At 42.4% G+C, this 144179-nt stretch overlaps 2 protein-coding genes, 2 long non-coding RNA genes and 1 pseudogene across 5 annotated transcripts; 2 read left to right on the top strand and 3 right to left on the bottom strand.

The window, feature by feature from the left end:
- Positions 1-11720: 11720 nt before the first annotated feature.
- On the bottom strand, positions 11721-12742 carry LOC124466111. Its single transcript, XR_006955887.1, has 3 exons — positions 12552-12742; positions 12173-12208; positions 11721-11804 (listed from the first exon to the last, which is right to left on the bottom strand). It is a non-coding gene; the product is annotated as an uncharacterized LOC124466111 (long non-coding RNA).
- A 16771-nt stretch (positions 12743-29513) lies between these two features.
- On the bottom strand, positions 29514-34935 carry LOC124466110. 2 transcript variants are annotated; one of them, XR_006955886.1, is made up of 3 exons: positions 34695-34935; positions 33772-34233; positions 29514-29553 (listed from the first exon to the last, which is right to left on the bottom strand). It is a non-coding gene; the product is annotated as an uncharacterized LOC124466110 (long non-coding RNA). The 2 variants fall into 2 exon arrangements; XR_006955885.1 differs by lacking the exon at positions 29514-29553 and adding an exon at positions 32585-32624.
- An 823-nt stretch (positions 34936-35758) lies between these two features.
- ddx20 (DEAD (Asp-Glu-Ala-Asp) box polypeptide 20) lies at positions 35759-52104 on the top strand. Its single transcript, XM_047017798.1, has 11 exons — positions 35759-36001; positions 36652-36746; positions 36885-37053; positions 40419-40533; positions 41611-41753; positions 41940-42078; positions 42237-42295; positions 45067-45149; positions 45290-45395; positions 45656-45757; positions 50630-52104. The coding sequence occupies exons 1-11, from the start codon at positions 35806-35808 to the stop codon at positions 51799-51801; spliced, it is 2379 nt and encodes a 792-aa protein (XP_046873754.1). The 5' UTR covers positions 35759-35805; the 3' UTR covers positions 51802-52104.
- Positions 52105-52596: 492 nt separating this feature from the next.
- LOC124466122 lies at positions 52597-54266 on the top strand (annotated as a pseudogene).
- Positions 54267-78592: 24326 nt separating this feature from the next.
- On the bottom strand, positions 78593-142269 carry parapinopsina (parapinopsin a). Its single transcript, XM_047017793.1, has 5 exons — positions 141924-142269; positions 141432-141522; positions 140804-141041; positions 79582-79824; positions 78593-79470 (listed from the first exon to the last, which is right to left on the bottom strand). Exons 1-5 carry the CDS (start codon positions 142267-142269, stop codon positions 79345-79347), a joined length of 1044 nt encoding a protein of 347 aa, XP_046873749.1. The 3' UTR covers positions 78593-79344.
- Positions 142270-144179: the final 1910 nt, after the last annotated feature.

The following is a 144179-nucleotide window of genomic DNA, read 5'->3' as shown; positions in this document are numbered from 1 at the left end:
CTTCTCTATTGCCGTGTTGTGCTTTTCGTACTCGGCCCTGTTCATGTTGACTATATCAAACACAGACTGTAGGTATTCTGTTCCTGGAAGCTGCACAGAGGCGCCAGTTAAAAATGATTCATACGTTGGGAAATGTTCTGTTTTCAGCTGCAAGTCGGAGCGATAAGGAAGGTATAGTTTTAACTTCTCTGGGTGCTTTTGCTGTGAAAAACGAGCATATCTGATGATTGCGGGTTTCCCGTGTTGTCACGAACCCGGCTCGGGGGTTGAGACAGACCAGAGGGAACACATGCGCGAGAACTACAACTGGATGTATTTATGAAAGAATAACAATGTAACAAAAGATCAAACGGGTGCCACAACTAAAACAAAAATGCGCTGCGGACAGAACGGCCCCTTCCTCCTTCTCCTGAAGTCCTCTTAAAGGAGAAGAGCCCGTCGGGTCCAGGTGTAGCCACTTAACGGCCAGGAGGCCGTCACACGCCCCCCCCACAAGACGGGGACACAGGGTGTCACCGCAACACAACCCGGGTCCCATCCGAGCCCACAAAACCTGGAACAGAAAACAGAAAGAAGAGAGGGGGGGAACAGGCCGGAGCAGCAAAAGGAGGCAGCGCCCACACTCAAACCCGTCTAAGGGACATGGGCCCGCGACAGGGCATCAGCCACCGCATTGTCCCTCCCCTTGATGTGGCGCACGTCCAAATTAAACCCCTGCAAAAACATGCACAACCTCATAATCCGTTGATTAGGACAAAGCATAGAGTGCATAAAGGTCAAAGGGTTATGATCCGTGTTGACAGTAACCACAGTAAGTTGGCAGTAAGTTGAGACACCCCAGAACCCACATAGACCTCAAAATTCCGAAGGGCCCAAACCAGTGCAAGAGCCTCCTTCTCGATAACCGAGTAGTTCAGCTGGTGGCTATTCAGCTTCCTCGAGAAGAAACTGACAGGCCTCTCCACACCACCAACAGCCTGGATGAGAACCGCCCCGATTCCAACCTGGCTGGCATCAACCTGCAACAAAAAGGGCAGACCAACCCGAGGGGCAGCAAGAACTGGAGACGAGGTCAACAGCATCTTGACATCGTCAAAGGCCCTCTGACAGTCAGGAGACCAAACGAATGGTGCCCTCGCCTTCAACAGGCCAGTCAACGGCGCAACCATGGTAGAACAGTTCTTACAAAACCCCCGATAATAACCGACCATTCCCAAAAAGCGCCTAAGCCCCTTCTTGGTGGCCGGGGCCGGAAACTCGTCGATAGCCAAAACCTTGGCCCGCACAGGTACGAACGTGGCCCTGACCGACAACCTTACCCAGGTATGTAACCGTCGCCTTGGCAAACTCACACTTCGCCAGGTTGACGGTCAACTGAGCGTCAGCCAGCCGGTCAAACAAAGCGTGATTACGGGACAGATGTCCTTCCCAAGTGTCACTAAATACCACCACATCGTCCAAATAAACCGCACACCCCTCCAGACCCGAGACAACCCTGTTCATTAATCGCTGAAAAGTGGCCGGCGCGTTCCGTAACCCAAAACTCATCACCGAGTAAGAATAGAGGCCGGACGGAGTCACAAATGCGGAGATGTCACTGGCCCTCGGGGTCAACCGCACCTGCCAATAACCCTTCAGTAGGTCAAACTTACTCACAAATTTAGCCGGGCCAACGCTGTCAATACAGTCATCCATCCGCGGAAGCGGGAATGAATCTGGCCGAGTCACACGGTTAACCCTACGATAGTCAGTACAAAACCGAAACGCCCCGTCAGGCTTGTTCACCAACAGGCAGGGCGACGCCCAACTAGATGACGAATGCCTAGCTATGCCATTCTCTAACATATATGCTATCTCCAAATCCATATGGGCCCACTTCTCAACCGAAACCCGATAAAACCGCTGCCGAATCGGCTCTGCATCACCAACCTCAATATCATGCACGGCCCAGTGAGTACGGGAAGGGGTATCCGCAAACAAGGACGGATAGGCCCGAACCAACACCGCCGACGCGGCACAACGGTCAGGGGACAGATGATGCAACACGCCGGGCAAAGAGGCCAAAAACTTAGAATTCCTCAACCGACCCCGAAGCACAGCATCGTCCACGCGAGGAACCCCTTCCTCATCACCCCCAGCCACCGCCGGAAAACCGGAGAACCCTGGCCCAGACCCCACCAGAAGAATCGGCCGAACCTCCCCCACATCCGCACCTGGGGAATAACCCAGCTGACGCGTATAGTAGGCCTTCAACAGGTTAATATGACACAGCTGATGTTTCTTCCGCCGGTCAGGAGTAGCAAGCTCGTAGTTCTCGTCCGAGCACTGCCGCACCACTGTATAAGGACCACTATGCTTCGCCTGAAACGGCGAACCTGCGATGGGAAGCAACGCTAGGACCTGGTCACCTGACATAAACTGACGGGGCTCCGCTTTCTGATCAAACAGCCGCTTCATCTTTACCTGAGAGGCGACCAGATTCTTCCTAGCCATCACACTGGCAACACACAGCCGCAGGCCGAAAACCACGCATATAAGCCAACATGCTGCGTGGCGGCTCTAAAGCCGTCCAGTCGTTCTGCAACACGGCCAAGGGCCCGCGAACGGCATGTCCAAGCACCAGGTCGTTGGGGCTGAACCCAGTGCTTTCTTGTGAAACTTCACGAGCAGCCAACATCAACCAGGGCAACCCCTCCCCCCAGTCTCTGCCCAGCTCAGTGCAGTAAGCCCTCAGCAAAGATTTAACCGTTTGATGAAACCTCTCCAACGCACCCTGGCTCTGAGGGTGATACGCGCTGGCTAGATGGTGCTTAATACGGAGCTGCTGCAAAAGCTGAGAAAAAAGGCCAGAGGTAAAGTTAGGGCCCTGATCGCTCTGGATAACCTTAGGTATCCCGAACACCGACATAAACTGGGTCAACGCCCTCAGCACAGACTTCGTGGTGATGGTACGAAGGGGATAAGCCGCCGGGTAACGCGTGGTCTGACACATCACCGTAAACAAATAGTTAAACCCCGACTTCGAACGAGGTAAAGGCCCAACACAATCAATGATTAAATACTCAAACGGCAGAGACACTGCAGGTACAGGAAACAATGGAACAGGCTTGATTGATTGATTTGGCTTCCCCACCCTCTGACATGTATCGCAGGTCTTAATGAAAGCAGACACATCTCCCCTTAACCGAGGCCAAAGAAAATGTCTAAGGATACGCTCATAGGTCTTCCTCACCCCCAAATGACCTGCCACGTCCCCATGAGAAACCCCCAAGACCAACTCCCTAAACTTTCCGGGCACTACAGTCTGATAGATAGCCTCACCCACAAAACAGTCGCCAGACGGCACCCATTTACGCATCAGCAACCTGTCACGCAGAAAATAAACCTGCCTAACGCTCCCCAGTTTGTCAAAAGGAACAACCAGACCAAACAACCCCGTAAGCGCCGGATCTACCCCCTGCTCGTCGAGCAACTCTGCACGGGGTACGCTCACCAACAGTGGAACCGAAGCCGAGCTAGAAGCAACCACCTCAATACCAATATCACTCCCTCCACGGGCAAGGAAGGCCGAATCCCCAACCACCACCTCACCTCGCACCAAGTCCGACTGGAGAATCAACCTATGTAAGGGAACCTCAAAGGTGCTCAGTTCAATCCCCGAACCAGCATACACGTCCCGGTATCCGACCCAGCGGAAAAAGGTAACACAGACTGCAACACGAATGTCTCAGACGCACCTGTGTCCCTCAATACCCTGACCGGAACCTGCACCTTTCCACCCACCAGGGAGACAAACCCATCCGTGATAAACGGCAAACAATCCCCCCCCAACCGAGGGGCAGGTACCACCCCAACCACCAGGGTCATTGCCACCCCTAGAATAGCCAGGTGCTGGTGCAGCCAATGCCGTAGGTCTAAAGCTAGCGGATCCTTTACCCCTAGACATCAGAACCGGGCACTCGTTCTTCCAATGCCCCAATCCCTGACAATAACGGCAGTCCCCCGAGCCACCCCCAACCGGCCAAAACCCACGGTCAGTAGGAATGTTGCCACCGCCCGGAGCTGAATCGAAACCCCCCCCCCACGACCCACATCACCCCGTACACGGGGCGCCGAAAAATTCCGAAGATGGATCAAAACGTAATCATCAGCCAGCACCGCGGCCTCAGCAGCCGTTCTCACTTTGTGCTCACTGACGTAAGTCCCTATCCGGGCCAGAACAGAGTCCCGAAATTGCTCCAGCACAAGTAAATTACTAAGTCCCTCAAAGGTATCCACCCCCGAAGCTCCACACCATCGAGAAAAATGAGCTGTCAAGTAAGGATTCAATATGTAAGGGTTTTTCTTAGAAAAAGCTGTGGCAAAACAGCTTACTGAGCACCTTTCCTCAAATCAGATCTATGAACCTCTCCAGTCTGGATTTCGTCTTCACCACAGCACTGAAACTGTATTAGCCAAGGTAGTCAATGATCTATTATTAGCCTCTGACGCGGGCTTCAACTTTGTCCTGGTTCTTCTAGACCTAAGGCAGCTTTTGACCCTGTGGATCATGAGATTCTCCTGGAACGTATGGAGAACTATGTTGGGATTTCTGGTACTTCACTTCAGTGGTTTAGATCGTATCTATCTGATAGATCACAATATGTCCACTAGGATGGTTGCTCATCCAGGAGCTCCACTGTAAAATACGGAGTACCACAGGGTTCAGTTCTAGGCCCTCTGTTATTTTCACTTTATATGTTGCCTTTAGGAAACATAATTAGAAGTTTTGGGGTAAATTTTTACTGTTATGCAGATGATACTCAGCTATACATGTCTATAAAGCCTGGAGAATTTCCACATGCTATGGAAAAATGTGTTTCCGGGTTGAAAACTTGGATGACAGCAAATTTCCTTCTTCTTAATTCGGATAAAACCGAGGTTCAAATTTTCGGCCCAAAAAAGCACAGAAATAATTTATCCAATCTGACATTAGACTTAGACAACGTCAATGTATCTCAAAGCCAGCTGGTAAAAAATCTAGGAGTCACATTGGACCCAGACCTTTCGTTTGAGTACCATATTAAGCAAATCACCAGAACCGCATTTTTCCATCGACGTAATATTGCCAAAATACAAAAATTCCTCTCGAAGGATGATGCTGAAAAACTAATACATGCTTTTGTTACATCCCAATTGGACCACTGCAATGTGTTGTTCTCTGGCCTCCCAATTACCTACCTAAAAAATTTACAGCGGGTGCAAAATGCTGCTGCTAGGCTATTGACTAAAACAAGAAAGTTTGATCATATAACATCTACTCTTATCTCTTTACACTGGCTCCCTATCCAAGCCAGAGCTGATTTCAAAGTTTTACTACTAACTTACAAATCTCTGCATGGATTGGCACCACTGTACCTCTCCGGTCTCCTTGCACCCTATTGCCCCGCTAGGACTCTAAGATCTCAAGATGCCGGCTATCTGGTAATACCCAAAGTTAAGAAAAAAAACTGCTGGAGGTAGGGCGTTCTCATGTAGAGCACCTCTTCTCTGGAACAAATTACCCATCTCAATTAAGGAGGCTGATACTGTTTCGACATTTAAAACTAGATTAAAAACGTTCTTGTTTAGTCAATTCTATGACTGTTAAAAGGAAGTATGTGTGTACTTTCTATGTAAACCTGGGGTGTGTGCTTGCCTATGTGTGTATCGCATGTCACTTTTAAATTGTAATTATAGCTTATGTTCACATTGCCCATCTAGATGTTACAAATAAAGTAAACCGGTTACTGTATCTTGTTACTATTATAGTTTTTATTACTAGTTGGAGACAACGGGGGACTGTTTGTTTTCATCCTTATTCGTATAAGTATAACCTATTTTAGAGTTCTTTCCCCTGGAACAGATTTCATGTTCCAACCGGGGGGGATATTGCTGTTTTGGTGTGTGGGGCTGCATCAAATACCCTTTTTAGCTCTGTTAAATTGCTGCACTAGTCCACACTTGACCGGTGGGGATCTCATTCTATCATGACTGTAACTGTTAGCTGCTCCTGGCATTCTCTAATCCCTGCTCTCCTCTCTCTGTCGTCCCCCCACACATTCCCTGTGGTGTGGGGGGTTGGAGCTGTCAGAACCTGCTTGGTCGTCGGTCTGCCAATGTGGGACCAGGTCGTCACCCGGAATCCAGTCTCCATGACGGCCAACAGCGAGTTTCCCGGTCCCATCCAACGTCTATAAAGGCGAACAATGGGTTTTGGTGTTTCAAAACCCATTGACACTGTATGACTATGTTTAGCTTGTGTTCTGCTCCTCTCTCCTACCAACCTTGTCTTCCTTGAGGGTTTAGGTTGGTTGAGGGGCAGTTCTATGGGCGTATGTGAAGCCCTCTGTGACATGCTTGCGTGTAAAAAGGGCTATACAAATAAATTTGATTTGATTTGATGTATTGCATTTAGTCATTTAGCAGACGCTCTAATCCAGAGCGATTGTATTGGATGTCCATGTTGGCATTCCATGCTCTTAACAAGTGTGGATTATATCCATTCACCCAACAGTCCTTTGGATCACGCTTCATGACAACCATGCTGGAGTTGGTCAGAGACTACACATTGTTTGTATTCGTCATATCTCAAGTTGCACTGTGCGAGCAGCTGTGTAGTGTTTTCAAAGGATTGGCTAAGGTCTGTCAGCAAATCCCACACTGGTTTTAACTTTATTTTGCCATTGTCTGGGGTCATGACCGATTCAGCACTCGATTCAGCCTCGCCACTTGCTTCTCTGACATCCGCTGACAACGGTCGGGTGATCATGGTTTTCTTCACAGGAGGTTTGGGAAATCCGAACCTACAGTGTTTATTACCTTTTTTACAAGACTTTGAGTGATTTTTGCTGTGAGTCTGTACTTCCGTAACAATTTTGTAAAGTTCTGGAACAGTGTTGGGGTTCGGCAGCTGACATGTTATGTGCCTATCGACAAATTCACACACCTCCTGATCAGAGTTCTCCTCGAATACCGGTGCATTTTGAATCCATACCAACATATGAATATGAGGGCTCCCTCTTGCTTGGTACTCAACACGGTAAAAGTAGTCAACCAAGTGTCCCAGGGGCTGTGCAGTTGACATAAGCAGGTCTCTCATTAAAGCCTCAACATGTTTTTCAAAAATGCGCATGGTTGTCACTGGGTTGCTTCTCAGTATGTCGCATTTTGTGGCCCAGTCTAGTTCTGAAAAGTTAACTTGTTCACCTTGCTGTGCCTTTATTGCTGTTATCACTTCTGGCCATCTCATTTCTGCTGCACTAAACGTACAGAAAAAGGTCGGAGTTCCCAGTTGCCTGAGCATAGCAAAAAGATCTTTCAGGGTTTTATAGGCTGGAGTCCCTCTTAGTGGCATCATGAATCTGGTTGCATCTTTGTTTTGCACCAATCTCTGAACCTCGCGTTTGTCTTGCAGCAATCTGTTGCATATTCTGCGTCCATCTCTGGTTCTTACTTTGCCTTTGCGGAGCTGTATGCTCATACTGGAAGAAGCCATGTGAATCTCTGTCACAAACTGTGCAAAGAAAATGTAATTTGTGTCCCTGGCAAAACGATTGTCAACACAGAAGAGCCTAGAGTTGAAATATCTGCTCGTGATATTTTTTTTATTCGGTTGAGCTCATCTAATGTGTTCTCTCCAGTAGGGAACTGAACTGGGAAAGCCATAGCCTCCAATTTTGGAACTCTGAAAAAGCTTACAGGGCTATTTCCTTCGGCAGGGGCAACACAAAATACACCGTCACCGTAACTTAATATCTCTTGTCCAATGTCAGCTGGTTGCAAACATGTGTCTAATACAACACCAGTTGTCTGGTTATTCCCTTCTTTTTCTGAGTTAAATTCCAGATCATTTCGTCCATGTTCTTCTGTGTTACTTGTTTCATCCCTGCTGTCAGTGTCCATCAGATCGCTTGTGTCATTGACAAAATGTTCTTGTGCCATGCTGTCAATGGTTGGATCACAAGTGGCGGCATCATCACTAACAGATATGTCCTCGTACTCGGAATGAATGTCTTTAAGCTTCAAAATGGCTGTCAAAACTTTCTTCATGTTCAGTGTCTGAAACTGATAATGACCTTTATAGCTCAGGCATCTTTTTAACTTTACTTTCATCAGCTGACTTTGGCTATTTGGTCTCGGTAAACTGTTTACAGTCGTTTCTACCTCTGAAGGTACACATACCACAGCACCATGAATTGCTCTCTGTTGTCCTTTGGGAAAGGTGATGATTTTAGCAAATGGGATGTGCTTGGCTATAATGTGTCTCTCGAGTATGTTCAGATCACAGAGTTCAGAGGGAATAGGTGACAGCTCTAACTTGTTCATCACAGCTATGACCGGCATGTTTCCCACCTTAAGATTTTCATGACAGCTATGACAGACCCATTCTTCTCTCCTCTCAGGAACAGTACATTGCTCAAGATCAGCGCATGTTTCAGTGCAAACATGAACATATTTACCAGTCAAGCAAACTGATACGATGTCTGGATTCTTTTGGTAGCTTTCACATTTGCATACCCTTACTTGATCTGGAAACAAGACTCTGTGACAAACTGTGCAAACATAAGTGGGCCCATTTTGTGTCTTTAACTTGAAGGAGGATATAGCTTGTTGCATTAACCTTTCACTTGAACCACTGGGGTTTGATTTTCATTTTTCTGTTGTGGGTTGATGTGTACGTGCTTTTGGTATTTTCTTCGTATGTGTAACGCACACCTCATTTTGTGTAACATTCTATAAAATGGTTCATTAACATATCTGTAATTTGGACATATCTGTAACGGAGTGTGCAGCGTTTAACGTGATTGTGTTTGAAATGTGTGTCTCTTCTGTACCGGCTAAGAATGTACAGTTTGGGTTTTTCTCTGTATTGCATTCATTTGCATATCGAGATGTGATATAGGATTTCAGTTTCCTTCTGAATGCCTCATCTTGACTATAGCTGTCTGTGACACGAGATTTCAGTTTCTTTCTGAATGCCTCATCCTGACTATAGCGGTCTGTGACACGAGATTTCAGTTTCCTTCTAAATGCCTCATATTGACTATAGCGGTCTGTGACACAAGATTTCAGTTTCCTTCTGAATGCCTCATCTTGACTATAGCGGTCTGTGACACGAGATTTCAGTTTCCTTCTAAATGCCTCATCTTGACTATAGCGGTCTGTGACACGAGATTTCAGTTTCCTTCTGAATGCCTCATCTTGACTATAGCAGTCTGTGGCACGAGATTTCTGTTTTGAACGGTATTGTATGTCATGTGAAAATCTATGAAGTACTGACTGTTGTTTTTTAATTCTGTACAGAAGACAACTTGCATATTTGTTCCTATCATGCAGCAGTTTGTTTTCTTTTCTACATTTATATTTAGCCGACCCTAATTTTTTTTCCTGCTGTTTGAATGTGTAATCTGCATATTTTTGTCTACATTTCTGCCTCCTTGACTCATTTCTTTGTTGTTCTCTTTGTTTTCTCATTGTCTTAATTCTCTTCTCTTTGCTCAATTTCTTGAGGGGGTTAAATGTTGAAGGTTCTTCACAGTTGATGAACAGCATCTGAGGATTAGATGTATCTTGTACAATCGCAGGACTCTGAGAATTGGATACGTGTATGTCTTGGTTGTCATTTGCGGAGCTTATTACGCTCTGGAAGGAAAGTGGCATGAAATCATAGCTGCTGACATCAGACACATCTGAAAACATTGTGTGGATCCTATCGATCATTTCACCTAAATGTTTGAAAGTGAGCATTATGGCCGTACCATTCAGACATGCAAACCCCTCAGGCGTTCTTGAGTGAGGATCAAAGATTCCATACCTTCCAGAGCTGTCTCTGAACAGAGCAATGGTGTTTGAAGCCAGTGTGAGCAATGAATAGTTAGCACCTGGTGCCAAAGACTCAAGTCTTGTTGAAAGATTAAGGTACCACTCCTCCATCTCTTTACTCGGGGCAGAAGCTCTCATGTAACCATTCATAACAGGTGATTTTAATACAATGTACTGATGTCCATCAGTCGTTACTTGGCATGGAAGTTCATCAAATGCCAAATAATTAGATACAAGTTTTCCCTCTTTAATCAGCTTTGTCTTGACCTCTCTGTACAATGCGTCACCTTTCTTTAATATATTATCAAGGTCCGGTCCTTGCAGATGCTCATTCTCAAAGTGATGGACAAGAAATGTTGCGCATTACAGGTGCACTGTCGATTATTGGAGAAAGAACCGTATTTATTATCACTCTGACTGTGGGAAGCTTGAACACTTACAACATCCTGTCTGTGGGTGTTCTCTGCATTTTCAATGTGAGTGTGCTGTACCACCTGTTGTCTGTTCCAAGGACCTTGCATCTGATTCGGTAAATCTGGCATGCTTACAGTTGTGAGATCCAACTTCGACCAGCGCTGCTTTGCGGCTGCAGATCTGCAGATCTTTTTCCTTTCTTCGGCATTTTTGTGGAGGAGATTAATTACAAATGGTAAACAGAAGTTCTCTTTTTAATGACAGTGAAATATTTTGATAAGTGAATACAAAAACAAAACACTTAGTTACAATCAGATGTATTAGTACAACTACGGCAATGCAGTAAAGAACCAATATTCTATAATTCACAAAAGAACTAAAGACAATAATTTACTCAAAGATGAAGGTCAGAGATTTCTAAAATGCTTTCAGGGAATTTCACAGAAACAAGTTAAACAGTTGTCAAGTAAAGAATTTATAATACATGACAATACAATTCTAGAACTGTTATCATTAGCTGCATCACGGGCACTGTGCCCTAGTGAATATAGCAATGGGAACAATGCTTGCACGACTTTATAAAGGATGCATGTATTAAAGTTTTGTATTGTGCTTATTAAATTGATGTCTTATGAACTTAGAAGTGTGCTCAGGCTTAAACATTGTGTCTCACACAGGGTGTGGGAAACAGGCTGTATTTGGTATTGTTATCTCTCCATTTCAGAAGCAACCTTGAAACCGGGCTGAGACAGCACCCAGCAAGTGGGATGCGTGGGGAAGAACAAACTCCATGATGCACGAGAGAACAAGCTCAACCCTTGTTTGATATTTCTGTTTCAATTGCACTGTATAATATACGCTGGGGCAGGGACAGATGCAGTTGGACTTCGTGAACCAGCCCAAACTCTGTTGCGGGTAGGGAAACGTAGACAACCCCAGAGCTCTGTACTTGTTGATTTCCAACTGCTGCATTAAAGCTGATATTATCGGACCTCTGCGACTCCAGACCACTCTTTCTAGAACACATATATGTGTCATTGATTACCATCATTACATATTGGATTAGACACAAAGATTTTATATCCTTCACAAGCCTGCAGTAATAAAGTGTGTGTGTGTATATATATATATATATATATATATATATATATATATATATATGAAGTTGTTTTGAATTCAGCAATATACAAATATATATCAGTAGTATTCAAAGATGGTTGTTAAACTTGTGTGGGGTGTGTAGTTAAACACAATATCATCCAAATCCTTACAGTTGGACACAGTTAATTTTTTCTTCAACCAACAATGATAATTCAGATGCTTCAAGTTGGGTAGTAATTTAGATATTTCAAGTTGGGTAGTAAGTCAGATCTTTCAAGTTGTTATAATTCTGGTATTTCAAGAAAATATTTTTTCTGGCAAGGTGAGGTTTAAAGAAAACCCAAACCAAGAGAGATTCAGATCTTTCAAGTTGTTGTCATAATTGTCGTATTTCAAGAAAGGATTTTTCTGGCAAGGCACACAGCCTCCTCTCTCCCAGGACAGACCTATCAAAGAAAAGAAGTAATTTAGTCGACAGAACCATAAAAAAAATAGTTGAACATCTAGTTCATAAAGCTGTACACAAATGAAATATTACCGCCCATTTAGAGTAATGTGTGTGCAACATTTTCAACACAATTTCAGAGCTGTATCTGTCTGCAAAATGTTTGTACATTAATCATAATAGCTCATTGTACAAAATGTTAATGGAAAAATAAATAATCCCTTTAAAAAAGAAGAAATACTTGAGAAGAAATATCTACCTGGAGAGCGAGTGTTTACTGTTAAGGCAAGGACATGTATTTCAATGTCATCGTTGTCTTCATAGAAAGATAAATGTAATGGCAACATTTGTGTGTCTGTGCAAACTCACCACAGGTCAATGTAGGACGGTCACCTCGATGAGTATCTGCCGTTAAAAGAAGGGAATTCATATTAAAGTCATTGTCTATTGTGAAAGTGTATGGATGTGACCCATTATCGACTATTCAAACTCTGACGTTCACGACATATTAGGATTGGATTTATAAGCAGGGATGTTTAGATATGCTGTAGGTGTCTATTTACATATTAAAGTACAATGCTGTGACATAACGTTTTATATTTGGACTAATAGGCTAACCTCATTTACATTTTCGTAAAATTCTGAGTGTTGAGAGGTAGCCGACCTGTAATGGGCTCCCCGACATACTGTACAGTACTCTGCCAATTTGGTTTATTTTATCGTTAAGTCAGAGCATAAGAAAACTCACCACAAGTCAGTGAGGCGTACAGCAGTCACTTGGACAAGCACTAAGAGAGAAGATTGTTTTCAGAAATTATTTCCACCCATTGACTCCGAGTCATACTATTTCAGCTAGAACAGCAGACCATAGCTACCTCGTAGCTAACAAGAATGCTCATTACTATCGCGCTCGAGCGAGCGCTAGCTACTGTCGTCTGGTTATAACAGTTAGTTAGCTGTGTTAAAACATACGCTTTCTAGATAGCAAGTTGGTAGTACTAGGGGTACTCCTGTAAATACTTAAATAGCCTACCCCAAGGTAACCATAATTTCGTATAATATTGTTTTATATCTATTTATTATCAATATTTACCAACCTTTTCAAGCTAAATAACTGGACTTACCTGTCGAGTCAACTGTAGCAACTGCTTGAAAATGACAGTTGGCTTGTTAAGTTTCAGGTTGAGCGCGTGACTCGATGGGCGGAGCAGTTTAACAAGCCTAGCAACCTATGTTTGATTGACTTCCATTGATTCAGGCAGGAGGACTCAGTATGTCTTTACTTATACTTTATTGCATACTCGCAATACATATTTGTACATTTGATGTGGCATTGTGGTTCAGCTCGCATCGGCTTCCTGCCGCATCCAACGACACACCGTCTGGACCTCCGAGCAGAGAGCAGCGACGCATTCCCCAACACAAACCACATGCCAGGCGAGACCGTGAAGAGGCTACTGTGTATAGGTGGTGCCCCTGTAGATATGACAGAGATGAGCGTTTTGCTACCCATACATACCTTCAGCATTGTATCTCAGCGCACTGGTGCCCCTGATGCATCTAGTGACTGAATTGAATTGGTTGAAGGGGTACCGCTGAGGCACACCTCTACATACCAACTGAGGCACTGCCTCTACATACCAACTGAGGCACGGCCTCGACATCCCAACTGAGGCACGCCTCTACATAACAACTGAGGCACTGCCTCTACATACCGACTGAGGCACTGCCTCTACATACCAACTGAGGCACGGCCTCGACATCCCAACTGAGGCACGCCTCGACATACCAACTGAGGCACGGCCTCTGCTTACCAACTGAGGCACGGCCTCGACATACCAACTGAGGCACGGCCTCGACATACCAACTGAGGCACGGCCTCTACTTACCAACTGAGGCACGGCCTCGACATACCAACTGAGGCACGGCCTCTACTTACCAACTGAGCACGGCCTCGAAATACCAACTGAGGCACGGCCTCGACATACCAACTGAGGCACGGCCTCAAAATACCAACTGAGGCACGGCCTCGACATACCAACTGAGGCACGGCCTCGACTTACCAACTGAGGCACGCCTCGACTTACCAACGTTGATGGTGACGTGTCACCTTGTTACGTGCTGCTGATACCCGCGCCGGGCCAGCCACCTGCGACATTTATTGTAATTAGAATGCACATATACATGGTATTAGTGAAAGGAAATGAATATACACGTGAAGCAAGTTATTGAGAGGTAGGGAGAGTGGAAGCCATTCTCCTCTGGCCTTCCAGAACATCAGTGGCATTCAGTCTGATGTAACGTTGAACATTCGCAGATGACCAACGACCCATCACTTTCAGCGTCGAGAATGAGACCACTTAAGACGTAGCCGCACCGATTCGGAACGAGTGCGCCGTGTACAGCTTTGGGTCCAGACCACAGCGCCGGCACAGGATTCCAAGCCCAGTGAACCAGTAACGGGTCATGGCTTTCCCAGCATCGGTGACGAACAGGGGCTCGCTCGTAGTCGTGGATGAACGCCAGCCGAGATATTTCGCCATGGAGGAGAGGGGACAAAAAGCTGAGTTATTCCGCGACATGACGACAGGAGTACCCACACCGGCTTTCACACCCTTGCTATGTTTTAACACCACCGTGTACATACATGTATCCATGGTTAAATCGCCGAGGGTGAGATTGTGCATAATTTGAAAAATGCTTGACCGACAAGTGAATTTGTCGCACCGCATGAACCCATAAAAAGCCATGAGACACACAGCTTCTAACATGACATCAATGGGAGCGTTAAAACAACCCGCCCGCAAAGCCGACACCAAGTGATGAAGTACAGGAAAGGTTATGGGAAGTCGCCTGTCATTGCCTTGCGGTCGGTCTTTCCGCAGCCCGTTGAATAGCAGCCGAACCGACGGGTTCCCCAACAGGCTCTGCACAGACGGGTCCAGACATCTGAGATGGAACTGAATGCCGGCCACCGCTGCCTTGATCGTCGACGGCTGGAGCTTCCGGGAGGTGAAGCAGTGAACGATATAGGCACATACGACAAGCAGGCTCACCGGGTGATGGGGTGTACTGAGTGCGCGGCAGAAAGAACAGTAATACAACTAAGCACAAACATAAGATTTTAATTTGCCCTTGCCTAAGCCTGCTCGCATGTATCGGGCGGCGACCGTCATGTAGCCTTCTAGCGTCTTGGCTAATCTAACAGTGTCTCCTGAAACGCTGGGCACACCAGGCCGCCCGGCTCCGCCTCCGGACATAATGCCCGGAACTCCTGAAATTGAAAACGTGACAGAGCATCAGCCACATTGTTGAGTAACCCAGGTATGTATGCGGCCCGCAACACGAAGTTGCCTGTGATGCATGTCCAGGTCAGACGCCTCACTAATTTATTGATCAATGCCACGGAAGATCTACCTTTGTTGATAATGTTCACCGTGCCCTCGTTATCACAGAACACCACAATCCTCTTCCTACACCAGTGTTTACCCCACAAAAGACACGCTACAACGATAGGATACAGTTCGTACAATGCTATGGAGTTGCAATTGCGCACCAGAAACTCCAGTTCAACGGGCCACGACTCGCTAAACCACTCGTTCGCGAAAAAAACCCCAAACCCAATGGACAACGCCGCATCGGTGTAGAACGCCAGGGCGCTGGAGGTCTCCTCCTCGTCGTTGTAAAAAAACGACAAACCGTTCCAATGCTCGCAAAGCACTGCACAAAAACGCAAATCGGACCGGCAACCCTCATCCAAATGCACGACGTCGTGCAGCGCCGGAACAGACTTAGCCACGCTTAGCAGACGGGAAACAAACGACCGACCGTGGGAAATAATGCGCATAGCAAAATTCAGGTGCCCGAGCAACGACAAAAGATCACGTTTAGTCATCGAAACCGACACAGCAGCCGAAGCCAGAACAGCGCGCACCCGTACAAGCTTCTCCGCCGGAAGAGACGCACGCATCAACAGGCTGTCCAACTGGATGCCCAAAAACTCGATGGACGTGAGAGGCCCCTGCGTCTTCTCCTCCGAGAGCGGCACGCCCAAATGCCCAAAAGTTGCCTTCACCACCGAGATGCACCGAGTCGGTGCAAGAACGGAAAATCGACCACCAGGAAGTCGTCCAGCTGGTGCAGGACAAACGGCAGCCTGTGCACGTTCAGCAAAACCCAACACAGCGCCTCGGACAGAGTGTCAAAAATGCGCGGGCTGCTGCGGCAGCCATAAGCCAGGCGAGCGTAAAAGTACATCTGCGACCGCCATTTAATGCCAAACAGGTGCCACTGCGACGGGTGAAGGGGCACCTGTCGGTGAAGGGGAAGGGGCTATCGGCCTTCCCGAGCCAGGCGCCCACGCCTGCCTGTTTGATTAGCCGAATCGCGTGATCGATGTCAGTGTAATACAGAGAAAACGGCTCTGGAGGAATCAGGCTGTTAATGCTAGGGACCTGAGTATTGTGCAGAGCGGACAGGTCCACGATCAGGCGTTTTTTCCCAGAATATTTGCGGGTAGCCACGCCAATGGGGCTGACGCAAAATACGGGAAACAGCGACTCCATGAACGGCCCCAACAAATACCCCTTGCCGGTTTCTTTAGCAAGTAACGTATCGACCACGTCGGGCTCTCTGAGCGCCGATTGCAAGTTATTACACACATGAGTGACAGTGGGTACACATTCCACCCCAGCCATAAACCCCTCCCGCAACCCGGTGAGGAGGTATTTCACGAAACAACGGTTGGGGTGACCACTCAAAGCTTCAGACAGACGACCAATGTCAACGGGGGTAAAAGGATGATTATTTATTTCCTGGCCTTGCCCGCCGGTCAGAACCGACTCGGGCAGGTCGACCTCGGATGGGCGTCCGAGCACTGACTGCAGACATGAAGAAATCGACAATTAGGATAGGTACAGACCCCTTCATTGAAATACATGCACACGGGAGGAGCGGAACCAGCATTGACCATCTGGCGTTTGAAGGAGCGACGCTCCGTGCCACTGGACCCAGGTTTCTCATCACGGGAAGGATCCCCCATTTTAGAAGGCACCGTGAGAGGGCAAAGCCCCGTGGGATGGGAGAATGACCCACACACCACACAGGACAGGGGACGAACCCCGGTGAATGTGCGGCTAACCAGCTCTAGATCTAGCACAGACCAGTCCAGACGCAGATTAAACCGCTGAACGTACAGGGCTGCCTTGGCGGAGAAACCCTTGTGATATTCGTAGAACATTGTTCCCCCATAGGAGAGCGACAGGTCAGCAATGATGGCCAGGTAGGTGTCCAGTTCGACTCGCCTCCCGGGGAACCTCTCGCACATGACGTCGCGAAAAACCCCAAAAGCAACAACGAATTCGGACATCGTGAGTGTCTTAGTCAGATGGGGATCGGCGTCCCGCTAAAACACAGCCACATTCCCGCAATCGACTAAGCGGCTTTCGACCGACTCAGGCCCACACAGCAATACCTGCACCAGGTTCACGTCTTTACCTGACAGGATCTGCTCGCGGAGAGTCGCCGGAACGGCAGCAGACGGAGGCAGAAAGGAGGCCCCAGAGGCAGCGGCCGGCACCTCGCTGGCCAAGGTGTACGAAGGCCGGATCTCCTGCGCAGCGAGCACACTCGCCGCCGCGGCTACGGGAGCTGCACCCAAGGCCCCCGCCCCTTCGAGGTGCTGGATACGGGCATCCATGCCAGTGAGCGTGCTCCGCAGATCGATCAGCGCAGCCAGCACGGGATCGGGCTGCCGCTCGGGAGCAGAATGCTGCACGGGGTCGGGCGGTGGCACGACCGGGCCTCCCGAGGACCCTGCCCTGGGCTTCTTGGCCAGGCCAGCACCCGCGGCGGAATCTCGCTTACTCTTCCCCAGACTTTTGCGGGGAACGGGAACCTCGGATCCTTCCTCGCACACGTCCATGAAATGGAGGTACAAATCTTCATGAGACAGACCAACCGGAGGACTAAGGCCCTTTTCATAGTACCCGGAAAGAAGTCGAGGAACGGGCCATTCCTCGATCGGGACCGGTTGCCTCACCGCCAAACGGTAACTTCGGCGGGGTTTGGACCCTCCGGCCGGAGGGATTCCTGCGTCCGCGCTAGGTCCACCGTCAAGGAACGGATCCCCACGGAACTCCTCCAATTCGGACCCAGAAAGACACGACATGTCACACACAGCAGAAAGACTGACGTCTATGTCGCACTAGCGATGCATATGCCGGGATACCCCGCTATATACCCCGCCCTATTAGGAGGGAGTGCCCTGCAGCGTAATATGACGCGTTGCTAGTGACGCGCAATGTCTCGCGTCCTCCTTCATGAACCAGCTCCGCTTGTTTTTAAAACATGACCATTTCAAAATATAGAAAGATGGGGGGTTTAAAGCTGTAAACAGCTGGTCAATAGAACACATTGATGTTTGAATGGAGTAGGCAGCTAAAACAGTCAGGTGTCAGGTGGCTGAGCGATTAGGGAATCGAGCTAGTAATCTGAAGGTTGCCAGTTCAATTCCCGGCCATGCCAAATGACTTTGTGTCCTTGGGCAAGGCACTTCACCCTACTTGCCTCGGGGGAATGTCCCTGTATTTACTGTAAATCGCTCTGGATTAGAGCGTGTAATAGAAAATTATTATTCTTTAAGATGTCTATAATATTCTTTGGCCTAGAACAATTATTGCTGAGGTTTTAACTTCTGTAAAAATGGCATAACCTTTTAGCCTAAGACAGTATTGCTTAAGTTTCCGTTTGCTGACAAACGTCTAACAATTTGACTGTTTGACCCTGGTTGTTTTGCCCATACTCCAGGGGTGTTTTTGCTGACAAGTTCTGCTTCTGTCGTCTCAAGTTCTGTTTTTTAATATTGAGCATCTGTATCCAGTTCTGCAACCTATTTCCCTTTTTAACTTTCTGTTATTGAAGAATTCCTCTTTTGATAGACATGAACTATTGAACTAATGATGTAACTGTCTGGAATTACTGTATAAAAGAGTGTTCAGATCATGACACCTTTAGAGAGCCCTTCTACTGCAGACATCATTTATGATACTGTTTTGGAATTGCTCCTCCTTGATTTCAAGAATAAACAGATAAAGACAAATTCTTCTGACTTCAGACATTCAATCATAGAAAATTCCACCACAAGCCTTTGCTAAATGACTAAATGTAAATGTAAACATGTAGTGAGCAGCAAGGAAGTACATTTGTGACATTTAAACCTATTAATGTGTTTTGTGCTGCCATATTGCATAAATAACAACAGTTACTAGTACCTCTATCAATATCATAGCAGACAAAAGTATATGAGCAGTATGAAGGTGAAAAAAGTGTTGCTTTGAAACCAGAATGGTGAGACAGTGTTAAAGGTATATCTGTCATTGTTATGCATTGCAATATTTTCTTACGGTTGACAAAGGAGAAAAAAGAGTGAAATGAAAAGGGTATCTTCTTTAATTTCATAAATGTTAAAGCGTCATGTTAGAGCTCAATGCTCTTAAGAAAGTCACCCCCATTACCCTGTGCAACCCCAGTCCAGAACACTGTGGAGTCTTTCCGCTATTGGGAACTGAACATCAGCTCCCTCACCAAGAAAGCACTTCAGAGGATGCACTTCCTACGGCAGCTGAAGAAATTCAATCTGCCAAAGACAATGATGGTGCATTTCTACTTCTACTTCCACGTCTGTTTGAAGTTTCTTGGCGAATAAAACCCATTCTGATTCTGAAAAGTATTCATAATTGAAACATGTAGAAACAGAAATACAGTTTGAACAGTGGAACAGTGTTTCTAGCTCTTAAATATAGTGATGCAGAGCGTTGGCCAATCGGATTGGTTCCTTGTTTCTTGTAACGTAGCAACGGTTGGTCATTGTCAGCAAACCTAGAACACCCAGTCCTGTTTAGACTTAAGCAATAAGCCCCAAGAGGCCGTGGTTTACGCTGATTTTAGAACAGGTAAGGGGAGTTGTTAGGCACGACGCGAAGCGGAGTTACTGTTACTAGTTAAATATTTGATACGGTTTGATCAATAAAAACTATTAGAAACAAAATAGTTTAATAATAAACAGTCATTCTTCCGCTACTACAAAGTATAGTTCCTACATAAATCGTTGCCACGCAACAGCCAGATGGACACCTTTGCCGTCTTTTTCAATTTGAAATATTCGATGCGCAGTAATCTGGAATGTTAAAGAATGTTATGAGGACAACCTGTGAGGTTATGCTGGATTTTACAACGACATGGAATGCGATATAGCCAATCACTAGGTATTTGTAGAGACAACGTAACAGTGCGTTCACACTGCAGCAACGCGATGCGAGCGACAACATGTTTTCCATTCATTTTCTATGGAGCCAGGCGAATCGCTTGCGTGGTGCATTGTGGGTAGCGACGCGACGCGACAGAGTTGAGATTTTCTCAACTTTATGCAAATGAGGAGCGATTTCGCTAGCGATGGCCAATTGGAGTGTTTTCTTGTTTCTCGTAACGTAACAACCATGGCAAACATTTCTAGCTTTCTAGGTTTCAAGGTGGAGGAGAAACTAATCGTTTGTGTGGCTGCTTACCCAGTCCTGTAAGAAACATACTAGCTGTATTTGTACAGAGATATTAATTTAAAAAAAACAATGCATGGCGCAAGGTTTGCCGAAGTTGTGGGTGCTTGTACTTTCAAATTCAGTTTAGTCAAATTACGTAACTTCGTTCTGTGGTAACTAGCTAGCTAGCCCGGCTGGAACTCCCTATCGTATCGACAGATTAGCAGAGACTGAGGAATATAGTAAAACGTTTTTTACACATGTCAACGTGTATGTCTATTAAACAGTTTTGTATGTTGTATACAAGTTGTATTTGATCGATGTTGCAACTACGTAAACCCAAGTCTGCACACTTGGCCATGACAACTACAATAGTGACTTTAGAGAACTACATTCTACATGTATCTGTTTGAAACGCCCCCGAGCGTGGTGAACTGTGGGAAGGCAAGCGATGGCAAGCGATTCGCGTCGCTGCAGTGTGAACGTAGCCTGGCTGCCAGCCCAACTTCTCCCCGCCCCCAAAAAAATTTGGTCAGGAAGTTGGGTCTGGAGGGTCTCGTATTGGGGACCAACTACAGAAAACCAGAATCTGGGCGAACCAATGAAATTGCCAGGGCGGGCTTTATACGATGATGGACAGATGATCAACAGTAACGTAATCACCCACGACACAAAAGAGCGCTTAAGTTGAATTTGTTTTGAACAAACATGGCTACCGCTGGAGATCTGGGATGTTATGATTCTGCCATCAAGTCTGTTTTAGAAGACATTGACAGCGCATTAATTTTGAAAGAGGAACAGGGAGACGCAATCAAGGCATTTGTCGATGGAAAATATGTTTTTGCCGTCCTTCCTACGGGAATCGGTAAAAGTTTAATTTCTGTTTAAACTCTGTTGCTCTGATTGGTTGTAGATCTATCCAATTGAGCGAAGAGGCATTTGTTTTCCAGGCTCGTTTGAAACACGCCTCGTAGTCAAAGCCCAACGGAGAGTTCTCAGACTCATATTCTGACTAGAATTATGAGTATGACAACGTCAGGCTAGTGTGAACGCACTGTAAGGCCGAAATATGCTTCTGCGTCTCCGTTTACGGATGAGCGGGCGCACTGATACGCACGCACGGACGGATAGACTGCGTTTATGGTTCTCCGTAGGCTGTGGGTGCTGAAAACAATTCACCGCTAGAAGAGTAGGTGGCGCAACGTTTTTTGTTTATACGTCGTTGAGTGTTTATTTATAGTACCTAGGTTACCGAAAAGTCGGAGCAAATTTACAAATTAGCCGTTCCATCAATAAAATACGCAAATTTTCAGCAACTACACTGCCCATTTCTCATCACATTTTTATTCAGATTCTGATTTACATGTAACGTTTAGCTGAAATATGAATTGTAAAAACTTTACAAGCAATGGCGGTCAAATGATTCTGTTGGTCCTGCTATCACGGCAACCCCGCCCCTACCCCTGACGCAAGCGGTACTTAATACTGAACAATCACAGCCAAGGGGGTCTCCGTAGCTACGACGGATAGTCAATTAAGTAAAATAAAATAAGTAAATTAAGGAGGTGCACGTCAAACTCTGCGAACCTCTGCGAGGGCTGACGGAGAGCTTTTAGAGGGCGTTCCACGGAGACGAGGGCGTTCCCATGTGTCAGTTTTTCGAAAAACGCAGAAGCATATATCGGCCTATAGATGGAACGCCCTGGAACGCCCTCTCCATCGTCTCCGGGGCCGTCGGAGAGCTCTCCCGTGCACCGTTGAAATTCCTGTCGATCCGTCATGCCGTGCCGTACAGCGATGGATACCCCTTTGCCGTGATTGGTCCGCTACGACATCATTTCCAAACAACATCATTTCCGACTACGAGAGAAAGGCGTTTTCTCTAAGGTCGTCTTCTTGAAAGACGTCTGAGATGAGAACTTCTTGGAGAGAAAGTTTATTGTGAGCTAGTTTATGCTCTACTCTAGCGAATTCAGAAACGTGAGTTTGTTGTCTGTGCAGCGACTGCCACAGTTTAGTGACCTAGAGTAGTACATTGTAGTTTTGACTGTACATACAGTTTGTATGGATCTTTTTGTTTCCAATTATATCAGTCTTTTTGTTTATCATTTTTCACATTTGATTATACACTTGGTGGTGGAGAAATGAATTCACAAAACCAGAGCCTTTGTCCATATCGTATCGTCTCGTCACATGATCAAATAGAGACTTGCCATTGCACAACAACATACATATTACCCAGCAATCATCATTGCTAATCATAAAAATACCAAAGAAAATAAGAACGTATTCATTTCATGGAATAGTTTTTTAATAGTTTCTATAGTGTATATAAGATAAGCATATCATTTTGTTATCGAGTGCTACTATTTTCCCCACAAATAATACCTACCATGATAGAGATAAGTTTGCTCTTTCATGTGGTTATATCGCGTTAGACACAGTCTTTTATATAATTTTATGTAACTGCACCTGCTACACTCATCGTCTGACTAGTGACAGCTGGTAGGAGGGTCACACGTGTGATGAGAGGTGGGAGATAAACAACGACGATTTCTAACTTACAAAGACGCAACAAAGCAATGTGTAGGGATGGGCGAACGATGCCTTGTGAAGCTTTGGTGGTTTCTTCCGGATTGTGCCGGCCCAAAGAGCCGAGCGCTTTGAAAATGAACAGCGTCATCTAGCAGCCGTTTAAACTGGCTGAATGAGGCGTAGTGGTTGTCTCCGACGGTAGACTACCCTACGTTATTCAATATTTAATTAAGGCTACATGTGTTCATTTTGATCTGATATTAGTGCTCACACATCAAAATGTTGTGATACATCCGTAGGCCTTTAGAATTATGTCATTTTCTCACAGTAAAAGTTAAAGACTATCGTACGAGATTCACTGGACCGGGGCGCGAACTTGGGATCCCAGATTCGCATTAACAATATGTCGTCGTACAACGCTTTAACCAACTACACCACCGAAGAGATCATTACTTGTTAAAGCGGTTGGACGGACTTTATACGATATGGTCTTTATATCAATTAAACTAGATAACACAGATTTTTTCTTAACATTTGTTATATGTAGGTCTATTGTGAACTGGGGGAACTTTATTTTTACAAATTATTATTACTGTTGACAATGTTGACGAATCATCAACATTTGTTTTCTGGGCACTGTATAGACTTACCTAGTCCTATCATGTTACGTTTCATTTCAATAAAATAACACAACACAAATGCACGGATTTATAATTATTACTATACGGATTTGGCTAAATAATAATGACTGATGGAAGAAACTCTAGCGATGCCTGGTGCTGCTTCTCTGACAATGTGAGATTTGTCTTTAACAAGAAACGGTGGCTTCGTTCCTTCCATGGCTCTGGTTCAGAAGAGCGGCAAAACTTCGAACCAGTTCGTGACGTTTGAAGCATTGAACGTCATCTGTCACGTGATTTCGTAATTTGATACAAGCTCCAAAACACTTTTTCGAAACTGTACGTATTGGTTTTGCGACACAAGCATCGATGCGTCAGTGCCATACGTCCCATCACTAGCAATGTGTTTTCGACAAAAAAACGCTTCTCCACCTACTGTTCTGGCGGTGAATTGTTTTCAGCACCCCCAGCCTTCGGAGAACCATAAAGGCAACAGAAATGCCAATTAATCCGTCCCAGAGCCATAGAAAAAGAGAGTTGCGACACGCTTTGATCTCGCCGACACGTGATCACGTGGTTCATGTAGCTCGCTGTAGTTCCAAAAAGCCCCACTGCTGTCAACTTTTTTGAATGGTTTTCAATGGAGCTGGCCAACGGAAGTCGCTTTTTTAGGCAAATGACAAATGAAACAGGCTCGGTTGAAGAAATCTGATATTCTGGCTATCTTCAGCTGACTCGTATCTACATAAGGCAGTCCTCCCTGACGTTTTTGGTGTAAAATAGAGTGAACTACAACATTGTGAACACTCACTGCCAGTGAAACGCAGGAAAAAAGCTAGAGCTTTTTTGTCACATGGTTCCGGTAGCTCGCTGTGGTAAAAAAAAAATTAACACTGCTGTCAACCTGTGTGAATGGTTTTCGGCGGGACAGACAGCAGCACCATCTCGATTCACGGATATTTTCGGTATATTAACACAATGTCAATTGGTTACTGGTGTGTTGTATCATGTATGTATGCTACTTTATTAACATGTATGTATAACATTAACTTAAAGTACATAACGCAATATTGTGAAGCAGAGCTAGAAATGGCTATGCTAGCAGTAGCCTATATTGTTCCACTTAACGTTTAACCTTCGACTGTTTTTTTTCTTCTTCATCAGCCCACTTACAATTTACCACATTAACAACACTTATGTTTGTAATACTTGATGCAAGTTGAATCTAACCATGATCACCAGCAACTGTTCAATAGAAAAAAATAGAACAGAATTTACAAGGCAACCAACTGCAATTCAATAAAACATTTTATTGTACAATATGTCCAGTGTTCTTCCACTCCTTTTGTTTGTAGTGAGCAGGTGATCTAAATGTCTGCTTTTCACAAACCCTAGACCGCAGTAGTAGATGCATCTAGTTGAGCTAACTAGCTAGCTATTGAGTGGACCTGAAATTCCTGCCGAGCGTTGCTAGACAATATGGGACCCAAGGCTTTAATCTGCAATTCATTGTTGCTAGCTCTAATCAGATGTACTATAGGCTAATATGAGCAGATTCTGTAAACTCTGTATGCCAAAGAACACCAATAACTTGAACTAATTTGACAGACTATAAACCAACGATCTTCTGGTTATGATACATGTGCTCTCTAGCTAGCTACAGTAAAAGTGTTGCTTAGCTCTAGATACTAGACCCATAGTCTAGCGCAAACTGCATTTAGAATCTAACAAGCTATAATCTTACGATACATTTTCTCTACAGCTGGCTATATGAAATACTACTAATAACAAATGATATGTGGTGGTTGAAATATGAAAAAATTCATGATTTTCATCAATTTACTAGCTAACTTACTTCGGAGACACTGAAAATGAATGGGGTTCAACGGTGGAAAATACAATGTTTGGAACTATAGGTCGCGTGGGACACGCTTTACTTCCGCATTCCTCGATAACAATGGGAGTCTATGGAAGTGTCGCAACTCTCTTTTTCTATGGCTCTGATCCGTCCTATCCGGCGGCCCGCCCATCCGTAACCGAGTCTGAGTACCATACTGGCACCTTAAGGAGGTGCACGTCAAGCTCTCCGAGGCTCTACGAGGGAAGACGGAGAGCTTGTAGAGGGCGTTCCACGGAGACGAGGGCGTTCCCATGTGTCCGTTTTTCGAAAAACGCAGAAGCATATATCGGCCGGTAGGCATGAATAACGCATGCATCATCATTGACGTCCATCTGACTTTAGCCGAAGAAGCTAGAGAGGATGTAATGGGAGATTTCCTACAGTAAGGTAGATACTGCTTCAAATTGAAAAAGGAGACGATCTTTTGATTAAAGACAAGTTCCTTAACCTCTGTTGTCATTATCGCCGATATAAAGTAAATACTGTTCCGAAGCATTTGTTTGTAGGTAACGAAAGATAGACGTAGCTAGTTTCGCCATTCTATGGCAGCTATGATGACAGTCGTAGCTAGCCTTCTAAGCACTCGTCATGAATGGCCATAACTTTAAAACAAAAGATCATATTTCAAATCTGTCTGCTGTTCTACATTGCCCACACAATTATGTATATATTTATCATCTCTAACATGGCCTGTATCTTGTGTTGAAAGTGCTCGAAAATTAGCTCGTCTAATGTGTGACTGAGAAAACATATTACTCAAAGCGGGTCGAGCGGATGTCGTGGGAGAATTCCTACTGTATTAGATTTACTGCTTCAAAAACGGAGAAGATATTTAGAGGGAAGACAAGTTTCTTAACATCTTTGTTCAATATCGTCAATTAAAAGTAAAAACTTTTCAGTTACGAAGCATTTGTTCGTAGTATGGCCAGCTGCAGTAAGCCTTTCGTGAACCCCTGTTTGGCTGTTCGTGACAGTCCGCTATAATAGCGTTGAGCCTCGATTTTTTCAGATTTCTGTGAAACTTGCTTAAAGAAAAATGATTTAGCTAGATTTTGTACAACTTAAGCTCAATGTACATATCTTGTTTGGCCAAATTGACATCATTAGAAAGCCCTATATCTTGTCTTCAAAATGGTGTAAACAGTTCAGGTATATTATTTGAAAAAGTCTGCATATTCAGTCAAGAAAGTGTTAAACTGTGTAAAAAAAATTACTCGGTGAGAAACAGTTCTGTCAGTGCATGATGTGACAATTGAATTTGACTTAAACATTCTGAATCATTGAAACCCATTAATTTTTTTAAGCACTTTAAACAAGTTTGAACAGTGTTTCTAGCTTAAACGGTGTGAAAGGGGTTGGCAAGCAAAAAAACCTGTCCGGAAAATTTAAAAAATAAATAATAATAAGTATGCAGAATAACAATAGTGTTTTTGCTTGCAGCAAACACACTAATAATAAATATATATGTGAGATAACAATGGTTTGTGCTCGCCCAAGGCAAGCACACCCCAATTATATTTGCCTTTTGTACTGAAATATTGCATATCAATAGCATACAGTGTGCTCACTGTATTTTTATTTTCCAGGACTGAAAGAGAACCACGACGTGGAGGAAGAACATGCACTTTCACAGCTGAATAGGATCCTGGCTGACCATGCCACATTCAAAAAATCCAGACCATCAGTCTCTCTACACCGTGTTTTCCGCAGGAATGCCATGCGGATGAAACAAGTTTACAGGGTCCTTTTTGACCTGAACACAGACCACATCAAGGAGTTACGGCAAGAATTTGTAAGTCCCATACATTCTGCACTGACACATGCATGTATTGCACCTGTAATGTGTCTCACTGTACCCCACTGTGTTGACCCATCTGTGTCCATACTATACAGTAACTTGCATTACTGTATCATGCTGTCTGTTCCAGCAGATCCAGGAGCATGACACAGCTAATGATCTATATGAATACAGGAATACATATTCTTTGATGAGGTTGGATTCAACCTGGTGAAGAGGAGGCGCCGGGGCAGAAATGTCATTGGCCAGCGCACCATTGTTGAGGTCCCTGCCGAGCGTGGTGGGAACATCACTTTGTGTGCTGCAATGGGTTGAGCAGGCCCGTTGACAGTACTGTACTGTTCAAAAAATATATGTGCTGTTTTATGTTTGACTATGAAAACATTTGGCCTACACTGAGACATTTTACAAAAGTTGAATTGGCTCATTCTCCAGAGTCATTGTCATTCATATGGTGTGTTCCATTTCGAGAAGTGAGGGCCTGAGTTCTCCCCGAATTAGACAATAGGTGCGTTCAACTTCATGCAGCGCCTGCGTCACCTGCAGCCCGGCTGACTTGAAGCAGCCAAAAGCATTTCTTAGCTTGAAGGCCGCCGGCCGCAGCCGGCTGTCGGCGCTGCCGGTGCTGCATTAAGTCGAACACACCTATTCTCTGCCTGTGCTCAACGTTTGCCTGTCACTCGACGTACTGACGTAGGCGGACGACGTCAACTGAATTATTTTACAGTTACATTAGGTGCGTTCGACTTCATACAGTGCCGGCGTGGTCTGCAGCCGCCTGCAGCCCGGCTGACTTGAAGCAGCCAATGGCATTCTCAGAATCAAGGCAGCCGGTTGTCGGCGGCGCCGGCGCTACATGAAGTCGAACACACCTATTGTTAACGCCTTGTAGGTGATGATTGGAGAAAATGGCTGTAGCGAATTTCCACTACCCTCAAGCCAATTTTTTCCTAAATCTCCCCCAATGAATTAGGTAACACTTGGGCATCTTCATAAAACGGCAGAGAGGCATTATAGAGGTGAGGATATTTCCTCACTTGCTCCGCCAATCTTTCCTCTATTCCCTCCATCAAAAACAGCTGTTGGAAATCAGCTGTTGAGCGCTCACTGAAAATTCAAACAATGAAGTCAACGACGCATGCCGTCTATCCAGCCAATCACACTTGCACACTGTGACGACATCAGCGCCAGTAGAATTTTTTCTTGGTAGCCAAAAATTGACTTAGGTTTGGAGCACACAGGGCCCGCCCGTGCCTCTGGACATGTCGGCGACCGTTTCAAAAGTGTCGGCGACCTAAGTATAAATTGGGCTTTAGTCTTAATTGAGTCATTTTACTTTTTAACACTTTTCAGCAGTGGCAAACACTTTGTGGTAATGACCAGTAGGTGGCAGCTGCGCAGGTGTCGTTCTTTTCTAAAACTGCTGCAGAGCGAGAAATGGCAAACATTTAGCTTTGAAACAAAAGGAAAATATAGCTTCAAGCAGCAATGCAGGTTCCTCCGCAAAATATTATAAAAATAAACAGAAGGTCAAGAGCAAAATGACTTCATGTTTGGCCAAATGCAATAGGCTGAATGGGGATTTGAACTCATGAGCACAAGATTACAAGTCAGCCTCTCTATCCTCTCTGCTACACACCAACTGTTTAAATTTTATGAATAGAAATGGCAGACTATTACCTTTGGTCAGCTTTGGGACAAAGGTTGAGAAATGGTTGACATTTCAATGTCAAATTGCATGAAATTGCACTTGGTACTACTTCAGAATGATGTCATCTCAAAGCCAATAAGGTTTGAAAAGCCATCAGTCAAAATTATATTTGATTTATTGACACAAAGATATTGAGGCAATGTGGACATTTACATTAATACACCACTTTGTATTGCATTTCTTATTCCATTTCACCCTATATAAAGACACATCTGCCCACACACAACTTCCATCCATGCTGTTTCCCTCTCTCCCAGCACAGGTCATGCCAAGGCAGAAATGCTGTGGTGGCCACATGAGGTTTAGAGGTAGTCCAAAAACATGCCTCCCACAATTGACACATTTTCAACCGCAGTACTCTTTTCAACTTTGAAGATGGCTGAATAACCACAGATATTGTAACTCTTCTTGAGATGATCTCTTTCCAGAATCTCAGTCAATGCACAATTAACAATAGTCATGTGTTTAACTGGGCTAAGTCTAAGCTCATGTTCAGCTCTTTGCGAGAATAGCCTATGGCAGCACAGCAGCCGACTCTGGCAATAGTATGAACCTGCAGAGCCGGAGACCCCGGAGGTCCCGGAGAGCCGGAGAGCTGCAGTTTCAGGACAGCAGTTTCAGGACCGCAGTTCTAGGACCCTGACAGCACCACCTAGCGAATTGAAAGGCAGTGTCACTAGATCGCAACAAGATATTTGAATGGTTTGCAAGGCAAGAAACAAGGAAAACTCATGTGATGATGTTTGATGACACAATTATATAGAAAGGTATAATATTAGAAAATATGTTCTAATAATATAGAAAGGTATAATGTTTGTAAACATGTTCAAATTATAAATATTGGATAATTAAAGAAATTAAAATCACATACAATTTGAAAAAGATTGCATATTTCATAGATGTCAAGATCCAGTGTCATTTGATAAAATTAAGTAAGCAAATTAAGGAAGATAAAATAGTCTAAAGAAAAGGTGGAAAATATATCAATGTGATAAAATGAAGTAGGCTTAAGCAAATTAAGGAAGCTAAAATAGCCTAAAGAAAAGGTGGAAAATATATCAATGTGGACAGATGTGTGATGTCTGGAGTGGCCTTAAAAGTTTTCTGGGACTACAGAAAACCAATGTACACCCTGCAACATGAGCCTTAAGGATTGTGGCACCTTTGCAGATACTCTGAACTCGTTCTAGAGGGCTTAACTTCACCAAATAGCCAAAGTCAAAGAAGCATTATGTCCGATAACATCAGTAATAACAAGCTCCTGGAGACCTGCTACAAACAACTGGCCCTGTCTTCTGTGAACTGTTCAACTGGTCCTTGGAGGAGCTGGAACACACAGTACCAGATCTTTGGAAGACCTCTGCCATCTGCCTTGTTCCAAAGAAGAGCAGACCCAGGCTTCCCAATTACTTCCAACATGTAGCTCTTACATCAGTGGTGAGGACGAGTTTTGAATGTCTGATACTTTTGTAACTACAAGAGACAATCCAGAACTTGGCAGATAAACTCAATTTGCCTATAGGAAGTGTAGAAGTCTCGATGATGCTGCCCTTACTTTCCTGCATCATGCACTCCCATCTGGAAAAACCAAAAGCACATGCTAGGCTTGTGTTTGTGGAATATCTCTAGTGCCTTTAACAGAATGTAACCACATCTGTTGGGAATACAACTACTAAACATGAGTAAATCCTTGATTCACACTGCACATTATTAAAATGATTAAATTCCACAGACACATTTCTGTCTAAATACTTATGCAATGTACGTATTCTGTGATTCGTTTCATTATTTATTTTATGCTCTATTATACATAAATATCAAAGTTATCTGAGGAAATACAAGTTTAACTCTAATCTGTTATACTTTAATTTATTTAATGTCAACATCACAAAAAAAACATTTTCTTTGAGTAATGTGGGATGGTGGTGCTGTGGAGGATCCACCGCTTCCTTCTCTGCTGCTAGTGGTGAACCTCTATGGTGGATGGGCTGCATGAGAATGCTTCCTTTGGTGTGGATGGGCATGCTAGACAATGTTTTGTATTGGACATGACTCAAAACATTGATCACATTAGTGGATCAGGGGGGTGTTCCATCAACGTCGATTAAGGGAAAGCGAGACTCATTTCGCCAAGTCTCACTTACTTTAGCGAGAGTTCCGTTCCATTAAGGTGGATTATTCTAGTTCAAGCTACGTAACCAAGGTTTGGAACTAGCCTGATCCGTATCAGACTAGAAGTCAAGCTAAACTAAATTGTGTTGCAAATAATTTCTAACAGGCGGAAACAGTATCTCAAAAGACAGTTCCGTCGAGTATATTCCTAATTCCTGCGCGCAAAGCACTTAAATCTGTGTTCGGAAACGTAAATTCAGACAGAAATTAATGATTCACGTGTTTAGGCCTACTTCATCTTCCAAAAATATATTAATTTAAATTTACAAATTAAGAAATAATGTCACTTTATCTGTTTTCAAAAGCCATTGGTTAATTGACATAAAAAAGGCCTTAAGAAACTAAGCAGAGCCTCAAGACAAGTTACAATCAATTATGGCGTATCCATTCTTTGACAAGCATGTGGTGGATGAAGGTGCTCAGATTATACAAAGAGCAATTATCCCACCAGCCCCAAGGGTCTTCAGAGACAGAAGTAATGCTTCCTTGACCAGTATCTGTGGAAGAAGTATAGGTTCAGCAGGCCCAGCATAGTTTATCTAGATAGATTTAATTGTAAGTCTTAAAAATAAAAAAAACATTAATCATATATATAAAATAACACTTTAGCAACTCTTAAGGATGGCAATGAACACATAAGAGCAGCCTACCATCCTTTGTAGAAAGTAATAGAAAGGAGAGTAGACTATAATAGTAGAAAGGAGGGTAGTAGACTGCAGTTTATGTAGGTCGGCCTAGACTATGTAGTCTGCTGGAATCACACACAAGGAAGCAAATGACCCACTGTAGCCAAGCCTTGACTCTGTTCAGTCTGTCTGCATCTGTCTATGTCTTTGCATGTGGGACGTTCTTGAACTATGCCAGGAAATATGAAGGGTATACTTTGCTCCAAGTAGTACCTGAATATTATCATCAGTTTTTCAGGTAATCTTGAAACACAAAGAATCAAGGAGACTTTTTATTCAATTGTATTAAGTATTTTCATTGTTTAAAGTAGCCTATATTTTGACAAGCCTCTATATTACCTCTCCTCTGGCTTCCCCAATATTATAGGTGCAATATACTGTCCCCATGGGTGTATCCAGGCCCAGTGGAAGACTCAGGAGGTGACTGCCTGGTGCCCCCATGGTTGAAAGTGTTTCTAAAATGCCTTTGAGTGGCAAAAATTAGACCAAGTGCCCTACTGTCTGCCATTCACATTGTGAAATATGCTTGAGTGCCCTGGATGCCCCACGCAATAAATGACAGTGTGCCCTCTATAAGTGTAAAGACATGTCTTAATGAGTTCCTTTTTAGTTTAGAAAATGTGATGCAGTACCCTATAAGGTGCCCTTATAATGGCCTAAATTGGACTGTTCCCATGCCCTTACTTCCAATGGAAAAGGGGGCTGTTATGAGGTGCCCTTTATGCTGCCCCTACACAACAGTGTCCCAAATGTTGCTCTTTCCAAAGAAGACAATAACATGCTGTGCCCAACAGTCTCACCTAATGTTCCCAGTAGGGCATGCTTTCCCAAAGTGAGTCTGTCACTGTCCAAGCCCCCTCTGGATCTGTGAAGGCAGACTATGTTAATTGGAAATACTCATGATATAATAATGATAGTCATGCTGAGCAATTTTAAATGACTGTTCTTCCAAACAAAGTGTGCAGTTTGGGTCACCTTCTGATCTAAAAAGTCAGTGCTGGATCTGTGTAATACTAGTCATTTCAGTGAATCCCTATTTTAGTCATGGTTATCTTTCCCTTTTATCTTAAATCTCAGCATTTAGCCTATCAGTTAATAAATGCGTGTGGCAAAGTTATTTTGAATTAATTTAAAACGTTATTAGCCCACATCAAGTACAATTAGCCTAACCATGGCTTTTTTCAGTGTTTTGAATTTTATCCTACAATTTTCAATTGCTGCCACGTTCTCTTTTGGGCTAATATTATTCTCAATCTCCTGTTGAGAATATCGGCCATAGTCAGAACGGTTTCAGACAGCTCATCAAATTACGCTTATTATCACTAGGCCTAAATGCATATATATAGTTAAGTAGATTTGGTAGGTCTACAATTTACGCATGTTAACGGTCGTAATGGTTTGACAAGTTGTCTCCCTTGCCATGTTAATTGCGGCAACATTGCCCTTTTTGGGGACAACTCCCAAAAAACTCAAAAAAACAATTTATGCTGCTGAAACAACACCCCTCTGCTGCTTTACGCTTTACTTTTTGCGACATAACTCCTCTTTTCGACGATCGCCTGATCTGGGCTGCACAGTCTAAGTTTATTGAGGTCTAGCTTGAATTAGCGTTGCCTGTTAGTGGAACGCAACGTTAGTGGAACGGCTTGAGGATTAAGTCTAAATTGACGTTTACCCAATTGAGACTTATTCTTGTTAGCGCGACTTGCGTTAGCGACGTTACATTTATTCATGTGGTGACGTTGATGGAACACCCCCCAGATCATCTTTCATATTCCTGTAAATACTGCACATGCCTGTGTGCATGCTACATTTTGGATGTGTCTGACACCACAAACTTCTGGAAAAGTGAAGTTATATTCTATTTTATTTGCTATGGCTTTTGCAGTCACACAATCTCAACCACAAATGTGTAATGTTAGAGAGGCAAGACACAAGGTTGACTCTCAGGGCAGATTCAAGACATAGGCTACATTATTTATTTTGAATAATTGTCAAACAATGATAATCACCCCTCCATATCACTCCATCCCCTCCATATCGCTCCATCTAAACCTCCATACAACTTCATCCTTCAATGAGAGATGGAAGCAAGAAAAACAAATATAAACATATTGTGAAGTCGTGTTGTTTGTGAATTAATTAACGCTACTACTACTTGAATGGTCTCCCTTCAGTGCACAATTGTTTAGATATCCCCCTATCAAACTCCTCCACTTCACTGAAATAGTACAGACAATATTACTTCTAGGTAAGCATAAATATCAGTTAGCCTAACAAAGTAGTGTACATTAATTAGCATTACTTAAGTGGTTGATAATAAAGGTATTAATAGTAGATTATAAAGTTGTATGGCATTGTGCAGATAATGTACATTCTCTACTTCCCTGATAAACTGGTCCAGAGATGAAGACCTTTTCTGCCTCCTGCAGGGACAGATTCCTCAGCATACTTAGGCCGTAGCCTATGATGGCCTACAAAAATGATATGGTTATTTTTAAGACAGTAGGCTGCAGATTTCGTTTAGCTGACAGATCAAATCCACTTGCTTTTAACCTATCATTTTAATTGTTTTAATGTGCTGGCTTTATCGTAAGACACCTAACGCTACAGTAGTTGGGCTTGGTTTCAATAAAACAAATAGTCTAAAACTTGAACAATACTTGATAAGCTACGTCGCACTACTCTTTCATTAAACAAATAAACAGAGTATAACAATTTACAGTTCGTTTTTAAGGAAGCTATGTGTGTAGAGATAGCTAGCTAGTGCTATAACTACTGAATGTTAGCTCTAGCTAATCAAGTAGTTTGTTTGACGTTGAAAACCAAAACATTATTTTGACAGCAAAGTTGAAGTTAGCTAGCTAACGTTGTCCAATTCAAAACACCAGAATTGTTTACACATAACCATACGCGATTCACATTAGCTACTTACACTCTGATTCTAGTCCATCTTGTTCTGAGCTGAAATCCTACAATATTCACTACTGCAGGAAAATATTATCTTGTTCAGTTAGATGTTTGTAATGTTATTATCAGTTAATATAATCTTGTTGGTCACCCTGATTGTTTATGTTGTGTATTTTAATCGGACCAGAGAGTTGGCTACTGTATAGCAAATCACCATTCTCGCAAGGAGTTGAACATGAGCTCTGCTCTAGCCCAGTTGCACACATGATCATTGTTGAATGTGCATTGACTGAGATTCTGGAAAGAGATCAACTCAAAAAGAGTAACAGTATCTGCTGTTTTAGTCATCTTGGGGAAAATGTGTCAATTGTGGGAGGTGTGTTTTTGGACTATCCCTAAACCTCATGAGCCTGCTGCAGCATTTCTGCCTTGGCATGAAATGTGCTGGGAGAGGGAAACAGCATGGATGGAAGTTGTGTGTGGGCAGATGTGTCTTTATATAGTGTGAAATGGATTAACAAAATGCAATACAAAATGGTTGAAAGGGGTGTATTAATGTAAATGTCCACATTGCCTCAATATCTTTAATAAATCAAACATAATTTTGACTGATGGTTTTTCAAACCTTACTGGCTTCGACATGACATCATTCTGAAGTAGTACCATGTGCAATTTCATGCAGTTTGACATTTCAATGTTAACCGTTTCTTAACCTTTGTCCCAAAGCTGACCAAAGGTAATACTGTGCTGTGCCATTTCTATTCACTTAATTTCAACAGTTGGTGTTTAGCAGAAATGAGTGAGAGACTGACTTGTAACCTTATGCTCATCAGTTCATATCCCAATTCAGCCTACTGTTGTTGGCTAACTTTATGAAGTAGTTTTGCTCTATTGTTGTCCGACTCTTGATCTTCTATAATGTACATTTTGATAATATTTTCCCATTTTGCGGAGGAACCTGCATTGCTGCTTGCAGCTATATTTGATTTGATATTAGTTTAGGCCGCCGGTGTTAAATTCCAGAACAGTAGATGGCGGTAATGCACCTCTCAAAGATTTTTGCAATCTACCATAACCTCAACAGAAGAACAAGACGAAGAAGACTAGGAAGATTACTCGCAACGCTGTACTTCAACATGGCTACATCCATTGCAAGATCTGCCCACGATATTGAAACACGAACTCGCACTGGTGATGTTTTACTATTAGAGGGGATAGACTTTAATTCCTTGCTACTTTCTCCGCTAGTTCTGGATGGACTCGCGGGCGCCGGATTCCAGAGGCCGTCTCCAATTCAGCTCAAAGCCATTCCTTTGGGCAGATGTGGATTAGGTATGTAGTTGTATAGCTAGCCACCTAGCAGTAGCCCAGTGCAACCGATATCAAGCCCCTGTTCTAGACAACTTTGATAGGGGGCTACTGAGAAATGTTGGGTGGTGCAGAGTAGGCCTACACAACAATAGACATGGATATGTAACTACCTAGCAGTAATCTAAGAAAGCCCTTTCTCTCCAGTACACACAAAAGCAATCCATCCTCACAAAACAAGTAAATTACAACAAAAGAGTTATAACCTAGCGTTAACTTATATGATCATACAGCCTACTGCACATGTTTGTTCCGGAAAATAACGTGAAATACTAAAACGCCACACGCTTTGAAAACTGAAGACTTTGGCGCAGCGTCCGATATTCGGCTAGCAGTGTAGACTATATACATGATCAAATTAATATAAAACGTTTGAAATGGGATTGTATTAGTTGTTAACGAGAAATTAAACGTTTTCTTATTTCTTCGTTGGGGGTTAGGGTTAGGGTTAGGATCAGGATGAAACTCTGGTGGGGCAATACTCGCTCCAGCCCATTTATAGAATCGGCCCAGACTAGGACCTTAGTATTTGCTCTACCTACCTACAGTGTCTTTTGACTGGATTGGACATAATTTAGAATCTAATGAATTGACGTCAATGGCAATTTTTTCAGATCTGATTGTGCAAGCCAAGTCTGGTACAGGGAAGACTTGTGTGTTTTCTACTATCGCCCTGGACTCATTGGTCCTTGAGAACAGCACCATACAGGTGAACTCCATGGTCTGCTATGTCACTTTCAAGGGTTATTAAAACCATCCAAACGTAAAAGTCCAAGACACATTACACAAATGTATTAATAAAATATGTTGAATGAATAAACATGCTCACACACTTGTATTTTTCTAGGTTCTGGTGTTGGCTCCTACACGTGAGATTGCTGTGCAGATCCACGGGGTAGTAATGGCCATTGGTAGTGCCATGGAGGGACTGGAATGCCATGTCTTTATCGGTGGCAGGCCCGTGGGCCAGGACAAGATTCACCTTAAGAAATGCCACATTGCTGTTGGCTCACCTGGTCAGTCCTTATAAACCTAGTCCTATATTTGAGTGTTTTTCTGAACCAAACTTTGACTTAAAAGTATGCAAGACTAGAAAAACTGGGGATACGCTTTTTCTAGAGTTTGTGCTTTAAAGGTCACATGAAATGTTGTTTTTGGATGCTTTTATATAGGCCTTAGTGGTCCCCTAATACTGTATCTGACGTCTCTCTCCCAAAATTCAGCCTTGGTGCAGAATTATAGCCACTACGAGTAGTTCCACAATGAGCTTTCCTCAGAACGCGCTGTTTCTGTGTCCGTAGCTTTAAATGCTAATGAGGAGGAGGGAGGCTGCACCATGCGCTAATGTTTACAGTGGATGTATCGCAATGGCTCGTAAACCCGTTGCTGTAAGATGCCTCGAATTTGCCCATTCTCATCTGATAACCCTAGTTTGCAGAGCTGCACACTCAAGTCATTTCAATGTGGGGAAAGGCATATATCCAGGGCGCCATAACACCAACAGCAGAACGTTATCCACATAACAACGAAGCATACAACACTGCGTTACAGAATGTGTATTCACACACATACTTGATGCTATCTTCCTTTACATTAGCGACAGTACCTCAGCTGTTAGCTGCACAGCTAATGTTACAGCCAGATTGTAAGGGTAGCAAGCTAGGTAACCATATAGTAAGCAACAAAATGATATAGCGATAGTTGACTTGTCTGAGGTTATTAGCTGCTGGACCAAGGAGTACTGATCCAGAATTTAATTTCAGACGGTCAGCAAGGCCAACTTTGTTTTGGCTCAAGTTAAAGGTCACATGACATGAAAACTTCACTTTAGGAGGTTATTTAACATTAATATGAGTTCCCCTAGCCTGCCTTTGGTCCCCCAGTGGCTAGAATTTTCGATAGGTGTAAACCAAGCCGACTCTGCAACATCTCGGGGACAGTGCCTCTGGACTGGCAGACCGGGGTGGTGGTTCCCCTCTTTAAAAAGGGGGACCGGAGGGTGTGCTCCAACTTTAGGGATCACACTCCTCAGCCTCCCTGGGAAAGTCTATTCAGGGGTCCTGGAGAGGAGGGTCCGTCGGATTGTCGAACCTCGGATTCAGGTGGAGCAATGTGGTTTTCGTCCTGGCCGTGGAACAGTGGACCAGCTTTATACCCTCTGCGGAGTCCTGGATGGTACATGGGAGTTCGCCCAACCAGTCTACACATGTTTTGTGGATTTGGAAAAGGCGTTCAACCGTGTCCCTCGGGGACTCATGTGGGTGGTGCTCCGAGAGTACGGGGTACCGGATTCCCTGATCGGGGCTGTCCGGTCCCTGTACGACCGGTGCCAGAGTTTGGTTCGCATTGCAAGTCGAACTTGTTTCCGGTGAGGGTTGGACTCCGCCAGGGTTGCCCTATGTCACCGATTCTGTTAATTACCTATATGGACAGAATTTCTAGGCGCAGCCAGGGTGTTGAGGGGGTCCGGTTTGGTGACCTCAGGATCGGGTCGCTGATTTTTGCGGATGATGTGGTCCTGTTGGCTTCATTGGGCCGTGACCTTCAGGTCTCATTGGAGCGGTTCGCAACCGAATGTGAAGCGGCTGGGATGCGAATCAGCACCTCCAAATCTGAGGCCATGATAATCGACCGGAAAAGGGTGGAGTGTCATCTCCGGGTCGGGGAGGAGATCCTGAACCAAGCGGAGGAGTTCAAGTATCTCGGGGTCTTGTTCACGAGTGAGGGAAGAATGGAGCGCAAGGTCAACAGGTAGATCGGTGCGGCGTCCGCAGTGATGAGGGCTCTGCATCGGTCCGTCGTGGTGAAGAAGGAGCTGAGTCGAAAGGCAAAGCTCTCTATTTACCAGTCGATCTACGTTACTACCCTCACCTATGGTCACGAACTATGGGTAGTGACCGAAAGAACGAGATTGCGAATACAAGCGGCCGAAATGAGCTTTCTCCGCAGGGTGACCGGGCTCTCCCTTAGAGATAGGGTGAGAAGCTCGGTCATCCGGGAGGGGCTCAGAGTAGAACCGCTGCTCCTCCGCGTCGAGAGGAGCCAGCTGAGGTGTCTCGGGCATCTGATTAGGATGCCTCCTGGATGCCTCCCTGGTGAGGTGTTCCGGGCACGTCCCACTGGGAAGAGGCCCCGGGGAAGACCCAGGACACGCTGGAGGGACTATGTCTCTCGGCTGGCCTGGGAACGCCTTGGGGTCCCCCAGGAAGAGCTGGTGGAAGTGGCCCGGGAGAGGGAAGTCTGGGCCTCCCTGCTTAGGTCGCTGCCCCCGCGACCCGATCCCCGGACAAGCGGCAGATGACGGACGGTAAACCAAGCCCTGGGTGTTCTTCTCTGCCTTTGAGAAAATGAAGGCTCAAACGCTCCATTTGAAAATCTGCTCCTTGTGACGTCACAAGGAGCCTCTGCACAACCAGTATCTTAATTTTGTTTTCGCTGGAAATGCGCCGACTCAACTTCTCAAAGTTTTGCATGTCTGCGCCAAACATTTCAGCCACCATTGTTTCCTTAACTATAACCAATACAAAGTTGGCCTTGCTGACCGTCTGAAATTAAATAACTGGATCAGTACTCCTTGGTCCAGCTACAAACCCCGGACAAGTAAGTCAACTAACGCTTTATCATTTTGTTGCTTACTATATGGTTACCTAGATTGCTACCCTTAGAATCTGGCTGTAACATTAGCTGTGCAGCTAACAGTTGAGGTACTGTCGCTAATGTAAAGGAAGATAGCATCAAGTATGTGTGTGAATACACATTCTGTAACGCAGTGTTGTATGCTTCGTTGTTATGTGCATAACGTTCTGCTGTTGGTGTTATAGCGCGTGCGATATCCGCCTTTCCCCATTTTGAAATGACTGAGTGAGCAGCTCTGCAAACCAGGGTTATCAGATGAGAATGGGCAAATTTGAGGCGTCTTACAGCAACAGGTCTTCGAGCCATTGCGATACATCCACTGTAAACATTAGCGCATGGTGCCGCCTCTCTCCTCCTCTACAGCTACAGACACAGAAACAGCGCGTTCTGAGGAAAGCTCATTGTGGGATTATTCGTAGTGGCAAACATTCTGCACCAAGGCTGAATTTCGGGAAAGAGACTTCAGATACAGTTTTAGGGTACCACTAATTCCTATATAAAAGCATCCAAAAACAGCATGTCGTGACCTTTAAGGAAACAGTGGTGGCTGAAATGTTTGGCGCAGACATGCAAAACTTTGAGAGGTTGTGTCGGCGCATTTCCAGCTAAAAGCCACTGGGGGACCAAAGGCAGGCTAGGGGAACTCATATTACTGTTAAACAACCTCCTAAAGTGATGTTTTCATGTCATGTGACCGTTAAAAAAAAGTTACCGTCATGTCTTGTTTTTACCTGTATGTGTGTAGGACGCATCAAGCAGCTAATAGAACTGGGTTTGTTATCCACGTCCAGTATCCGTCTGTTTGTATTGGACGAGGCAGATAAACTGCTGGAGGAGGGCAGTTTCCAAGACCAAATTAAGTGAGACGCATGCACGCACACACACACACACACAAATATGTACTTTTATTAACTTTCTTGTCATACACTTTCTGCATCATACATTCAGTACCTATAGAGCTCCGGGAGTTGACGTCACGCAATCCCAGTATGCACCGGTCATCGCCATTTTGGCAGTAAAGTGGAAAGCCAAGTGGAGCGCCAGTGTACATACATATATACTTACATACATATTATACATAGTTTAATTTGCCGCCTATTTCAGTGAACGTTGATTCAACATGGTAGATAGCTGCTGTGCGCCGGGATGCCTCTGAACTATCAGAAAAGATAAAGGGAGAGCATTTTAGGATTCCTAAGATCCAGAGAAGAAGAACCCCATAATTCCTGACAACCATCTATGGCTTCAACTGAGGATCATTCAGTCTCTTGGAATGACTTAATTGTAAAAAATATGTAATGGCATTTTTTGATGATAAATTACACTGATATAATGTACGTTAGCCAACGTTAGTTACTAACCGTTGATGAACGTTACAGTACAGACTAACGCTAGCTAGCTATACAAGTTATAAAACTGACTGCATTAACGTTAACAATTTGTAGCCGGTAGACTTCAAAGCTGAATATTCATCACTAATCCAGCTGATTGCGTCCATTTATATCCCTCCAGGGTTTTGTAGGCTTTCAAAGACTCTCCAGAGTAGGACGAAGGAAAGTTGATAGAAAGTTGTAGCCTAAATATCTGGTCTGGATACAGAAAGTCAGGGAAGCTTTCCGTTTTACTCGTAAAGGTCGTTAAAATAACTCCGGGAGCATTATATGGATCACTGATGTTTCATCGATCAAGTTTTGCTTTATAGCTGCTTATGTCTTTTGAATTAAAGTGGGCAGTGAACCTCGGACAGGTTGGAATCCGTGCTGGAGCTGTCAGAGCAGTTCATTTTTGCCACTGCTATCCTGCCAAAATGGCATCGTAAACAGTAAAGTCACGTGGGGTCTGGAGCTCTATAATATATATATGTGTACTTTCTCCCTCCTACTGTCTATCATACACACCCTCCTACAGATCCTAACTCCCCACAAACTCCTTTCCAGCTGGATCTTCTCCTCTTTACCTGTGAACAAACAGATGTTGGCGCTTTCTGCCACCTATCCAGAATCCCTTGCTCAGCATCTGGCCCGCTACATGAGAGAGCCCACCTTTGTCAGACTCAACCCCACCGATCCCGGACTCCTAGGTTAGTGCTGTCATGCTCACAGCATTGGGACTTGGCTCTGTGAGTCCCTAAAGAAATCTTTCCTTCTGTCAACCACATACTTTTTTTTTTTGTTGCTTCAAAGGAATACTTAAATGTTAGTTTGGAGGGATAGTCATTGATGAAATGGTTTTCCTTCACTGAGAGATGTCCTCGTCTCCCTATCAGGTTTGAAGCAGTACTACCAGCAGGTCAGATCACATGTTCTGCCTCACAGGGTGTTTGAGGAGAAAGTTCTACTTCTACTGGACCTGTTCAGCAAAGTGCCCTTCAACCAAGCCTTGGTCTTCTCCAACCTTCACTCCAGGTGAACACCGTGATAAAAATGTGTATCTGTCTTCTCTGATATTAATAGGATGACATTTTGAAATCAACAGTTTTTCATGCAGTTTAATATGGCATTTGGGTGCAGTGGCTCATAAGCATGTGTGTGTGCACATACTCATGCATGTTTCATTCCTACAGGGCTCAGAATCTGGCTGATGTCCTTTCTGCCAAAGGCCTGCCTGCCGTCTGCATCTCAGGTGAGGATTAGGGGAAGACACCAGCAGGGGGTGCTACTGTGGCGTAATAGTAAGATTGTGGTGCAGATTTGTTCTCATTTCCTATCACATGAAAAGAACATTTCATTACTTATAGTAAAAGGAAACTTCAAAACAATCCATTGAGACAGATGGGTATGTTATTAAAGCAGTAGAGGGCTGGTGGGAGATTGTACAATTTCTTTTGTTGTAGTCCTAACTCTACCATGCAAGATTGTTTTATTGTATTTGGATAGATGGATAAATCAGGGGTGGACAACCCTGGTCCTCAAGAGCCGCTGTCCTGCATGTTTTAGAGCTTGATAACTACCCATTCATTTGAATCAGGTATGCTGGAGCAGGGAAACAGCTAAAACATGCAGGACAGCGGCTCTCGAGGACTCCTGGATTATATGGACAGTAACTTCATTGATTCCTGAGGGAAAACTTTACTGTTGCAGCAATGGATGGATGTATGGATACATAGACTATATTTCACAAGTACAGTTGAAACCAAAAGTTTACATACACTGTGCAAATAGACACATTACACTTTTTTTCTCAGTCTGAAGTTAAATCAGACTAAACCTCTCCTGTTTCAGGTCCGTTAGGATTACCAAAATTATTTAACTTGCTAAATGTCACAATAATGAGAGAATATTTTAGAGAATGTTTCATTACTTTCTTCAAGGTCAAAAGTTTACATACACCAAAAGTACTATGTCTTTAAACAACGTGGGCAAGCCCAGATGTTGATGTCATGGCTTTTGAAGCTCTTGACAGGTTAACTGACAACATGTGAGTTAATTGAAGGCACACCTAGGGATGTATTTTAAAGCCACACCTCAAACACTCTGCCTTCTTGTTTGAAATCATGGGAAAGTCAAAAGAAATCAGCCAAGAAATCAGAGAGAGAATCGTGGAGCTCCAGAAGTCTGGTTCATCCTTGGGTGCAATTTCCAGATGCTTGAAGGTGCCACATTCATCTGTGCAAACAATTCTACGCAAGTATAAACATGGAAATGTCCAGCCATCACACCGCTCAGGAAGGAGACTGGCTCTGTGTCCCAGAGATGAATGTGTTTTGGTCCGACATGTGCAAATCAACCCCAGAACAAAAGCTAAAGACCTTGTGAAGATGATGGCTGAAGCTGGAAAGAAAGTGTGATTATCCACAGTAAAACGAGTCCTGCACCGACATGGGCTGAAAGGCTACTCAGCAAGAAGGAAGCCATTACTCCTAAAGAAACATAAAAAAGCCAGATTACAGTTTGCAAAAAGACACCAAGACAAAGACCTTAACTTCTCGAGACATGTCCTGTGGTCTGATGACACTAAAGTGGAGCTGTTTGGCAATAATGACCACCGTTACATTTGGAGGAAAAAGGGGGAAGCTGGTAGACCTGAAAACACAATCCCAACTGTGAAGCATGAAGGTGGCAACATCATGTTGTGGGGCTGTTTTGCTGCAGCAGGAACTGGAGCCCTATATAAAATAGACGGCATCATGAAGAAAGAACATTACCTGGAAATATTAAGGCAACATCTCAAGTCATCAGCCAGGAAGCAAAAACTTGGGCGCAAATGGATCTTCCAAATGGACAATGACCTTAAGCATACTGCCAAAATAGTTAAAAAGTGGTTCAGGCAGGAGGACTCAGTATAGTATTTACTTGATACCTTATTCACACGGTACAACACATCGTTGTAACAATTGATTTGGCATTATGGTTCTGCTTGCATCGGCTCCCTGCCGCACCCAACGGAGACACCGTCTCGACCTCCGAGTGGAGAGCAGCGACGCATTCCCCCTACAACAGGAAACCCAGAACCAAGGGTGGAGGCCGGGGAGGCGGAGGCAGCAGATTAAACAGAAGCACCCTGTGTCGCACTAGCAAAGCAGAGTGCAGCAATATCCTGATTAAATAGCCAGCCCTGCTAAGAAGGTGTGCCCCTACTGCGTGATATGAGGCGCTGCCAGTGAGGCGCTGCCAGTGAGGCGCTGCCAGTGAGGCGCTGCCAGTGAGGCGCTGCCAGTGAGGCGCTGCCAGTGAGGCGCTGCCAGTGAGGCGCTGCCAGTGAGGCGCTGCCAGTGGGGCGCTGCCAGTGGGGCGCTGCCAGTGGGGCGCTGCCAGTGAGGCGCTGCCAGTGAGGCGCTGCCAGTGAGGCGCTGCCAGTGAGGCGCTGCCAGTGAGGCGCTGCCAGTGAGGCGCTGCCAGTGAGGCGCTGCCAGTGAGGCGCTGCCAGTGAGGCGCTGTGTCTCGCGTCCCCCTGCATGAACCAGCTCCGCTTGTTTTGAGGACAACACAGTCAATGTCTTGGAGTGGCCATCACAAAGCCCTGACCTGAATCCCATCCAAAATGTGTGGGCAGATCTGAAAAGGCGTGTGCGAGCGAGGCGGCCAACAAACCTGACTCAGTTACACCAGTTCTGTTAGGAGGAATGGGCCAGAATTCCAGCAGAGTACTGTAAGAAGCTTGTGGAAGGATACCCAAAACATTTGACCCAAGTCTTGCAGTTCAAAGGCAATGCTACTAAATACTAAGGAACTGTATGTAAACTTTTGACCTTGAAGAAAGTAATGAAAAATTCTCTAAAATATTCTTTCTCATTATTGTGACATTTAGCAAGTTTAATAATTTTGGTAATCCTAACGGACCTGAAACGGGAGAGGTTTAGTCTGATTTAACTTCAGACAGTGAGGAAAAAATGTGTATTTTTGCACAGTGTATGTAAACTTCTGGTTTCAACTGTATGCTGTTATTTTTTGGAGGTGGTCTGACTCAGGACCAGAGACTGGAGGCCATGTCTAAATTGAAGCAGTACCAGTGTCGAGTCCTCATCTCCACCGACTTGGTGAGGAAGCCAGTTAGGGTGCACACAGACACACATACACATGTAAAATTAATCCTTAGAGGTTTTCTTGTCTAAATTAATACATTCTTCTCTAGGTAACTACCTTCAATTCAATGTATCCCTGTTTCTTTTGCTTCTAGACCTCCAGGGGTATAGATGCAGAGAAGGTGAACCTGGTGATAAACCTGGACGTCCCTCAGGACTGGGAGACCTACATGCATCGAGTCGGCCGGGCAGGTCGCTTTGGTGCGTTTGTCAAACCCCTCTGTTTATTTATTCTCTTGCCCAACCCCTACACACACATACACACTTTGAAACCATAATTTTGTATTTGGAAAAAACAACCCAAGGTCAATTGTTTACTTTGTCCTATAGGAGGGTAAGAGAGGGAATGCTTCACCTCAAGAGGCATGAGACCCACTAAACATTGCCTTGACAACGACAGAGCAGTTGTATGCAATACTCTGTCTATAATGATTGGACAATTATAAATCATCTGTCTCTAGGTACTCAGGGGCTTGCTGTGACCTACTGTTGCTATGGGGAGGAAGAAAACAAACTGATGGCCATTGCTCAGAAGTGCTGCCTCAATCTGTGTCCTCTTCCAGGTGAGTCTAGATTACACATTGGTGATGGTTGACACTTGATCTGGAGCTATCCTATGCAGGCATCTCCCTTTACAAAGTTAGTTGCTGTCTCAGAAATGTCTTTGCATTCGAACAGCATTGGGAAGTCAGGCCGGACCGTTTTTGGCATGACAACCCCACTGCTGTATGGTCTAAAAGTTTTTAAAATTTGTAATTAATGATTTAGACAACAGACACATGGAATACAATGTAAAATGTCTTCAATTAGTTTCGAATTTGGCCTCGACATAATTCGTAAAAAAAATATACACTGCAATAAATCGAAATTTGATTATTTGTCCCACCCTTACTCGGAGTATATCCTACCATGGAGAATGATACCATATTACAGTGATCACAATATTCAATTGATTAGAATTGAAATTCTGTCACCTCAGAAGGACTTGTTCAACCTCCACATTTTCAAACAAATTACCAATGCTCTGGTACATTTATGCAAATGATTATGTAGCTTAAGGTGTTTGCTATGTTGTATTTGTGCTATGCAATGTGGTATCGCATTCTCATAAGACACGACAAATGACTGAGGAGACACAATTTGTATGAACATTGTTGCTGTCGCTATATCCATGCCTTAAGAAACCGACTGAGGAGGTCAAATTGGTAGAAATGGGGCCCATGTCCGTGATGCGCGCTGGTGATTATAATGACGTGTTGAGTTTTGTGCACATTTGCAATGTGCAGGTAGTTTTTACATAAATAAACAGATTAATTTATGTAACAAAATTCACAGATCTATACGAAAGTATCCACTTTATATTGTCGTTCTGTTAGCAAGCCAATTCATCCATAAAGCAAAGCCTTTGGAAGCATGCTGATTTTAGGGCTACAACAACAAATCGATTAAAATCGATTCTTAAAAGCATTGGCAACAAATGTCATCATCGGTTCGTTGTCGCGCAATTATTACACCACTCAATAAGTCGCGTAGATGTTTGAGTATTTTAACAAAAGTTTAGTGGAGCGCGGAACAAAGCGGAGGTAGAGGAAAGACCATCGGAGAGACGTTGTTGAGTAACTTATTGAAACACATGGTGGAGAAATCAGTACAACATAAGTCATCCAAGGTGTGGGAGCATTTCACACTAAAAATGACCAAATGTAAATACGTCAAAGGTGTGTTAATTGACCGAGGTGAAGTTAGTTTCATATTCGACATGCGTCTCACATTCAGAAGACGCTACTTTGCCACGTCGCGACCGGGTGAAAACTACCCATACCATTTTGAAAAATGCGCAAATTGTAACTTTTTTCAAATTTGTGTGCCTGTTTGTGCACATTCTGAAAATGTTTTGCACTGTGAATTTGCACTGTCAGTTCTGTTTTTAAATAAAGGGTTGGAAATGTAAGCTTTTTTTAAACCATTTTTTCATCCGATTCATCGATTCATCGAAAAAAGAATCAACAGATTAATCGATAACTAAAAGAATCGTTAGTTGCAGCCCTAGCTGATTTAATGTTATGATGGCAGACAGCACTGCAAACTAATTGTAGCTAATAACCTTCCAGCTATACCTACTGGAATAAACCATCCACTTTAAATCTTGTATTTTTCTTAGTATTTCATAGGGGTGGGACTTGTTGCACTGACGCGTCAACATTTGTGTCACAAACAATACGTACAGTTTAAAAAAAGTGTTTTAGAGCTTATGTCAATTTACGACATCCACGTGCTTCATGACGTTCAATGCTTCAAACGTCACAAACTAGTTCGAAGTTTTGGCGCTCTTCTGGACCAGAGCCATGGAGAAAACAAAGTTTTATTTGAAGACAAATCACACATGCCAGAAATCACACGTCTGCCAAAGGTGCTGTCAGTTATTAGGAAAATAGCAGAGATAATAGGGATACTACTGGAGTAAGGAAGCAGTCAAGAGTATTGGAACATTTTGATTTCAGAATCAGAATTTGGTTTTATTCGCCATGTAGGTTTACAATTATATCCCACAATATTGTTGTACGTGAGCATCAGCAAACATTAACATCCAGCAACACCTCAAATCAATATGACTCCAGGCACTGCTCAAGTTTCTTCCATCGGATTCTTCCATCATTATTATGTAATCTGTGTGGTAATAATAATTCACAAAAGTCCAGTTTTGTTTATTTATTAAAATGAAACGTAACATGAAAGGCCTACTCTATGATAGTGCCCAGAAAACAAATGTAGATGATTCGTCAACATGATTGTAAATTATGCCTTTTACAGTAATAAAAGGGAAAGTCCCCACAATTATTCCCTCAATTCACAATACACATCACAGATATTAAGAATAAGAATGAATCAAGTTTAATCAAGCTTAATTGATTAACCCTTGTGCTACCTTCGGGTCACATGACCCAAAGGTTCTTAACGAACCATCCTTGTTTTTACCCAATACAAAAACAAATAAAAATACTTATATTTTAACATTCGCAATGTGGGGGGTCTGAGACAGCCCAACGGTAAGAAAAAAAGTGAAAACGTTTTTGTATGCGGTAAAGTTGTCGCAATACGACGGTGGGCCACAATGACTGATTGGTCAGAATGACACAAAGGTTAAACTTTCTCCTCAGTATAAATACCGCCCACCCACATCAACGAGGAACATACAAAAATGTATCCCAGTAGCCTATGGGGGAAGCTCGGATGTAAGCAAAATTGCCAGTAGCGCAATTTAACATATTTAATAGCCTAATGTATTACCCTCTTTATTAGCAGGAATCAAATCTTCCATACATTATGTATTGGCTTATTCCTTTTATAGCTAGGGCCTACTGTTTACTGCACATTGCAAAGGGTTTGGTGTAGCCTAAGCTACAGTTGTCAGTTTTTACTGTGGGAAAATTACAATTCTAATATAGGCCTACACATGTAGTTGAACATTTATATTGTGTGATCTCTAATATCTGATCAAAGTGAATGCACCCCAGCCTTAATTAACATATAACGTAGTAGGGAGGGATACTGTTGGAAACTACTACTCATTTTCAATGCGCCGATAGTTCGTCTCTTTGGGCCGGTACAATCCGGAAGAAACCACCAGAGCTTCACAAGGCGTCGTTCACCCGTCCCTAGTATTTAATCGGTAAAATAGTCTTGGATTTTGGATATGACAAATAATGCCAGTTTTTGGCTCGCTATATATATCCGTATCATTTCCGCTCGTGAAAGCGAGTTTAGTGCAGCTCAGTCAACTGTGGGGGTCCTACAGGGTGTCACAGTGAGGGGAAAGGGATGACCAAAGGACCATTCTGAGCAGGGCTGGACTGGCCATCTGGCATACTGGGCATTTGCACTTTTGGGCCCATAAAGAACGGAATCAAATCCAGGAACACCCTTCCCCTTATTCATAATATCGCCTCCCGCAGGCCCTGAGACGCAAGCTGTTGGCTACTGCGTATGCTGGTCTTGAAGGATCCAAAACTATCACATGAACGCAGAACACTAGGCAACTCATATCATAGAATGCAGTGTTTCCCACACAGACTAATTTGTGGCGGTGCGCCACAGAATCAACACCGGCCGCCACAGTGCATTTCTTTAAAAAAAAACACTGCGCTGCGTGTTTTAACCTAAAGATTCTTTCAGCTGCATTTCCTTTCTCTGCTCTTCCTCTGTCACTCACGCGTCTTTTTCTCACATACGCACAGTCACAACGTCAGCAACGTTAGCAACGATGCAGACCTACGCCGTTCTAGTAAGACCGACAGCTATATCAGCGAGCCTTCAGCATTAGTGCCGTAGCTAAAGGTACTTACGAACATGTGTTAATCAAAGGTTCCCTTTCGTTCTTTTGGTGAGAAGTCTCAGGAGCTAGCTACTTATGTTCTTAATTTAAAAGTTAAAAAAAATAGCTAGTTTGCTACACTAACGTTACATTGCTGATTTACACAACAGTCCCGTATTTCTCTGATTAGCCTTGAATGGACTCCATGCATGTCTACAGTTTTAACTAAACTCCATTGGCAGTGAATCGTTTGATATCACTCCATAATATTACTCGCTTTGGAGACATCGATATACGTAACCGTAACCAAGTGGTATCTCATTTCATAGAGCTATGTAGCCCTTACGCCTCAGTTTCGAGACAAGGGCTAGGGGTAAACTAAGGGCTAGGGGTAAGGGGTAGGGGTAAGACAGAGTTGAGATTCGACCAAAGCCTCCATTGCACTTGTGCAACAACTAGATCACACAACGATGTGTCTCCACTTTCTCCCACTGTACAAAAATATCCCGGATGGGGTTGCTACCATCTTGCGCTGGTGTCACCCATCACGGGCACACACTAACCCCTTTTTATATAATCAAAAAACAAATTTAAAACAAACTGATCAGAAAAATTAGCACTTGAACAGACATCAGTGTGATAAGAGCTACCTAAACTAACCTGGACTTTGACTTATACTGAGAGATGACCTCACTTCCTGTTTTTACAGCCGCTTTTGATATATCAAAAAATCTATATAACCAGAAATTGACGTTACGGTGCGTTGAGCTACGCTTAATCCAGTGAATCCAAAGATGCCTAATTTTAATTGTTTATAATTGTAAATAACTTTTGAACCGTATTTATACGCACCTCCAACTTTGCCCAATTGGCGGTGCTAGAATGTTTGAGTAAGAGAGTCCACATTTCCTGCGATAAGTTCATACTGTAAACTATCTGTGTCGCCCTTGGCAGAAGAAAAAGAATCGAACTAACATGCCACATAAATTATAAAAATACAAATAAATGAGGGCTTGTATGGTTGAGATGCTGGCAGTTGGTTTGCGAAGTGACATGTCACTGTCTAGTGGCTACCCTGTAAAACTCTACAATATGATTTTTAAGCCTTCCACTTTTTTTCCAGACCCTATTGAGCCCGGATTAATGCCGGAATCCTGTGACTGGGATGTCACCGTGGTATCCTCTGCATCACAGGAGGTTCACAGTCAACTGTTCCCCAAAACTCTGAAGAGGAGACATGCAAAGGCCAAAGCCCCTGCTCCAAAATCTTTTAGGGACCAGAACCATAGCCTCACAATGGGCCATCTCCCAGCTGGGAACAAAGATGATGGAAGTCCCAGAAAGGTCCTTCCTGTCCTGGATGCCCTACTACCTGCCCCTGTTAGTTCAGCATTACTTGGGCCCTCACTGGATCTCGGTCGTAAAGAGCAGCAGGAGGCTTTACCCAAGATCCCCTCCCTCAGTGCCTTCAAGAGTCAAGGGTCAGAGTCATTGACCTTCCTGGAAGCAGAGTTAGACTTCCAAAGCTTCATCAACGAAGGCTTGGGAAGGTCGGTGGAGATCATCCGCCAGTTCAGAGGTCAGGGAGAGGACAACGGGTTCAGCAGCCAGCACGGGCACGAGGACTCGCACACACTCCATGACACCGATGACTGTGGATGTGACCGTCCACTCACACACACTCATACGGTGTTGAGCAGGAAGAACTCGGTTCTACACACAACAATGCAGCTTCCTGAGTGGAACAGGGCTTCACCGTCAAGATCAGCCTCAGATAGCTGTGGCTCTGACATGGAGGACAAAAGTCAGGCTGATGAATTACTGCAAAGCTTAGCTGATCAGTCTGTAGGTGTCAAACACAGATGGTTAGACGAGTACAAAGCAAAGCCTGCGTGTCCTAAAACTAAAAGCAACCCCCCACCTCTGCCACATAATAGCCACCAGAGAAGGCCCAGATCAGAGGGGACAGTCTTTGGCACCAAGGAAAGAGATATTGAGCCTATAACGGGTAAGGATGCAAGCAAGCGGCCCTGGGAGAATGCTCCAGTCCAGACAGGAGGAGGGCATATAGAGATATATTTTAAGGGTGAGACTGTAGGGAGAGTCAAGGAGGCAAATACAGGGAAAGTACCCAAGAACAGACGGAAAAAGGAGAAGACTAGAGAGATGGGCACGATGGGCAGGTGGATGGGGATATTGAGGGTTACTGGGGGGCCCACTACAGAGCCTGGGAAAGATACTATGCCTCAATGTCCCCCACCCAGCAACAGTCTCGCCCTGGCTACCAGTATATGACCATGGCCCAAAGCTGGTTAGCAGCTTATCGCATGAACTCTGTGTACATGGAGGAGCTACTCAAACATTGACTGACTGAACAAGACTGAGACGGCAATTGAAGGCTTATGCTCAGACAGCAAATACTAACTGATTTTGAGCTGCAGTTCATAAACACTAAATGTCTGCCGATGCCCCGTGAGAATGAAGATTATGCAAATCAGTCAGTTTGTTGCTACTGGTATGTTTCAACCCTTCATTGCAACCTGTGTCATGTATTTAACCTCTAAATGTTTGCATTCAAATAAATTTATTTTTGTTTCATCACGGTGAGATTGTTTTGCCAAGGAGCTTGAGCAACACTGTACGATAATACATTTCCTCTTATGTCCTGTTTATATATTCAGATTTATAATATTTTATCATGTTCATAACAGAAAATTTATGTGGAATGTGTAGTTTAAAATTACAGCACAGTCTAATTTACATTTACATTTATTCATTTAGCAGACGCTTTTATCCAAAGCAACTTCCAAGAGAGAGCTTTACAAAGTGCATAGGTCACTGATAATAACAAGATAGCCCCAAAGCATTGCGGGTAGCCAAAACAAGAAGCACACATTGTGAACAACCAAAAAGTAAGTGCCAAAGGGAAAAACCATAAGAGCATGAAGTTAAGCAAGTTACAATAAAACATGAATATCTAAGTGCAAGTGTACCTGTAGAAAAGCAAGCAACAGTAAAAATAAAAATAAGATTAACTAAAATAGAAAAATCTAATCAAATCTAATCATTTGATTGGAGTGCAGCTATAACATTGAATAAGTAATTCAGGGCAGGACTTTAAAAAGCAAGGTCACACTGAGACATCACAGCCTTTGATTACAGGCCAATCAGATGGCACTGCCCGTCCAATCAGTGCTGAGTTGTCTCAGTCTGAACAAACCCCACTCCACTCAGGACAGAGACTGACTAGTCGGACTGGTTCGCATGGAGACGGCATGTTTCTTGCTAAAAGTTAACAAGACTACATTTAGGCTTGTTGGTAAACATTTGTTAATTAATGTCCTGGACCTGTTATCTGTCATGTAATGGATATTGATCCACGTCCATCTTTATATATTTCTGCTACACTCACAGAAGACCCATCTGACTTCTGGATGTCGGACTCCCAGTGACGAAGCAATGCACGTTTTATAAACAGTCAAAGGGTGCTTTATCAGACTGGAATGCTGCTTGGCAGGTAAATGATAAATGATGGACAGTCGTCTGGATGCTGCATGGAATGGAACTGCGACTGGGCTGCCTACAGATACAGTTTTTCTCGTAGTTAACTGTGCAATCTTGATATTGACCTTTCTTTTAGGATTGCCAGGAAACTTGTTAGTGTGTTTAGTGGTTAAAAAAAACGTTACAAACTGTTAACAATGAACCTCAAGCCGCCAGCGACCTCCTCAAATGTACAGTGGACATACCGCTGTTGCTACTCTCTGTCCTAAAAGAAGGGAGGCATGAAGAGGTGTCAGCCTTTTGGTGTGCCTTGCAGCAGTTTACCTATTCCCTTTGCCGCTGTGCCCAGTTACTTACGTTGGTCAGTATTAGTGTGGAGCGGTTTCGAGCTATCGCATTTCCACTCCAGACGGAGAAAACAAAAGCAAGGATCCGTCTGTGGATTTTCTCAATCTGGGTGTGTGGAGTGATCTTGGCCATACTTTCGCTCACTCTGTCCAAACAGGTTGTGTTCTACATGATGTGCCGTCGACGGGCACACGAGTATTTGCATGGCGGTGCATATTTGGATCCGTTTGGTGTGTATGTTTTGGTTCCATTTTGGAGTTGTTGCCTGACACTGATAATTGTTCATTATGTGCGAATTTTCATAGTGGTGAGGAAACACAGCAAAAAAGTATTTGACGGTGGGATTCAGTTGAAACCATCACTGGGGAAACACATTTGGGACTTTGATGTTGCAGCACCTCGAACAGTACCCACCAAGCAATCAACGAGAAAGCCGGCCCCCCGCAATGCGCAGTCATCACTGTGTCCAAAGCCAGCTCACTGCGTCTGGCTTGCAACGCCGAGGACGTCCCGGGGAAGAGAAGTAAACATCCACAGATTTTAGGGGCAGTTTGTCTCTTATTGCCGACCGCCAGAGCAAGGGGGAAGAAAAGGGTGGAAGGGAAACTGGCCCAGCGCTTACATCATCATTGCGTTTACGCTATTCTGGGCACCCATGGTTGTGACTCTGCTACTGCAGATGGGAAGACACACAGGCTCGGTGGGTTCGGGCTTAAATGTTCATCCTGCTCAAGATTTTGCATTAGAATTCATATCAATTATTGTATATACGTAGAATTAAAGAGGGTACAATTTCTGGGGAAATTTTGAGGTCTGCTTGCACCGGTTGCCGATGGGTCTGACCGGCTATCTGCGTTGAAAACCGCATGGATTTCTGACTATAAGCATCATTATACAGGGTGTTGATGTCACAGATTGGAAACATACAGTGCCCTCCACAATTATTGGCACCCCTGTTTAAGATGTGGTTGTGGACTTCCAAAAATTATCAATTTTTTTAAACAACATAGAACCCAAAAACAAATTAAGAGAAAAATACCACCTTTCATTTACATTACTTAAGTGGTAAAAAAAAATCACACATAAAAAAAAAAAAAATGAAATCATGTGTCCCACAATTATTGGCACCCATAACAATTCCCGGGAATTTAATTAAAAAACATTTTAAATATATTTTTCTGTAGTTGCTAAAGTTGGTCAGGGTATCTAGGAACCTTTAATGAGTAATTAATGACATGCTGTTTCCCTGGGGTATAAATATGACGTGACACAGAGGCGTAATTCTCTTACCCATTTGTCAACATGGCAAAGACGAGAACACACCATTCAAGTAAGGCAGATGTGTGTCGACCTTCATAAGTCAGGAAATGGCTACAAGAAAATAGCCACTCGCCTTAACTTGCCCGTATCTACAGTCAGAGGAATCATTAAGAAGTTTAAAACAACTGGAACAGTGACAAACATGGCTGGAAGAGGTCCCAAGTTTATCTTGCCACAACGCACAGTGAAGAGGATGGTAAGAGAAGTTTAAAAAAAAGTCCTAAGCTGACTGTCACAGAATTGCATCAAAGAGTGGCATCTTGGGGTCACAAAGTCTCAAAAACAGCCATCAGACGCTTTCTACATGCCAACAAGCTGTTTGGGAGGCATGCAAGGAAAAAGCTTTTTCTCATTAACACTCACAAACTTAAACGTCTGGGGCCTCATGTACAAACGTTATGTACGCACAAAAAGCTTGCGTACACTGGTTTTCACGCACACTTTGTTATGTTTAAAGATTAACTTGACCTGAGAATGTGGGGGCCATCACGGAAAGTTTTGAGCAGACGTGAGAATGTGCAGACCATCCGCAAAGTCTTGTCTGGTAAATTCATGGTAAAAACATGGTAAATTCTAACTGAAAAGTGCCGAAACTCACCAAACATTACAAAATAAAGTTTCCACTACTAAGTTTATGACGGTGACTATTCAAAACACATAAAAATAAAAGTTTGATCATTAATGTGGATAATTAGCCTGACGTTGTCATACTCATAATTCTAGTCAGAATATACTCTCCGTTGGGCTGTGACTATAGGGCGTGTGTCCACCGAGCTCGTAAAACAAATGCCTCTTCGCTCAATTGGATAGACCTGCAACCAATCAGAGCAACGTAATATGTTGTTTGTTGAAAACGAATTCAACCCAAGCGCTCTTTGGTGACGTTGTTGATTATGTTACTGTTGATCATCTGTCCATCATCGTATAAAGCCCGCCCTGACAATTTAATTGGTACGAACATCTCCTGTTCGGATGTAGTTTTTCCGCAATTGAGCCCCTCCAGACCTAGCCTGGTCCTCGTACATTTCATTTGTACAGAGGGTCTGGGATCTCTCGATTGACAAACGTTAACTTCCTTGAAGGCGGGTCCTCTGTTGAAGTTTAAAACTATTGGATCTGCCCAGAGCCGCTCTGATTTGCCATAACCAATCGCAAGCGTTCGCCTTAGCCAACTCCTTCACCACTACTGTAACGGAGCTAGCTGCCGTAGCTGGAAAATCAAACTTTTCCCGAACCCCGTGGGGAGGAGGGCCACAACATCATGGCCACCAACAAAACTCAGCAAGGAATGTTCTTGCTCCGGCTTTAACCTGTATTCGGCAGCGTTGCCACAACCGCAGAATAGTTTCGCTCGCATCTTTCTCCGCCGCCATTACTGAACTACTCAAACAAGTGCACGACATTAACGTCATTGTTCTTCATTGGACCTACAAAAAATTTGTTTCTGGAAACCGACTTCAGAACCGAGCTCCCAGACCTAGTACAGAAACAAAATCCAAATTGAGCGGAAGTACGTAGGAGGGCAGAGCCAGGCTACTCCAGACCCAACTTCCCTAACAAATTTTTTTGTGGGCGGGGATAAGTTGGGCTGGCAGCCAGGCTAGTGGATGATCACATCAAAATGCCAAAACCCGAAACAGGAAATGCTATATAGCCTTCTGTTTAATCCGCCACCACTTAATAACTAATGTGAAACTTGAGGGTGTCAAACGAACGACAAAATCACTCAGGAAATGTATGTCACGCTAAACCTATAGTTGCCATGCTCTTACAATGCGCCACCACTCGTTTCTTCATTAAAGTTTTACGGACCATTTCTTCTTAATTTCTGCCATGGTCCGGTTCTCTGAACCCACAGCATTTATGGCCCTATAATAATAATAGGGCTGTGAAAAATAACGCGTTAACGCGTTATGATTAAATTACAGGATTAATTCGTTATTTTTGTTTAACGCATTTAACGTAATATACCCACAATTCTACCCAATTTGCAACTTCTGGATGACAAGTTCGTGTTCCAAAAAACCCAAAGTGATATGCACACTCTGCGGGAAGACGTTATCGCTCTGGATAAGAGCGTCTGCTAAATGACTGAATGCTTAATGACTGAATGTTATCGTTTCACCGAAGCAATACCAGCCTAAAGTAACCTATACCACCTCAACGGGAAGGATGCGTTGGTCGGCGAGGAGAGTTCAAGTACAATGCGCCAAACCACCCTCACTGAACAGCGTAGGGCCCTCACTAATTCTGCTTGTGACAAGGTGACTAGCACAGTTGCCAAATGTATTGCAAAAAGCTGTAGACCGATTTATATTGTTGACGACGAGGGGTTCACCAAAGTTTTGCGAGTGGCAACGGGTGACTCGAGCATCAAGGTACCGCAAAATCAAAGACGCACACTAATGACAAAAATTCGGAAAATCGGTAATATGTAATTAATCATGATTAATCCACAGAAACCTGTGATGAATTAGATTTTAAATCATTTCACAGCCCTAAATAATAATAATAATTTTATTTGTAATGCATTTTACATTTAGCTAAATCTCAAAGTGCTACAGGTTAAAAACAAGAAAGGGCGGAAATAGTGACAGATTTCCACTCCGCCTACTTTCTTTTGTCGCTAATACCTGATGGCAGGGCAGGCCGCCAAACAGGACACATTTTTTCGCCTCTGTTGTCAGAACCTTGATCTCACAGTCACTGTATTTCTTTGAATAAACGATGCAGCGTTTAATATTCATTTTTGATGCACCGTTTTTTCGAGGGCGGCGTTTTTTCTAAGAAATATGGTAATTCAGACAAATAAATGACCTCAGGAGTGCATTTATTGACCATCTGCATATTCATGGGCGTTGCCGCAATGCAACTTGGGGGGGTCACGTCCCCCTCTCTTAAAAAAAAAAAAAAAGTCGTTCGGACCCCCCCACATTTGCGATCAAAATATTAGTGCATGAGGTCCAGCGATCTTTCCATTGCTTCACAATCAAATCCGTTCCACTTTTTCAGTAAAAAGCAATAGAATTCCACTCCGCATTTTCTAAACAAACAGCATCACGCACGCAGATTCTACTCCCATACTCTTTGATCGACGCATCGCGCTTGCAGCTAGCACTTCAGACATGACTGTTCCACAGACGAGATAGACATAAGGAGGTTTTTTTCGAGGAAGAAGTAAGTCAGAGTTTCCCAAGTTTTCCCTTCAGTGGCCAAAGCACCTAGCCTGACGTTGTCATACTCATAATTCTAGTCAGAATATGAGTCTGAAAACTCTCCGTTGGGCTGTGACTACAGGGCGTGTTTCAACCAAACTCGTAAAACAAATGCCTCTTCGCTCAATTGGATAGACCTACAACAAATCAGAGCAACGTAATATGTTATTTGTTGAAAACGAATTCAACCCAAGCGCTCTTTTGTGACGTTGTTGATTACGTTACTGTTGATCATCTGTCCATCATCGTATAAAGCCCGCCCTGGCAATTTCATTGGTCCGTCCCGATTCTGGTTTTCTGTAGTTGTCCCCAATACGAGACCCTCCAGACCCAACTTCCCGAACACATTTTTTTGTGGGCGGGGAGAAGTTGGGCTGGCAGCCAGGCTACAAAGCACCCTTATGAGACATTCTCTGACTATAAGGGATGGGCATTTGATTAAATTGTCTCAATCGATCTTTGAGAGAATTAATGAGCAATTTTCGAATAATCGTTAAAAAATTTATATTAAAACTCACTATTTATAGGCTATATTAAAATGCAGTGAAAATATAAAAAACACAGCGTGTTTCCGCATTGAGATTTGTAGCTATTTCAAGAAGAACAACTATTTCTGTAACTCCTAGAAGCGGAACCGACAGCTAGAAGCCGGTGCTCAATCACAACTGACCCTCGTTTTTTTTATTAACAAAGCTTCATAAAAACCTTTGCCCTCAACAATACTTAAGGGTAGCATATCCATCTCGATGGACTTGCAGATCCGTTGGGTAATTTTCTCTGCTCGTTGTGCATCACAGCTCCTCCGTGCTAACACCGAGAGCAGGATGCACCGCCACTAACCAGGGTCGGATGTACGTTCTTCAAGTGGTACATCATTTGAGTCGTGGAGGAGTTGTATTTATACTCAGCTTTGCAGTGTTGGCAGTGAACAAAGTAATTTTTAAGTCAAAATGGTCTCACGCTACACTTCGCCATGACCTCTTCATGTTTACTTTTGAAATAAATGGAAACTCGCCGGTAACTGAGAAGGCCTGTGGCGTTTTTTTCCAAACATTGGCTTTGTTTGGTAAAATGTTTAATTGCTGCCACATAGCGAAATCCATTGCATTCCTTCAAGTCTCACACTACGCAACAGAACACGCATTAGTTTTATCGATAAACAAATAATGTCATCGACGAAATTCTTAATGATCGATAATCGATCGTCGATTAATTATGCCCATCCCTTCTGACTATAATAGCATTAGTTAAGCCTTCTGCAAACATTATGATTATAGCTAGCTACACAATTTTTTTTACCTACATCTAGCACTAGGCAATACCATACTTTATTTACCCATTACAAGTGGAACTGTATTTGTTGATTTCTTCATCTGGGTCTGAAATATGTTGTGCTTTTGGCCGTGTTCAGACCTAGGCGTCTGTTTCATTTAGTAAGAGATGACAAGGATGTTTTTCCCAAGTAGCTACAAAATAAATTGCTGGTGGTTTTTTTATTGCCATAATCGTGAGCTAATCTGGAGTTAACCTTACCTAACAAGCTAGTTTTTCTAACGACTGAAAAAAAAGAAGAAAGAAAAACCCTTTATTTCAAAATTGTCTTCCAAATTAAACAAGGTTGCTCAACTTGTAATTTTGGCAATTCGCAGAATTTCATTGCTACATGTTAGTCTGTAACATGAAGGCAGCGCTGACTCAACCATTACATTTACATTTAGTCATTTAGCAGACGCTCTTATCCAGAGCGACTTACAGTAAGTACAGGGACATTCCCCCCGAGGCAAGTAGGGTGAAAGTCCTCTGAAAGCTTATACCCTCAGGATGTTATCTAATAAGACAAGAGACACGTCCTTCTCTCCATATTAATATGCTGCCCATGCATAATAAATTCGGTATTGGTAAATGGGGTATATGGCTGATTCTTTTTTGGGCTGTGCCATTTAGGAAAACTGATTCAACCACCTAAACCATGTATTCTCTGAAAGCTAACATTCTAAGGATGTGATCTGTGGAAAAGACTGCAGGTTTGAACACACAATTGACCATTTCTGAACTGTCCAGTCATGCTTTAGGGAGATGCTAATTTTTGATGTAGCCTACATCATTATTAGGCCTCTAAACCTATACCAATTGTGAATTTGATATGCTGATAAAACGCACAGAAATCTTCATATGAACAATCTACATTAAGCTTATTTCAATTATCAATATGAAAGAATGCTCACTGCATCTCCATGTCTCCTGATATAGCATAGGTGGTTGAGATTGAGAGTGAGTCAGAGGCAGGGGCAGCATGCAGGGGCAGTGGAGACAGCTCTGTTGCTGAGGTGAGTGTTGAAAGGTGACAGGTAGTTGAAGATGTCCCATTGCTTATTGGGAAGTTCAGTTTTCAAAATGTTGTAATGTCCAGCCCCTCAGTATATGTATAACAACTATGGAAGTAATAGTTGTGGTAAATGCACCAGAATGCGGGAAATTGCATCTACACCTTTAAAAAAATGATGGGGGACAAACCCCCAGACCCCCTGGCAAAATGTTTCCCTCCCACTCTCAAAAACAAGCCTAACTGAAATTGGAGTAACGAGGCTATTTTTTTAATGTAAGCACGGCCCACATTGCTGCGGTCTCCCGGTCGTGTAGATTCACCCTCTACAACATCCGGAAGATCAGGAGATACCTGTCTGAGCGCTCCATCCAGCTGCTTGTCCAAGCACTTGTCCTCTCCAAGTTGGACTACTGCAACTCGCTGCTCCCCGGTCTCCAAGCATGCGCAACCCGCCCTCTTCAGAGGATTCAGAACGCAGCGGCCCGCCTGGTCTACAATCTACCCAGACGCTCCCACGTTACCCCGCTTCCATCTCCCTCCACTGGCTACCCATAACGGCCCGCATCAGATTCAAGACCCTGGTACTGACCTTCCGAGCATTGAACGGGACTGCACCCGACTACATCAAGTCTCTCCTGCAGCCTTACACCCCCACCCGCCACCTACGGTCTTCTTCAGACAACCGCCTGGTGGTCCCACCGCTCAAGACCGCCCGGTCCCAACACAAGCTCTTCTCCTGCCTGGCCCCCCAGTGGTGGAATCAACTCCCCACCTCCATCAGAGACACAGACTGTCTCTCCACCTTCAAGAGAAGGCTTAAGACGCACTTGTTCCGGGAGTACAACGGTACTTAGGAATGGTTTGCTGAACCCAACGCTAGTTTCCTCAAGGATCACAATGACTCTTGCTTAGACTGTTGCTCTTGTTGGTTAGTGGTAGCTGATTTAAACTGTTGTATTCTATTTTAGTTAATCCTATTTTTATTGCTTTCCTACAGGTACACTTGCACTTAGAGATTCATGTTGTGTAATTGTAACTTGCTTAACTACATGCTCTTATGGTTTCTTCCCTTTAGCACTTATGTTTTAGTTGTTCACAATGTGTACTTCTTGTTTTTGGCTACCCGCAATGCTTTGGGGCTATCTTGTTGTTATTATCAGTGACCTATGCACTTTGTAAAGCTCTCTCTTGGAAGTCGCTTTGGATAAAAGCGTCTGCTAAATGAATAAATGTAAATGTAAGCAGTAGAAAGTACAGATAATTGCGTGAAAATTTAAGGAGTAAAAGTAAAAAGTCGTCTGAAAAATAATTACTTCAGTAAAGTATAGATACCCCAAATTTCTACTTAAGTAAGGTAAAAAAGTATGTCTACTTGGTTACTTGACACCTCTGTTTTTTTTTAAGTTGAGTGGCTATCAACCATTGCTGTATTACCTGTATTGCCAATGCTTTACGTAATCAAAATCTGCGCAGGTTACGCTCTGACCTAACCATAGACAACGCAGTGCATATAGCCCACAAAAAAATATTCGACCAGGCAGAACAAATCCATCCAATCAGAATTTAAGACAATTTAATACTTTTTAAGTACCCGCGGCCACCTTGTCAAGGTCCTACCATGGCCATCTCAATCCCCAGACCTCAACCCAATCGAAAACCTGTGGGGCGAGCTAAAGAGGAGAGTGCATAAGAGAGGACCCAGGACACTGGATGATCTAGAAAGTTTGTGCAAAGAAGAATGGTCAAAGATCCCTCTCTCTGTGTTCTCCAATCTTGTGAAATGTTATAGGAGGAGATTAAGTGCTGTCTTGTTGGCAAAATAGGGTTGTAGTTATATTAACTCTATGGTCAAGCGGTTAGACTCGTCGTGGCTGCACTTGGGATGCAAGGCAGACACCTCGAGAGCTTTATATTTTTTTGTTTAGTAGTAGGATTAGGTGTCATAAGAGGCCTTATATTGCCCAGTAAAATATTATCAGTAACACTAGTTATCTGTGAAGAAATAACTTTAGCTCCGCTTATGCGTCACCGAGCAAACATCATTTAAGTGGCACTAGCAAGCTAACCAACGCTAGACCAATTAACCTACCTACCTTACCATTCAATCATCAGAAAATGTTTTCCAAGAATTGCAGCTCAAAGTGCTTTACATAAAATCAACAAAAACAACAATACAAGTGTTGATCTAACTAGCCGCACTCTATCTGCGGTCTCTCGAATCCGTCTTAGATCCGAGCTGGCACTTGCAGTTTCCAATACACAAACATGACAAGGGGGTAGACAGGACAGGAAGAAATGTTCAGCATAACATGAGGAGAGAGAGGAGAAAAACATCTCAGCATTAAGCACATACAGTGTACAACATTACAGAACCACATGACTTGCAATGGGGAGGGGGGAGGGGTATGGACAAGCAGCATCTGGACCTGCAGCCATACTAGGCGCTGGTCATAGACCCCCCAGCCACACCGGGGGAACAAGCAGGCAAAGGCGTTGGATGGGGTGTGTATGAGTGTGCCTGGGTTGGCGCCTTCGCCTAGGCCACAATTAGACACTTCTCAGTTCGCAGATTGTATTGCCATGGAGACAGCCTTAATCAGGTCCCAGACAACAATCCTCAGGTGTCTGTTGGAAGGGGGTAGGGAATGCAAGAGAAGTATCGCTGCAACGCTCTTCCGGGCAGTTGGCCAAGGCCTTGGCCTGTGCTGGTTAGGGTGCCAAAAGCAGATGAGATTGAGGTTGTTTGGTCGAGTAGCCGCATTCCAATTGGCACGTCTACTCCTTTTTCCACCGGTCTCCGTCGGTCCAATCATGTCGGCCAGCCTTAGGGGGCTTTTTACAGCTGTAGTCATTTCCTTAATTTTTCAATATGCCAAGGCAGCGCCTAATCCAATCAGCAAAAGCCTGTAATCGTGGATCCAAATAGGTAGATGTCTTCATTGTCCTTCACGAAAGTGCCGCTGGACGCCCGGCGCGTCCACCGAGTAGCCAGCTGCGAACGTCCCGTCAAGACAGTCAGGTTCCCCCGAACCCAAGATGGTGTCAATTGCATTAAGAGACCAGCTGATCAAATCCATGATTTTTAGTTTGGAGAGCGGTGCAGAGAGAGTCTCTCAGTATAGAACACAAGACACAGGACTAGACAATACGATAGAAGCCAAGCAGGGAAGGTCAGGGGAGGAGAGGGAGAAAATACGACCGCCTTCGTCAAGAGCCATAAGGTGACTGGCATCTGGCCAATTCTAACAGATAAGATAAGTGGTCAAGCTGCTTTTCCCTTATGAGAAAGATGCTGAAATCACACCCAAGGTACATGCTTTGGTTTAGTACTTAAATAATTGAGATAATTATCCAATCTTATTTTAAAGACCCCTTCTTGAATACCTACTCTCCAATTTGTATTCCCATGTATGAGTTGGCTACGTCTTCATTACCAGTCTCTGTCTTTCCAGATGATTCTTGCACACATCACCCAGACGTTGATGACGAAGATGTCTCTGTCGAGGTTGTCACTCGGGTCATGGCTTAATTTCGGACTTTTATTGAACTTGGTGTGTTTTTTTGTTTTATTAAATGCATTTGTTTTGCCATTGAACAACTCATTACTTCCATCCTTCCTGCCTCTCACCTTCCTTCAATGGCTTTTTGTTAATAGTGTGTAAATATAAAGAAGAGTTAAGAACAAGTGTTTTTTCAACAGCCTCTTCAGAGCATCAGAGGAATCTGCTGTGGTTCTGGTTCTTTGGTCCATCCACAATCATGATACAGACATGCAACTGTCCCATGTTTCTTCTGTCATTGGCTAACTCCCCTGCAGAACAGCTGTCTAGCTGAAAGATCTCGCATGCGTGTGCTTTGGAGTTTTTATCTGTTAGGCTTACCAAATGGCATGTTGTAAAGATAAGCTTGGGTTCATTTGGTAAGGTTCCCCTTTCTGTAGGCAAGGAATGCTGAACACAGTATCATTTTATACAGAATAAAAGGTTATATCAAATTTCTCTTAACAGTTTCAAGCTCACTAAGTTTTGCTATTAATAGTTTATTAAATACAAACACAAATTGTACATAAGCCATCCTCGCTGTTACGGTCCCCTTCGTCTCAAGGCTGGAGAGCCTAACATTAAGTGCATATAACACTATTCAGGTGCGTGGATCACTAAAACGGGAGGAGACCGAGCTTCTATATTGTTATATTATAACATAAATTATAACAATTGGCACATATCTTCAGCGGCCAAAACTGAGCTTCAGCAGAGGTGGCAACTGGGTCTATTGATCTTTTTAGATGATCCATCTCCAGTTCATCTAGACAGTTCTCATGGACTGGTACATGGACACCAGGCCTCTGGTCAGCATTATTGTCATCGGACTCCCAGTCGTTCTCTGGTATGTGCAACTCCTATAGAAACAAAACTTAAGATGTTAACATTTGGATTTGCATCCGACTGTAAAGTCATGCATAATCATGACGGCCCACTTTATTAACTGACATTAAGAGCCTTAAGTGGAGAATCGATTTGTTCATCTTATTAAGTTATTGTATAATTCTTTCATTCAATACCATACTGTCATAAGGAAGCACGTGAAAAGTGGGTACTGTACTTTCAAGACAAATGGATGCAAGCTACTGAAGAGAGACTTGAATTAACAGTACATCTTGCCTAGCGGGATTTTAAGAGGCACTTTTGGTTGTTCGGCCACTTAAATACATATACTTACTAACTTTAGTCCAGACATGTGCAGAGCATTAAAAAGAGAACAAAGAAAAAGTCTAAATGTACATCAGGAAAACATTTTCTGATGATTGAATGCGCCTAGCTTGCTAGTTGATGAAACTCAAGACAGCTCTTAATTATTAGCCTTTTTTAAATACAAACTTCCACCAAACTAGTTTTAAAGCTAGATAGACTCCTGATCGTGACTCGACCCTAGCTACCTACACACACCATATACGGCACAGACATTTTCAGGTAGGTTAATTGGTCTAGCGTTGGTTAGCTTGCTAGTGCCACTTCAATGATGTTTGCTCAGTGACACATAAGCAGAGCTAAAGTTATTTCTTCACAAATAACTAGTGTTACTGATAATATTGTATTTTACTGGGCAATATAAGGCCTCTTATGACACCTAGTCCTACTACTAAACATAAAAATATACTTACCGAAAGCTCTCGAAGTGTCTGCCTTGCATCCCAAGTGCAGCCACGACGAGTCTAACCGCTTGACCCACCCAATGTCAGGTTGCATTAAAAATCACTGGAACGCTATACCGCCAACTGGTGGTATCGAGGCTTTACAGCTACCGAGGCACATATTGTCTCACATGCACACGCACACGAGTTGTGGATTTGTACCACGGCAGAAGTGTAGCAAAAGTAACATGTAAAAACACAGCCAATTGAGAGGCCAGCCTTTGTGCCTACATATTTGGACAATGTTTTACACATACACAAATCTGAGTGCGCATTTGTGGATCCTTGTACGCATGTGTGGATCGCGGTACGCATTTGTGGATAGTACACATTTGTGGATCGTACACATTTGTGGATCGTACACATTTGTGGATCGCGGTACGCATTTGTGGATCGCGGTACACATTCGTGAATCTTCCTGTGCATTCATGAATCTTGCTGTGCATTCGTGGATCGTGCTGTGCATTCGTGGATCGTGCTGTGCATTTGTGGATCGTGCTGTGCATTTGTGACTAGTTTTGCTACAATAATAGCCCCATATCGGAGTCTCCTGAAATGGAACGCGTCTCTCTGCCTTGAAGCTGAGTCCGCATCCTCATCAAGACAGACTTTTAAGTTGGGACAACATGATCACATTCAAGAACTGCTGTTTAATGTTCAAAATCCGGTTTAACCTGGCCCCCCCACCACTATGCAGCCTAGTCAAGTTTAGAACACCAGCAACCAGTGCTACTCGAGGGGCAGCAAGAGGAGACTGTGTTATTCCTTTTAAAAAAAAGTGTATTTGGACAGTCGGTTTTTCTCAATTAGGTCAGCCCGGGAATGGAACCATCTCCCTCTAAACATTAGAGAATCAACCTCATCCAACTGTTTTAAAGTAATATCAAAACATGGTTGATAAATAACCAAAAATGTGATCACTAGTGGGTAAGCAGTAGAACTTGTATTTTTTTAATGTTTGTATTTATTGTCAATGTTATGTTTGATAATGCCTCTTTTTTAGGTTGTATAGCCTTTTTCCCTCTGGCAGAGGGACTGCCAATGGAAATTAGCCTTTTGGCTATAATTGGGTGCATTTACATTTTAATGTTTATGAATGTACACTGTCCCTCTTGATCAAATAAACAAGAAAAAAAAAAACTCCATGGATATGTCACGCTAACAATGTAGCCAAATCTGACTGCAGCTTTGTATTCCATATGTACTGTGTTATGGTTGTTTGAGTTAAACAACTTGCTTAATGAATTAAATGTCTGTTAAATGTCAAATCCAACTATAAATGTGTAAAAGAGAGAGTTCTTTTTAAACGTAGAGGTTTAAAAGATAACCGAATCAGAAAGGGATTTATTTGCCATGAAAGTTGGCACAGACAAGGAATTCAGTTTGGCAGGAAGGTGCATACAATAAACATATGGGAACCTAAAATTAAAATATGTGGACGATCTATACCAGTGGTTCTCAACCCTGTCCTCAGGGACCCCCTGTCCTGCTTGTTTTAGATGTTTCCCTGCTCCAACACACCTGATTCAAATGCATGTTCGTTACCAGGCTTCTACAGAGCTAGATAACGAGCCTTTTATTTGAATCAGGTGTGTTGGAGGAGGGAAACATCTAAAACATGCAGGACAGGGGGTCCCCGAGGACAGGGTTGAGGTCATTTAGAGTCAGTGTGGACCCTTGGCCTTGTTGAAGAGGCCAACAGCGGAAAGGTAAAAAATGCTGGTTTGTCCTTTTTCATCAATGTCCTCAAAAAAGCAGTCTGTGCAGAGATACTGTGTCTGTGGGGTGACTGTCTGTCTCTGGAGGGCTGGCAGGCAGGGGCAAGCAGGGCCTGCAGTCAGGGCAGGCCAGCTGGATGAAGCTGTCCTGGGGTCAGGGCTGAGGAGAAGCTGTCCAGCTAGAGGGGGGTAGTCCAGCAAGGGATCAGTTTTTCTCTCAGCATCATCTGTTGAACTCTGTTGAGCAGGCCTCTGCATGACCCTCCAAACCTGTAAAAGTGAACAAAGGATCCATGTCAGTTGTAAAAAATGAAGCTTTTTACATCTACACTTGACATAAACTACAGTTTTGACTGTGAAATGCAATGGCATTACTTGAACTTGAATCCACATGTGTTGACCTGATGGAGACCCGGCTATTCTCAGTCACTCATAACATTTGACTCGATTCCAGGCTCTGGCAAGAGTATTTAGCTCTAAACTGGTCAATATATACACATCTGAGAAAAGACCAGCTCGACCTTTGCCTGTAACAGTGATTCTGACTGTCAGAGACCTTTTAAATAGGCTGACCGAGTGAAACTAGCCTGGCTAACGTAGGTCACTTTATCAGGCAAATGACGAATAAAATAGCCAGTATATAAGATCTTTCAAAACAAGCCTATCTTCAGCAGGCTCTTGTCTACAAATAGGAACCCTCCCTGACGTTTTAGGAGTAGAATTGAGTGAACTACAATATTTTTTACACACTGCCAGTGAGCGAGCCGAGTCTGTCTCTGAGGCTGAGTCAAAACAATGTACCCCCGGAACGCAGTATCACTTTCCACAAATCACAAAAATAATTGAAGCATCTGGCTAAAAGCACAATTCCCACATCTCCTAAAGGCTGCCCTCCTCGACATTTTTGGAGTCGACCGAACTGTAAAATGGTGAACTTATGAACAAGACGCTACCAAAACCTGGCTGCCGCCTAAGCTTGTGTGGTCTCCCTGGCGCATAGGCTTATTACAAAGGCTTTCAGGCTCCAAATCAAAATTCTGAGCCGACAGGTCTGTGGGGAATCGCTTGTTCTCCTAAAAGCTGCCCTCCTCTACCTTTTTGATGAATTTGCCGAGATGCTACATGATTCACTAATTACACAGAGGGAAAAAGCTAGCTACTTTTCGAGTTTGGTTTTCCGTCACTTCAAACTCACGATCTAAAGGTTTCAAAATGCTCAAACCTTCACCATAATTCAAGAGTAGTGTACTTTAACGAACCCAATCATTGATTCTAGCTTAAAATGTGTAAAAATAGGACTTACCGAACGTGGCTGGCTCTAAGACGGCTATCAGGCGATTCCAGTTGAAAACAACATTGGCTGCCGAAAAATTATTCATATTCGAGCTGCGATTGGAAGCGAAATTAAACAGGAGCTAAAGACCAAGGGTGGGGGCTTGGTCAGCACACCATTTCCAGAAAGGATGTGTGTGCGTTTCGCCAAGCTCGCACGTGTGTCAAGTAGGTTGACCACCTATCCCTCTGTATCGCACAGCATTTTCAATATGCGACGTGCGGGACAAGGGGTGCAAATGATGTGCGACACAACGCAAAGCGGGACAAGTGGTCACCCTAGTGTCAGGGGGCAGGATGAGTCTGTGAGAATTTGGAGCGCGCACGCTGTGGAGCAATTCACTTGAATTCAATCATACATTGACATAATACGGTGAAATTGTTTATGGTACTAGAGATTGACGTCGTCTTGAACCCTATTAGGTTTGAAAAACAATCAGTCAAAATTATATTTGATTTATTAACAAAAACAGTATTGAGGCAATTTGGACATTTACATAAATACACTTCTTTCAGCCATTTTGTATTGCAATTCTTATTCCATGGCACCCTATGTAAAGACATGTATTTTACACATCTGTAACTAATTTCAAGTCGATTGGGTCTATGGTTTATGAGTAGAAGGGTTTTGAAGGTTGTACCAAATTTGGACAGTACAAGAACATTTATACGTCTGACAATATGGGTTCTTGAGGTTTTTTTGTTCCCCATGAGAAATAAGGCATGTATACCAATTATCAAGCATTTTGGAGTAATGGGGCGCTGTGGAAATCACGTAGACTTTGGGCGTGTTTTATAGCGCCACCTATGGGCGCACATGGGCCACTAGCCGTCTGGGAGTAATGAGTGACCTGTTGAATCATTGGGCCAAATAGGAAAAAATCAGGTCCAGGACTTTTTGAGCTATTGGGCCATTTAGCGGAGAATAAATAAAAATAATAATAAATATAGCTGCAAGCAGCGATGCGGGTTCCTCCTCAAAATGGCAAAATATTATAAAAATGTACAATGTAGAAGCAAAACTATTTCATGTTAGGCCAACAACAATAGGCTGAATGGGGATTTTAACTCATGAGCGTAAGGTTATAAGTCAGTCTCTTTATCCTCTCTGCTACACACCAACTGTTGGGAACCATGAGTGATGTCTGAGTAGGGAGGACAAACCCGTTCCTGAAATACGTTTTATTAGTTATTCCTGGGGAAATTATGGAAGTAAATGACATATTAACGATACTAAAATACGTGTGCACAATAATATCGACAATATTTGCTAAATGTAGACGTTTTTAATTTTACCTCGAAGCTACTTCTGTTAATCAGCAGTTTGTGAAAAAGAGGCTAGTTTTACGACAGCTACTTTGGATGTAGACTACTTTAACATGTTAGCTGATTAGCCAGTATGAGTGAGATATGGATACAGTTACATTAACAAACCTTTTGCTTGTAAAATATTTTGTCTTAAATACGATGGGAACACATCACATTAACAATTCTAAAATGATTGACACGCAAAATGTTGCCTTTTTTTGTTGCGTCCCTGAAGCTCATATTCCGAGTCGAGTTCCATGAAGCTATTTCGTTGCAGTGAATGGGTACAGGCACTCATCGGACTTAAACTCAAATATCTCAAAAGTCCCAACTGGAAAATTTTAGCAGTTTCACAGTCCTGTAGAGGAAAGTTTGACATCAAGTTAAGGTTGTGGCATTAAAGTTCAGATTAGTAGCCAAGGGTGTAAAGACCTCGGCTAATAACAACGTCGTAAACTGTTAAAACGCCAGTGCCACATTCCTTGGGCAAGGCACTTCACCCTACTTGCCTCGGGGGGAATGTCCCTGTACTTACTGTAAGTCGCTCTGGATAAAAGTGTCTGCTAAATGACCAAATGTAAATGTATTTGAAAGCTTGTCCCCCTTTGCACATATTTAGCCTAGGTAAATGTCCCGTTAATTCCCATAAAAGGGCATGACACAGGGCTGTGTACACACTCAGAGAAATGTCAAAACGACGTGGTAACGATGGTGGAGGCCTAGACAAAAGTAATAATAATTCTGAAGTGGAGGTACAGCTGCAAGAAGTTAGCGACAAACGACAAATCATATTTAATAGTGTCAGCTGTGGATATAAAGCAGTAAATAAAACCGATGCATGGAATGCAATTACTCATGCAGTGAACGCTGTATCTGGAGAAGTGCGCAGAACTGATGAAGTGAAAAAAATAATGGTTTAACTTTAATCTGAATTAAGCAAAAAAACATAGCCTAGAAATCAGTTGACTGACTTACAAATATCCATGAGGACTGCTCTTGGAAGCCTAAAGCGTTCCAACAGGTAGCCTACTTGTCGCTCTCTGCAAATAAATCAGTATGGTCAAGGAAGATGTCTTCCCTCCTCAGGGAACGATCTGCAACATTTTGCAGCATCAATAAATACGCCATTGTGTGGTGTAGTCCTAGTGTGCGGAATAAGCCTACTTTGGGCTATAAATACAGTGATAGAGTCACATAGTATTTGATGGCAAAGTTCCCTGTTAACATAATGAATTTGAATTGAAGGCAGAGCAAGGCTAGTTTACAGTTTTTTACAATCGCTATGGCTTTTGGTCTTTTCAATACATCTAACAAGTTTCCAACTTGATACTCTTACTCTTATGCACCAACACACCTACCACACACAATTGTTATAACTGTTCAGAATCAGAATTGTTGTTTATTCGCCATGAATGTATGCACAGACAAGGAATTTACTTTGGCAGGAAAGCCTACCCAGGCAGCCATTTACGGCGCCAACTACAAAAGTTACAGCATAACATGAGGAGAGAGGAGGAGTACAGTATGGGAACAGGCAAAAACCTCAGCACATAAGCCCAACATTTACACAGACACTTGCAACGGGGAGTGGTGGGGGGGGGGGGGTAGACAAGCAGCATCTGGACCTGCAGCCATGGTAGGCGCTGGACACAGACCCACCAGCCACCCAGGGGAACAAGCAGTCGAAGGCGTTGGATGGGGGTGGGGGGGTGGTGAAAGTTAGTGTGTCAGTAGGTCTGGGTTGGCGCCCTCGACCTAGGCCACAATCAATCCGAGTCTCCCTATGCAGATTGTGTTGGCAAGGAGACATCCTTGGTCATGACCCGGGTAAAGACCAAGCCACAGATGTAGGTGGGGGAGGGGGAAGGGATGAGCAAGATAGTCTCGCTTCAGCGCTCTCCAGGGGAGTTGTTTTCCAGCCAAGGCCTGTGCTGGTTACGGGGCCGAAAGTAGATAAGATTGGTGTAGTTGTTTTGACGAGTAGACGCGACTCAATTTTCACGTCCACCCTTCAGGAAGGTCTCAAGCTCCTCGATCTTCCTTTGCAGAGCCGCGAACTTATCCCTGTTGTAATCCATATTACGCTGTAAGTTCACAGTCAGAGCTCCAACAGGTCTACCCACCGTATCAATGAGGTCGGGCAGCCTAAGGGGGCTTTTGATGGCCGCAGCCGTATCCTTGACTTTCCGATATACAAGCCAACCGCCTATTCCAAACAGCAGAAAGCCTGTAATCACGGTTCCGAATATAAAGACGTCTTCAACGTCCTCCACGGAAAGCGCCGCTAGACACATGACACGCCAATTGTCCCACGCGTCCATCGTGTAGCCAGCTGCGAACGTCCCATCAGGACAGCTGGGTTCCCCCGAACCCGAGCTTCTCTTCGAGAAGATGGTGTCAATTGCATTGAGAGACCAGCTAATTAATTCCATGCTTCTAGTTTCGGAGAGTAGTGGTGAGAGAGTATCTTGAGACAGACAAGACAGAGCCAAGCAGGGAAGGTCAGGGAGGGGAGGAGAGAAAAATGCGACCGCCTTCGTCGAGAGCCAAAAGAAGAAAAGTTACGCACTTGTTCCGGGAGTACAACGGTACTTAGGAATGGTTTGTTGAACCCAACGCTAGTTTCCTCAAGGATCACAATGACTCTTGCTTAGACTGTTGCTCTTGTTGGTTAGTGGTAGCTGATTTAAACTGTTGTATTCTATTTTAGTTAATCCTATTTTTATTGCTTTCCTACAGGTACACTTGCACTTAGAGATTCATGTTGTGTATTGTAATTTGCTTAACTACATGCTCTTATGGTTTCTTCCCTTTAGCACTTATTTTTGGTTGTTCACAATGTGTACTTCTGTTTTTGGCTACCTGCAATACTTTGGGGCTATCTTGTTGTTATTATCAGTGACCTATGCACTTTGTAAAGCTCTCTCTTGGAAGTCGCTTTGGATAAAAGCGTCTGCTAAATGAATAAATGTAAATGTTATAGGGTACTGCATCACATTTTGTATACTGTAAAGCAACTCATTAAGACATGTTTTTACATTTATAGAGGGCACACTGTCATTTATTGCGTGGGGCATCCTGGGCACTCAATAATATTTCACAATGTAAATTGCAGACAGTAGGGCACTTGGTCAAATTGTTTGCCACTCTAGGGCATTTTAGAAACACTTTCTACCAGGATGTCACCCCCTGAGTCTTCCAATGGGCCTGGATACACCCATGGGGACAGTATATTGCACCTATAATATTGGGGAAGCCAGAGGAGAGGTAATATAGGCTTGTGAACATAAGTGCTACTTTAAACAATGAAAATACTTTATACAATTGAATAAAAAGTCTCCTTGATTCCTTTGCGTTCAAGATTACCTGAAAAACTGATGATAATATTCAGGTACTGCTTTGGAGCAAGGTATACCCTTCATATTTCCTGGCATAGTTCAAGAACGTCCCACATGCAAAGACATAGACAGATACAGACAGGCTGAACAGTGTCAAGGCTTGGCTATTGTGGGTTTGCTTCCTTGTGTGTGATTCCAACAGACTACATAGTCTAGGCCTACCTACATAGACTGCAGTCTACTATGCTCCTTTCTACTATTATAGTCTACTCTCCTTTCTATTACTTTCTACGAAGGATGGTAGGCTGCTCTTATGTATTAATTGGCATCCTTAATAGTTTCTAAAGTGTTATTTTATATATATATATATATATATATATAATTTTTTTAAGAATGACAATTAAATCTATCTAAATAAACTATGCTGGGCCTGCTGAACCTATACTTCTTCCACAGATACTGGTCAGGGAAGCATTACTTCTGTCTCTGAAGACCCTTGGGGCTGGTGGGATAAACGCTTTTTGTATAATCTGAGCACCTTCATCCACCACAGGCTTGTCAAAGAACGGATATGCCATAATTGATTGTAACTTGTCTTGACGCCCTGCTTAGTTTCCAAAGCCTTATTTTATGTCAATTAACCAATGGCTTTTGAAAACAGATAAAGTGACATTATTTCTTAACTTGTTAATTTAAATTAATATATTTTTGGGAGATGAAGTAGGCCTAAACAGTTTACGAACACGGACTAAAGTGCTTTGCGCGCAGGAATTTACTCGACGGAACTGTCTTTTGAGATTCTGTTTCCGCCTGTTTGAAATTATTTGCAACACATTTTAGTTTAGCTTGACTTTTAGCCTGACACGGATCAGGCTAGTTGCGAACCTTGGTTACGTAGCTAGAACTAGAATAATCCACTCTCGGAACTCTCGCTAAAGTAAGTGGGACTTGGCGAAATAAGTCTCGCTTTCCCATAATCGACGTTGATAGAATACCCCCCTGGTAACCGGCGGGAAGAAATGCGCGTCTGGTGTGAACAGCTTTTGCTCAGTCGTAGCCGATCGCAGCCCTTCCAGGCGCTTTGCAGCCAGTGTGTCCCTGGCGTTAGATTAAATGCTAAACAATACATACTGTTACATAGATTTTGCAACATAATGCCCCCTTGTCACTACTTGGAAAACCTTTCACTGCTAATTCAAAACTTGAATTAAATTGCCTAATAACAGATATTGTTTTACTCATTCATTTTCGTTTGAGGCAGTTGAATAAAACAAACATTTAAATACATAATGTTATAAAGATCATAGGCACATTTCAGCTAAATATTGCCACCTTTTCACTGTTAGAAGAATTACGCTTGAATCAAACTGCCTATTTTCATCCTAACTGCATACCAAACCCCTGTGTGTTGGCGATAGCAAAATCAATGTTGGTCTTGCTCTTCATAGGCACTGTGCAGAGGGATGCGCAAACAATTTACACAGGTATTGGCCATCGGGAAGCGTGCAGCTGAGACACCATGTGAAGAGTTGAAAACTTCTGTCTGTTCATCATGAAGAAACTCAATGGATGGTTGATGGCTAAAGCCAATAGGAGGGATCTCACTAACTCTTGTTGCAAAGGTCAGAATCTAACCCCAGTTTTGTAGGTCCTTTTTCATCTAATAGAACATACAATGTTCAGAACCCACAGAGCACTATTTTACTGAAAATTCCAGCACCAGTAATAATCTTGAAACAAAGATTAAATCAGTCATTTCAACTTGCCTTCTGCATCTTGTAAGTAGTCCCACCAGTAGGCAGTGGCTCTGTCCTTTGCCATCTGTCTGTTACTCCCAGACTGAGAACTGAATCTGAAAGAGGTCATCCAGGATGTCTGCCGTGAGTTGTCTTGTCTTGTGGCAGAGCAAGGGACAGAAGGCATCTGGATGTTGCTGGAGTTGCTCCAGAACATCAAGAGTTTTCATTCCTTCACAAAATGTATTAGGGAAAAACATTCCTTTATTGATGTTGCAATCTGGTTGACCACATCAGGGGATGATAATATTGTGTTTAACAAGCCTACAGCTTCGATCACCACACGACCGCAGTTGAAATCTTCATGACTAACCTAACTGATCTGAAACGCGTGCGGCCATCTGAACTGATTTCCGGTTCCGGACATACTGAACTGTCTTCCGAATATACTGAACTGCCTTCCGAATATACTGAAATGACTTCCGGATATAGTGAAAATCTTCTCGCACACTTACATTCTCAAAGCTTCCTACTCATCCTTATAAAACTGTGTTTCACATATGAGTGTGTGAATATCTGTTCACATATATGGATGTGAGTTTTCAGTAGTATGAATGCGTGCGTGAACCTTTCACATGTGAAAGTAAATGCGTTTCATATGTGTCGATGTCAGCATTTCACCTATGTGGATGTGAATTTTCAGTAGTATGAATGCGTGTGGGAACGTTTAACATTTGAAAAATGAATGCATTTCTTATGTGTCGATGCAAACATTTCACATATGTGAATGCGAGTTTTCAGTAGTGTGAATCCGTGTGTGAAAGTTTCACAAGTGAAAGTGAATGCGTTTCATATGTGTTGGTGTAAGGACAGTCTGAATTATTTCCTAAACGGCCCCTCATTTGGAAGCACTTCCCTGTCTCACGGTACCAACGTTACCGCTGCTATGGGTGAAGGTGAGCATGGTTTGAATGACAGCACTCCAATGCAGCGGGTTTTGCAAACGTACCCCATGCGCATTTTCAGCCAAGGTCCTCGGGCATTCTACCCAGACGTTCCCACGTTACCCCGCTCCTCATCTCCCTCCACTGGCTACCCATAACGGTCCGCATCAGATTCAAGACCCTGGTACTGACCTTCCGAGCAGTGAACGGGACTGCACCCGACTACATCAAGTCTCTCCTGCAGCCTTACACCCCCACCCGCCACCTACGGTCTTCTTCAGACAACCGCCTGGTGGTCCCACCTCTCAAGACCGCCCGGTCCCAGCACAAGCTCTTCTCCTGCCTGGCACCCCAGTGGTGGAATCAACTCCCCACCTCCATCAGAGACACGGACTGTCTCTCCACCTTCAAGAGAAGGCTCAAGACGCACTTGTTCCGGGAGTACAATGGTACTTAGGAATGGTTTGCTGAACCCAACGCTAGTTTCCTCAAGGATCACAATGACTCTTGCTTAGACTGTTGCTCTTGTTGGTTAGTGGTAGCTGATTTAAACTGTTGTATTCTATTTTAGTTAATCCTATTTTTATTGCTTTCCTACAGGTACACCTGCACTTAGAGATTCATGTTGTGTAATTTTAACTTGTTTAACTACATGCTCTCATGGTTTCTTCCCTTTAGCACAATTTTTTGGTTGTTCACAATATGTACTTCTTGTTTTTGACTACCCGCAATGCTGTGGGGCTATCTTGTTGTTGTTATTATCAGTGACCTATGCACTTTGTAAAGTTCTCTCTTGGAAGTCGCTTTGGATAAAAGCGTCTGCTAAATGAATAAATGTAAATGTAACCCAAGTTGGTATCGCTCTCTAACTTGGTAGTCAGCCAAGCTAGATGCATGTTTCTGCTTCCCATCGACAGTTTGGAGCCAGAAATGATAAAGACATCAACTTCACTAGACAAGGTTTTGCCAATTGGAAAACGGCAATGTGTATTTTACATCAAGGTCAAAAAACTATTATGCGCACGTCTTAGGTTTGGGCTAAGCCCCAAATGTTTACAATGTCTGGCTCCGTGCCTGATGAATGTTATTTTTTTTCTTCAGCAATATAAAAATAATACGATGCCTTTCCGTAATCGTAATACCCCCCATAGATGTTCACTACACCCCCAGTCAAAGCAGGCTGCATCTGGCCCTGTTACAGAGTGAGATGTTTTCACAGTACAGATACCACACTACCCTGAAAGGAATAATTGATGTGTCACCACATGGTGCGATTTACTTTTGGTTCCTCGATGTACTCATTGTAACTTCTCTTATGGAAGGAAAATATATTGCAGTATATTGGAAAATATCATGTGATATATTGGGCAATATATGTCCATATATGGGATGTCATATTTATATTGTATGGAAATACATGGGATAATATATTAATGATAAATATATTACTAATATATTATAAACTATAATATATATTCATGTAATACAGCAATGATTGATTCCCGGAACCGCAAAAATGAAGCTGTTTCCTTGGGCAAGGCAATTCACCCTACTTGCCTCGGGGTATGTCCCTGTACTTACTGTAACTTACCTGTAAGTCACTCTGGATAACATCGTCTGCTAAAGGACTAAATGTAAATATCACCATATATGTCTGTACATTGTATGGGCATGTTCTCATTTATATACACATGCATTGTACAATATATCTTTCCATATAATTTGACATATATTTAAAATAAATTCTACCATATATGAAGCATACATGTGACACTATATCTTTAGATATATTACCCATACATGTTCCCATATAAAGCGGGATATAAATTGCATATATTTTGGGATATATAACCACATATATTATATATTAATGTTCCATATATTGCAATATATGGAAAATGGCAATCATTGCTATATTCTGCAATATATTGCAATATATTACATTAATATATATTATAGTTTATAATATATTAGCAATATATTTATTATCAATATATTATCCCATGTATTTCCATACATTATATATTGGTCAATGTAATGGAAAATAATATATTACAATATATTAAAATGTATTTCAAATCATATATTGGCATATATATTTTCTTTCCGTAAGGGATGGTTCTGTCAGTGATAAAGCTCTGGACAAACATGCATCTTGAATTGTAGATTTACATGACAACACTGATTATTTATTTGAATGAAACACAGTCAGGAACATGAAATAACATTAGCCCCATTGCCAATAAACTACTAGGCTACATCATCACACATTCTAACAATGCTCTTACGTTAGCAAGCTAAACTAGTTTGCATGCCTACAGTCTAGGTGTTTTTGCTATCTAGCTGTTCTTGCATTCCTTGTAAATCAGTGTTAATAAAAAGCAGATGAACTAGAGTCTAGCCAACATAGACTAGACGGGCATGGCTGATGTTTGTCTATACCGTCGTAGAAGATCCCTTTGCAGTTCGACCCTTGACACATTTGCGTGAACCATTTCACCAAAGACGGTTTTGAAAACCTGGGACAATGTAAAGCAGGATTTGCTATGAAGCTGTTGCTGAAAAGAGGTGCGTTCTGACCTTATGTTCAAGCAAAAGAATAAATGAGTGTCGAACCTAACAGGGATTTTCTCATAGAAAAACATCAGCCATGCCCGTCGAGTGTCTTGTTCTTTGGGAAGATGGTGAAAAGTGTCAGGATTCCCGGTACAGCCTGGAACACTACATTTACGGCGCTCCATTTTCAATATCTTGAAAACGTATTAACTATCTTATTTGTAATTCCTGTGAACTGCAGCGCGCAGCTAGCTAAAAAAAGTGTCAGAGACCTCCGTTTATGTTCCTGGACCAGAAAACCAGAGGATGGGTAAATGTACATTTTGGGGCGTGACAAAGTTGATGGTCTGTTTCAAAAGTTAGCGTTTGCAAGTTGCAGTTTCAAAATAGTAGTGAGAAGTGACATTTTGATAGGAAAGAGGTTTCAATGGACTTTGAGGTTCACTGTACGTCTATTTTACACACCAAACTGTCAGTTTTCAACTATGACAAGGTAAAATCAGTTTTGCAATCAATCGCCCCTTCAAATAAATGAGAAAGTAAAACAATTATTCAGATGCTTAGATCTGACAATTGAGGATGTTAGTATATAATAGAAGCAGGCGATCCGACTAGTGTACTCTGACCAATGCCCTAAATCTTTAGGGATTTAGAGATGAAATGTATTGGTGTTCCTCACTTCTTCAATAATGTTAACATTTGAATTACAAACACACAGGTTAAGCACATGTATTATGTTTAAATGATATTCTATAGTGGAAACATTTGGTGATATTTTAGATAGAGCAGACCATAAACAGTACCATGTACTCTTTAAATGAGGCACTCATAGTTCCTAAAAATATTACAATTTGAAATTCAACGACATGCCAACATTTGATAAGCTTGGCACAGAGTCCTTAAGGGTTTAACAGTGTCTTAAAATGCAAAGAACTCGTCAGTTTTTATGTTGTATCATTGTAGTTAATTAAGTGTTGATGTATGTGTGCTCATACATTGTGCTTATGTTGGTGTCACTCTGTGGCTTTTGCTGACAGAGGAGATTGTGGTGTCAGCTTCTGAGCCTTCTGGTTCTGAGGCCCAGGGGTTCCACCCACACAGAAGGAAGGGAACTGCACAGTCCCGGAACTGGAAAGACAGACATATTTCAACAAAACACAGTTAAACTGTTTTCTTTCATCTGAAGCCTGCTGTAAATAATGTGTGCAAGCCTTCCGGTTTGAGTGACTGAGGGCATACCTGTCTGTTCATGAATATGTAGATTATAGGGTTGTAGACAGTGCTGCACTTGGCCAGATACATTGGAACTGTGGCAATGAGTGGGTCAATGTAGAGACTTGGGTTAAACATAACCGACAGGGCAAAGGCTGCGTAGGGTAACCAGGTCAGCAGAAAAGCTATCACCATGACAACCACCATACGTGCCACCTGCATCTCCACACGGATGGTGCTTCTGTTTTCAGTGACGTGCAGCTTTGTCACCTGGGAAACAACATACACATACTGTATGACACTTGAAGCACTGAGCACTGGCCATTTGAGTGCAGTTAAGAGAAACAAAATCATTTGCTAAAACATTTGCAGTATTAAAAACATTTCAGTCACACCGGCAAAAGCTAGTTTAAAGCTATTTTGCTCTAATTTGCTGCCAGCCTTCAATTCAGTAATATTTTAGCTTTTCAAGGATGCGATTCTCTTTTCTCTCAGCAGATGCCACAAGGGTTTCCTTGTACAAGTTTTACACTTGTGGCCAAAATATAGAATACACTTTTTCTAAATTCTATAGTTAGAAATCTCTAGGGTTCCCCTCCTCCACGCTCTAATAAATGATCTGCTCCAACTGCACATTCCCAAGTATTGTGCAGTACGACTCAGTGTGACCGTTAGATTGTGTAAGCAAAAAGTGGCAGGAAAATGTCGCAACATAAATCTGGTGCCCAGAAAAGAAATGATACGTTCTGGGAAATTGCTCTTAATAAATGTCTTCACCACAACAGCAAAACATTTGAGAGGTGAGACACAACAGTAAACTAGTAGCTATCATGATGTAGTGCAGGCATGCACGTTAGCTAGCATTTCTCATATTTCCTGAAATTCATAGTTAGTTAGTGATTTGACATGGTGATAACTAATGGTCTGAAAAAAAATCCCTCCCTTAACCCTGCCGTCCTCCAGAACTACAGACCGATATCACTGCTACCCTTCTTCTCAAAAACAATTGAACGTGCTGTATCTAACCAACTGTCTTACTTTCTCTCTCAGAACAACCTGCTTGACCCCAACCAATCGGGCTTCAAGACTGGCCACTCCACAGAGACTGCCCTTCTTTCAGTCACCACTGCCCTCCAGTCTGCCAGAGCGGCTTCCAGGTCATCCGTCATCATTCTGGACCTTTCTGCAGCGTTTGACACGGTTAACCACCAGATCCTGCTCTCCAGACTTTCTGAGATGGGCATCACTGGCACTGCACTCCAGTGGATCTCATCCTACCTGTCGGAAAGATCCTACCAGGTCTCCTGGGGAGGCAAACTGTCAGGCCCTCGCCAGCTCTCCACTGGTGTCCCACAGGGCTCCGTCCTTGGACCCCTCCTCTTCTCTCTGTACACCACCTCACTTGGACCAATCATCACCTCCCATGGCTTCTCCTACCACTGCTACGCTGATGACACGCAGCTGTACCTGTCGTTCCCCCCGACTGATCCGGGGATCTCAGCTAGGATTGAGGCCTGCCTCACAGACATCTCCGCCTGGATGACCGCACCACCTCCAGCTGAACCTCGCCAAAACAGAACTTCTCATCATCCCGGCTAAACCCTCCATCTCCCATGATCTGTCAATCACCCTGGGATCTGCGACGGTGACCCCTTCATTGTCTGCCAGGAACCTTGGGATTACCATGGATGACGAGCTCTCCCTCACGGCCCACATTGCCGCAGTCTCCCGGTCTTGTAGATTCACCCTCTACAACATCCGGAAGATCAGGAGATACCTGTCTGAGCACTCCACCCAGCTGCTAGTCCAAGCAATGGTCCTCTTCAAGTTGGACTACTGCAACTCGCTGCTCGCTGGTCTCCCAGCATGTGCAACCCGCCCTCTTCAGAGGATTCAGAACGCAGCGGCCCGCCTGGTCTACAATCTACCCAGACGCTCCCATGTTACCCCACTCCTCATCTCTCTCCACTGGCTACCCATCAACGCCCGTATCAGATTCAAGACCCTGGTACTGACCTTCCGAGCAGTGAACAGGACTGCACCCGACTACATCAAGTCTCTCCTGCAACCTTACACCCCCACCCGTCACCTACGGTCTTCCTCAGACAACCGCCTGGTGGTCCCACCGCTCAAGACTGCCAGGTCCCAACACAAGCTCTTCTCCTGCCTGGCCCCCCAATGGTGGAACCAGCTCCCCACCTCCATCAGGGACACTGACTGTCTTCCCACCTTCAAGAAAAGGCTCAAGACGCACTTGTTCCGGGAGTACAACGGCACTTAGAAATGCTTGGCTGGACCTGTTGTTAGTTTCCTCCAGGATCACAATGACTCTTATTGAGTGACTTGTTGCTCTTGTAGGTTAGTTTTAACAAAGTTAAGTCTTGTACTCGCTGTGAAATATTTTACTATTGATTGTTCTTCTACAGGTACAGTCCTGCACTTTTTTGTGGTTCATGTTGTTTTAATTTGTAACTGTAACTGCATGCTCTTATGGGTCTTCCCTTTTGGCACTTGTTTAGTTTTTTCACAATGTATGCTTCATGTTTTGGCTGCTTGCAATGTTTGGGACTACCTCGTTGTTATGATCAGTGACCTATGCTCTTTTGTAAAGCTCTCTCTTGGAAGTCACTTTGGATAAAAGCGTCTGCTAAATGCTTAAATATAAATGTAATGCTTAACTTGGAGAAACAGGACAGAAGCCTTAAATAGCATGCTGATGTTTTAAATTACTGGACACTACAGTATTTTTGGGAAATTGAGTGTTGACTGGGGAATTTGGAGCAAGTTTGGTACAACGTTAGTCTGTTAGTCTAGGCTACTGCTTTTGGTAATTGTTCTTAAGAAATATACAGAAATAATTTTCCAACAACTGTAGGGACTTCAGGAACCATCATTTGGATAGAACATTTTCCAGAAGAGGACGCACAATTTAGATGACGTGCTACACATTTTCGGGTGTTCTTCATCAACATCCATCGGGTCTTGCATAGATCTAAAAATTAAACCGTGATTAAAATCATATTTATATTGCCAACAAAGTTTATATCAAACCGATGCTCAGGATTGTATAGCTAGGGATTTGAACATGTCATTGAGGCTTAGATTTGAATAGCCAAAACAATATTACTTTTGGGTGTTTTTTGCTTAATTTGGTAGCTAGCTAGCTCTAACATTAGCCGAACGTCTGCATCCAAGGAACAACTCGTGTTAGGCCGAATCCCAATACTCCCCCTTACCCCTTACCCCTAGCCCTTGAAACTGAGGGGTAAGGGCTACATATCCCTAAGAAATGGGACGCCACTTAGTTACAGGTACGTCATCTAGCACGTATCGATATCTCCAAAGCAAGTAGTGTTATGCACTGATATTAAACGCAATTTGCTGCTAATGGAGTTTACCTAAAACTGTAGACATGCTGGTCAAAGAAATGCGGGACTGTTGTGCAATTCAGCACTGTAACATTAGCGTACCAAACTATAGATTTTTAGAAACGTTTCAATTAGGAAAATGGTTGCAAATATATGTTCATGACTGTATATAACACAAAACAAGACTGTCATAATTTTTTTATCAATTAATCAAGCCGAAAATATTACATTTATCGGACTCTGGATGATCTGGCCGCCATTGTTCCATAGATCTGTCTGTGTCAGAATGAGGCCGGCAAAGAGTGTATCAATTCTCTATTCCATTGCCAATCAGTGCAGGAACAATATAACCAAGTACACTCCAGTATTGGTTCTAAGGATATTCTTAAGGATGTGTGGCATGGCAAAAATATGGCTGAGAATGTGCTCTTCCAGATTGAGAGCTCATCTCTGAGGTTGATCCTGTATCAGGATGCATTTGAAGTGGTAAACCTACTGGGATCTGGAAAGAAAAATCATAAGGTATTTGCAGTGTATCTAACACTTGCTAATTTAATGCCACACAACAGATCCAGCACTGATCAAATGCAACTTGTTCTTCTCTGTAAAGAACACGATTTTAAGTATTTTGGTAAAGACTTGGTTATGGGCACCCTTGTCAATGACCTTAAAGATCTTGAGCTCGGTGGTGTTACCCTGTCCGATGGAAAGGTCTACAAGGAAACTTTGTGTGCCATTGCAGGCGACAACCTTGGCTCACATAACATAGGAGGCTTTGTGGAGAACTTTAGCAGGAGTTTCCACTTTTGCAGATATTGTGATATCAGCAGAGCAACATTCCATGCAGATCCTCTTAGCCAGGGCACAAAATGCACAGTGCAGTCATACAGTGGTCATGTTCAGAGCATTGAAGGACAGTCTACATCTAGTGGAGGTGTTAAATTTGATTGTGTTTAACACACTCAAATACTTTCATGTATGTCAGCCAGGGTTGCCTCCATGTCTTGGCCATGATCTTTTTGAAGGCATTGTATCCTCTGATCTGGCACTGTACATTATCCATCTTGTTAAGGTGGATAAAATGTTTAGCTATCTTGAGTTAGTTCGCCGAATATATCTGTTCAAGTATCTCGGTAGGGATGCTAATGACAAACCGTGTGAGGTTAATCAAGAGGGTGTCAAACTTGGGGGACATGCTGTGCAGAATTGGTGTTTGCTGAGAATATTGCCCGTTTTGATTGGAGACAAAGTAAAAAATCCAGGTGACAACAAAGTATGGCAGTTGGTTTTGCAACTCAGAGAAGTTGTGGACCTTAGTTGTGCACCTGCAATTTCAATTGGCCAGATAGCCTACCTACGAGTTCTGATCGATTAATATCTACATTGCCGAATGCAAACGTTCCCTGACAACCCACTGAAGCCCAAACATCATTATGTCAGTCACTATCCTGAGCTCATTATCCAGTTTGGGCCACTTATTTGCCTATGGACTTACAGATTTGAGAGCAAACCCACATTTTTTAAGCAGTGTTTCAGAAAATTATGCAACTTTAAGAATCCATGTTCCACACTTGCAGAGAGACATCAGCTTCTGCAGGCCTTTTTGAGTGCTGGAACCTTCCCTCCAGGTGTTTCAGAGGAGAGGGGTACACAGTTTTTCTCAGATGACTACAATGACATAATCAAAGAAGCAGTTGCACATTACAATTTTGTGTCCACAAATACTCTGATATCCAATGAAGTGACTGTGAAGGGGAAACAATACAGAAAGAACATGCTCATTGTGACTGATGATGATGATGAGGGGCTTGTTACTGGAAAAATCAAAGTCGTTCTTGTTCACAAGGATTCAGCAGTATATTTCATTGCTGAAAAGTATCATGCCCTGCGTATTCCTGACATGGGTGTTTACAGCCTCACACTGATGCAGAGAAGCTACTGTTGTATCAATCAGGAGAATCTGCTAGATTACTATCCCTTGCCTGATTACACTGTCCATGGCACACCACTGATTATTCTTAACCATTTGTTCCCTCTAGTCCAGAATGATGGCAAACATGAGTGAAGAAATCAAAGAGATCATCTGCAAGACCTTGCCAAATCTGTCTGAAGAGATCCAGTGGCAAATAATATCTAAACTTCAGAGCTCCGGCTTGGAGTCAAAAGAAGACTTAAAGGAAACATGAAATGCTATTTTTGGATGCTTTTATATAGCCTTAGTGGTCCCCTAATACTGTATCTGAAGTCTCTTTCCCGAAAATCAGCCATGGTGCAGAATTATAGCCACTACGAGTAGTCCCACAATGAGCTTTCCTCAGAACGCGCTATTTTGGTGTCTGTAGCTTTAAATGCTAATGAGGAGGAGAGGGGCGGCAACATGCGCTAATGTTTACAACGGATGTATCGCAATGGCTCGTAGCCCCCGTTGCTGTAAGATGCCTCGAATTTAGCCATTCTCATCTGATCACCCTGGTTTGCAGAGGTGCACACTCATAGTAGTAGAAGAGAAAGGCGGATATCGCGCGCCATAACACCAACAGCAAAACGGTTATCCAAATAACAAAGAAGTGTACAACACTCGCGTTACAGCGTTTATATTCACACACATACTTGATGCCATCTACCTTTGCATTAGCAACAGTAACTCAGCTAGCTCGTAGCCCCGTTGCTGTAAGATGCCTCGAATTTGCCCATTCTCATCTGATCACCCTGGTTTGAAGAGGTGCACACTCAAATAATTTCAATGAGGAGAAAGGCAGAAATCGCCCGTGCCATAACACCAACAGCATAACGGTTATCCAAATAACAAAGAACAGTGTACAACACTCGCGTTAGAGCGTTTGTATTCACACACATACTTGATGCTATCTTTACATTAGCAACAGTAACTCAGCTGTTAGCTGCAGAGCTAATGTTACAGCCACATTCTAAGGGTAGCAAGCTAGGTAACCATATACAGTAAAGCAACAAAATGATATAGCGTTAGTTAACTTACTTGTCCAAGGTTTGTAGCTTGACCAAGGAGAGTTAGTAATGATCCAGAATTTTATTTCAGCAAGGCGAGTTTTGTATTGGCTCAAGTTGAGGAAACAGTAGAGGCTGAAATGTTTGGCGCAGACGTACAAAACTTTGTGAAGTTGGGTCGGCGCAATTCCAGCGAAAATTCAATTAAGATAATGGTTGTGCAGAAGCTTGGATGAAGGAACAAAAAAAATACTTTTGTTTTGATTTGTACATCCAAGCACTGAGCAACTGTTATGCTTCGTTTGTTTGCTCGCCATGATGTCTCTCCAGGAAAAAACTATATTGCACTCGCCCTTGCACGGTGGTAGCTCAGTTTCTCATGGGCGAGCCAGATGATCTGGGCGGGCAAAGCAGAGAGAGGGGAGGTAACCTTCCTCCTATCTATGTCACTAGGAGGAGATTTTCAAACAGAGCAATTGAGCCTTCATTTTGTCAAAGGCGGCGAAGAACACCCAGGGCTTTGTTTACACCTATCGAAAATTCTAGCCACTGGGGGACCAAAGGCAGGCTAGGGGAACTCATATTAATGTTAAATAACCTCATAAAATGAAGTTTTCATGTCATGTCTCCTTTAAAATAGTACAACAGGAAGACATTGCTGATATGTTACCTGTTATCCAGTGCCGAAAACTCCTGGATGCATTCAAATTAGGTAATGGTTAAGGTATGGTTAATTTAGTGTGGCATTCTCTTGTTATATTCTCTTGTTTATTCAGTTGTGGAATATATTTTTTCCCAACCTACTAAATGCACCTTTAAACTTGTCAAATATGCCTATAAGGACAGAGAAATGTGTTCTGCAGTTGCGGATTACAAGAGACCTAAACCAGTGGAGCGACACCAGAGAATACGAGTACTTGCGGATGAAATGAGAAAGTATGAAGCTAACCCCACTTGTGCACAGTGCCTAACTGTGGTTCGGAATATCATCAGGAAGTACCCAAAGACTTTTGCTGATATTGCACCAGATGGGTCACTTCTGGGTAGAGGTTATACATCACTTTTGATTCAAGAGAAAAACCGCGTTGAAAATGTGAACCGTGACGGAAGCTTCTCAAGCCACCGGTCCTCTACAGGCAAGAGGGGTTCAACTGACACATATGGATGTAAACAATTTCAGCCAGAGCTACCCCCAGAAGAAACTGAAAACACTGTGGAGCAGCACCGCCAGAGACTGGCTGAGATCAACAGACAGGAGGGTGCAGGTGGAGCAGAAAGAGCAGAAGTAAAAAATTGAATGGAGCTTACTTTCTTTCTACAACGTCGCCATATAAATACACTTCCACCACCTGACATTGAAGATGTCAAAAGCAAATGGCCTTTTCTTTTCACGCCAAGGTATATGTACGCACATTTAGAGTTGCTCACAGACGTCAATGTGCTTCATAGCTTGCAACTCAACATGGAAGAATGTGGAAGTGTCATCACAGACTACTTCAGGGCAAAACCTACCATCCAGAAAGTCAAGGATATCCTCTCCAATGGTAAAGATAATGTGACGGCACTTCATGTAGTGCAGCTGCTCATGGCACACTTAGGAGAGGACATAAACGGGATAATCCTACTTACAGATGTAAGTTTTCTTTTTCTTTCTAACCCTGAGTTTTAAAGGGTGACTCCACCAGTTGTAAGTGTCCAGACACTTAATGTATGTACTAGTTTAGTGGAGTACTACTACATATAATGCCAAATCTATTTAGCATTTTGATTGTAGTTACTTCAGAAGCCTACCTCATTCGCCTCTAGATTACTCTCACTAGTGTTTGTTGACCTTATTCGAATTTTTCTTCTTAAAAATCTTCTTATGGTAAGCAAAATGTATTTGTTCCCTACAGGTGTCTGCCACTGCAGCTGACGTGGAGACAACTCTCAGTCTTCCTGCAAGTCCTCACCTGATACTGCCTGGTATACATTTCATTTTGATTAATTGATAGACACATTATATATCATATCAGCCATTCATCTTGAGTTTACAAATGTTTACACAAGGTAACATCATTCCCATGTTGCTATGACAAGTTTCAGGTGCAACAGGGCAAGACACAGTTACACGTTGGATGATCACCTTTGAGGGCCGTGTCATTTCTGAAGGCATCACACCAACATTTGCAACAGGACTTGCTGCTGTGTTAGCAATGTATTACATATCCACCTTGAGTATCAAGATGAGGCAGCCTGCACTCTGGAATTCATTCAGAGGTAAAACCCATTCATTCCTTGTCATTATTATATGGATATATACAATTAAATTAATGTGTTTGATAAAAGGGTATTAACTGTCAATTTCAAGCCACAACACACACACCTACACACACACACGGACAGACTGGGTATTGTGTTGGACTATAGGCTTTATTATAATTATAATGCATTTGATGTCACTGCTATTTTCTCCTCTAAACTGTTGTTCAATATTACTGAGCTAGGTGAATTCACGTCATATGAATATCTTGCTATAGAGCTCAAAACCAAATCAATAGTTTTTGTTATTATATATCGGCCACCCAAGCACTCGCCAATATTCATACAAGAATTCTCTGAACTATTATCACTAAATGTCACTAGATATGAAGTAGTTTTAAACAGAGACTTAAATATCCAAGTAAATAAAAAAGCAGACCCAAGAACTATTGAGCTCTTAAATCTCCTCGACAGTTTTGATCTAACTCAACACATAACAGACCCAACACACCGGCACGGAAACACACTAGATCTAGTGATAACAACTGGACTAAATAGCAATAATATTTCAAAAATTGATCTACCCCTCTCAGACCATCATTATATACTTTTTAATGTGGAAATTATATCAACAAAAAACACAAAAGAATTCTTAGTCCAAAGAAGAAATTTAGACGATACAGTTATGATGACATTTTCTGAACAATTTGCTCTATATGAGCCAACTAATCATGGTTGCTCTCTGAATGAAATGGTAGAGAACCTCAATGATGCACTATTAGCACAATTATCTGTGTTAGACTCTGTTGCACCACTGAAAACCAAAAAGAAGTGCACAAGCAGAACCTCCCCATGGCTGAGAAATACAAATGTTAGTGAATCGAAAAGAAAATGCCGTGCAGCAGAGAGAAAATGGAGGAAAACAAAGATCACTATCCACTACAATATCTACAAAGATACACTAACCACCTATAACAAAACCATCCGTCTAGCAAGGAGAGAACATTTCTCCAACATTATTACAGAAAATGCCAGAAATTCCAGTTCCTTTCTCCACCATTGACCAGCTGCTAAACACTGTCCCTGTCCCACCCCCATCCTCAGCAGTTAAATGTGAAGAGCTTGCTTTGTTCTTCAAAAACAAAATAACTTTGATCAGAGCTAGTATAATTAATAGTGGGGTCGAAACTGACATCAGTAGATTCTGCAACATAACCATGAGCACATTTACCTGTATCACACTTAGTGAACTTTCCAAAATTGTTAGCGAATCTAACTCCACAACCTCACATATTGATCCTATACCCACAACATTCTTAAAGTGAGTGTTTGATATTGTCTCAGGTCCGGTGCTAGAGATTATAAACATAACGCGTAGAACTGGGGGGTATTCCAGGTAGAGGGTTTAGTGAAAACTTTGAGTTGTTTAACCCTGAAAAGAGGCATACCCCGAGTTCCACGTTCCAGAAAGAGAGGTAACGAAACCTTTTGGTAAGTTTCCATGGTAACTTACTCTGTGAAACTAACCTGCTCACTAGCAGGTTTTCCATGCCAAACTCGTTTCTACCAATCCCCTCCCACTTTATGAGCCCAATAGCTTTGGCAGACACGGCATATCATTTCCTGGTTCAGCCGAGCGATCTCGAACAAAATGTAATTTGCTTAGTTATACGCTGGGAGACAATTTTAAGATTGCGATTTGATGTGCTTTACAGTTTTTCACAAAAAAGCAAAACTTTGGCACAATTTTCACAACCTTAACGTCATGTACCAATTGCTCGACCCAATTATCACTACTTTACACTCCCTTATCTGCATTAGACTCTGACTTTCCTTGTTTACACACAGATGTCAATTACACATCACCTTGTTGTCAAAACACTACACACAATGTTCAGTTGTTGCACACACTTATCAAGTAAAGTCTCAAAGCATCAACCTACAACACACAACTATTCAAATCTCTAAACACTCAAGTCTGGTGAGCAATTTCCGATCAGGACTGGAGCATAAAAAGGGTCTTGAGCCTCTTGTTTTGTTTGGTGAACAAAGGAGAACTTAGAACATATCAACAACCAGAGAAGAAGAGGGGTAACAGTGAGAGGAGGAAGAGGACAAGGAAGAGGACAAGGAAGAGGACAAGGAGGAGGAGGAGGAAGAGGAGAAGAAGAAGGAGGTGGAGGAGAAAGAAGAAGAAGAACGGTGATCTCTAATGAGATTCGGGCCACCGTGGTTGACCATGTGCTCAACCATGGTTTGAGCATGAGGGAGGCTGGCCAGAAGGTCCAACCAAATCTCAGCCGCTTCACAGTTGCTTTCATCATTAAAACTTTAGAATGGAGAACAGGTATGAATGATATTTGCCTTGTGTACTGAAATATTGCATATCAATAGAATACAGTGTGCTCACTGTATTTGTATTTTGCAGGACTGAAAGAGAACCACGACCATGCCACATTCAGAAACATCCAGACCGTTACCCTCTCTACACTGTACCATGTTCTCCGCAGGAATGCCATGCGGATGAAACAAGTGTACAGGGTCCAATTCGACCGGAACACATCAAGGAGTTACGGCAAGAGTTTGTAAGTCCCATACGTTCAGCACTGACACATGCATGTATTGCACCTGTAATGTGTCTCACTGTACCCCACTGTGTTGACCCATCTGTGTCCATACTATACAGTAACTTGCATTACTGTATCATGCTGTCTGTTCCAGCAGATCCAGGATCATGACACAGCTAATGATCTATATGAATACATGAATACATATTCATTGATGAGATTGGATTCAACCTGGTGAAGAGGAGGCGCCAGGGCAGAAATGTCATAGGCCAGCGCACCATTGTTGAGGTCCCTGCCGAGCGTGGTGGGAACATCACTTTGTGTGCTGCAATGGGTTGAACAGGCCCGTTGACTGTACTGTACTGTTCAAAAAATAAAAATAAATTTTGCTGCATATGTGTGCTGTTTTATGTTTGACTATGAAAAAATGTGGCCTACACTGAGACATTTTACAAAAATTGAAATGGCTCATTCTCCAGAGTCATTGTCATTCATATGGTGTGTTCCATTTTGAGAATTGTGTTTTCAATTTTGCACTACTGTGTGCTGTGAATGCTTGGTAGTGTGCAGCAAATGCTTTTTGTGTGTACTGTTATGAAGGGTATGTGTGTGTCATTTGAAAATATGGCTGTGTGTACCAAATGAGAACACGATTTCCATTTTGTGAACAGGTGAGATATTTGATGGCAAAGAGTCCTCTTCCAAAGGGAGTGTCAGGTTTAGCATTTTGTGTGTGAGGTTTTCAGTTTTGTGTGTGCAGTTTTGAGAAAGACGTTATTGTTTGGAGAAACGTGTGTTAACAATTGTGAAAAACTGTAATTCCCCGATGAATACCTAAGTTAACGTTACCTTTTCCCGTCACAATCTCAACCGTTGGGCCTTCGTCGCTAGTGTTACATTTACATTACATTTACATTTATTCATTTAGCAGACGCTTTTATCCAAAGCGACTTCCAAGAGAGAACTTTACAAAGTGCATAGGTCACTGATAATAACAACAAGATAGCCCCACAGCATTGCGGGTAGTCAAAAACAAGAAGTACATATTGTGAACAACCAAAAAATAGTGCTAAAGGGAAAAAACCATAAGAGCATGTAGTTAAACAAGTTAAAATTACACAACATTAATCTCTAAGTGCAGGTGTACCTGTAGGAAAGCAATAAAAATAGGATTAACTAAAATAGAATACAACAGTTTAAATCAGCTACCACTAACCAACAAAAGCAACAGTCTAAGCAAGAGTCATTGTGATCCTTGAGGAAACTAGCGTTGGGTTCAGCAAACCATTCCTAAGTACCATTGTACTCCCGGAACAAGTGCGTCTTGAGCCATGCCATGGACATCCACTCAGAATTGACCAAATGCTTTTGGGAACTGAAATAAAAACAAATAATTGAAATTGTATTTGGTCTTCTTCATTGCCTACAAATAGAAATCACAATGAGTAGCTTAGCCTATTTCTATTGGCTATTGTTCCTACAATTTACATGATTCATATGATTCCTACAATTTACATGATGTAGCTACCATCCTGAATCTGGTGTTTCAGCAAATCTATTTCAACATTGTAGGGGGTCAATATTGGCCAAACAACCAAAACTAATTCCCCAATGGTTTGAAGGAAGATGGGAAACTGAACAGTGTATTAACATCAAACAAATAATGCCAATACCAATGGAATTACAGTTATTTGACTATTATGATTTTTGAGTTAAATCAGAGCAAGAATGGTCAAATTAAGGTTAAAAAATGTTTTGTAACTCTTTAGATGAGCTCACCAAATTCATAATTTATTAACCAATTTGTTACCTATTAGTTAACGGTTTGTTCACTATTAGTTATTTATTGTTTATACAAAATGTATCATTAGTAAAGCATTTGTTTACACAGTTAGGGTTCGGGTTTAGGGCTAGGGTTTAGCTTTACTAATGATACATTTTGTATGAACAACAAATAACTAATGGTGAACAAACCGTTAACTAATAAGTAACAAATTGGTTAATAAATTATGATTTTGATGAGCTCATCTAAAGTGTTACCTAATTTTTATCATATTGCTAATTAATTCTATCAATGAAGGTTAACTCTTATGCCTACTCTACCATGATTATTGTAAACCAGAGATAGAAAGCGAGTGAGGAAGAAGGAGTAGGACAAGCTAGAGCTGAGGAGAACGTCTCAGGAGATCAATAATCCACAGAACAATGCTTCACAATTCCTTAAGAACTACAATCACACCAGAATCTTGACCCTTACTTATCAACATGACTAGCAATGCTACAGTAAGTTACACAATGAGATGTGAGAGCCATCAAGTTGAGACTCCATCCAGTAACTCCATATTTTACCATATGAGGGGTGGGGGCAGGTTGATAGCCTTACAAGATCAGCCTTTATTCTTCTGCCCTAAGTACACCATCTCTTGGTCAAAATAGAAATTCAGAAAATTCAACTATTAATACTCATATAGGTTATTGTTCCTACAATTAACATCACCTGTGACCATGCATCCTCTCGTAACTGGTGTTCCAGTAAATCTTTTTCGAGATTAGCCTTTATTCTTCTACCCTCAGTAGGCCTACACCATCTCTTGGTCAGTTTTTGGCACTTTCTTCACGAGGTGCAGTTTGTACAACTAATTTAGGCCTACTTGTAACTGGGTATACGTGAGATTACATTAGCTACATTTCACTGTTCCACATTCAAAATTCACCTGCCAGTAAATGAACATCTCACTGTATCCAGCATGCCCTGTTGTCAGAATGTGCAAATCGTTTTTATATTCATTATTCTCATAATATCAGTGTAACTGACAATTACAAAAAAAAGCCTGTAAATAAAAGTAAGCTACATGGAGAGAGAACTAGGCCTACCAGTAGCTACCATACATAATTCTCTGTATCCATTTCTGCGGCAGCAGTCATTAATGTCTCTTCGTCATCTTAATCATCATCATCATCCTTTGATAAAAATCATTCTGTTGAGGAAAACTGCTACTACAAGTTGAATTAGGCACCAATTGATATTTAAACTTTGTATCATGTCGAATATGATTAAAACCATGGTGACGTCGAGGCTACAATCACAATTGTAGCCTACAAGCAACATATGCATTACCTGTTCGTAATATGTTTTTATATGTAATATAACATTGAACATGCTATTTTATTAAGTCCACCACTTTTTCTCCTGTAATAGTAAAGGACAGTGGGGTTAAATGTTCAATGTATGGACTGGCTATTGCATTCAAATAGTAAATACATTGACTAGACAGCAATTGTGTCCCACGCCAATTGTAGCTATAGGCTTTGCTGCTACAGCCGTGTTGCTTTTTTCCGGAATATGTGCTCAGATTGACCATGAACACGAAATAAAACTTATATCTAAAGTGTGGTGAAGTATGACTACGTTTTTTGTCGTGGGTTGCCATGGTGAATCCTAGTATCGGAGCTCCATAGATGTTGGCTTTTGGTAGTATTCATGCACGCGCTAAACTCAGAGTTGCCGTACTCCGAGTTGAGTTAACAAATTCATATCAGCTTTTCTGGAACCGAATTTTTGGAGTTTCCCATGTTAGAGTAACTCAACTCAGAGTTCAGGGTTAATCTCAGAGTTTGTTAAACCCGTTACCTGGAATACCCCCCTGGCGTCTTCCCAGATGCCTTCAAAACAGCTGTTGTAAAACCTCAATTAAAGAAACCCAAATTGGATAACAGTCTACTTGCAAATTACTTAATTAAGAACTGCGCTGACCAGCTGTCTCCGGTGTTTACCTACATCTTCAACACCTCCCTGGAGACATGCCATGTGCCAGCCTGTCTCAAGTCCTCCACCATCATCCCTGTGCCCAAAAAGCCCAGGCCAACTGGACATAATGACTACAGACCCGTCGCCCTGACCTCTGTGGTAATGAAGTCTTTTGAGCGCCTGGTGCTGGCACACCTAAAATCCATCACAGACCCTCTACAGGACCCCCTGCAGTTTTCCTACAGAGCCAACAGGTCTGTAGACGATGCAGTTAACATGGCCCTCCACTTCACCCTACAGCACCTGGACTCCCCAGCATCCTACGCCAGGATTTGTGGACTTCAGCTCTGCCTTTAATACCATCATCCCCGCTCTGCTTCAGGACAAGCTCTCCCAGCTGAACGTGCCTGACTCCACCTGCAGGCATCAGCTCCCTCACCAAGAAAGCACAACAGAGGATGTACTTCCTGCGGCAGCTGAAAAAATTCAACCTGCCAAAGTCGATGATGGTGCACTTCTACACAGCCGTCATTGAGTCCATCCTCACCTCCTCCATCACCATCTGGTACGCAGCTGCCAGTGCCAAGGACAAGAGCAGGCTGCAGCGTATCATCCGCTCTGCGGAGAAAGTGATTGGCTGCAATCTGCCTTCCCTCGAGGACCTGCACACCTCGAGGACCCTGAGGCGAGCGAAGAAGATTGTGGCCGACTCCTCCCACCCTGGACACTCCCTGTTTCAGTCACTCCCCTCCGGCAGAAGGCTGCGGTCCATCAGGACCAAAACCTCACGCCACACAAACAGTTTTTTCCCTTCCGCTGTTGGCCTCCTCAACAAGGCCAAGAGTTCACACTGACTTAAATGACTTCTGACTCTGATTACAGACCAATATCAAACCTTCCATTTATTAGTTAAGTACTGGAAAATATAGTTTTAGTCCAATTAAATTCATTTCTTGAAGAAAATAACATCCTGGAATTCTCCAAAATAATTAGCGACCTCAGACTAAACTCTGATGCAAATAAAGTCTCTATCCTTATCCTGCTAGATCTCAGTGCAGCATTTGAACGTTGGGGTGGAGGGGGGCGGGGGGGGGGGGCGGTTGTGTATCGCATGCTGCACTATCTGATCAAAATGACAGTTCTCTCTACAGTCAGAGTTCGCGCAAGGAGGTGGAATGTAAGGGAGATACCCTTTCCTGAACTTGTAAGGGCGTAATCATTGGTAAAAGACCCAGAGAAACACGAATATCCAACGAGGCAAAATCGAGTTTTGGAATCCCTGCCGGATGCAATGTTTAGGTCTCAAAAAGAGGGCATGTCCAGGTAAAAGAGGACGTCTGGTCACCCTATTACTAGAGGTCCAATAAATGTGTTAATGTTGCACCCTTAAACAGACATCAAGTCAGCTTTCTTTTGGCAACTTTATTTTCAAAGTCGGTCGTTGGAGTTTTTACAAAGCATCTCTTTTTTTCTTAATGTCAATAAAACAATAGAACTCTTGGTGGAGGGTAGATAAACAGGTAAGTATCACACATATCACACTTTACAGGGTGGTTAGGCTGTGTTATCTCAAAAGTATTTTTTTCTTAAGTCTCTGGTGTCCACAATACAAGACAAAGTCCATAGTCCATTAGTATTGGAGGGTGATTAGGCCATAGAAGTATTGGTGGTCCCCCAAATCTTCCCAAACGGGAACAGGAAAATACTGTTTACACCCAGACTGTGTGTTCACACATTCCAAAGCCATGTATTCAGTAATTCTATTCTGTAAGTCTACACACTACTAATTCTCCCTTCACAGTATGTACAACACTGCTATCTTGACCCAAAATGCTTACATAGTATCCCCCTATTTTCTGTTCTTATTACTTAAATTAAATGTCCAGATAACCTGTTTCTATACTCTGTAATCTGTGTCAGTTACAACATCACCATGAACTGTAACTCATGTAGGACATTAAAGAAAATCTAACTTTTAAATTGTCTGTGTGAATATATGTCTATTCATGATAAAAGGGATACAGGAATGATGATCTGCTGGACGGGTCACAGCTGGCTCCAGAGGGGTTTCTCACACTGACAGGGCAAGTTTTCAACTGTTGGAAGGTCGGCTGGCCTAGCTGGTCATAGGTGTAGATACGCCTGGGCTGTCGGACTCTCTTAGGCCTGTCCCTCCATGTTTCAGCATCACTCTGTTCATTCTCGGATTCCACAGCTGGAGCTTCAGTTTCTTCCTCCAAGCTATATCTCTCATTCACATGTTCCTCTTCAGGGTGTTCCTCATGTGCGAATGCCACCTCAGGCCTGTCTCTGGGTGTCTCACTCCTTGGACAGTACTCTCCTGCCTCAGCGTTTAGGGGTGGATCAGCATGTCTAACGGCTGGCCACAAGTGAGACGCCTCTTCACTGGAACTGTCTGTTTCTGTTGGGTAAGTATTGTGCTTGGCTGTATGTTGTCTTCTTGTTCTCCGTCTTGTTTTGTTTCCACTGTGTATCTCTTTGAGACTGGGTTCGCGGACATCTAGTTCTTCAACCAAGTAGGGGCATGGCAGGAGTAAGTTACGATGTAATACACGTCTTCTCCCTGTTTCTTGCAATGGCTCAACTATGTACACTGGACTATCAGGGCCTTTTCTTTCTTTGACAACATGAATCAAGTTTTCCCAGTAGCTACGTAGTTTTCCAGTGCCGCCTCTGGGTGTGAGGTTTCTCACCAGGACATGGTCACCTGGCTCAAAGGTAGAACTCCATGCACGCTAATTACAGTTTTTCTGTCCTCTTCCTGCACTTTTCTTCATATTTGGGGTGTGCTTGCCTTCGGTGAGGGTAATCTGTGCTAGCTACGTCACCACGTCAACACACGTTAGCAACGACGCATGGATAAAACGTGCATGGATACAACGTGATAGAGACGTTCTAGCACACAAATTGGAGCTTGGATTACGAGTGAAAAACACCACCCCAAAAAATCCCAACCATTTGGCTTTGTTGAGAAAGCGATTTCGAGTGGAGCTGAAATCTCGGATGTTTGATTTAGGTCGTCAAAGTCTTTGTAATTTGAGCGAGTGTGGGTCGCCCGTGAGACCGCCTAGTCTTTTAGGAGGCAGCCATGCTACAAAGCGTCATAGTAGTATTTTTGTTGCTATTTTTATACTTCAATTTTACACGAAAAAACTGAAAGAGGGAAGTTTTAAGACGATATGACTATTTCAAAGACAGCCAGGTGGTGAGATTTTAATGTAGGTTGCTGTAAAACTTTGATTTGTTTGCTACGTGAGAGACCCGTCAGCCTCCATTGACGATTGCGGCAGCAACAAGAATGTTGTCAACGAGGGTCGACAACAGTGTTGTCGATCTGCGTCTGATGAGTATTTTCTTAATTTCGTACAAGGGTCAATTCTACATCCAAATGGAGAGCAGAGTTTTAAAGATATGGCGATTGTGAAGACAGCCAGCGGGTCAGCATATTTTTGTTATTAGTGTAAAACTTGGAATTTGAGTGAGACCGCGTCTTGTTTTGACGTTAGCCTCTGAGTCACAGACTCGGCTCGCCCACTACCACTGGCAGTGTGTAGTAGTAGGCTACAGTACTGTCTTCAATGCCACAGCTATGGCTAAACTTTATTATGTCTTATTACACGGCTGTTCTTAATGCTGTAGAATGCTCCATTCACTTGAATGGGGCTTCCCTCTCATATTTGGGGTGTGCTTGCCTTCGGCGAGCACAAACCATTGTTATCTCACATATATATTATTGTGAGAATGCTGTTAAGCATGTTTTTCTGTTTCTCTTTATTATTATTCCAACTTCTTAGTTCTTCCGCCGTTTTTTGGCCTTTAACTAGTCCTGCATACTTTCACCGATTCCTACAATTTTGGTATCAAAACGTTCAGCTCCTTCAGGAGCTGATGGCTATGACTTCTGGTATTTCTCACTTTTATACTTTTTAAAGAATTAAGGTTTTTGTGCAAATTATTGTCCCATTAAAAGTAAAGGTAAATCCTTTCAAATCATTAAAAATATTCCTCCTCTTTCAAACTTAACTGCTTCAGCATACTTTCAGCTAGAGACACCATTCAACCTTTAAAATGTTCACAGGACATTCAGCTATTCCTAAATGATTCAGCTCTTTCAAATATATTCCGCCAATTTTGAATTGTGACAGTTTGAAATACATGAAAAATTTAGCTCCTTCTTGATTTTTATGATTGAGCAGCCAGCAGAGTGGCACACTCTGCGGCTACTCTTTTTTGATATTCAACTAAATTGTCAAACAAATTCCTCTGACGTTCATATAGTTTAACTTACAGAAACAAGTTTTACCTTAAAATGTAGGAAAACGTGTCCTCTTTCATCCAATTTAACTACTAACGAGCTCACATTTATAGATTTTCAGCTTTGAGCCTTGAAGCGAGAGCAGCCTTTCAAATTCTCTCACTAACTTCAATGGAGAGGTGGGTAAAATTCGTCAGAGAATTTCGAAAGTAGACGTGTTATTAAACTACCGGCAGAGTCGTATTTCTGACCGCACAGACATATAAAGGACATCTCTGGTTTCGGCAGAGTCTTGGGTCTCGGAAAATATCCTCATTTTTTGGATTGGACGTATAGTTTTGCGTCTAGATCAACTTGTTTGAGGTGTGGATTCCAGCTAAATGTATTTTTTCTCTCTGCCCAGCTATTTAGCGATCACAGCTGCGCCATCACCGTGGCAACCAAACAGACACGCACCATGAAAGCAAAATTGGGTGACGTTTTGGAAACTTCCAAAAGAGTTGTACTTCTGACCGCACAGACACATAAAGGATATCTATGGTTTCGGCAGAGTCTTGGGTCTCGGAAAATATCCTTATTTTTGGGATTGGATGTACAGTTTTGCTTCTAGGTTAACTTGTTTGAGGTGTGGATTCTAGCTACATTTCTCATAATCGAGCTAGCACGATGGCTTTCCATAACTAAAAACGGTTCGACTTTTTTTCCACAATCGACCAAACAAGATATGTACATTGAGCTTAAAGTGTACATAATCTAGCTAGATCGTTTTTATTTTAGCAAGTTTTACAGGAATCTGCAGAAATCGAGGCTCACTGTCATAGCTGACCGTCACGAACAGCCAAACCATGCCTTGGGTAAGTGTTTGCTGCAGCTGGCGTTAATCCTACGACCAAACGCTAAGTAACTGGAAAGCTTTTACTTTCAATTGACGATATTGAACACATGTAAAGTAACTTGTCTTTACTCTAAATATCTTCTCCGTTTTCAATTTGAAGTTGTACATCTAGCTTATGTTGGAAATCTTCCATTGCATCCTCTCTAGCTTCACGCCTTCGGTTATTATTCAAGCCTACGGTGTTAATACATACCACTTTTACACACTTGCAAGAAATGAACAGGACTGGGTGTGCAGGCACGCATGATTAGTTTATCCTCCGTCTTGAGATTCTAGGTTAGAAATGTTGCCAGTCTGTTGCCAATGACCAGCGGTTGCTACGTTTTTCCAGCAAGTTCAAGTCATTCCAGTGTTGTCCTCTTACCTTCAAATTTGTTCAACCCAGACTTCAGCAACTGGAGCGGGTTGCACCAACAGGATTTAGGACCAGTCTTAAGCTAAGACTGGCGAAACTCAACGTTCTATGTCTAAAATGATGTTGCGCCTGTTGCACCACGCTGACTTAAGCTGCTTTTTCCTTAAGTCTAGTCCTAAATGTTACGCCCTGTGGAGAGGAGTCTTATGTTAAAACAGAACGTTTTCTGTGTTGGTTTCTATAGTAGGCTAATTTTCACAAAACCGTTGAGTGCAGCTAAAACAACAAGTAGCCTATAACAATGGCGCGTCTAATTTATAGATTGTATAATGAACGCGCTTTAAGACGTGAGAGAGTAGTGCGAGACAGAACTAACCCGCTGGATATGTAGAATGATGAGGAGTTATTTCAGAGGTTTCGTTTCAGTAGGGTTGAGATTTTTTCTCTAGTGGACGAACTGTCCGACGATTTGCGCTTTCAGGCAGACCGAAATGCTGCCCTGAAGCCAACGTTACAGCTTTTAATTGCACTGAGGTTTTATGCAAACGGTGCATTTCAAAACACCGTGGGGGACATGATCGGCGTGCATATATCTACAGCTCGTAGAGTTATTCGTAGGGTCACGCTGGCACTGAGTCGCCGCCTTCCGCATTATGTCAACTTGCCTAACGAGGCCGAGGCAATCGCTGTCAAGCAGCGTTTCCGCCAGGCGTCTGGCATCCCTGGTATCATCATGGTAAAATTGTATGGGTATCATGGCAATGCACGTTCCATTCTAGAATTCCACGGGCACTTTCATGAACGCGCATGTTACCACCAGTCTTAGTTAAGACTGGTCGTAAATTCAGTTGGTGCAACAGGCGTTAGATATGGGCCTAAGATCGTTCTTAACTAAGACTGACTTAGGACTTAAGACAGTCTTAGCAAAGACTAGTTGGTGCAACCCACTCCTGGTTTTCTGCTAAATGTTCACATTTTCCTGCAGCTCATCTTTCTGAAATGTTCCCCTTTTTGTTTTGCATTTTTCTTCTTTTCTTCTGTTTTCTGCCTTCATCTTGCTCCAGATCCTTTCAAAAAATACCTTTCATAGCAGTATCTTCCAACTGCCAGTACTTTTGAATTTTTTTCCCTCTTTTCTGTACTTTTCTGCCTTCATCATGCTGCAGGTCCTTTCTAACATACATATCAGGCCTTTTGAAACTCCAGCAAATATTGTTTTGCTACATTTTCAAATTTTTATGCATTGTTTCTCTTCTTTCAGAATTGTTTCACTTTGTTTTGCATTTTTCTTATCTTTTCTGTAGTTTTATGCCTTCGTACAGCTCCAGCCCCTATTTAAAATACCTTTCGGTCGCTTGGAAGCTTCAGCTTATAACTTTCGGAAAACGTTCACAATTTTCAGCTTTTTTTGCATGGTCAGCTATCCCCATTCAGGTTTTCAGCATTCTCACTGCTGTTTCGCAGGAACAGCCTTTTCTAGTTCTTTTTGCCCCCCTAAAACTTTGTGAATATTTGGACAACCTAGGTGTCAAACGTTTCGTCTTGGTAGTGATTGAGTTGCTTGTATTGGGATTTACGTTCCGTTGCACGATTTAAGTACAAAATTACGTTTTTGTGGCGAAAAGTGAAGCTAACGGTGGCTAACTTGCTAGTCACTGACGCCACTAACGTTACCAACGTCACGAAAACTCGCGTGACTATCTCTAGCAGAACATTAGTTTAGCTGCTCGTTAACTTCTGGGAGATGGCTAGGCTAACTGCTTTACTGCAAGGCAGCTGCAGAAACGCCACAAGCAAAGAGGCCTGGGTGATAACTATTTGCTCATTTTACTTCGTGATATGACACACAATTGTAATGTGTATTGCACAGTACAAGCTAATATCATTAAGGAAGTACATCTACTTTCGGAAACAGTAGTCTACTAGTGATGTGTCGTTCGTGAACGATTCGTTCATTTTGAACGAATCCTTATAAGGACTCGGGAGTAACGAGTCCTCTCAACGAGTGATTCGTTCATTTCCCGACTCGGTCTTTCTACGAGTCTTTGGATCATTTTTCACGTGACCTGCATAGGCTCTGTAGCTAGGGGAAACGAACGATTCGTTCCTTTCCCGACTCGGTCTTTCTACGAGTCTTTGGATCATTTTTCACGTGACCTGTATAGGCTGTAGCAAGAGGAAACGAACGATTCGTTCCTTTCCCGACTCGGTCTTTCTACGAGTCTTTGGATCATTTTTCACGTGACCTGCATAGGCTCTGTAGCCAGAGGAAACGAATGATTAGTTCCTTCCCCGACTCGGTCTTTCTACGAGTCTTTGGATCCTTTTTTCACGTGACCCGCATTGTATTTTTTAGTAGAGGAAACAGTTTCCTTATTCCCTTTCGCGTGGCCGCTGTTTTAGTAAGACGTGAATGAATGATATTCGCTCAAGTCATCATACTGACTGGTTTTGTTATTTTCACTTTACATTTACACTTACAGTTTAGTGCAGTGTAATTGTTTGACGTGATAATTAAATGCTAGTGTGATAATACATGACCAAATCATACAAACTCATGATACATTTTAATGCAGGAATTTATTTTGAAATAGTATTTGCTGGTGCACATGTCATGCACTAACCTACAGTGGACGTATAGGGGCTATACGTCCTTTGCAGTGGACGTATAGCCCCCAACCCCCCCCCCCCCCCCCCCCCCCCCCCCCTGAAATGAACAAATGACTCGAAAAAAGATTCGTTCATTTTACTGAACGAGATTCAAAGAACCGAATCAGTAAAAAGAACCGAACTTCCCATCACTATAGTCTACTAGTTCACTGAAGCATTAGCATCATGACATTAGCCTCTGTTGCCCGGGCAACACATACTACAGCGGTCAATGATGCATCTGTTTTCAATCGTTAAAATAAACATTCCTCACAAATACATTTTCGTTGTAGGATTTATTATGACATTAGATTACAAGTAAACGATTAGTGGGTGAAATCATTATTACCTGTGGTTTCAAACCAGTGTAGCTCACTGCATTGCTGTAGCCTAGTCTAGTAGCTAACAAAAACATCTCCACAGCTGTTTACAGTACAGTACTAGGAAGTCAAACGGCGACACATGTTCGGCACTACTGTACCCTTACTTAAATAAAAAGTATTTCAATAGGTGAAACTATCTGACTAGTGACTACTAACCTGAACTCCATTGCCACAGCCTAAACTTTGTCAATCTGTTCATGAAAATAATTCATTTCAGCCTAGACCGTACAACGGAAGTAATGTTAAATCGAATTCAACCAATGCAATCGCTACCAAGACAGTTTAGCAGTAGTAGTAGCCTACAATTTACCGGGCCAGCTTCTCCACACAGCAGGGCTATATCGCATTTTGCCTCGTTACTGACAATGATCGCTACCACTGACATTTTTATGAATGAGTGATTTTCCCCTAAATAAATGTCAATCTTATTTACGTTTTTTGGGGGCATATTTTCAGTTAGCCTATGGTACTATTTGAATCGCGATTCCATCTGAGATAGCTACTGCTGGTAACGTCGTTGTTAAAATAAGCTTCAAAGGGGGTTCTTTATTAATGAATAAATGCAATATGAGTAAGCTAAATGCCTGAAAATATCACGAGAAGGGCAAAACTTACAATGACGTTCAAGTCATAGAGATTAGGTCCATTTTTACACGGTCTGCCAAATGTATTCGTTTTGATTCAACTATAAGGTTGCTGATCACCATTCCCTCTTGCTGGGGAAGTAACAACTTTGTTGCACGAGCATTCTTTGTAAGCTACAAACTTCTGCTGGGTGTCTAGCATATGGTCTAGCTGGCTATTTGTTACTAAATATCAACTTTGTTGCAGGAGCATTCTTTGTGCATTGCGAGCTAACAGTGTCCGGTAGGCTTCTTCGCTATAAATGATGATGTCGCTATAAATAATGATGTAAACCGAGACCACCAAGCCCTTAAAGAAAATGTTAGGTGAAAGAAACAAAAGAAAGGTTTGAGGTTACTCTGAAAATTATTAATAAAATAGGCTAATGTAATAATAAAACTGCTAAATCCTTCTCTAACTAGGCTCCTCTATCTTGCATAATGAAACAAAACGTTTTTTAAGTAATCAATAAGCCTGTGCTTGCCCTCATTACTCAAATGATGCCGATCAGGGTGGTAAAATTACAAAATAGGACACGAGTGTCTCAGAAATAATATAAAGCTATTTGTCTTCTAGGCCAACCAATGAGAATATTGTGAATAAAAACAACACAGACACAGGCGGCAAATAAACAGGCAGATGTTAGCCTTTCATTGTTTGAAAAGCGGGAAGCCAGCTAGAGGCAGATGTTGGATGTTGGATCACATTATGGAAAACCAAAGTCGTCCCCACGTCTGGATCGTTGGCAGCTCGTTGGTATACTGGCTTGCGCAACACGCGGAGGAGGTCGGACTGTACCCCGACCTTGCACTGGAGTGCCATATTGAATGGGTAGGGGTGAGGGGCATGAGGTGGGCAGACCTTGTGCCTAAGCTCCGTGAGAAGCGTGGAATGCTTCCCAGCCCGGACATAATGGTGCTCCACGTCGGGGGAAACGACCTCAGCCAAGTGACTGGGCTAGACCTGTCGAGGCAGATGAAGCGAGACCTGGGGGCCATCATGGAGATGTTCCCAAACACTCTGCTGGTGTTTTCGGATATCCTGGCACGCTGCGTCTGGAGGTATCAGAGGAGCACCAGCGCTTCTGGTATTGACAGGGCAAGACGTTGAGTCAACGCAGCGGTGTCTAGCTTCCTGGCCGACCGTGGGATGGGTAGCGTTCAACACCCCCAAATACGACACGGTTTCGTGTGGATGTACCGACCCGACGGTGTCCACCTTGATCACGTTGGAAACAATGTGTTCTTGGGAAACATCCAAGACGGTCTCCGACGACTCCTGTGCTAGCCACAGCACACACAACAACAACTCTTTTAAGAGCCACCCAAAATGTAAAAAAATGAACAATTAGACCGTTCAAAGTGCCATTGTAATTTTACAACCATGGGGTCTTACGGGGTTAAATGGTACCATCTTTACATATTTGAAGTGTGTCATAAAAAGCGGCGTCACGTAGGCTACATTGTGAGCTCAGCTCACGGTGTCCTACTCTATAAAGCGAGCAACTCCACATTCATACGTCTCTGAGCTTGCTTTAAAATAACAGAAAACATTAATATATTGACGTTGATACATTAAGATGCTTTTATGAATCAATATGTTCTACCACTTGAGAAACACTGTGCTACACATAATTAGAGAAATACAATATTAGACGTCCCATAGCCTACAACCTCATGACCAGGTGCAACAGGTGCCTCGAGAGGATTAAGGAGTTGAAGAAGCAGATGCTGTGTGTTCCTCTTGTTGGGCAACCAACAAGTTGTTTATATCTGATTACAATTTACTAAGATACCTACTGAGCGCTACATCTTCATGAGCTACATTTCGCCTCCTTCTCTTCCAACCAACTAGTATCACCTCTCCTCCATCTGAGTGATACATGTAATTCTTACAAAATTTTTACATAATTATTATCAAGGGAACACAATGGTCAGAACTGCAGTCATACACTTAAATGCTTTTTTAAATATGTAAACACCAGGAGACTATGGGCAGCTGGGGCAGCCGCAAGCACACCCTCACAATTTCCCCAGAAATTGTATGCTCTCTAGTTGACCGTTGCTATGCATATTTGACCGCTGTCAAGGGAAGTGGCCTTTTTGCCTCGGATCTACGTCTTTCGTAGCACTCCGTAAGTAGTCCTGTTACTTTTCAACCCCAGCGTACTCTGTTGCTTAGCGACGTCAGCTGATTTGAAGCCTAAAGAATGTCCAACGTCTATGAAGTTCAACGTCTTTGGCGAACTATTTCTCTGCTGATGAACAATACGAATGGTAACAAATACATTGTAAAAAGACACACTGTGTTAAGTTATTTTTGTTGGCAAGTAGCCGAATCAGAAAGGGATTTATTCGCCATGAAAGTTTGCACAGACAAGGAATTTGCTTTGGCAGGAAGGTGCATACAATAAACATATAGGAATCTTAAATTTAGATAGCCGTGTTATAAGTAAGGGATAATGTATAGAACACCAGTCATTATCGGGAAAATAAGCCCTGAAAGGGCGAACAGCACCGGTGGCCGACGTGCTGCAAACTAAGAAAACACATGCATAGACAAAACCCAAGCAAATTAAGAAAACATCTTCATAAATTTGACAACACATGTGCAGCATTCAGCAAACACGCTGCAAATACACACAACACAACCAAATACATAAACACGCTGCAAATACGCGTTGCAAAAAACGAAAGCACGCATAGATAAACGCTGCAGTACATAAACGCGTTGCAAAAACGAAAGCACGCAAACTGAAAATGCTGCATCCAGTTTTCACAACGGAAGTTTACCAGGCCTCTAGGCGGAGAGCCAAGTGGAACATCTTGATTTTCGGCCCCATGGAGCGAGAGAGAAAGAGAGATCATATGAAAAGTTTGGATCAACATCGAAGTAAGTCTTCTGAAAAACTGTCAAAGAGGAGGGGCACATGTAAAAATGAATACTAATCTTTTTATGTCGCCTCTTTACTTTGATTTTGGTCCTATTCAAAACAAACTTCTCATCTGCCCTCTCTGGTTCTAAAATCACACTCTTTTACTTAGCGCTCCCACTGGCCTGGAGCACTTCCATTGTGTTATCTGGATGCAGCGTTTTTCTGTTTGCATTTGTTTTCTGGGTTTGCGTGTTTCCTTTTTGCAGCGAGTTTCTATATTTGCAAGGTGTTTATGTATTTGGTTGTGTTACTACTATTTGAATCGCAATTCCATCTGAAATACTTCCAGTGACAACGTTGTTACAGTAGCTTGTTTCAAGGGGGTTTCTTGTTTCAAAGGGTGTTCTTAGTGAATTATGCAATATGAGTGGGCTAAATGCTTGAAAATATCACTAGATGGGAAAACGGACCCACCTGCAACCGACGCAAGCACACCCTACAATTTCCCCAGAAATGGTACCCTCTCTAGTCTGCATTGCAATGGCATAGGCTTCATGCATTACCTCTCTCCACTTCTCTGCATAGCCAGTCTGTGACTGGTTTCTCTCTTCTCCTGTCCTGGGGAATATCAGGTCCACTGGTAATGTTGGTTCTCGGCCAAAGAGAAGGAAAAATTGCGAAAATCCTGTTGCTTCATGCACCGTTGGGTTATAGGCATGAACCACTTTGTTAAGGTGCTCTTTCCACCTGGACTTCTGAGACTCCTCAAGTGTGCGCAGCATTCCCAACAGCGTTCCATTGAAGCGCTCTGCGGGATTGGCTTGAGGATGATAGGGAGAAGTCCGGAAGTGATGAATACCACAGTAGTCTTGGAGCTTGCGGAATAAATTATTTTCAAACTCTTTTCCCTGGTCGTGGTTTATCTTGGATGGGAAACCGAAACGCATGAAAAGTCATCAAAAAGCTTTCTGGCGGCGGTCTTCCCAGACTTGTCTCTTGTTGCATATGCCTGTGCATATTTTGTCAAATGATCTACAACCACGAGTATGTATTCCTCCCCTCCCTTACACTTGTCTAAGTGTACGTAGTCAATGGAGATCATCTCAAATGGTGCAGATGTCACAATGCTCTGTATAGATGTTCTGGTTATTCTGTTATGTTTTTTTCTCTTTATGCAGCGACACACCCGTGTAACATAGTGTTCCATCTCCTGTCTCATCTTAGGCAATAAGAAGCGTTCTCTCGCAAGAGCCAGCATCTTATCTACACCTAAGTCTCCCATTTCCTTATGGAGGTGTTTGTACACAACAAGCTTCAGAGACTCAGGAACAACAAGCTGCTTTCTCGTCGCAGTCTTTCTTCTGAGTATGCCATCTCTATCTATCTGTAGACGGGGCCACTCTCTGAGAAGCTGTCTGACGAATTTGTCCTCTGGCAACTTGTCTTTATGTTTCAGGTAGGTATGTATCTTTTTTAAGGCCACAACTCTGCTTATGACCAGGTCTGCATTTTGAGCGGTTCTTATGTCCCCTACTGCAAGAGACTGAATTGGCTCAGAGATTTTGCATCCTTCTGGCAGTGCATCTTCATTACAGGTAACAGCAAAGATCCAATTCAGCTCTCCAGCTTTGTCTATGTCCAGAGCTTTCCCAATGCATTCAATAACTGCCTGTAGGCATTCCTCTGTGCATTCTTGGATGACCTCTTCAATGGGCCTTGGTCTGCGTGACAAGAAGTCTGCATCTGTATTTGCTGTTACAGGCCTGTATTTTAATACAAACCTATAATCCGTTAACTCTGCCACCCAGCGGTGTCCAGCTGCATTGAGTTTTGCTGACTTTGTGACATGTCAGGGGATTATTCTTCCCTACAAAGGCAAAAGACCGTAACTCGCCGAAGTGTAGAACGGAGAAAAACGACTTCAAAGTTTTTGCACTTTCGAAGTAGTTGTCCTGCCAAATGTATTTTAGGTAGGACACTGGAAATCTAGCAGTTTGATGTTTTAGTGATTACACATGATCTAAATGAGAAATCTTTGAAATTGTTGATCTTAAACTGCACTTTTGACCCCTATTTTGAAGTTACAGTAGTATACTATAGTCTATCATAAGTGGTCATGCCAAGGCAAAATACAGCTCATTTAGTTGCTTATCACGATATAAACTCTGTATTTTATAAGCCAATGTGTAACATACACGTGGATACCTGTCACAAGACTCACAAGACAAGAGTGTTTTTGATTTAACTGCCAGGGTAAGATACTTACAAACAACTCATGTTTGGGAGGTTTGGTGTTGAATGCCAGCGAGTAGGCTAACCCTCCGGACAACCCTCCGCCTGCTATCGTGGTGGAGGGGTCCCCGGCATACATTGTCAGGGAGTTGATCAACTCACGCGGGAGAGGGGGGCGTCTGCAGTACTTGGTGGATTGGGAGGGCTATGGCCCAGAGGAGAGGTCCTGGGAAGCTGCGGTGGACGTTCTGGACCCGTTGCTGGTGTCGGAGTTTCATCAGCGTCGTCCTGATCGTCCGGCGCCACGCCCACGGGGTCGTCCACGCCGGCGGTTGGAGCTGGCATCTGGAGATGCCCATCAAGTGGGGGGTACTGTCACGGAGCGCACGGCGACAGTGCGCCGGTCTGCGTCACCGGAATTCTAAGACGCACCTAATTTGAGTTGGGACTAACTAGGACGGCTATATAAGCCGAGATGTTTACGACTTCGTTGTGGAGTCTTATTTTGTTTCATGTTATTGGCCATGTGGCGTCTGACCTTTTTTTGTGTAACCCTGTTTATTTTGAGTAAAGACCTTGTGCGCTTTCATTCAAAAGACGCTGACTCCTTGCCTGCTTTATCACAGCAGCACTGCTGTCTGATGTCTCAGGTGTCAGTTCCTCAGCAGGTTTGGTCTGTAATGGGTAGATGGCATCAACACTGTGCAACAGGCCAAGTGTGGTACGACTGTAAAGCACAACATCATTATCAGTCATATTTTCCACCATCACTTCAATTTTACTATTATCTTCTGGGGGAAGCTTAATTAACTGTTCTCTGATGACAAGACCTGTTGGCCATAGTGCCTCAACATTTGGCTCTAACAGAACATGTGATGTACTCAACACCCTCTTGTTTAGCCGGCTGCACTGCACCGCCATTACTTTGTTCTTCGGGATGGTCACTGGTTGTTTGCCTACTCTGGCTAAATGGGGTTGGCCGTTAGGCTTTCGCTTCTTCAAAACAGATAAAACGGCTCTGGCGGTTCTGTGTCCTACCTCCAGTGCTGAGCACAGTCTCGTTACCATGTGACCTGATGGGATACTGTCTCCATTTGTGTCGTTGGTCAGGGCTAGTTCTTCAATTACATTACAGTTTTTATCGATTGCTAACACACAAAAATAGGAACATATTCCTATTGATTGATAGGAACATATCTTTTAACCAATTCTGCTGAACTATAAACACATTTTGCTGCTTTAGACACAAATTTCAATTGCGAGCCACACTTTCCTCAAAACACAACACACAATTATCTGCTTTAAACACAGATTTCAATTGGTAAACCACACAGTCTCCAAAACACTACACACAATCCTCTTTATTTTTAACACTTCATCCATGCCAAAAGCTCCTTGTTTTCAGACAGAACACATTGTTATTCAATTAATACAACTTCAATTTCCAAGGCTGTTGTGCAATTTATAATCAAGGTTTTAGCAATATAAGGGACATAGGTGAGCTCCTGGTTTGGAGAGCAATGAACGACATGGAAGCACAAGCATTTCAGAGAGGCAGAGGAGTAAGGGTAAGAGGAGGACGAGGAGGCGGACGAGGAGGAGGAAGAGGTGGAAGGAGAGCAGTAATCACTGATGAAATTCGACCATGTCGTGAACCATGGTTTGACCATGCAGGAGGCAGGCCAGAGGGTGCAACCAAATATTAGCCGCTACTCCGTTGCATCCATCATACGGACGTTCAGGAGAGAAAATAGGTAAGAAATACTAGGCCTACTATGACAGAAAAACGGTTGTATTTTTGTATTTAGAGTATTTTCCATTGTTCTGTATTTGTACATTTTGCAGAACTGAAAGATTACCCCGGCGTGGTGGGAGGGAGCGTACCTTCTCAGATGCACAGGAAACAGCAATAGTCAACATGGTTGTGGCAAATAACGCATTAACCATAAGACAAATAAGGAATACAATAATCAATGACCAAGTCACATTCCCCAACATTCTCACAGTTGGCCAGGCTACAGTGGACCGTGTTCTGAGGCGGAACGCACTAAGAATGAAGCAGATATACAGAGTGCCGTTCAACAGAAACTCTGACAGAGTCAAAGATTTGCGCCATGACTATGTGCAAGTAAGTCTTACTCTATATATTCTTACAGCTGATTGCGTCCTATTACTGTAGCACTGACACATTAGTGGACTATATTGTAATCCAATTCAATGTTACAGTATTTTCAAGTGTTTTACAACAATGTGTAGGCCTATTTCTGATAACTACTGTTGTTGCGAAGGACTGATGGTTTTGCCCCCTCAGACTGTACACGTGAACAGCCCTTTCGCTGCTGTTGGGTCATGCCGTTAGTGCATGCACCCCTTATGGCTCTACGGGCACAGCCAATCGGAGTGCAGGTTTTGGGGATGCTCGCGCTGACGATACCCAGTGGCGGGAGTAGTGGACTGCCTTGTTTCTGGTGCGGACATTAGTTTCTTGAGGAGAATAAAATAATGTTGTATTGTGTGCGTTCATATACATGTAAGTATTTCTGATGCTTCTTGTTATGTCATTATGAGTCTGTGTTTGTTAGATACGGTATTGTAGCAGTTAAATGTGTTTTCTGATGCCGAAGTGGTGGTTACTGTAGCAAGGCTATGTAATCGTTGTTAGCCAGCAAACGACATGTTTACTTGCGCTGATATTTCTACGTGGAACAACAGACAGTATAGACAGTATTGTCACTGCATTAACGTTGTTACAAGAATGTTATAATAATATGGCTCTTATTGATGTGAGGTATTCACTAGCAATATATGTTGAAATGCCTATTATTGTATTATGCTAATCATCGGTTGTATGCTGTTTCTTTACAGAACCACATATATACACACAGACACACACACACACACACACACAGACACACACGCAGAAACCATAAAGGCAAATATAAACAACACCATTTCTCTCAACTTTACAATAAAAAAAACAACTTTGAATCTGTACATCATCTCCGGCATTTTCATCAGATGCACCACAGTGGCTTCTAAGCATTACTGACCAGAGAGCATAGTCTCCACAACAACTGTAATATTGTCATGTTTGTTTCAGAGAGTTCTTGAGCTAGAGGCAGCTGAGGAGTCGAATACATTTATTTATATTGATGAGGCTGGTTTCAACCTCTCCAAAACAAGGCGCAGGGGCAGAAACATCATTGGACAACGCGCCATTATCAATGTCCCTGGCCAGCGGGGAGGGAATATCACTCTGTGTGCTGCCATAAACCACAACGGCATCCTCCATCACCACTCAATCATTGAGCCCTACAACACTGCCCGTCTCCTCATATTCCTGGACACACTCCACAACACACTTATTCCACCCGACCAAATAGTCCATGCAGAGCAGCCCAGGTATGTTGTTATCTGGGACAATGTAAGTTTCCACCGGGCTGCTCTGATCCACAATTGGTTCACCAACCACCCACGGTTTTTGGTGCTTCCCCTCCCACCATACTCTCCATTTCTAAACGCAATAGAGGAGTTTTTTTCTGCCTGGAGATAGAAGGTATACGAACGCAATCCGCAGGCACAGATGCCCCTGATACAGGCCATGGAGGAGGCATGTGGCAATTTAGCCCCTGAGGCCTTTCAGGGCTGGATTCGCCACACCAGGCGTTACTTTCCCCGCTGTCTGGCCAGAGAGAACATAGCCTGTGATGTTGATGAGGTCCTCTGGCCAGACAGGATCCGAAGACAGGACGCAGCCTAATTATTTTGTCCTCCTTTTTTACAGTGTTTTACAGTATATATATTTTTATTTTACTTTTCTTCTATGTTGTTGACTGTACTGGCCTATTCTGTATTTCACTTTTGAAACAAATAAATATTTTTGTTACTGTATATTTGTGTGTTGTTTCATATCCGAGTAAAAACATTTTACAGTTACATTTTACAGTATAACAATATGTACTAAGCCTAAGTAAGCCTATGGTATCACTGAACATGAAAAGGCTAAATGCTCCTGATAAGGCCTTCATACATGGTGTTTTCCCATTCATCGTAGTGTTTTCACTTGAGTACATCAGTGTTCAATCGATGCTTGAAAAGTCTACTCAAATAATAGTCTGTGTTTGTTGTATGAAATCAAAATACCATTTAGAGGTGACATAACATTGTTTTGAAACCAAAGTAGCATTTTGCAGGAGTTATGAAGTGTTTTGAATTTTGTGTGAGTGGTTTTGGGGTTTGTGTTTAGAGTTTTGAGAAATCGGGGTAGGCTTTCAAAAAAAGTGTGTTAGCAATCGATAAAAACTGTAAAGCTGATGATGGGGCGTTCAATGTCACTGCTGGCAATCAGGACGGGGACCAGGACAGGTTGGTCACTCATTCCACCACAGTCTGTATGGACAAGGAAACTTCAATTTTCATCTATCCCTTATAGGGTATGTCTGTTCCATTTGCAACTGAAAGCTCTAATGGTCCGTTTTCGAGCAGCTCGGTCACTGGTCTCACCTCAACATCTGGCAGGTACTTTCTTTTCCAGTTTGTTCCCACTATTGATACCTGCAAACCAGTGTCCCACAGTATTGTAGTGTCAACTCCTCCTAGAGAGGCTTGAACTAGACATCTCTTCCCTACCATCTTCGCTGTTTACCAATGAGTGGTGCTCCTAAGCTGAACAGTTCTGCTTTATCTTTTCAGCAGGACAATGCAGAATTACAATTTTGCTGGTGTTGGCTGTAACATTTCTCATTCGGCAACCTGATGCCCAGTGTTCTTTGCTGCCGCACTTGTAACAGTGAACACACCTTCCATCAGGATTGGACTGTTGAAATTTCCTACATCTTCTGTAATTTGAAGTCTGAGGCTGTGGTCGGTATTTTTGGTTTGGCTCTTCACCCACTCTACTTGGTTGATACTGAGGAGTCTGCTGAAGGCTTGCGATGTGAGTGGTGAGGTTCTGGATAGCCTCACATATGGCTTTGTTACCTTGGTCAACCTTTTCCATCAGTGTATCACGTTTGTTTGTCTCTCCATTTTTGTTTGGTTTGGGCACATGTTCATTTTCCTCACTTTCCTTATTGTCTTTAGTTTAGGTGTGGTTGACAACTTATTCCTTCTTTCCATTTCAAGGGACTTCATCTGTCACTTTAGGATTTTGTAAGTATGGCTTTATGTCCATTCAAATAGTGTCATCATGAAGGCCAGTCATTACTGATTGGAGGAATTGATTTTGAATTAATTCTGAACTGTACTTCAAACCAGACTTAACTCTTTCTGAGGCAAGGGCAATTTGTTGTCTCAGGTACATGGCTCGCATAAAAAACTGGATGGGCATTTCTTTAAGCTCCTGAACTGCACGGGTGAGGGAGTGGTACAGCTCTGTAGCATCCCTTTCAATATAGTGAGTTCGTAGAATTTGCCTGAGAGCTTGCAATGTCAAATCAATTTTACTTTCCAAATAACTCTTCAGTTTAGTTCCGGGAGCTATGGCTTGAATTACAGCTTCGACAACTTCTCCCTCATCACGTCCCTTTTTCAGTGCCCTTTGAATTTGTCTTTCCAAACTTGAGTAGGTTAATTTATCCTTTTGATTTGGTTCTCCAATTTGTCAAATTATTTTAAATTTCCTCCTGTACAGTGGATGAGCAAACGAGACATTATGACTAGCTACATAAGCTGTTGCATTCAGTGTTGAAACGTTCTCTCTTTGTTCTTCTTGATTACTGGGTGTAGTTTCATTATCTTCCACAGGGTTGTGATCTTCCAGTACTTCTTGAGGCGAAAATTCATCAATATCCTCGGATTTCTCATTTAGTTCGTCAATTTTGTCATTTAGTTGTATTAAAAGAGACATCCCTTCATCTTCTGTTGAAATAACATCTTCCCCTTCTATATATTGCAGAATTTGTCACCTCAATTTGCGGGGTACATCTCTTTCACGTCTATCCACTGTAAGGCCAAGTCCTGCGCATACATCATTCAAATCCGGTGCTTTCAGTGTTAGTAACTTTTCTTCTATTTCTGCCACCGTACTTTCCCAGTCAGACGACATCTCTTGCACGTTCGACATGATAGAAAACTCTTACCTCACTGTTTTGTTTGTAGCACTGCATAATTTACGTAACTGTAGACTTAGCTAGCAGCTAGCGTTAGCTCTTACTATGTCCGTGTTAATCAGTTAGCGTTAGCTCTTACAATGTCCGACTTGGTCACTTGTCATTCCTCTTGCTTCGTGGTAAAAACACTCAAGACCGGGCGGAAACACCAATTTATGTTGCACCCTTAAACAGACATCGAGTCAGCTTTCTTTTGGCAACTTTATTTTCAAAGACGGTCGTTGGAGTTTTTACAAAGCATCTTTTTTTTACGCGCGCGACACGCTTGCTGATGACATCATCATCATTCCAGAACCTCGACCTCTACACACCCACATAAATCAGAAGGGTACCCAGGATATTAACAAAACCAAAACACAATAGAAACACAATATCTTTCCTTAAAAATATTCCAGCTTATTTACATGTAAATAATAATTATGCAAACTAACAAATATATCTAGGTCGCAACATTAACCTTGTCTGTGCTGAGTGAATCATATGGTCAAGCCTAGGGTCAGAGAACTCTGTAAGTTTCTATGTGCACGCACACTCTGTCTCTGGGATTGATCATATTGATAGCTGATATGCAGGGGAGGGGACTTCTCACCAATAAGTTTAAATAGCTAGCTAGAACAACATGCTAGCAAACAAACTTTGTAGCACCATGGTGTGTGATGTTTTTGTCTCCTTGTGGGCCTGCCGCAAGCAATAAAGCTTTCTTAAACTTGTTCACCGCCTGACTGTGCAATGCTTGATAGATTAACATTTCTGACATATACATATATATGTAATGAAACAAACACAGGGTGCCTGTGTAAACAGTGTAGATAGGTTAAACGCATTCAAATTGCTTTTTGGCAGCGAAGTTGGTAGTGGTCGCACGTGATCATGCAATCAAAGCACACAGCTAGCAGCAGCGTTCGCTCCGGTAATATATATGGCAGACAACACTCGCAAAAGAAGCGAGCAGCTGAATGGGTTCTACAAAATAGAAACGGCATTGTTCAATATTTAGGTCTATCTGTGGTTGCTTAAGCATCTGAAGTATGTTTGAGTGAGATTTGAATATTATGGAGCAGGATATTGTAGTAGGCTTTAAGACAAATGTCTTAAATGTATTTTATATTCCAGAACATGTGTAATTTTGTGGATGTTTATTATACAGCAGTATAGTTTGTGAGCAAATAAAACTCCCTCACAATTTAAATTGTGTTCCATCTGAACTTGTTATATGGACATTATTATCCAGTTAGGCCTATTTGAAGTTAAGTACACCCTTTTAATGTTATAAAAAGAAAAAAACATTTATTGGGATAATATTTTAACAAATTAAATCGATTTAATAATTTTGCGATTAATCGCGATTAACCACGATTAATCAAATGAAATAATGTAATCGCGATTAAAAATATTAAGCGGGAATATCACTAAATTTCCTGTGCATTGTTTAATTTATTTGTTAATATCATTACTGTTATTGGATGTAAAACGTCACGCTTCAAATGCAACCAATAACTTAAAGATCACATGACATGAAAACGTCACTTTAGGAGGTTATTTAACATGAATATGAGTTCCCCTAGCCTGCCTTTGGTCCCCCAGTGGCTAGAATTTTCAATAGGTGTAAACCAAGCCCTGGGTGTTCTTCTCCGCCTTGAGAAAATGAAGGCTCAAACGCTCTGTTTGAGAATATTCTCCTTGTGACGTCACAAGGAGCCAGGCTACCGCCCTTCTCTCTGCTTCGCCCGCCCAGATAATCTGGCCTGCCCATGAAAAACTGAGCTACGATCGTGCGAAGGCAAGTGCGATATAGGTTTTTCCTGGAGAGACATCATGGCCAGCAAACGAACGAAGCATAACAGTTGCTCAGTGTTTGGATGTACAAATCAAAACAAAAGTATTTTTTTAGTTCCTTCATCCAAGCCTCTGCACAACCAGTATCTTAATTTTATTTTCGCTGGAAATGCGCCGACACAACTTCCCAAAGTTTGGTATGTCTGCGCCAAACATTTCAGCCACTACTGTTTCCTCAACTTGAGCCAACACAAAGCTGGCCTTGCTGAAATTAAATTCTGGATCATTACTAACTCTCCTTGGTCAAGCTACAAACCTTGGACAAGTAAGTTAACTAACGCTATATCATTTTGTTGCTTTACTGCAGTAGCGAACTGTGACTCTTAAACCTTGGCCCTCTGACCTAAATTACTCGTCGGGAAAAAAACACAAGATACAACGCGCACAGCATTAAGGCCTACATGAAATTGTGTTTGTCATTAAGCACTATTAGAGCCAGCCCTTGCGGCACTATTCACGTAATTGTGCACAATGACGTTGTGTTGGTCGCTACAGATTGACCGGTCATTCTGCACAATACTATAACATATAGTTAGGCTCTCAAAAGCTTTGGTTTTCTGCACAAAATTCAGTTGTGGTGTAGGTCTTCCTTTGCCAATTAACTCCAACTTCTCGTTAAAAGTTAACCTAGAAAACGGCGCATAACAAATATGAAACAATCCTCCTCACTAGTGGGAACGTTACTCGCAGCTTCAATTGTGAAATGAACGAACAGGCTAGCTAGTTTATTAGGCTTGTGATCGCGTTTCTCCGTTCCCACAGCGTGCGGAACTTTTCATAAAATTAGCGATAACAAGGCCCACCAATTTAGAGGGAAGATATGATTGGTCAATTTTACTGTCAATGGAAATTAGTCTTTCATTGAATTTCTATCAAGCGGCCCTCTGTCAAATTCATAGCTGGACCACCAATCACAGAGTTAGCTGCATAGCATTTTCCTCCCAACAACGAAGGCAGCAAAGTTCTGATAGGGTGACAAAACCGGATTTTTTCATTTAACTCTTCACATTACAACATAAACTGAATAGGGCAGGATTGAACGGTCTATTTCAGAAATATTGTCAATTTATGGATTGATAAAATACAATTATAACAGATTACTTTTAAAATATATATTTTTTGAATATATTAGGCCCTCTCTGAGGACCTAGAGGGCCCTGACGGTTCCCCACTGCTTTACTGTATATGGTTACCTAGCTTGCTACCCTTAGAATAGAATGTGGCTGTAACATTAGGTCTGCAGCTAACAGCTGAATTACTGTTGCTAATGTAAAGGGAGATGGCATCAAGTGTGTGTGTGTGTGTGTGAATACAAACGCTGTAACGCGTGTGTAACGCAGTGTTGTAAACTTCTTTGTTATTTGGATAACCGTAATGCTGTTGGTGTTATGGCGCGCGCGATATCTGCCTTTCCCCTCATTGAAATGACTATGAGTGTGCACCTCTGCAAACCAGGGTGATCAGATGAGAATGGGTAAATTCAAGGCATCTTACAGCAACGGGGGCTACGAGCCATTGCGATACATCCGTTGTAAACATTAGCGCATGTTGCTGCCCCTCTCCTCCTCATTAGCATTTAAAGCTACGTACACGCGTTTTGAGGAAATCTCATTGAGGGACTGCTCGTAGTGGCTGTAATTATGCTTCAAGGCTGAATTTCGGGAAAGATACTTCAGATACAGTAAAAGGAAACCACTAAGGCCTATATAAAAGCATCCAAAAACAGCATATCATGTGACCATTAACTCATTTCTAATTTGAAACTAGAAAGGTACATTTCCTGAAGAAAATGTGTGTGTTTGCTGCGAACAGTTGAAAAGATGAATAGTAAAGGTGTTTAGTATAGTACACTTTTAGTTCACTTTTGATATATTTTTAAGTATGCTTTGAAAATAGTTCACTTTTGATATACTTTTAAGAAGTACACTTAAAAATAGTTCACTTTTAATATACATTTAAGTATGCTTGGAAAATAGGTCACTTTTGTAAGAAGTATACTTAGAAAAAAGTTCACTTTGATTAAAAAAATGAAGATAGCGTGGCTCATTGGCTGGTCAATTCCCATGATGCAAGGCGGTAAATAGTGTTAAAATTTGCTGATAAGTTTGCAGTTTTTTTTAAATACAAATGTAACTTCATGAATTTCGTTTTTTAATTTCGTGTCTGCTTAGAATATAGTGTTTTGTTGCGTGGTAATTGTCATTGTTGTGCTGGTTTACCATTGTAACCATGAGTTAAATGACTGTTACGTTTCATCAGAACAGCTGGATTTGTAAATTATCAACACTTTTACAGTAAGTAGTGTCTATCAGAATCTGCATTGTAAGTTTGTGTGAGCCCCTGTTCTCGCCATGTGACGCAAAATCTGAGGCGTTTGAGGGGCTCCTAAACATTTTAATATACTAATAAGTCAAAGTAAAATTACATTTATTAAGTTGACTTCTTGAGGTACTTACAGAAATTTAAAGTGTACTTGAAAGCATTGCAAGTTATACTTTGAGGCTCTTAAGGAAGTATACTTCATGAACTGAAAGTGCACTACACAGGTTACTTTAGAGTATTCCAAGGTACACTTTGAAGTACTTTAGGAAGTATACTTGATTAACTGAAAGTTCACTACACAGGCTATTTTACAGTATTCAAAAGTAAACCTTGAAATACACTATAAGTGTACTTTAAAGTGTACTAAATGACCTAAAAAGTGGGCAAATTCAGTTTACTTAGTACAAAATAGTATATATATAAGTACACTGCTAGTATACTTTAAGTAACATGATAATAGTATACTTTTTATATTAAGTATACTTACAAAATAAACTTGAAGTATACTTTGTAAGGGCTGAGAAACAGAAAAAAGTTTGAAGTTAGAAAAATTGAACAATTTTAGTGATTAAGATGTATATTGCATAACAGTAATGGATATCATAGCAGACAAAAGTATTTCAGCAGTATGAAGGTGAACAAAAATAGTTGCTTTGAAACCAAAATGGTGAGACGATGTTAAAGGCATATCTGTCATTGTTATGCATTGCAATCTTTTCTAACGGTTGAAAAAGGAGAAAGAATGATGAAAAAGCACAAGAGGATGTAGGCTACTTCCTACGGCAGCTGAAGGAATTCAACCTGCCAAAGACAATGATGGTGCACTTATTCTTCCACGTCTGTTTGAAGTTTCTTGGCGAATAACACGCATTCTGATTCTGAAAAGTATTAATAATTGAAAGATGTAAAAACAGAAATACAGTTTGAACAGTGGAACAGTGTTTCTAGCTCTTAAATATAGTGATGAAGAGCGTTGGCCAATCGCATTGGTTCCTTGTTTCTTGTAACGTGGCAACGATTGGTCATTGTCAGCAAACCTACAATCTAGGTTTCAGTTTCAAGATGGAGGAGAAATGTATCAGTCACCCAGTCCTCTTCAAACACTGAATTTAAATGACATCAAAATAATAATCCGTGGTGCAGGGTTGCCGATGTTGTCGTTGTCCATGGTGAGTTTTTTATACTTTTAAATTCAATCTCGTAATATTACGTTGCTGTGCAACTGAAAGCTAGCTACTTTAACTCAGAATTAGGGTGACTAGAAGCATGACCCTGAAAAGGAGGACACTTGGGTCTGGGGAGGGCATAACATTAAGTATGAAATTAAGACAATAACAAGTCAACAGTTGTATTTTAATACAAACTCAATACAAGTGCAATTTGCTGTTGTCTTTGGTGATATGATGGTGATATGTATAGTCAAAATACAAAGAGGAAAATAAGGCAGGACCATTGCCCAAACTAATTCAATTGTAGTACAAATTCTGGTATGCATGGTCTTCCAACAGATTTTTAGTTCAAAACAGAAAACAGAACAATAACATTACTCATCAATGTGAGGGGGCACTCAGGCCCAGTGTCTGTGCCTCTGCTGGGCAGGAGTAAGGGGGCACTTAATCCTGGGCTGCCTCCCTGCTGATCCTCTTAACAGTGATTCCTCTAGCATCTATCCATTCCTGCAAGGACCACACCAAACAAGATGCCAACAAACAAAAACTAGACATTTAGATATATTTATATCAACCTACACTTTACTAACTGATGAATGAAATCCATAACTACTCATCAAAGATGTTCTAGTTCTTAGATTTCATACTCCTAGCTGCTTCCATGAGTTTCCTATTAGACAGGAACCTGTGGTACATCTCTGTGCATCCCTCTGAAAAGTTGATGCAGACCTGGAGCTCTGCCTTGACTGAGTCTATCTCTAGACGATTCCTTTCATTTCTCCATGCTGTGGTCATCATTGAGAATACTCTCTCTGTGTGCGCATTACTGCATGCGATTGAGAATATGTAGGCACTCATGATCCTCAGATTCTTTAGAGGGACATCAGACTGAGTAAAGAGTTTTAAGTACCTCTCCTCACTGCTCAGATTTTCGAACTCTGCAGAGCCACTGAGAGTCTTTTCACCAAAGCCATATTCTTCATATAGTCCAGGGGTGTCGAACTCCGGTCCTCGAGGGCCGCTGTCCTGCATGTTTTAGATGTTTCCCTGCTCCAACACACCTGATTCAATTAAAAGGGTTGTTATAACGACCATTCATTCGAATCAGGTGAGCTGGATCAGGGAAACATCTAAAACATGCAGGACAGCGGCCCTCGAGGACCGGAGTTCGACACCCCTGATATAGTCCATCCATGTCAATATCTGGAATAATATTCAAACCAAGAAAAAAAAAAGACAAGAAACTGGCTCCATGGTATTCAGAGGAAACCCGCACTCTCAAGAGGTCCACTAGAAAATTAGAGCATAAGTGGCGTACCACTAAATTGGAGGTTTTCCGCCTGCCTAGAAGGACAGCCAAATAGAGTCCTCATTAGGTCCAGATCAGAATATTTCTCTAAGTTGATTAGTAAGAACAAACACAACACTAAGTTCTTATTTGATACTGTTGCAAAACTCACGAAGAAAAGTACACTCTGTGTTAGTACAGATCTCTCTCCCAATGATTTCTTAGATTTCTTTGACCAAAAAATCTATGCAATAAGGGACAAACTACAGACTAGTCCTGGAGGAGTGGCCATCACCACTGATTTTCCCTCTGTACCCAGCATGCTGCATGTTGAGGCTGTCACTCACTTTAACCCTATTTCTATGGAAGCGTTCATCAAGCTGATAGATTCCTCGAAACCCACTAGCTGCCTTCTCGATCCCCTCCCTGCCAAACTTTGTAGGGAGCTTCTCCCTATTATTGGACCACCCATGCTTAGTATTATTAATGTATCTATTGTAACTGGACAAGTCCCTGATGATTTCAAACAAGCTATTATTAAGCCCCTTCTTAAAAAAACAAACCTGGATCCAGGTTGTCTTAGCAATTACAGGCCAATTTCAAATTAGCCATTTCTCTCCAAAATCTTAGAAAAAGCTGTGGCAAAACAGCTTACTGAGCACCTCTCCTCAAATCAGATCTATGAACCTCTCCAGTTTGGATTTCGTCTTCACCACAGCACTGAAACTGCATTAGCCAAGGTAGTCAATGATCTATTATTAGCCTCTGACGGGGGCTTTAGCTCTGTCCTGGTTCTTCTAGACCTAAGTGCAGCTTTTGACACTGTGGATCATGAGATTCTCCTGGAACGTATGGAGAACTATGTTGGGATTTCTGGTACTTCACTTCAGTGGTTTAGATCGTATCTATCTGATAGATCACAATATGTCAACTATGATGGTTGCTCATCCAGGAGCTCCAATGTAAAATACGGAGTACCGCAGGGTTCAGTTCTAGGCCCTCTGTTATTTTCACTCTATATGTTGCCTTTAGGAAACATAAATAGAAGTTTTGGGGTAAATTTTCACTGTTATGCAGATGATACTCAGCTATACATGTCTATGAAGCCTGGAGAATTTCCACATGCTATGGAAAAATGTGTTTCCGGGTTGTAAACTTGGATGACAGCAAATTTCCTTCTTTATAATTCGGATAAAACCAAGGTTTAAATTTTTGGCCCAAAAAAGCACAGAAATAATGTATCCAATCTGACATTAGACTTAGACGGCGTCAATGTATCTCAAAGCCAGCTGGTAAAAAATCTAGGAGTCACATTGGACCTAGACCTTTCGTTTGAGTACCATATTAAGCAAATCACCAGAACCGCATTTTTCCATCTACGTAATATTGCCAAAATACGAAAATTCCTCTCAAAGGATGATGCTGAAAAACTAATACATGCTTTTGTTACGTCCCGATTGGACTACTGCAATGTGTTGTACTTTCTATGTAAACCAGGGGTGTGTGCTTGCCTATGTGTGTATCACATGTCACTTTTAAATTGTAATTATAGCTTATGTTCACATTGCCCATCTAGATGTTACAAATAAAGTAAACCCATTACTGTATCTTGTTACTATTATAGTTTTTATTACTAGTTGGAGACAACGGGGGACTGGTTGTTTTCATCCTTATTCGTATAAGTATAACCTATTTTAGAGTTCTTTCCCCTGGAACAGATTTCATGTTCCAACCGAGGGGGGCTGTCGCTGTCTTGGTGTGTGGGGCTGCATCAAATACCCTTTTAGCTCTGTTAAATTGCTGCACTATTCCACACTTGACCGGTGGGGATCTCATTCTATTATGACTGTAACTGTTAGCTGCCCCTGGCATTCTCTAATCCCTGCTCTCCTTTCTCTGTCCCCCCCACACATTCCCTGCGCATGTGAAGCCCTCTGTGACATGCTTGCGTGTAAAAAGGGCTATACAAATAAATTTGATTTGATTTGATATCTGACAACTTACAGGCCTGTACTGCTTCAGAGAATTTCTCAAAGGGGACTGTACCTTTTAGACTCAATTGACCCATTTGGCTGTGAAAGCTATGTTCAGAGAAGTCATGCTCTTATGACTTTTCCCTTTGGCACTTATGTTTTGGTTGATCACAATGTGTGCTTGTTTTGGCTATCTTGTTGTTTTTATCAGTGACCTATGCACTTTGTAAAGCTCTCTCTTGGGAGTCGCTTTGGATAAAAGCGTCTGCTAAATGAATAAATGTAAATGTAAGTAATATCTGTCACTTCATGGCCCTTTCATGGACAACAGTAAAGTCAGCCTTACATCTCTTGGCTACATCTGGGAGGTATTCCAGGTAGCGGGTTTAACAAACTCTGAGATTAACCCTGAGTTGAGTTACTCTAACATGGGAAACTCTGAAAATTCGGTTCCAGAAAAGCTGATATGAATTTGTCAACTCGGAGTACGTCAACTCAGAGTTAAGCGCGGGCATGAGAACTATTAAAAGCCAACATCAATGGAGCTCCGATTCTAGGATCCACCATGGCACAAGGCGAAAAAAAATGTTGCATACTCCACCAAACTTCAGATACAAGTTTTATTTTGTGTTTATGGTCAAGCACATATTCCAGGAAAAAAGCAACACGGCTGTAGCAGCGTATTTAAGTGGCATTGGAGACAATTGCTGCCGAGTCAATGCATACATTTGAAGGCAATATCCAGTCCATAAATTAAACATTTAACCCCACTGTTTGTTAATATTACAGGAGAAAAAGTCTTCAATTTTGTATTAAATGTAAAAACATACTACGAACGGAAAACGCATATTTTGCTTAGGCTATACGCTTGTGATTGTAGCCTCGACGTCACCTTAGTTTTAATCATATTCGACATGATACTAAGTAAATATAAATTGGTGCCTATTTCAATTTGTAGTAGCAGTTTCCCCCAACAGAATGTTATTCATCAAAAGATGATGATGATTAAGATGACGAAGAGACATTGACTGCTGCCGCAGAAATGGATGCAAAGAATTATGTATGTAGCTACTGGTAGTTCTCTCAACATCTACTTTTATTTACAGGCTTGTACGGAATTGCCAGTTACACTAAAATTGTGAAAATAATTAATATTAAAAAAACAATTTGCACATTCTGATCCCGTTGAACAGAGCATGGATGCTGTATACAGTGAGATGTTCATTTAATGGCAAGTTAATTTTGCATGTGGAACAGTAAAATGTAGCTAATGTAATCTCATGTATACCCAGTTACAAGTAAATGAGTTGTACAAATGGCACCTCGTGAAGAAAGTGCCAAAAACTGACCAAGAGATGGTGTAGGCCTACTTAAGGTAGAAGAATAAAGGCTAATCTCCAAAAAGATTTACTGGAACACCAATTACGGGAGGATGCATGGTTACAGGTGATGTTAATTGTAGGAACAATAACCTACATTAATATTAATTGTTGAATTTGCTGAATTTCTATTTAACCAAGAGATGTTGTACATAGGGCAGAAGAATAAAGGCTGATCTTGTAAGGCTCCAACTTACCATGTTGATAAGTAAGGATCAAGATTCTGGTGTGATTGTAGTTGTTCTTGGGTATAAAAGGAATTGTGAAGCATTGTTCTGTGGATTCTAAATCTCCTGAAACCTTCTCCTCAGCTCTGGCTTGGCATAGGCCTACTCCTTCTTCCTCATCTCATGCTTTCTATCTCTGGTTTACAATAATCATGGTAGAGTAGGCATAAGAGTTAACTTAATTGATTGCATTCATTTGCAATATGATAAAATGATTATATTATTTAACCTTAATTTGACCATTCTTGCTCTGATTTAACCCAAAGAGACAAATAACTGTAATACCATTGGTATTGGCATTATTTGGTTAATGTTAATACATTGTTCAGTTTCCCATCTTCCTTCAAACCATAGGGGAATTAGTTTCGGTTGTTTGGCCAATATATTGACCCCCAACAATGTTGAAATAGATTTGCTGAAATAACAGTTACAGGATGGTTAAGCTTCTTAACCAACTGTAAACTTAGCCTAAAACACATTCACTGTACATAGGCCCAAAATTTCTTTCACAGAGGTTCCCAGTATTCTGCTATTCTGTCAACTGCTGGAAGTAATGACAACCACCTTGTCACAACATGTCGCAAAAGATTGCAGTTATCCATTTCCAAAAATTCCCAAAATTATTTTAGCTGTGCTGTCCTGCTGGCTGAGATGCTGAAATGGCTATAGATCTTGAGCACAATATTTTCAACATCAATATCCATTTTTGCAGCTGCAAATTTGGATGCATTGTGCAATACGTGAGCAAGACAATTAGCAGAATTTATGTCATTTTGAGCCAGTTTAAGTTTCTGATAGACGCTCTTGTGTTTCCCATAGTTCACCCTCGCATTGTCTGCTGTGTAAGCAGACATTTTTTTTTAAATCTAGACCAGCTGCGTCTAGCTTTGCGAGTAACTGGCTGGCTATTGCTTCAGACGTCTCATCGCTGTCCTTGTAGAAGTCGAGCAACAGATTTTGCTCTCCTTTCTCAAAATAAAAATATCTCAGGAGTATTGGAAAGCATTTAGTTGCACCCTTGTTCATCACTCGCTATCGAAAAATGCAGATTGTTTTCTTTTATGTAATCCACGTGTGTGTACGGAGTATGGGGCTAATACATTTTCACACAATGCTTGTGCTTTGGTTCTGCCTAGGGTCACACCTGTAGCTACCAAAGAGTCTTCATAAATAAGTTTCTCAACTTTTGCACTGCAGTCAAAACTCCCATAAGAGTGGTGATGTTTTACAGTATGAAATAATTTTGTCAGTTCAGCAGCGGCCGTTTTATTATCCGCTGTTGTTTTCGGAGCAAAAGACGATGTGAACGAAGAGTGCCCGGCAGAACTAGTGTTATCTTTGTGCCTTTCTGTAGCGGCATGCCGCTCTACAGCCCCTTTCCCCTTACTACTCAAGTCTATGTCAATATGACAGAGTTTAAAGAAGGCATGGAATTGGTCTTTGCTGCTCTTACTGACAAAGGGGAGTTCTGAACTCCATGTATGGTTATAGGAGGTCTTTCTCTTCGGCATCTGAAAGCCTACTGAATAATTGGCACTGTCTGAAGCCCGCGCGAGTGCTAAATTGCGACGGTGGGCAGGAAGGGTCAAAAAGGAGGACAAAATTGCGAAAAGACGGACACGCAACAGCGGTCCGGACAAAAGGCTGGAAATGCTGCTCTACCCTACTCAGAATGCTGCTGCAAAAAAAAGCGGAACTATTGTGGGTGGTAAATAAGATCATGGTACATCTAACCAGCGGGTCATTTCTTGCAAGTGTGTCAAAGTGGTATTTTTACAGACTGTATTTCAGTAACACCGTAGGCGTGAATAATGCATGCATCGTCGTCCATCTGGCATTGGACTTTAGCCGAAGAAGCTAGAGAGAGGATGCAATGGGAGATTTCCTACAGTAAGCTAGATACTACTTCAAATTACGGAGACGATCTTTTGATCAAAGTTCCTGTTGTCTGATTATCGCCGATAAAAAGTAAATACTGTTAGGAAGCTAAATACTGTTTAATTGCTTTTCTAAAACTATTACTACAAATATTAGATATGGTTTCATAAATAAAAACAATTAGAAACAAAATAGTTTAATAATAAACCGTCATTCTTCCCCCACTACAAAGTATATCCTACATAAATCGTTGCCACGTAACAGCCAGATGGACGCCTTTGCCGTTCTTCACGGTGGGATAAAAGTCAATGCGCAGTAATATGGAATTTTAAAGGGGCAATTGACTGCAAAACCGATTTTACCTTGTCATTGTTGAAAAACGACAGTTTGGAGGGTAAACTGAACATACCGTGAATATCAAAGTCCATTGACACCTCTTTCCTATTCAAATCTCAAAAAGAAAAAATTTGGCTGTAAAACGCTAGCTTTTCAACAAAGCCACCGGTCCTACGTAGGACCGGTGATCGCCCTCTTATTGGCTCTGGTCTGTATCTTTGTCACGCCCCAGAATTTACATCCAGACCAGCCAGAGTTAGCGTCTATCTCCGATACTAGTTTAGCTGCGCGCTGCTCTGTGTAGGCTACTTATAAGGAATTACAAAGAAGAACGTTTTGAATTATAACAAGGATATTGATTATGGACCACGGTCGTAAATGCTGTGTTCCAGGCTGTACAGGGAAGGCTAACACTCACAGTCTTCCCAAGGAGCCAAACATTCAACAGGCATGGCTGCTGTTGTCTATGAGAAGATCCTGTCGAAGTTCGACACTCAATCATTCATTTGCTCTGAACATTTCACCCAAGACAGTTTTGACAACCTTGGACAATTTCAAGCAGGATAGCCTATGCTAGGAAGCTGAACCTGGAAAGAGGTGCTGTTCCAACCGTATGCTCATTGCAACCGCAAGCTATAAGGACAGTATGATGTTGTGCTAACAGTTATTAGCAATGCTAACGTTTCCTGTTTATAGCATACCAGGTAGAATGCTAAATACGTTTCTACACACATCAAATGACTCTAGCTAGACTAGCTGTAGTCGGCATTAGAAGGGAAGCTTCCGAAAAATAGCCAGAAAACGAACTGCAGTCTGGCTTATTGCTAACGCCTGTCTAGATAATCTATTTGAAAGAACTGGAGAAAGGCAGGTTTTAGATACAGGATACGTTAGCATTGCTAGTAACTGTTACTAGTAACACCTAGACTGTAGGCATGTAAACAAGTTTAGCTTGCTAGTTAACGCAAGAGCATAGAATGTGTGATAATTTAGCCTAGTTTATTGGCAATGGGGCTAACGTTGATTCATGTTCCTGACTGTGTTTCATTCAAATAAATAACATGTGTAATGAAAATCTACAATTCACGATGCATATTTGTCCAGATCTTTGTCATGTTATTTTACAGCAAGATATCTACAGCTAGCCTAGCTAGCTAACTGAAGCCGAGTAGAATCACGATATGGTTTGGTTGCTAAGCTGTAGCCTAACGTTCTACCCACCTAAGTCAATCCAGTTTGCTTCAACAACAGAAGTGGAAACAAGTAATGTTATCATTTCAAATGATATATAGTCAATCTGTTGAAAACAGTGTTGTGTAGACACAATAGATTTATTTGCGCGTTTTTATTTCAAGTCTCCAACTTCGGTGTTTCAGCGAGTGCTGCTGTTGGCCATGTTGCTTTTTGCTCCCTTCTTCACTCGTTGATAACCAACCAATCAGCGCGCAGCTTATCTAAATATTAATGAGCATACCATAAAAGGAGAAAAGCTAGTGTTTTTTCCCGGGAACATTTCAGAGGATCTGTCAGAGGGCATAGAACAGCACCCGGGCCATTTTCAACACAACCAATGTTACATACCCTATTCGGAGACCTTAAGGAACAGTGTGAAATACCCAAAAAACCCAGTCAATTGCCCCTTTAAAGAATGTTATGAGGACAACCTGTAAGGTTATGCTGGATTTCACAACGGCATGGAGCGCGTTATAGCCAATCACAATCAAGAATAGGAACAACCAGTTTTAGAATTGTAGGTAACGAACAATAGACATAGGTAGTTTCGCCGTTCTATGGCAGCTATGATGACAGTCGTAGCTAGCCTTGTAAGCACTCGTCACTAGAATGGCCATAACTTTAAAACAAAATATCATATTTCAAATCTGTCTGCTGTTCTACATTGCCCACACAATTATGTATATATTTATCAACTCTAACATGGCCTGTATATTGTATTGAAAGTGCTCGAAAATCTGCTGGTCTAATGTATGGTGGACTAAGAAAACATGTTTGTCAAAGTGGAGCGGGCGGATGTCGTGGGAGAATTCCTACTGTATTAGATTTACTGTTTCAAATTGAAAACGGAGAAGATATTTAGAGTAAAGACAAGTTTCTTAACATCTGTGTCCAATATCGTCAATTAAAAGTAAAAACTTTTCAGTTACAAAGCATTTATTCGTTGTATGGCCAGCTGCAGTAAGCCTTTCGTGAACCCCAGTTTGGCTGTTCGTGACAGTCAGCTATAACAGTGTTGAGCCTCAATTTTTTCAGATTTCTGTGAAACTTGCTTAAAGAAAAAACGATCTAGCTAGATTATGTACACTTTACGCTCAATGTACATACCTTGTTTGGCCAATTTGGTCGATTGTGGAAAAAAGTTGAACCGTTTTTAGTTACAGCGAGCCATCGCGCTAGCTTGGAATCCCACTCATCACTTCAGTGGTCTTAACTTTTAAATAAAATTGTGTATCTTAAATTTGTCTTCTGATCTGAATTCATGACAATATTACGCACATTTCATACACTCTAACCTGTCTTCTATTTTGTATTGAAAGTGGTTAAAAATGAAGTTTTCTAAAAAAGTATTGACGACGGAAAAGATTTGTCAGAATGGCTCCGTGAAATCGTCTTGATTAAAGGATGATTCGCCAAACATAATCATATGAATATTTACATTGTTAGAAAGCCCTATATCTTGTCTTCAAAATGGTTTAAACAGTTCAGGTATATTATTTGAAAAAGTCTGCATATGGGTCAGTGACATATGTACAAAAAGTGTTTTTTCAAAAATGTCAAATAAAATGATTGACTTTTGTTCGACTAAAGGCCGAAATATGCTTATGCGTCTCCATTTACGGATGGGCGGGCGCACGGATACGGAGGGATAGACAGCGTTTATGGTTCTCCGTGGGCTGTGGGTGCTGAAAACAATTCACCGCCAGAAGAGTAGGTGGCGCAACGTTTTTTTGTGAGACGTAGTCGAGTGTTTATTTACATAGGTTAAAGAGAAGTCGGAGCAAATTTACAAATGTATAGTTTCATCAATAAAATATGCACATTTTCAGCAACTACACTGCCCATTTCTCATAACATTTTAATTCAGATGCTGATTTACATGTACTGTTTAGCTGGAATATGATAACCTGACGCAAGCGGTTCTTAATACTGACCAATCACAGCCAAGGGGGTCTCCGTAGCTCTCCGTAGCTCTCCGAAATTACGACGGATAGTTAAAAAATTCAGGAGGTACACGTCAAGCTCTCCAAGGCTCTCCGAGGGCTGACGGAGAGCTCGTAGAGGGCGTTCCACGGAGACGAGGGCGTTCCCATGTGTCCGTTTTTCGAAAAACGAAAGCATATAGCGGCCTTAACGCTAATGTTTATAGAAACATATGTAGTTTTTTTATTTTCAATTGGAATCAGAATTTATACGAGAATTAGCTGTATTAGTGTGTTAAATCGTCATATGGTCTGACATGAAAATAATTGTATAAAAACTGAAAATTGATTATACCTTTCTTAAGTTACTCACTTTATCAAAGTCATTAATCAAAACTAAACAGTGATTCATTATAGTTTTGTGAAGATTAATTACATTTGTGTATTATTTTGTAAAAAATTGCTCAACGTGAGACCTATGCCGTCCGTCTTTCAACATATTTTCTATTTATTGTGACAAACCTTGCTATAAAATAATAAAAATATTCGTGACTCTTGCTGATACTATTTTCTATGTATTCCATGAACATTTTCAGGTGTTATCATTAATAAAGGTATGTTATTTTCACAATTTGGAATGTCACACCAAATGATATAGTGTCGCACTTTATGATAATGTCGCCATGTGTCAATGCAAACCATGTATTATCCTACTTATTGGTGAATACTGATCACTCATATGGCAGGAAATATTTAACCACTCTTAAATGCTGGAAGTTAATATTCAAAATATTATTGATTTATTTGACATTTAACAATAAAACAAACATTATTTTTTATATTGTATAAAGTCAGATGGCTGAGCGGTGAGGTAGTCGGGCTAGTAATCAGAAGGTTGCCGGATTGATTCCCCACAGTGCCACATGACGTTGAGTCCTTAGGCAAGGCACTTCACCCTACTTGCCTCGGGGGGAATGTCCCTGTACTTACTGTAAGTCGCTCTGGGTAAGAGCGTCTGCTAAATGACTAAATGTAAATGTATGAAACATATGAACCTATGTTTGTGTATCAAATTTCATTTCAATTCAAAACTGGTCTGCAATATGTATTAATATAAGTAAAACAAACATACAGGGTAGCTGAGTGGGTCCATTAATAAATCAATGAATCTAGACTTTGTTGTACTTAAGCCAGTCAAATTTGCAGAGAGCAGCAAACCGACTGCCTTGCTGAGGTTGTGATATGCCACAAACAACTTCCTGATCTTGATAATAAATGCAGTCTTGCCTGTTTGGCCAGACAAAACCATTTTTGTCTCCACGTTGTTTCATGCAGTTCACCTGCAGCCCCTCCATACTTCTGTCAACAATTTGTCCCACATATGGTTTTCCTTCATACTTAATTACGTAAGACAAACTGTCCTTCTGTGTAGCCTTCATCTGAAATGGTGTCTGAATCCTCAGCTTGGGCCTCTCCAATTGATGCACTTGATTGAGCACATGCATACAGCACCTGAGTAGAAGAGTGGGCTTGGGGCTCTCTAGTGGGCAAGCTGGATGGAGAAGAAGACACCTCCGTAGCAGAGCCACCATTGTGGGCCCGGGACTCTGTAGTGGGCCAGCTGGGTTGGACAGAAGGCATTTCAGCAGATGGGCCACCATCATCACTTGTCTTGTCACCTGGCACCTCATCAGGGGATACATGGTCAAACGTAAGTTGGTGCAGCTTGTGACAGGTGCACATCACTGGATAATGGCACAAACAACTAAGATCTCTGTAAAATATCTTTCCTGGAGCAAAAGACAGAACTTCGTGTGTACTGCTGATTCCATTGACTGGACGCACTGACAGAGGGAGCATTTCATCCATGGTGGAGATCTGCTCTTCTTCAATCCATATGATGGTGACATTTTCAGAGGACTTTTGCAAATACTCATACAGATCCCTTGGTGTTTGTAGATCACTGCCTCCGAGGACATACATGTCTGCCTTACGCTTCAGCACTCCTCCCACACCGTCAGGTGCCGCTCTGAAAAGTTCCAGGTGACCCTCTTGAATCCCCATGTATAGGGAATGCTGCTCATGAGGAAGCAGTTTCATCGATTCCGGTACTAGGTTGCTGGCCCATCACTGAAGACATGCAGGGTGTCGATTGCATTTTCATGTCTTCTTCGGAAATCATCAATAACTGGCTTGATGTGTGCACACGGCACGCTCATCATGACGCAAGGACTGGGAAATGGTGGCATTGCACTGGGAGCCACTGACTGAGTAGGCAACTCCAGTATGCATTGTGGCCTGCTGCCTATTGCCACCGAAATGAAAGGCCTGAATCTCAGTGTTGAGTTTACATGCATAGTTCTCTGAAAAGTCTATGTGTAAGACCATTTCATTGGGATGGATGTTCTCCTTGATGTGTCTGAACTGTTTCACCTGATGAAGCCAGTTTAATTGATGACTCGCAATTGCATTGAGCCTTTGGTTGAACCCACCAGTTAACTCTCCTACCGTCCCCCTCTTCTTTTTCTTAACCAAGTTCTTGTAGCTTCTCTCTCCCACTACAACATCCTGCTTCTCCCACTGCTCCCATATTGCAGTGTCAGCTGGGTTGTGGTCCTGCAGGTTGGGCTCATCATAACAGCACTTTGTGCACACACGTTGCATGCATTTTGTATTTTCAGTATCACATGTGATACCTGACAGCAGTGCTGACAGGCTTTTTGTCGTGATCATGCCTCTGCTTGAAAGAGCATCAATTAGGAGCGTTTGCATGTTCCCAGCAGGCACATGCGTTGCGGTCGCTGGACCTAGTCTCTGTGACATCAAAAAGTTTATACCTTATGAACTGTCTGTAGGACAGCTGGTGCTTTTTTTCTCATTTTTGCATGTAGGCCTTATGAAGGTCCTTTAGTGAGCAAGTCCGCACTCGTCTTTGTCTTTTCTCTTTCCTGCCTACTGTGTCCTTCTTCCCAGGAAGCACAGTGCTATTTTCATCTAACAGCAAGAAGGATTCCACCTGAGCCTTTTTCTCATTTATTAACTTTTTCCTGGGTGGCAAGTGGTTTTTTTCTTTGACTGTTAGTTTTGTTACGTTTTGCCTCACACTTTGTTTCCTATATTTCTCAGCCCTCTTCTTTTCATTGCTGACTTTTCTCTGGAGCCTTTTGTTCTGATCCTTCTGTCTCCTTAATGATTTATTCAGCTTCTTTATCTCTTCAGTGTGTGGGCTTGGTGGTGACGTAGGTGGGCTCGGTGGTGGTGATGTAGGACCTGGGACTTGACCTGGGTCTACCTGGATGTCTCCATCATAGATGGAGTTATCTGGGAGAGTTATGTTGAGTAATGCATTTAAATTTCTTCTTTTGGCTCTATATTTTGTTTGAGAATTTCTCCATATCTCCCTCAGCTTCTCTCTTCTTGACGGTGGGAGAGTCTGGATTCTAAATTTAGGCATCTACCCTTTCTGTTTCTTTTCTTGATATCTGTTAACAGAGTAAGATAATGGTATGAACATTTGAACAGTTGTTCAACATTGTCTATTCTCTTAATTTCATTACTGCGTTCCTCTTAGTTGCACTGCCTACACTGTAACTAAGAAGTCCAATGATATTTTAGCTATCATGTATTGCCAGGCTTCAAGAAATCTGCCTCAAGGCCTTTTGAATCAACAGTGAAAGCATCCCTTAAAACCCTCCCTCAGACCTTCCTATTGGTCAGCGAATGGAAACAGGCAGTTGTTGTTTTCTTTTCTTTTCCTCAGCAACTCCTCTCTCTTTGCAGGGTCTAAATTTAGTCTCTTCCTGTATCTCTTTGTCCTCTCTGCACTTGTCATCATTATCTGCCTCAAGTTGACAAAAGAAAAGGTAATGTATGGTTTGAGATGAAGACAAAACATTGTTTAGACTTAAACAGCATTCTAAGGTTTCTGTGAAGGGGTCTGCTGTGTCGAATAAAACTAAACTAAACTAAACACAATCAATTGTGGATAATTACTACTTGTATGTGATGATGAACCCAAATACATTTTTAAACGACAAAACATACATTGGACTTTGTTATTTATTGTTATATCTGCAGGAAATTACAATTCATATCATATGGTGTGACAATCAAATCATATGGCGTAACAGGCAGACATGTCACACCATATGATAAAGTGTCACATCATATGATGTTTTCTGCACTTAGCACAACCTTGAGTCTTGTAGCTACACATTAGCATACTAACAACATGCTAGCTATAACAAAGCAGCATAGATTTACGTGTAATTATGACAAAATAATAAAATTTATTTTGCATTTTTATGAAAAATGTGTCACACCAAAATATATCTGGAAGTGGAACTTTTGTCAGAGTGCCAACAAAATCTGATTTATTGTAAATATAAAAATGATGACTCACCTCAGGTTGTACAGTACACTGCTAGTACTGTACAACCTTGCTGAAGAAGGTCCTCTCCTTCCCAAGGGTGTCAAAACTGTTGCCCGTTCAAATATCGCAAAATAGTGTCACACCATATGATTTTGATTTGTGTGACAAAATCTTTTTGATTAGAACTCCCTCAAAACATTATGCTTGGATTTTGAAAAGAGTAGGCTCACAAATAAACATCTGTATTATTTTTCTGTATTTATTTGAGAATTTTTGCATTCTTTTTTCTTAGTTTTATTCAAGTTCTCACTTTAAGAAACAAGTGCCTGACAGTCACACCATATGAGTTTTGTTATGTTTGGTTGAAAATTCTGAAAAAATGAGTGATGAACTGTTTTAATGTTGAGTCTGTTCACATAAAGCATAATGTTCTTCACAATATTGAGAAGGTTTTTGGCAAATCTATTTTTTATTCAAACATGTTGGACACTGAAGACAGCAAAACTGCCAGGTCACGTCATCCACCCATATTCAGGCAAGAAAGTGTTAAACAGTGTAAAAAATGGACTTGGTGAGAAACAGTTCTGTCAGTGCATGACGTCACAATTGAATTTGACTTGAAAATTCTGGAAAATTCGGAACCATTGAAACCCATTCATTTTTTTAAGCACTTTAAACTTTAATAACTTAAAAACTTTGAAAGTTATCTGTGAGAAAAGTAATAGAACACTAGAGCAGTTCAGACTTTATCAAGTGAAGTTTGAACGGTGTTTCTATCTTAAACAGTGTGAAAGGAGTCGGCGAGCAAAAAAACGTGTCTGGAAAAAAAACGAACTAGAAAAGGCATTTCCTGCTGAAAATGCGTTGGAATGCTGAAATCTGAAAAAAAAAAAAAAAGAAATGGCTGAAAATACAGAAATGAGAAAATACCTGCAAGCTGAAATTAATTAAAAAAATGTGTGACTCACTCTAAAGAGGCAGTGTGGTAGCTGAACTGCATCATCTAACAAAGCTAAGTGCTTCAATACAATGCGACACACACCACTCTCTGTTACTGCCAAATCATTTGAACACCATTATGTGATGCTAACTGATCCTATCAAAGCATGCTTAATTGTTCTTTATCGCCCATCAGGACCGCTAGCCGACTTTGTGGAGGAGCTGGACATGCTCCTCAGCGTCCTCCCGGATGATGGAACCCCCCTGATAGTCCTTGGGGACTTCAACATCCACCTCCAAGGAACGCAGGCTGTCGACTTCTTGTCTCTCCTGACCTCCTTCGACCTGACGCTGCTGAGCACACCGGCGACCCACAAGGCAGGCAAACAGCTAGACGTCCTGACACGTAACTGTATCACTGACTTAACCTCTGTAACCCCACTGCACATTTCTGATCACTACTTTATCCAATTCTCTGTCTCTCTCCCTCCAACCCTTCCCACCTCCCCTCCCCTCGTAACTTTCCGGCGCAACCTCCGCTCCCTATCCCCCTCCCATTTCTCCTCTATTTTAACATCCTCCCTACCTCCCATTGACGAGTTCTCGTCCCACCCCACCAACACTGCCACCGACTCCTTGTTAATCATTTTAACTGCATCATTTGACTCCCTCTGTCCCCTGTCAACCAGGCCTGCACGATCTTCTACCTCCTGTCCATGGCTTACGGATGTTATTCGTGAAGAACGGTCCACCCTTCAGGCAGCTGAGAGGAGATGGCGCAAGTCCAAAGACGGTCTGTACCTTGATAAGTATCACTCCCTCCTTAAATCCTTCTCTTCTCGAGCAGGGTGATCTCAGCCCTATACCAAGGTCTGCTGAAGAGTAGGAGTAGGGGGAACTCTTGTATCTATGTATGTAAAGGAAAAGTGGGGAAGAGAGCTTGGGATCGAGATAACTGAGGAAGAATGGGTAATGTGTGCAGGATACAGCACTCGACAACTGCTTCCAGGTCATGGAGGGAGTTCGGGTGGAAGAACATCATAAGATATTTCATAACTCCAAATATGAAAGGGAAGTATGCTCCGGAACAGAACGCATGTTGGAGGTTGTGTGGGCAGGAGGGGGCAAACCACACACATATATTTTGGAAGTGCCAAAAGTTAGAGCAATATTGGGAAGATGTTTTGAAAGAATTAAAGGAGATAATTGGTTATGAAATGCCTAACACCGGCTTGGTGCTGTATCTGGGGAATCTGGTTCAGGAAAACGTTGAGGGTGGGGACCTATATCTGATAAAAGCTCTGCTGGCAGCCAGCAAGAAAACAGTAACAAGAGCGTGGTACAAAGCAGATCCACCAACAAAGAAGCAATGGCTTGGTGTAGTTGAAGAAATATACGACATGGAAAGATTCACGTACATATTGAGGGTCCAGGAGGGGAAGTTTGATGCAAGATGGGAAAAATGGGTAGAATATAAAAGAAAAATTAATGACACCACAGATTAGGAATCTCGAAATCAGATCTTGACGTTGCATTTCAATTAAGAACGCTTGCATGTCACTGTTATTTCTATTTAGTATTTTTATTGCCTTCTACTTTCCTGTTTTTGCTTTTGTTGTGGCTTTTGATTTGTCTTTTGTTTCCTTTCAATGTCTTTTTGACCTAAATATATGGGTATGTATGTATAAGAATTGTTAATCCAAGCACATGCTGCTCTACTTGAGACTATTCTTTATTCTGGATGTATTTTTGCACATATGTGGTTTGATATTGCTGAAATGTGCAAAAAAAACAATAAAAATGTAAGTATAAAAAAAAAAATCCTTCTCTTCTCAATAACAAAATTAACTTTTTTCTACCTTCTCCACCCTTCTTAACCCACCTCCCCCACCCCCTCCCTCCACCCTAACAGCAGACGACTTCTCCTCCTTCTTTGAGAAAAAAGTCGCTGACATCAGCAGTCGGTTCCCTAAACCCACCTTTCCTACCCTCTCACCCTCCATGACTGCCCCAACTAAATGTCTAAACTCTTTCTCTCCCCTGTCCGAGGCAGAGATTTCTGACCTCATTCTCTCTCATCGCCCCACTTCCTGTCCCCCTGATCCTATCCCCTCCCCTCTCTTTCAAACCATCTCCCCCTCCATCTTCACTTTTCTTCTCCATGTCCTAAACTCCTCTCTTATCTCCGGCACCTTTCCATCCGCCTTCAAACAGGCCAGAGTTACCCCTCTACTCAAAAAACCCTCCCTTAACCCTGTCGTCCTCCAGAACTACAGACCGGTATCATTGTTACCCTTCTTTTCAAAAACAATTGAACGTGCTGAATCTAACCAACTGTCAAACTTTCTCTCTCAGAACAACCTGCTTGACCCCAACCAATCAGGCTTCAAGACCAGCCACTCCACAGAGACTGCCTTCCTTTCAGTCACCACTGCCCTCCAGTCTGCCAGAGCGGCTTCCAGGTCATCCGTCATCATTCTGCTGGACCTTTCTGCAGCGTTTGACATGGTTAACCACCAGATCCTGCTCTCAAGACTTTCTGAGATGGGCATCACTGGCACTGCACTCCAGTGGATCTCATCCTACCTGTCGGGAAGATCCTACCTCCTGGGGTCTCCTGAGGAGGCAAACTGTCAGGCCCTCGCCAGCTCTCCACCGGTGTCCCACAGGGCTCCGTCCTTGGACCCTCCTATTCTCTCTGTACACCACCTCACTTAGACCAATCATCACTTCCCATGGCTTCTCCTACCACTGCTACGCTGATGACACACAGCTGTACCTGTCTTCCCCCCCTACCGATCCGGGGATCTCAGTTAGGATTGAGGCCTGCCTCACAGACATCTCTGCCTGGATGACTGAGCACCACCTCCAGCTGAACCTCGCCAAAACAGAACTTCTCATCATCCCGGCTAAACCCTCCATCTCCCACGATCTGTCAATCACCCTGGGATCTGCAACGGTAACGCCTTTATCTTCTGCCAGGATCCTCGGGGTCACCATGGATGACGAGCTCTCCCTCACGGCCCACATTGCTGCAGTCTCCCGGTCGTGTAGATACACCCTCTACAACATCCGGAAGATCAGGAGATATCTGTCTTGAGCACTCCACCCAGCTGCTAGTCCAAGCACATGTCCTCTCCAAGTTGGACTACTGCAACTCGCTGTTCGCTGGTCTCCCAGCATGCGCAACCCGCCCTCTTCAGAGGATTCAGAACGCAGCGGCCCGCCTGGTCTACAATCTACCCAGACGCTCCCATGTTACCCCGCTCCTCATCTCTCTCCACTGGCTACCCATCACGGCCCGTATCAGATTCAAGACCCTGGTACTGACCTTCCGAGCAGTGAACGGGACTGCACCCGACTACATCAACCTGCAGCCTTACACCCCCACCCACCACTTACAGTCTTCTTCAGACAACCGCCTGGTGGTCCCACCGCTCAAGACCGCCCGGTCTCAACACAAGCTCTTTTCCTGTCTGGCCCCCCAGTGGTGGAATCAACTCCCCACCTCCATCAGAGACACTGACTGATTGTTAGTTTCCTCAAGGATCACAATGACTCTTGCTTAGAGCTCTTGTGGTTAGTGGTAACTGAACTTCTTTTTTTTTTTTACTCGCTGTGATATATAGTTTTTAATGTTGCTTGTTTTTCCACAGGTACACTTGCACTTATAGCGGTTGATGTTGTTTAAATTGTAACTTGTTTTACTGCATGCTCTTATGGTTCTTTCCTTTGGCACTTATTTTGGTTGTTCACAATATATGCTTCATGTTTTTGGCTACTCGCAATGTTTCGGGGCTTGTTCTTATTACCAGTGACCTATGCACTTTGTAGAGCTCTCTTGGAATTCGCTTTGGATAAAAGCGTCTGCTAAATGAATAAATGTAAAATGTAAATTTCACGGTGGGAATCGAACTGGCAACCTTCTGATGAGTAGCCCCATTCCCTAACTGCTCAGCCATCTGACCCCATCATCTACTGTTGTTGTGTTTGGAGCAAAACATTATTTTAAAGAAGACTGTATGGTAGAACTAGCATTATCATTGTGCCGTTCTGTAGCAGCATGCCGCTCTAAAGCCCCTACTATTTACGTCTATATCAATGCAACAGAGCTTACAGAAGGCATGATATTGATCTTTTCTGCTCTTAGTGGCAAAGCGGAGTTCTGAACTCCACGTACGTTTGAAGGAGGTCTTTCTTTTTGGCACTGAAGCCCACGCAAGTGGTAATTTGCGACAGTGGGCAGGAAAGATAAAAAAGGAGGACAATAGGGCGAAAAGGAGGACATGCAAAGCGGTCAAGACAAAGGGCAGGAAAACCGGACTGTCCGGACAAAATCCGGACATCTGGTCACCCTAGTAGTAAGGTAGGTATTTGTTGGTAAAGACTAGCCTGACGTTGTCATACTCATAATTCTAGTCAGAATATGAGTCTGATAACTCTCCGTTGGACTGTGAGTATGGGGCGTGTTTCAACCGAACTCGTAAAACAAATGCCTCTTTACTTAATTGGATAGACCTACAACCAATCAGACCAACGTAATATGTTGTTTGTTGAAAACTCATTCAACCCGAGCGCTCTTTGGTAACGTGGTTGATTACGTTCCTGTTGATCATCTGTCCATCATCGTATAAAGCCCGCCCTGACAATTTGATTGGTCCGAACAGCTCCTGTTCGGACATAGTTTTTTCCCAACCGAGCTTCCCCACACCCAACCTCCCGACCAAATTATTTTTGTGGGCGGGGTAAATTGGGCTGGCAGCCAGGCTAGGTAAAGACATTTAGAGTTGTAAAACATGTAAAGGCTGCATATTTTGATAGTATTAGCGATCTATTACATTTGTGGGAAGTTATAACAAATTGGAAAAGTGGAGATTTTCACTTTCCGCAAACATAACAAATCCCTGCATTATTATATTAAAAACTAGAGATTTGTATTACGTTTGTGGTTTATTACGTTACATTTGCGGGTCAAACACATGCAAGTGCAGTTAGCAAGCAAATGGTTAAGACACATCCACCTGCCTGCCCATCCATCCATTTACCCACTAAACCTTACACTAATTATCCCATGCACCAGCTGCCCACCTGTCGAAGTGTCCATAGAAGACGAGTATAGGAAACCATGATGATGCAGAAGGGCACAGCAAAGCAGAGTAGGAAGTAAATTAGTATGTAGGACATGTTTCCTTGTTCTCTGCTGTACCAATTTGGGGCGCAAGAAGTCCTGACACCCTCCAGCTCATAGCTGCTCCAACCGAAGAGTGGAGGAGTGTTCCACACAAATGACCACACCCAGGAAAGAACCACTCCACCAACTGCATGCCTGTGTTAAACAGTGCATAGAACCATAACAATTACATTAAGGCACAGCTAGCTGAGCTATATGCAAGACAATACATGTTTGATACATTTATCCAAATAGAAATGGAAATAATTGTACCAGTAGTGCATGTGAAAACTAATTTTCTAATTTCCCAAATGGGTGATTGTTTAGTGAATTAACATAGGACTGCAAATATATATTAGCTGTATCATAAAAATAAATATTAAGCTTGGGAGGGCCCTTCCAACTGACAAAAATCACAGAAATCGGGGGAAATTCAAAGAACTTCATTTACTAATTTAGTTAATCACAGTATAATACATAAACTGAGTGTCTCAAGGAAATCTGTGTATTTTGTTAAGTTTACGGAGAAAAAACATAATAATGTACCTTGTCTGGAACATGACCACCCCCAGTGGTCGACACACCACCACATAGCGATCAACAGCAATCACTGCAACAGAACATAGACCTGCAATACCTGGACACACACACACAAACAAAGAGGTCTTTACATGGGATGTGACAAGGAGTTGGGTGACCCACTGCTCATGTAGCCCAACATGCGGATAATGTGTTATAACAGAAACAAGGAAATGTATCCAGTCAACAGTACTTAGCATATCAATTGGTGTGGGCAGAGACTTATGTAAAGAGGGTCCATAGTTATCATTAATAAAATACAGTTGAAAAGTACCATTACAGTAGCACAGCCATCATTACTTATGTAGCTATTGTCAAATAGGTTGATAAAATTACATGTCCTTCAACTTGGTAGATAATAGATAAGATTGTTGGTAAAAACTACTTTTATAAAATCCCAGTTGGAAGCAATAACCAGATCTGAAAGACAATCAGTTAAAATGTAAAATTTTAACTCACCAAAGAATGCAACAGCAAAGCCCTCCAACACACAGCCAAGCCGTCCAAGGCTGAAGTAGCCCATGGCATTAGTCACCATGGTAGGCACACCACCAAAAATAGCACATCCTAGGTCAGCTATGGCCAGGTTTACTAGTGCAAAGTTAAGGGGTTGTCGTAGCTGTCGGTGACTTATTGTCACCACAACCACTAAAACATTCAGAAAGATCCCAGCGACAGAGAACACACCAATTATGACAGCTAGGATAGTGTACCCTGTCCTTGAAAGTAAGTCGTTAGGGTCATTTATTAACCTTAGAAGCTGTGAAATGTTTTTGTGAAGTCTGACAGGCTGCAGGTCATCCATTCCGACACGTACAGTAGTTTGTCCACAGGTGGTTCGAAGCTATACCTGTGTAGTGCTCCAATCCCTACCAGTTAAATTGCCGAAAGTGTTCGATAAACCTTATAAAAGTTCCAAACTAAACACCGCAAAGGCCACCAACACACCTCAACACCTGATTTGAATTACATCACCAAGTGACAAATTGTGCCAGAAAAAACATCCTGTTTCAACACAACAGTAAAAATTAAATGCATAAGCAGATTCTTAATCATTTTTCTCATGGAGACACTGGAAGACAGCAGAGTGGACAACTGGCCTATTAAGGCTTCTCAGAAGCAAGGAGCTCTTGATTATGAGATGTAAATCTTCAAAGCAAATCCTTATATCCAGATTTGACACTATAATTCTAAGTTTCTAATTTACGGAGAGAGCACTACTCGCACTTTCCTTGATTGGTTCTATCCTCATGTATCCACTTAGGACTGGCTAACACTATTTGGCTATCGGGTTAAACAAACGTGCTAAAGAAACACCTGTTACATAAGAAGGGAAACAGACAATGGTGATGTAACTAGAGACCACAACCTCAACTGCTTATTTAAAATCCATTACAATACAAAAGACAGAATAAAGAAACGAACACAAGGAAGCAAACAGCACAAACACTTTAGTATATCAATGACAGTCATCCATGAAAACATTCCTATGTAACCTGTATTTATAAAATATGGTGATTTGTATATACATTTACATTTAGCAGATGCTAAAGAATTTAAATTACATTACAGTACAATTCTAGAACTATAATCATTAGCTGTATCACGGCATGGCACTATCTATAATTCCAGTTATTAATATTTGTGGCAACTTAATCACCAAATGCATCACGGGCACAGTGCCCTAGTGAATATAGCAACGGGAACAATGCTCGCATGACTTTATAAAGGATGCATGTATTAAAGTTATGTATTGTGCTTACTGAATTGATGTCTTATTAACTTAGAAGTGTGCTCAGGCTTAAAACATTGTGTCTCACACAGGGTGTGGGAAACAGGCTGGACTTTGTGTTGTTATCTCTCCATTTCAGAAGCAACCTTGAAACCGGGCTGAGAGAGCACCCGAGCAGGTGGGATGCGTAGGGAAGAACAAACTCCCTGATACACGAGAGAACAAGCTCAACCCTTTTTTGATATTTCTGTTTCAATTGCACTGTATAATATATGCTGGGGCAGGGACAGATAGCCAGTTGGACTTCGTGAACCAGCCCAAACTCTGTTGACAACCCCAGAGCTCTCTACTTGTTGATTTCCAACTGCTGCATTAAAGCTGATATTATCGGACCTCTGCGACTCCAGACCACTCTTTCTAGAACATGTATTTGTGTCATTGATTACCATCATTACATATTGGATTAGACACAGTAAATTTAAATCCTTCAACGCTCTTATCTAGAGCGACTTACAGTAAGTACAGGGACATTCCCCCCGAGACAAGTAGGGTGAAGTGCCTTGCCTAAGGACTCAACGTCATTTTGGCGCAGCCAGGAATCAAGTTGGCGACCTTCAGATTACTAGCCCGATACCCTAACCGCTCAGCCACCTGACTCCCTTATTTATTTATTATTTTACAATCAACAGCTCATTACAGAAAACAGGTGCCCCAAAAAAATCACTGCTTTCTTTCCCAATCATGTATTAACCTTCGATACCTCAAAGGTTATCTACCACTGGGACCTGATTTTGTAACCCTTGTAGAATGTGTCTTAACTATTTAACTACTGAAAGAAATTCAAAGAAAAAAAGCATAGGCTATAATACTATCATTTACATTTTACATTTATGCATTTAGCAGACGCTTTTATCCAAAGCGACTTCCAAGAGAGAGTTTTTCAAAAGTGCATAGGTCACTGTTCATAACATCGAGATACATTG

This window comes from Hypomesus transpacificus, unplaced genomic scaffold (genome assembly GCF_021917145.1).
Source record: "Hypomesus transpacificus isolate Combined female unplaced genomic scaffold, fHypTra1 scaffold_65, whole genome shotgun sequence".
Classification (NCBI taxonomy): domain Eukaryota; kingdom Metazoa; phylum Chordata; class Actinopteri; order Osmeriformes; family Osmeridae; genus Hypomesus; species Hypomesus transpacificus.
This window is presented reverse-complemented; position numbering and strand designations above follow the sequence as displayed.

Excerpts from the sequence above, each read along its gene's own strand:
- ddx20 (XM_047017798.1), top strand. The coding sequence starts at position 35,806 with ATGGCTACATCCATTGCAAGATCTGCCCACGATATTGAAACACGAACT. Across the intron at positions 45,150-45,289 it reads TCCTCATCTCCACCGACTTG|ACCTCCAGGGGTATAGATGC; the intron begins GTGAGGAAGCCA and ends TTTTGCTTCTAG. Across the intron at positions 45,396-45,655 it reads CGGCCGGGCAGGTCGCTTTG|GTACTCAGGGGCTTGCTGTG; the intron begins GTGCGTTTGTCA and ends ATCTGTCTCTAG.
- parapinopsina (XM_047017793.1), bottom strand. The coding sequence starts at position 142,269 with ATGGATGACCTGCAGCCTGTCAGACTTCACAAAAACATTTCACAGCTT. Across the intron at positions 79,825-140,803 it reads TTCTATGGACACTTCGACAG|GTGACAAAGCTGCACGTCAC; the intron begins GTGGGCAGCTGG and ends GTTGTTTCCCAG. Across the intron at positions 79,471-79,581 it reads ACATATTCATGAACAGACAG|TTCCGGGACTGTGCAGTTCC; the intron begins GTATGCCCTCAG and ends CTGTCTTTCCAG.